We start from the raw sequence: 144,179 nt of genomic DNA on the forward strand, positions 1-144,179 counted from the left end.
CATGGGAGGGTTTCTTTGTTTCCCTCTTTAAAGGATAAAGTTTGAAAATAGACTTTGAAGTTGGTATAAATACCTTAGAAATTGAAAAGCAAATTAGATTAAGTTAAATTGCAGAGAAATGGAACATTTCCCATGTTTTATATATAAGGAACGAAAAGCTTAGAACAAAAATAAAGGGTGACAGGGCCTTAGGGCAATAAAATCAAACCACAGTACCAGGCTTTGGGAAGGATGGTATTTCAGGCAGATGGATCATTCAGTCTGCTCAGTCCCCTTTCAATTAGAGTTCATTACTCTTCATGATGCATTTGATTGCTCTCAAATGCTGAGCAAATGTACCATGAAAAGAGCAGATCTCTTACTTTGGGCCAGCCACTAAAGCCTCTCAGGAGTGCCTTCTTTGAGACACTTTAGTCTCTCAGAGGGACAGTGAAGGCTTGAAAAAGCCAAAGACTCAGAAGCTGCTGACCTCGTCAGAGCCAGAAATGTCACTTCTCAGCCTCAACACAAGCCACAGAGTGAACACCAAATGCATAAACCCACATCCCGTGTTTGCAGACTCTACAAACTCCCAGAACTTCAGCTGGTGGATGCCTAGTTCCTGTCCTGTTTTACCTTAGAGCACCTCTGTGTGCTCACTAAAGGGAACATGAGCACATGTATTCTCTCTTGGAAATAGTCTCTCCGCTGCAGAGAACTGTTGTTTTCTTTCCAGATTCTAGGTAGTTCTAGCCTAACCACCCTGTTATTCACTTCCTATTGCTACAATCCACAGAGTCATGGTAAAAGAGTGTTCTTGTAGAAGGAATTGACTGAGAAATGCTGATAAGAAGGGAGGGAAATCCTTGTGTTATCTCTTCAGCTTCTAATAGCTGGTCTTTGCAACTCTCCAGAAATGATAAGGTAGCTACCACCAACTTTTCTCATCACATATGTTCACATGGAACCAGGATTGAATTCATATTTTTAAGACATTTTATCAAGGAGTTGGGAATGTCACTAAGTTGGTAGAGTGTCTGCCTAGCATACAGGAAGTGCTGGGTTCCATGTCAAGCACTGCATGAAACCAGGCATGGATGTTCTTGCTTGAAATCACTGTACTCAGGGGGTAGAGGCAGATGGATCAGATGGCCAATGTTCCCTTTATCTACATAAGGAATTTTTTGCTAGCTGGCCCTACCTTATTTCAAAAAGTAAATATAATATAATGTAGTATAATGATCAATCCATTTACCCTATATTTAAACAGTTATGAATTTTATAATATACAGAGTCGATATAATTAAGTAAATCATTCATGTCCCTAACACACGGGTAATGATATGCAATATACTGATATATTCTCTGTCTGTCTGTCTGTCTGTCTGTCTGTCTCTCTCTCTCTCTCTCTCTCTTTGTTTCTATGTGTGTATGTGTGTGTGTATAATAAAAACTCTGTGCCTATCCCTGTAGCTTTTATTAATGATGGAATAGCTCATCTCCTTCAGGCTACCTATGCTGAATTTAGCACAGAACATATGCAAAACTAGTTAAATTTTTGCTCCTATGAGAAGGTTCACAGTAATAATTATCTTCCCCTATCAAAGTAATTACCGCACCCTACCATGGCTCTAGGATAAGTTTTCTGTCCTTATGAAATTGCAAATTCAGTGAAGTTTTCATTTCCGGAGAGACTTGTTCAATCCACGAAAAGGTCTTCTCTGCTTCTGCTTTCTACTGTTAGATGTTCATCCCGAAGTTCGCTCTCAAAACTGGTGGTTCTGTTGCTGTGATAGATTACCATGACCAAAAGGAACATAAAGACAAATAGTTCCACAGGGACCGAGTCCATGGCGGTGGGGAGGCGTGGCAGCAGGAACAGGAAACTGACTGATCACATTTTCATCTACATATTGGGGAGAAGAGGGGCACAGCTATGTACCCAGAAAGGCCTCTCTCAGTGGTGTACCTCCTCCAGCCGTCCTGTACCCCCTAGAGATTCTATAACTTTCCCTAATAATGCCAATGGCTGGGGACCATTGGTTCCAATACATGAGCACACGGGGTTATCCCAAAGTACCAAACTAAGCAGAACTATAAGGTAAGCTTAGACCCCACAAATGTGAGATGTCTCTGTCCACCAAGGGTGACTTGCAGGGGATGGCTCTTCCTCATATCCTATGAACACTGAACTTCCTTGCAGCTGCAAATCTTCCTGGAAGGAATCTTGTGGCTTTTTATGTATTGATGTTGTTTAATTTGACCTCATGAATGCAGGCCCTTCCCCATGCCTTTGCCCACCAATCCAGTGTCTCATCCATTTTACCTTTTTCTCTTGCTTTTAAATGGACTTGACTAAATTGAAAGTTTTTACCAGCACTATTGAAAGTGACTCCCAGGGATTTGCAGCCTCTTGCTTCCTTTTGTACACTCCAGCCTTCAAGCAACCACTCTGTGCTCTCTATTGTCCAGCCACTTGCATGGCCAGCCTTCATCGCTAGTTATCACCAGTCACATATCTTTCTTTCAGGATATATGTCCAGCTTCACAGAACCACTTTAAGCCTCCTCTACTCTGAGGCTAACCCCCGCCCTCTATCCACCCACCCCACTGTGCTGCTGGAAAGATACCATGCTGTTGCCCTTTTTTTGTTTATTAACACATCCTACAGTTGCACGGTTGCATAAACTTTCTTCTCATTAAGCACAGTCTTGTTGTTCAGTTAAGCTCCGGGTTGCAGTATGAATCATGAGAGTGTGAGGAGAGAGCTGAGTGTGCTCTGTGCTGTCTCTCATGTCCTTGTTTATCTCGTTGTTTCTCTGTAAGACAGCATCCTAAAAATTGCTGACATTATTATATTCAATCACAGCAGAGAAGGTGGACAAGGCTGGCCTCAGGATGAAGACATTGTTGTTTGCTGTAGCCATGAATAAAACTGCTCATGAAGCTGATGCAAATTCTAGCATCTTTCTGACTTTATGTGTAGGGGAAAACAAGCATGCCAGAACATTTGTTTCGAAAGGTTTAACTAGCCATATGGTATCCTACAGTGTATAACCAAACAAAAACCACCTGCCTCTTCCAGGTACAACAGTGGAATAAGGCTTCTTAAGCATAAAATGAAAGGATGTTTTCATCTAATAATAGTAATAAAACTAAGAGTATAATCATATTCAGAAGACAGGAGCAATCATGAAATGTATAAAATAGCAGGAAATAAGACTGGTTCCCTTTCGCAAATTTTCATGGGATCTGGTAGACATATTTTTTTGGCTGGTACAATATTTGTTACTTGCTTTTCATTATGTTTTGAGAATTTCATGCATGAGGACTGTATTTTCAAGTGGTACTCTGCCTCTTTCCTCCACACCCCTCTACCCTCTCTTGAGTTTGTGACCTTTCCTTTAATTATGACTGTCTCTCACACACTTGCGCACACACACACCACACATACACACACACATGCAAGCACATGCGCGTGTACATACACACATTATAAATACAACCTGATTACTCCAATACACCCCACATTAATCAATCCACACAGTCTCACTGCAATGGCCCTAAGATATTTGGCTGTGATGTTTTCGCAAAGTCTAACTTTAAAGAAAGTGGAGAAAGTAGGAATGTCTAGAGTAATCGTCCTTGGAATTCCCTCCATTAAGAAATGGTTATCGACCTACCTCTGCCATTGGTTCCTTATGATAAACATTATCTATATTCTTAGAGAAGTTGTTATGATCTTGACTTAGCCATAACCCTAAATAGACTATATTTTTCATGTGGTCTTGTAATCAGCATTGATAACAAATGTACTGGTTAATTGTAATGTTGGGGGGCGGGTTCCATGGGCTTCCTGTGGATTCAAATTTCTAACCATTAGTTTTTTTTTAAATCATGGTTTGCAATGATCTTCATTGGTAACTCAGTCTTCAAGCCTGGCAGATAGTATTTTTGTCATTGTTGTCTTGAAGTGTCCATGCCCACACAGTTCATGGTAGTCCATCCCATTGTTAGCACTGTTCTGTATGCAATGGTGACTGTGACATTTTTGAATGTTTTGCAGACGATATCTGCAACCCCATCCATACATGATGGGTTAAAGTAACTATTGCAGAATAGGATATCCTTAGACTCTTTTTTTTTTTTTAGTATTTAAGAATGATTTATTTAGACAGATAGAGCATCTTGAAGTAAATCTAAAATCATAAATGTAGTGGCATTTCAACTGTATTTTGATAAATAAAGATTGCCTGAAGATCTGAGAGTAGAACAGTTCCACTGGTCAGTAATGTGTGCAGGGGTGGGTGTGCATCCATACCAATGTGTACATATGGAGATCAGAGGGCAGCTTGAAAGAGTCATTTCTCTCCTTCTACCCAGTCGATCTGGGGAATGGACTCAGTCACAAGTCTTGCCAGCAAGCACCTCTACCTACTGAGCCATAGAAAAACATTTTTTGAAAGTTGACATTTGTACAAGTAATCTACTGTCTCAAAATAAAATGGTATTTGTTTAAAAAATCAGAGAAGGTAAGATCTAATACAGCTTGTTTAAACCAAATTTTGAAGGGCTAAAAGGATGTTAGAACAGCTGTAATTTTGTTGATACAGAAAATATTAGATTGATGATTGTTCTGTTGCATAAACCCAGTCATAAACACTCCCATACTCAGACCTGATGTTACTATTCTCTTGGGAGATGGTTCTCAAAGCGATCTCCCACAGACCTCACTTAAGCTTGGGTTTAAGTAAGATTTGTTTGTTGAACAGTGAACATTTTGATGGGTTTTAAAAGCCTTAATTTCCTCTTCAGATTTGCAGCAGCAATTTGGAGAAATAACACAATCTTTTATAATTATATTTTTGTCTCTGTATTTCCTAAAGGAATTTATTCCATTTCCTTTATGGGGGAATTATTTTTTATTTAAAAATATTTCAAACAATAGGTTAAAAGCTAGGAACAACTAAAATGCCATCTTTGGTGTAATTCCCTATGACAATGCTTAATTTTTCACAAGTGTTTCATTATGTGTACTAAGAATGCTTTAAGCAAAATGGAGCCTGACTTCTGAGGACATCTTCATTATTGTCTTACATTAGAATTAAGGATAATTGATTATACAATTGACCACCCTGAAATAAAATTCCTTCTGAATATAAAATTTTTAGAAAATAAATTTGAAATAAAGTTTACAAATATTACTTCTTCACCAATATAAAATCAAATATTTTTCAAAGATGCTTCTAAATTTGACTCATTTTAAAAATCATAATTTTAATCGTACTTTAGTGCACTGGGTAATTAGGGCCCTGATGCACCTTGACATTCAGAAATGCTTTGGAGAGAACAGAGGCCATTGGTAAACTTGGAAATGTGCATGCCTTTCCCCTTTCAAATCTACCTTAGACACCCATCTTGCTGGAACCTGAACAAGGCGGCAAAGATGGGCCAATAAGGGCAGTATTGAAGCAGTTCAACAGCAAAATTCTGAAGTAGACTGTTTATCAGAAATAGGATAAAGTAAATGGGTAATGAACCACGAGGCAGGTATTTAAGAAACTGAGGCAACCATGAGAAGGTCGTTCAAGAGAAACAAAGTATCAAAAGCATTGGGAAGGGCTGTTCACCATTCCCACACAGAGCCAAATTCTTTAGGTTAAATAGGACTAGGGTAGATGACCCTTGTTCTCCAAGCTGCTTCATGGGAGAAGGGGGGCCTAGGCAGATAGAGCAAAAATCGCTAAAGTCCCCTAAAATGTCACTATGTAGGAAAAGTGCTTCTTTTCAGCAGACATTTAGATTTTGTCTACGTAAGCTGTATTTAGCTTATATGCCATTACATATACTTATGTGTATGATATTTTTATTTTAGAAACTTACTATGATAATACCAGATGAGCAAAATACATGCATTATTACCTTGACTGGATCACTATTGGGGTCTAGACACAGAACATGTTTTTAAGAGAGTTTGAATACAAGTCCAATGGAATGACATTGTAATCTTTATGTACTAGAACTGCTAATACTTTAGTGGTTGTGTCCTTAATTATTGTCTATATTTAGAGAATAAAAAGAACCCAATAGGTTCATTCTGAAGAGTTCCATGGTACACATGGATGAGGCAGTTGTACACACAACTGCCTTTAGTATGTCTGTGACTTGCCCAGTTTTCTCTAACACGTTAGTAAGCATGATGCAGACCGATATTGTAAGCATCCTTTAGCAGTTCACACTGTTAATGTTTATTTCTTCTTTGTCACAATCCTCAACTTACATGGTTGCTGATGCTGAGAAGCAAGTGACATATTCAAAGTCATTTTATTTTTGAAATTTGCCTCTTTACTCTATTTGCAAAAACTGAACAATTGTCTTCACCAGTGCAGGTTTCCTCCATTAGAGACTCCCACTTTGACAGCTGTTTCCTTAATACAAGAAGAGGCACTAGAAGTGTGACTGAGCCTTTTATCTATCCTTTCAGTAAAGCTTCTAATCTATTTTTCTCTTTTTATCTTTATAAATAAAGAAATAAATTTATTTCACATCTTGGCTATAGTTTCCTCTTTCTGTTTTAATATGTTTTAATATGTCAGTTGCTAAATATATAAGCCCAGGTGGGGATATTAATAATACACACAGAAACACAGAGGTTCACTAGGGTCTGAGATTCATTGATCCAGAGGAAGAGGCTGTGATTCATTTTTTCATTTGAAAACAATAAAAGTAATGACAACATGCATCAAGTGTTATATAGTAGACATAGTTTGAAGCAATTTGTCTTATTAACTTGTTTAATCATTCCAGCAATTGTATATTGTCACTTTTTGTCATTTTATACATTCTGGGGAGTAAAATAAAGATAAGATTATGGAAGACAATGACACAAAGACAAACATAAAACCTAAACATACATAAAAGATTCGGAAAAGATAGGTTCAGGTAGGCAAATGGAGTCAGAGAAAGGCCTAAGAGTGATGGGCTATATTGTCCAGTGCATGCTCTTCTCTTCCAATGTCATCTGAGAGAGAAGTTGCTCAGGTGCTTGGTTGGGGATCATTATTGGCGAAAGAAAAGTCTATAGATCTCCAGTGTGTTTGACCTGAGTTAGGAGCTTATGTGTCCAGAGAAGAACAAGACATATTATAAAGAAAGGACAGACTAAGTGTAAGTAAGCAGCATTGGTGAGGAAGGCTCAAGTCATCAAACAGCCAGCAATTCTGCTCCAAATGAGCAAACCACTGAGCATTTGCCTATGAGAGAGACAGCCCAACTCACACTGTGTACTTGTTCTGTTTCACACTGTAATGGTGGACACATGTCAGGACTTCTTCCAAACTTTATAATGGACCCTCTCAGCCTCTGATGTGAGACAAGGGTTTGGAGGGACACTGATGTGTCAGTGATTATGTCAAATGAAGTGCTGTCTTGTGTGCTGACAGAGACTGTGCTGTTAGAAGAGGGAGCACGTGGTGACTCCATGCTCTCTAGACAATTTTGCAACCAAACTCAGGGAGTATATTTTTAAAAAAAATCATATGAAGGGGGATTGTTTATTACATGGGTTTTCTAGAACCTGAAATATAATTTTCCAGTAAATGAGAAGGTTGACCACGATGTTAAAGACAGACAGTAAATTTTTCTTCATGTTTGAAAGCCTAGCAATGTATCTGGCTGTTTGTTTCTCATGATGAAGTTAGAAATCTGGGACTGTTTCTTACTATAGAGAACTCAAACTGTACTCAAGAACAAACTGAATCCATTCATACATATTTTATCAATAAGTACAAATATGGGTGAGCTGGAAACTTTTCACAGTTTGCCAGAGAAAAAGCAAAATGTTTACAGGGATGAAAAAGAAATCTACTCAATTGAATCTAAACAACCTGACTATGGCAAAGTATCTTCAACAATAATGGTTCACTTGTTTTAATATAGAAAGACCTGGCACTCACAGATATATCTAAGGATTTCTTTAGGACAAAACAAACCAATACTAAAGTATTGCCTTCCTGAAGAGTTATGGTGATCCCACCAAAAGTGGCTTCCTAGGTAAGCTCCAACTGCATATCTGCATAGTAACCTCCATAGTGGATGCACCAAGTTCACCAGATGTACTTGCAGATCTCTTTGGTCAGTCAGACATAAGTCAGGAGACAGATCCAGGAATGAGAAGAAACCACACAAGTGACATGAGACTCTCAAACAGATCCTTCTCCACAAAGGCCTCATAACAGGGCTTTAGCTCATTGCTGTGTGCAAAATGAGTGTGATTCAAAGTCAGAAAAGTATAAGTCTTCTGTCCAAAAGCTTAATTTCATTAATAGTCAAAGAAAAAATTTATGAGAAGATTCAGTCATTCAATACATGCTATTTGAACATTTGATAGCTGTGAATGAAAATGGTACAAATCTTTGCCTAAAGAAAATTAATGAAATAAATAAAATTATTAAATGTTTATAATAGATGACACCCAGAAAAGATAATGACCCTTGTGGAAGACAGGCACAACTGTATAACTGCTGTAACACAAGGCTTCAGAAGGGGGCTTATGAACAAAGACCTCAAACTGAATTATGTGCAGCCCGTGAACAATGGAACAAATCCTGAGCTTTGAGATATGGTTGCCAAGGGAAGATGCTCCCAAGTATAGTTGAAGTTCTAGCTGCAATGACAAAGCACAGCAAGTGTCTGGAAGTTTGGGTCCTCCTCTGCACTGCTCTATTTCAAGGTGAATGCTACATGAGAAAACTGGACTTTCTCCATGGCTCTGCTTGGCCATGCTTGGCGCTCAACCTTTGTCAAGTTTTGTAACATCAAAGAGACATTTGATCCTGATGTGCTAAATAGTTATATGGCAACTTGACACAATCTGTAGTTCTTTGGGAAGACAATACCTCAACTGAGAAAATTACTCCAACAAACTGTCCTGCTCACAAGCCTATGGGTCATTTTCCTAATTGAAGTTTGATGTGAGAGGACCTAGTTAACTCTGTGCAGGTGGTCCTGCGGTTTTATAAGAAAGCAAGCTAGGCAAACCTGGAGGAGCAAAGCCAGTAGCAAGCATTCCACTATGGCCTTTGCATCAGCTCCTACATGTAGGTTTCTGCCTTGACTTTCTTGAATGAAGAACTACAAACTGCAAGATGAAAGAAAACCTTTCCTTGATGTGAGATTTCCCTCTGTATGCTGTGAATACCATTGGTTAATAAAGAAACTGTCTTGGGCCTGTGCAGGGAATAGAGGTAGGCAGGGAAAACTAAAGGGAATTCTGGGAGAAAGGAGGTGAAGTCAGGGAGAAGTCATGTAGCCCAGTGGAAGACAGATACAGGAACTTTGATGGTAAGCCACTGCCTCGTGGCACTACACAGACTAATAGAAATAGGTTAAATTAATATGTAAGATTTAGCCAATAAGAAGCTAATGGGCCAAGCAGTAATTTCATTAATACAGTTTCTGTGTATTTATTTCGGGACTAAGTGGCCAGGAACCAACACGTGGCCCCCTCCTTTGCAACATTTCCTCTCCAAATTCCATTTGGTCATGGTGTTTTATACCAGTCCTAGAAAACCTAATTAAGACACCAGGCATGTCTTATCACATGCTATTACCCTTATTTGATCATTTTGGGGGTTTACCAGAAGATGGATATACATCGAGTCAAAGGTCTTTGAAACAAGCTGAATGGAAACCATGGACTTGCTAGAAAGGGTCTCCATTCTAGAGAAGGGAGCAGCCAGGCCAGCTGGAGAGGAAGGAAGGGTACGAACCCACTATGCTCATACCATTACTCCAGCAGCTGCCGCCTGTACACTCAATTTTCATGTAAATTTTTATTCAGGAGAAAATGATGTCTCAACAGCAGTGAATGGGAGTGTTCAATGCTGGAGTCAAATTTCTATTTTGCAAGAGGACCGTTGAGAAAAACACATGGGGGAGTTCTGTGTTTACAGCCAGTGCAGCAAGCCACCCTTTCTGAGCTTCTCAGTAAGCACCTGTTCCTCTAGTTTTCGAGCACAGGAGATTCACACAGAAGGCAGTCCCACTCGTCAGAGCTCACTGCTGAAAGTACAGCGGAAGGTTCTATGCCTTCTTCTAATCTCTCTTCACTGACAACATTCCAGGCGGCCGCGTAGCACCACAAGCGTAGTGTGACAGCGTGATGAAGAATTCGGTGCAAGACTTACAATGACATGGTTCATCCCACACTCTTAAAATAATAGCCACCTGCCACATGTGGCCATTTGTGTTTATAATCAAAGTGAAATATAAATTGAAGTTCAGTTCTCCAATGTCACCAGTCACATTCCCAAGTCCAAGAGCCCCACGTGGCTGGTGTCTGCTGTTTGAGAGAGCACCCTTTTAGAAGAGATGCATCTTTGTAGAGATACCTACAAACCAGCACAGGGGTTATCTGTCTCTTTCTTCAGAATCAGGGGCTCTCCAAGAAGCCTTCGAGTAGACCCTTCATGTTGCCCTCCCTGTGAATGAGTCTCATGCTAATCAAGGACCAATATCCCATGTCGTATACTGAGAGCATTGTTGTGCTCAGTGCTGTCCTGAGGGTGTAAGGCGATAGTATGAATCCCCTCAGTTTTTAGGCAGTGTGGTGTGACTATATTCAGTAAAGCTTTCTTACTGTGAATAGACAAGAAACCTATTTGGCTTCTCATAGTGTGTGTGGTATGTAGGCCACAATTTTAATTCATGAATTTGAAATCAACAGTTGTAATCCTTTGCTTTGTAGTTTAGAATCATTAAGGCACTTTCTCCTCTTAATTCTAATTTATACACGTTTTATCAGAGTTATGAAATATAGTCTTTAAATAAAAGACAAAGCAGTTACACATGATATCTGGAAAGTGTTTTCCAAAATGACATAACAAGAAGAATAATATTTGAAAAGATAATTTAATTATTTTCTATACAGTACTCCTAAGTAATGGATATGAACCCTTTAAAATATTAAATTACTCTTACAGAGAAACATGTTGGTGGCATCAAGTGGCACAGCCTATTACTGACAATTACATGCAAGAACGTAAAAGTGATGGTTCCTGCTCTTGAGTAGTTGGTATTTGGGAGAGTTGTGAGAACTGGCTCATATCCATGTCCACAGCAGTGCAGAGATGTGTCCGCTTCACACCATCCCTGTACTCTAGAGCTGACCAACATCCCAACTTTCCCACAGGAGATATGGATATTGAGCCAGTCCTATTAAAGCATGTACTCTCATGTCCTTGGCTGTTCTAGCGCTCCCTCTTGCTTTGTCATCATAGGACCATGCTCTTTTGTGGAGAAACTCATAAGTATGAGGCAGCACAGCTGCAATTTATTCAGTAAAAGCACTGACAGAGCCACAGAGAAAGGACACGGGAACCAGGGCAGGAGGAGGGAAGTGGTGCATTCGCATGTGTTTAGTGACTCTTGTGCTTCTTGAAGTTTTCCAAAAACAGGTTTAAAAGAGAGCAAAGCAGGTCTGTGTCACAAACTGCAAGTCACGGCAGAAGAGAACTCTGCTCACCCCTTCCATCCAGCAGGATGTGTAGCTCATATTACTCTCCCAGAATATTTATAGATTTCCTGAGAGTGAGGAATTGTTCTCCAATGTGATATTTTTAGTTGCCTTGACGGCATCACAGTGCTGAGAAACGTGAGTCTGAAAAAACATGGGTCCTGTGGGTATGGCTGTGGGTGAACTCCCATCTGCTGGTTCTGGTTTCATTAACAGAAAATGTATGTATCCCTCAAAGAAATTGTTTAGAAAGAAGCGCATTCAGCTTCATGCATGCCAACTGATAGCTTTAAAATTATCCCTCACAGTTTAGTTTATTTTTCAAAGAAGAAAAAAAAGTTAAAAAAAAAACCCTGAAGCGATATTCTAAAACCCTTGCAGGATATTATATGTATGAGAAGGACTCCAAGAAAACAGACTTGCGGACTGAAGCTAATGAATTATCTATGGCTCCCGGTTCAGACTTCCGAGGTTTACTTAAGAAGACGAATATGTTTAAAGAAGTAAATGCCATTACTATTTCTTTGTCTCGCAGCAAATGCTATTATCAGTAGATTTTATTTTATAAGATGTACGCATAGCTTCACCTACGGTAACTGAGAAAGTTTTAATGGTTAGAAATGATGCACATTCCTGTTTTATATTGATGAAATGTATCGAGGCTGTCAGTCTTATTTATTACAGCATGTCACCAAGTCTAGACAGAAGAATAGTGCGTTCCTTGGCGAGGCGTGCATTTCAAAGATCAACGGATCTGCTCTAATGTCGATCCCTCTGTTCCAGTTATGAATTTTTTACAGTTGATTTTACATTCCCATAGAGAAAAAATACAAGAGTCCTCTTTATCCTAATTCATTGAGAACTTTTTTTCAAACTCAAAGTGACCTCTAAATTGACCATGGAGCTGTTTCTTCATTTTTTTTTTCTGTCCTTGCTGTTTCTTATATTCCAACTTATAAGGCAAGTGTTAACAATTTAAACATTTCCTTTCTGAGAACATCGCAGGGGCCAAGCAGCTTTGTGTCACTATAAAAAAAATCATCTTCAAATACTAATGCATTCCAGACCCGTTTGACTATGACTATGATCGGGACCTCTAACAGTAATGCTTTATTGCTGATCAGCTTAAATCCAACTAGATTTCTTTAATGTAAAATCTATAGTGAAAAAATCATATGTTTAGGGTAAAAGAGAGCTAATAGTTAAAACTCTGGAAGGACAGAGAATGAGGAAACTATTAAATCTTCAAAGTTATAATTTTCTACAGTTTGAGGTCTTTTTTCTAAGCATCCCTAAATATTCTATATTAACATGCATTGGTTCCTGTTGTGTGTTTCCCCTGTATACCCTTCTAAGTTGTCGCACAGTGTGAAGACGGTTATTGCCACTCCGGGAACTGAGTCAGGACATACCATACTGCACACTGCCACACAAGAAATTATGCTCTCACTCTCTGATCCCTTTAGCATGTTTGCTTTCCTCGTGCCTTATTATTGCTCTTGTCCACAGATAATTGACTTTTACCTGATAGCCATCCCTTTATTGAAAGCTGCTTTATGCAAACTTTACATCTCAATGCTGACGGCTTTATTTTCCTGGTGGTCTATTGCTCTGTCCTGCTGTTCTGTACGATAAGGAAGCACCCTGACTACAGAGCAAAATGTATTACAAGGAAGGTGGCTGTCCAATTTGGATGATATTCTATATTATGTTTACTCTCCCAGGAAAAAGACAGTAGGTGTACTTTTAAAATATGCTTATTAAACCACACAATCTGAGCATTAGCTCACCTTGAAAGGAACTTTGTGCTTGGGTGTAACGTATCCTGCTAAGTCTGTCAGACAATGAGAACTTCATCTCCATTACTTAAATAACTTTTGCCTTTGGGCAGAAAAATTAATTCCTATGTCTTCACTTTCTTTGTTCGTAAAATGGAGACAAAAATATCCCTTCCTTTATAATAGTACGGTGAGCATTCAGTGAGCACTTATGTTGGAGCTTTTAGTATAACCTTGTGTGCCTAGAGGCCTCCCGGCTCACTCTCGTGATTGCCACAATAACGTTATCTCAATGGCATCTCAGAGATAATCTTGCCTGCTTTGTCTGTGTGAGCCCTTCATTGAATTAACTATTATTCAGGTAGAATAGACAGAACATTGTTATAGCAGTTGAGCGGCACTCAAGTCTGGCCACTGTTATTCACTAATATTGAAGAATCTTGCCGTCTTTCGTGTCCATTTCACCTGGAAACCATAAATCACCCTGTTATTTCCAGGGTAGCTTTCTGGGTGAAGCATGTAGTGCGGTGCATTTGTTATAACTGTGTATGAGGCCAAGGTCTCTCACCTAGAATGTTAACTCAAATATGAGAATGTGAGAAATCTGCTTTAACTGTGTATGGATACGTCTTGAAGAGCTTCTGATAAGAACAGGAAATGCCATGTTTATCTTAGTAGGTATAGACGCTAATGAAATAGTTCATGATGACTACAGAATGTGTTGAGAGATAAAAGTGAGTGTCCGAACAGCCAGTGTACATCAGGAACAGAGAATGCAGCTGAATCTTTTGACACATCCCCACCTGCTGTGTGACCAACTCCTGTTCATTCAGCCCCCTTTACTCTATATTCTGAGCATCTCAGAAATCAATGGCTCCTTCAAGAATGAGCTACTGCATCCCTCGTGGTCCTGATTTTTTTGCTCATGTTCTCCCTCCTTCTGCTCCTCATTTGGACCTTAAGAGCTCAGACCGTTGCTCCAAATTGAGACTCTGTCTCTACCTCGATCCATCGCCAGATGAAGGTTCTAAGGAGATATGCAAGATATTCATCAGTATAGGATAGGGTCATTTCAGGTTCCCTCTCCTTAGTTGCCCAAGGTACCAGCTGGGGACATATTCCTGGACACCTGCGAACCCCTCAAGAGTCAAGTCTCTTGCCAACCCTAAGATGGCTCCCTTAGATAGGGTATATACTTCGCTGCTCCCATATCAATCCTTCCTATATCCCAACCATCCCAATCCCCCGAGCTCCTCCCATCCTCCCCTTCTCATGTTTCTCATCCCATTTCCCCTTTGCCCCATGCCACCTCAGGAACTGATTTATTGGGAGCCCACCAAGGCCAGCTGGTCTGGGACTGAATAAGCATGGGTTGATTCCGGACTCTCTGAGCATGGCGGACAATGAAGGCAGATGAGAAGCCAAGGACAATGGCACTAGGTTTCGATCCTAATACATGAACCGGCTTTGTGGGAGCTTAGCCTGTTTAGATGCTCACCTTCCTGGAAGTAGACAGAAGACCTTCGTCTTCCCGCAGGGCAGAGAATTTGGACTGCTCTTCAGTATCAAGAGGGAGGGGGAATGGTGTGGGGGGAGGAGAAGAGGAGTGGGGATAGGGGGAGGGAAGTGGGGGGAGGGGGCAATATTTGGGAGGAGGGGAGGGAAATGGGAAACGGGGAGCAGGTGGAAATTTTAATTAAAAAAGAATAAAAAAAAAAAAAAAAAAAAAAAAAAAAAAAAAGAATGAGCTACTGTCCCCTTAATTTCAGATAACGGCAACTGTCTCCCTGTTGATGTTCAACATTCTTAATAAAAGCTATACTCAGTGAAACTTTTAAAACTGTAATTAGAACACAACCCTAAGTCCTTACGCATTGAATGGTTTCCATGCTTCCAACTCAGTGATGCCACCATCCTCTGTTTAAGTGAGAGACGAGCATCACACAGTCCCACCACATCCAGGGTCTATCTCTTCTTGCTGTGTTCTCTGAAGTCCTGGGGTATGGTTCTCTGTCCGTGTCATTGGCTGTAACTTTACCTGCCTTCCATATTTTAGCATCCATACCATTCCTTGCTGAAGGCTATTCCTTTGTTCACCAGTGGTAGCTTTCACAGCACCCTACTGTGTGTAACCACACCGATCTTCAACAGCTTCTACTTCTGTGGCAATTTCCCCACCTTTAAGAATTTCCTGACATTCTCTTTAGACTACAAACTCAGCAGAGAATCTGGGATTGTCTTGCAGATGATGCCAGCCCCCAGCTAAGCAGATTGTCTGACATATCGTTTTAATGCTTACTTAATGCACATCTAAATAAATTTAGAGCATGCCCACCTAATTTCTTAAAATCCAATTACTGTTTGTAAAATTGCTTGCAGAAATTTAAATTTGGACCTGATTAAAGTTTGTACCACAGTTAAGTCTTCCATGCCATTTGAGAGCTGGAGGGAAGATGATGAGTTGGTAACCATTACTGTCACATTGCTGGAATACTAAATACAGACCCCACCTGAGTGACTTAGACATGCCCTTGAGCTGATTAGTTAATTCTTGCTGCTGTTTCGCTCTTCTTGTGCATCAGAAAGGTGCAAAGGTTAAATAAGTGATAATATTTAAACGGCTTAAGAGAATACTTCATGGGAAGCCCAGTAAATTAGACACAGCAGTTAACACGAAACAGTAGACATCAGCTAGGTGCTCATCTAGACTTTCTATTTAAAATATCATGTGCAGAGCAATCAAAATGTATACACTGTATAAAGAGTTGAGGAGGGGGGCAGATAGAGACACACAGTATCAGTAGTGTGCTGATGAGAGTTGCATTTCTGATGCTTAGGACCTGTGAGAAGTATATTAGTAATTTTTTCTATTGCTATGACAAGGTACCTAACAAAGGCAACTTAAAGGAGAAACGGTTTGTTGTAGATCACAGTTCAAAGTGGGTACAGTCCATGGAGGATCTGGAGAAGGAGCTAAAGTCAGCTGGTCATACTGTGTAGGCAGTCAGCAAGCTGAGAGTGAAAAGTACGTAGTTCCACCTGTCTTTCTCCTTTCTATTCATTCTAGGGCCTCAGTCCATGAGATGGTAAAAGCCATATTTAAGGTAGGCCTTTCCATCATAGTGAACCCGATTTAGAAACTCACTTACACACACACACACACCCACACACACACCTGAATGTTGGTTTCTTAGGCGACTCTAGATCTTTTAATTAGACAATTAACATTGTCATCATGACCCTCGCAGCTCACATGGGCTCTGACAGTGACAGCATGGGTCTGTGCTGGTGTTGATAGTCACACTTGCCAACAGAGGGCATTTCTCTCACCTCTGTTTGGCTCCAGGTGCTTAACAGGGAGTCTCTAAGATACATCCACATTGTGCTTGGTATTTCCAATCAGGGCATTAGTGGGCACCCTTTAGATGGGAGAAGCCAATGTTTTTCTCCAGAATTTTCATGAGCTACCATTAGTGAAGCAGATGTCTTCCCTTTAGTACTAACAAAAACCGTCTGTATGCATATGTTTTCATGTATTTTATGTCGTAATTTTCTATTTTACACATTATGGCTCAAAATACCCTTTTTTTCTTGGAAAGGAAACAGGAGATTAACAAAATTCTCATTAACTTAAGTTTCTTAGTTTTTCTAAAGAACAGAGATCCATTGAGTACTTAAAGTGGTTTCTTTAAAAAATAAATTGGATTTAATCATGAATTTCCCTCTATTTCACCTACCAAGACTACTTTATGAGGGGTCTAATCCACTTCTCTGCTCCTACAGGAGGATGTGTGTTCCAAAGTAAATTTGCCTTTGAGAAATAATCAGGTTGCTTTGCATAAATGTGAAGTCTCTTTTATTTTAAAGAATTATTTCAAAGTACAAAATTATAATTAGCTATTTCTGTCAGACTGTAAAAAGACCCTGTCCCCATCAGTAATTAATTTTAGATATATAACTGTCCAAAAAATATTCCACTCCCACGTTAACTGCATATTAGCACACTTGGTCAGTGAGTTTATTTTTTTTTCTTCATTCACAAAGATGCATGAAGGGAGAGAGAAAAGCTTTTAAACAGACTTAATTAACAACCCCAAATTACATGATTTATTTACATGGAATGTTCTCGTGGCAGAAATCCTCCCCATGCTCTATTTTCAATACATTAAAAATGTTTTCTGCATTAAGATGTTCTGTAAAATGACTCCCAACATCTCCGGAAAAAATAGCTATTGCATCCTTAGGGTGATGAAATGGTTTTCACTCCTGTGAGAGTGTAAATTTGTTGAGGAGATATATACATAGTAGAAAATGAGAGTAGAGCCATTTCCCTTAATTTTCTTTTGTGTTTCTAATTAGGTATCATAAAATGCAAAGGAGATCAGACAGAGGAAGTAATAAATGCAAAATGTCATATATCTTCACTGTGTTTCAAATGTATATTGACCCATTTTTTGCCTTCAAAATAAATGAGCTTGGAAAATCATTGCATCTATACTTATTAGATCCATAAATATAAATGTACCTCTAGGATTGCTATACTGGAGGCTGATAAGGGAGGCTCTACTTCTCTGATTTCCAACCATACAAATTTTAAAGCCCAAGGAGATCTGCTGTGATAACATTTTAAAACAGAAACACTTGCTGGAATGACTTGGGAGAGAAAAGCCGCTCAGAGATTCAGCTATTACCATGGTAACCAGAGTTCAGAAGTCCTCACTTGGAGGTAATCATTGGTACTCTTGAGAAGAGCACAGCTGACTTAGTCCCACTTTTGTAAGAATAAAATGTTAAATGGATTCTATTAATAAATTGGAAGATGGAAAGACTCAGGTGTAGTGTGCCGATACGTCCAGTGTCCAAGTAGAAAGACATTGTTGGTGGTTTGTCTGACTGAGTCACCCTTGGATGGTTTCTGTCTGTTTCTAACAAGTTAGGAAACAAACACATCCAACTTTATTGGATGGTATGTTGTAAGAATCTATCCAAATGAAGGATATTCATTGGTTTATTCATCAAACTTTTTGAATGATTTTCCTTATAACATTGACAAAAAAAAAGAAAATAAAGTTACAGACCCATAGTATACCTATATCAGGAATATATATCGGGAACTAGAGAGAAACACAAATGGATCCATTTAGTCAAGTTAAGTAGGGAGTAGAGAAACCAAATCAAAACAAAGGGAAAAAATCCAAGATGCTTTGAAATTTTCCAATTATTCTTTTATTTTGTAACCTATGGTTATCATATAAATTGATCATTTTAACATAATTTTGCACACATTGCTTTAGGGCAATAAAATCAAGCCTCAGTATCATTTTCTATTTTGTACAAAAAGGCTTAAATTTTCTCTAACAACACTTGTGTACAACTCAGGAATCTCAACCATGATACCTGCAACTGATGTTGAAAGTTGCAGTAGCTTTATGAAGAAAATATGTCCTCTCCTTCCCTTCCCCTTCTTCCTCGTCATCTAACTTCAGATTGGTCCTATGGAGAAAGAGGCTATAAAGAATCCTTTTCCTTGTGCCAAGCATGGCTATGGGATGCGAACACAGCCTTGCCCTAGGCTCCTAATTTTGGGGGGATACATGCTAGATCTTCTGTGTGTCCATGTGACCTGATGAGTCAGCATATGTGCTGGGTATGTTTATGGAGAACACAATTAGCAGTAATGGTGACAAACATTTAGACTGGGAAGAAAACTGAGAATTCAAGTATTGAGTTCTCACGTTGGTGTTCAAGAGATTTTTTTGTGTGCGTGGTTTTCAAGACAGGGTTTCTCTGTAGCTTTGGGGCCTGTCCTAGAACTAGTTCTTATAGACCAGGCTGGCCTTGAACTCACAGAGATCTGCCTGCCTCAGCCTCCCAAGTGCTGGGATTAAAGGTGTGTGCCACCACCTTCCTCCATCTATAGACATTCATAAGCAAGCAATGTATACAGACATAACCAGATTGCTAGAAAATGAGTATTATTCCTGATTCCAACTTGATGTAAAGATGGTGCTCTCATATACAAATAAACAAGTAATTCATCATAGTTATAGGTGGACAAAATACTACCAGAGTCAAGAGTTGGGGCTCGAAGTTGGCTCAGTAGTTAAAAGCTCATATTGATCTAACAAAGACCATATTTTGATTCCCAGCACCATGTCAGCTGTTTCACAAGCACATGCAATTCCAGCGTTCAGGGAGCCAATACCTCTGGCTGCTTTTGGCACTAGTGTACACACACACACACACACATACACATATATACACACATGTGTGAACACACATGCACACACACTCTTGGAATCATAAAGATTTTATTTAGAGTGAAGAACAGAATTAGTTTATATATCCAGGAAAAGACATACCCTGTAAAATTTCTTTCTTCATCTCAAAATATAACTGTAGAAATATTAGTTTAAAATCTAGCAAGTTTGTAATTATCCCCTGTCATTTTATCATGCCAGGTTTCTAAAAGCAGTGAAACTTATTTTCTTCCCTGGGGTCCTTTAGTTTTTCTTCTTATGTGGCCCCAGTGAGAAGAAGAGGAGCCCTTTATGACCTTCTGCAAAGTACAATGCATGTCTGGGGACCTAAGTTTGTCTTTGCTTCTCATACTATGAATTTTGAATAACCCTAGGTACACTGTCACTTTTAGTTTTAGAAAGCAATTTTGCAATCACTTCCTCATTAAATGCCATGCTAGTTTTCTACTCTCTGGGTAACAAATTGCTGTGTCTTAGTGATTTAAAACATATTCACTTAAACCTTCAGTTTCTGTGACTCAGGAGTATAGGTCAGACTTATCGTCCCCTACTCAGCTGAGCTGTGTTCTCGACTATGGAAAGATTTGCTTCTGCTATGGTATGAGCACTGTATATCCACCAAAGTTTCATGAGATAACTTTGACCCCAAGACTCATGGCATTTGGAAGTGGGGGACCTTGAAGAGATTCTTGTGTGACACCTTGGTGGTCCTTAAAAGGTTTGATAGATCCGTGTCTCTACAATTTTTGCTCTCTTCCTGGACATGAGATCTCTTTCCTCTGTGCATCATCTTGCTCCTGTAAGGGTATGGACCATGAGATGCTCACTAGAGGCCATGGATATGACAGCAAAAATCTCAGTCTTCAGGACAGCAGTGAAGTGTGTGTGTGTGTGTGTGTGATGTGTTCCACAGGCACATATGTTGTTGGTTCTGTTGAAGAGGATGACCTCAAGTCATATTGAATGCTTTGTCTACTAAGATAAATAAGAGGCTGAGTCTGAAAAGAAGGAAATAGGAAGAGCAAAGAGAGAAAGGGGAAAAAGTATTCTTTAGTGAGTGAAAGATGCAGTTAAGGGTGGGACCATGAGACAGAGCCAAAGGCATGCATATTTCTCTACAAAAATCATCAGAGTTGTTATTCTTTGTAGCCTGTTTACTTGTTCTAGTCTATTGAGGGTGGATTTGGCCAGCTCCTCTGACACAGGACATGCATGGGAGAGATCTGTGTGATGGATGACCTCTTACCATATGTGGGAACAATGGAACTAAGACAAGGCAGAGGACATGGGATATGGGACACATGGAAGAAATTTGATAGTCGTGCCCTAGGGAGACTCAGTGGCAGCAAGGTCATACCAACCCTCACAACTTCTGCTCTCCTTATCCCCTACATGAGCACTGGGTAGGAATATGCAGAACAGAAATGACTGTCTATAGGGTAAAGGACATTTTAAATACTTACTCAGATAACAGTGATAGTAAATGCTGAGAGGGTACTGGGCTTCAAATGAAATTTAAGTCACAAAACCAATACAAGTTGTCTTAAGAATAGTAGAAGCCTATGCAGATTGCTTTTGCTTATATCAGGTCATTACCAACTCATCACTCTGCTCATCAATCATTTCTCACTCACAGGATGCTCTGCCCAGGGCATACTGCATGCTAGAAGAATTCCTACACAGGAGAAACATATATAGATCCCTGAGGTCATAGCTTGGCTCTAGACAAAACTGTCTCATCTGTGATGAAGAGTCCAAGAAACCGAGAGTAATGGGAGGCTGCTTGTTGGTTCCTGGCTGCCCGGCTATCTTAGGCACAAAATAATCACAAGGAAACTGTATTAACTAAATCACTGTTTGGTTCATTAGCTCTAGCTTCTTATTGAATAACTCTTACATTAATTTAACCCATTTCTATTAATCTGTATATCACCACAAGTTTGTGGCCTACCAGCAAAGTTTCAGCATGTCTATCTCCTGTGGCAGCTCCATGGCATCTCTCTGACTCCACCCTTCTTTTTCCCAGCATTCAGCCTAGTTTTTCCTGTCTACCTAAGTTCTACCTTGCTGTAGATCCAAAGCAGTTTCTTTATTCATTGATAATAATCACAGCACACAGAAGGGACTCCCACATCATCTGAGGGGAAAACAGAGGTCTCGGAGTCAGAGTACCCAACTGGTAGATGAATTTACCATGAGAACAAATCCTCGTGTAAATGGAGAAGTAGTGCCTGATGTGTGTACTGTAGCAAGTCTTTCTCTGTACCACCAGCTCTCAAGTAATGACACAAAACCTTCCTATTAATTATGAAAGCTCAGCCTTAGTTTAGACTTGTTTCTAACTAGCTCTTATAATTTAAATTAACCCGTTTTCATTAATTTATTCTCTGTCACATGGCTCATTGCAGTTACCTCACCTCCTGCCTGTCATGTTTCCTCTGTGTCCAGATGGTGACTGCCCCATTCTTCTTCCCAGAGTTTTCTCTGTCTGGAATTTTCACCTATACCTGCCTAGCTATGGGCTAATTAACTTTTTATTAAACTAATCACAATGACATATCTCTACACATTATAATCAAATATCTTGCAATAGTGAATCTAGAATGCAATAGAACAATTGAAGTAAAGACATAAACTTTAAAACATTAATATGCCTGTCATGATATATCAGCCCTTTCAAGGCCCAGAGAAATCAGAGAAAAAGAGAGAAAGACTTCAAGAGCCAGAGAATTAGGAGGAGTTCTATGAAGCACTCTCTTGTTGACAGGGCATTGCTGCTACAATCACGAACACTCGGCACCTATAGTTACACACACACACACACACACGTTCACATACTTCATACACAAATACACATGCACAACTCCCATTCAACATACTACACCACACACACACACACAAATACACCCCCACTCATCCATACCACACTACACACACATACCATACCCCCATACCACAACCCATTCCACACATACATGCACACATGTATACACACATACACATACACACCACACAAACACGTGCACACCTCCACACACACATAACACACCATACACATATACATACACAAAACAAAGATATGAATGTAGGAGTAAGAGTTGTGAAAATTAAGAGGAGCTATACAAATAGAAATGGGTAAGATAGTAAGTACTTCTCAACCTGTGGGTCCCAATCATTTTGGAAGGTTTCAACAACCTTTTCACAAGAATCTCCTAAGACTATTGGAAAACACAGGTATTTGCATTATGATTTATAAAAGTAGCAAATTTAGAGTTATGAAGTAGCAATGAAAATAACTTTCTGCTTTTAGAGTAACTAAAACAGGTGGAACTGTATTAAAGGGTCACAACTTTAAGAAGACTGAGAGCCACTGAATTAAGAGAAGACAATAAGTGTTCATATGATTACAACACATTGCAGATATGTGTGTGTGTATGTGTGCTTGTGAGTGTGAGGCTGTCAAAAGTAAGAAGGAAAATATTAATGCCCGTAAAGGCCATGTGACCAAATGGAATTAGTGTGAGTGTGAATGCCTGTAGAACCAAGATGAGGTCCAAAGTTTGAACCTGGGGTATCTTAGCTATATAGGGCTCAGCACAAATACATGTGGGAAAATTGAGAAGGACTTGCCAGTAAGGTATTAGGAACAGGAACATGGAACGGCGTTATCAGAGGGTTTAAGTGTAGGATAATTTGAAGGAAAGTAAATTACTCTGCTACTGCCCAACTACCCATCCTCCTTAAAGACAGTGCTCAGTGCCTAATATGCTGGCAGCACAGAGCAGTGAGCTATGAGCACCCAGTGTAAGTTGTCAGAAATGTAAGGGGTTTGAGTGTGTCCCTAGTAATTGATTTTTAATCAGAATGTATGTAAGTGAGAAGCAGGGTGAATGAAGGACATGGATCCGTTTTGAGGCACCATGCTGCTTGGAGGAGAAAGAGCAGTTGCAGAGGGAAATTGGGGTAAGAGTTATTGGCTTCAGATAAAAGAAACAACAGCATATCTTTGCTCTGAAGGGCTTGATTTATCTGTGAAGGAAAATATGCTCAGGCAGTAGAGAGAGAACAATTGCTTCAGTGATGTCTGTAAGTGACCAGACAATACAGCACTGCTTTCTGTGGGGGCTGAGCAGAGAGACAAGTGCAGCCAGGCTTCTAGGGAAGAAGACAGGGTGGACCCTGAAGACTTGTGTTTCATCAGCTGCACAGTCTATGGGAGTCCTAAGTACTGCTCTGAGTTCTTATGGAAACAAAAGTCAGGAAGCCGGTACAGGATGAGAATGGAGGAGGAGGAGTTGGAATGTTGAGGAAAGGATGATCTGGAGAAATTAACATAACAATGTAGGATAATGAGAGCCTATGAAAATGTGCTTTGGTAGAGGTCACCAGGAAGCATCAATGTCCCTAAGAGTCAGTAATCCTGAGCTTAAATTGTGACCTGCTGGTGTAGGGTTGTGCTTTTTCCTTAGTCAGGCTAATTTCATTTGTGGGTGCACAGGCACTGGTGAGGAGAGATATATGTTCATCTTATCCATACTATAATACACTATTCTTAAGAAGTTATGGAGGGGAAGTTAATACTGAGCAGGCATACAAGTTATAGTTGTGGTTATTGCCAAGGAAATGCAAGAACGTTGGAAGAATGGAATTATGGATGACTGGGGGCTAAAAAACCAGATTCGTCATGGGGGAGGTGAGCTAGGAAGGTGGTGAATGAAAAGCAGGATGCTCCATCCTTGGTCGTGAGTGACGCTGGGAAGTGAGCAACAGCAGCATGGCTGGATGGAAGGACCACATGCTCACCGAAGAAGGGGATCCCTAGAAATTAAGAGGACAGGCTCCGGACTGGAAGGATCATCTACTTGTACTTAATGACAGCATGGGTGAAAGGGTCCTGACAGAGGGTAGATGCTCCCCAAAAGAGGGGAGAAGGCTCTAGGGTGTGATTCAAAGCTGGGTTTTCAGGTACTAAAGACAGGCCTAAAACGGGAATGAGTAAATGAGTATTTAGTATTAATATTTAGTATTAGGAAAGCACAGACTTATCTTCACGTTCATCAGCATAGCTGTGGAAGCAGAGTGGAAGAAGGGATGGAGTGCATACATATATAATATATAATAACAAATTATATATAATATATATTATATATAATAACACACACAAACACATGTCGCCACAGTTCCTTAAACTGAGTTCTTGGGAATGAGTCTGAAATTAGGATAAATATTTGTTGGTCTTGCATGGGTTCAATGAATCAAGGCAGGAACTTCAATGTGTGTTTGATGCTTAGAGTCATTGTACTGAAACAGATATTCCTATTTCAGCTGGGCCTTTATGCTCAAGCACTCAACCTGAGTCTTTTGGGATTCCAGAGACAAATCATACACAGCTGTGTTGAGGGTCCAGAGGAGAATGGTCAGGGGCACAGGTTTATACTTGGAACTTGACATCTTGGTTCTCCAAGAACTTATGTTTTGATAGTATATTATCATTTTGAGTCTCAGAAGGCAAGGAAGTTGTCTACTCCTGTGGCATGTGGCCAACTTGGGGTCTCTCCTTGGCAGTTATGGTATGAGCTGAAGTGGTGGAGGATTATAGTATCACAGTATAATGTCATCCAAAAGAGAGACTTCTGCCAAATTAGCTAATGCAAGATTCTGCTCAGGAAGAAAAACGAAGCTAAACTTTCAGTTGGGAAGCTGCAGGCATATTCCCCACTGATGTGGGTTTTCCTTCTGTATATGTGTTGCTTTTATTGGTTGATTAATAAAACTGTTTCAGCTGATGGCTTAGTAGAGTAAAGACAGGGAGGGAATCCAAAGACAGAGAGAAAGATTAGGCAGAGTCTGAGAGACACCATGGAGCTGTACATGTACACTAATTAGCTAAGACTTGTGACAAAGGGGAAGGTTTACTTAGTATGTCTCTACTGACAAAAATGATTACTAGGAGGCCAAGAGTTTGTGTCCATGGTGATGATTCGAAAATAGATATGATGCAAGTGAGTTGGTTTGGTGCCCTGAACCTAGCCTGGTTTCACTTTTTCTCAGTACAGAGTATATTAACTGCTGAATTCCAGGAAATTTCTAGGAAAAATATTAATCAGGACTCTGTATCTGCCCACATTGTGGACACCTCACCACTTGCTCTCCTTAACTGTAGAGCAACAGTATACCTAAGCAAGAACACACCCTGAAAGGAGACTGAACACACCCTGAAAGCTCAGCAACCTCTAAAACCAGGTAAGCCCTTTATTGTCTTGCAGAGTTTACTCGTCAAAACAATTTAGATCCACATATGGCAAGTATCTCCTGCTCCACTAGCAGATTTGGGACGTTTAATAGTCAACCTTTGACGGTTGATTCAACTGTTGAAAGAAAGAGCAGTGTGGGCTCTGTAAGCTGCATTCATGGCTCGAACAACTACATCCTCCCAGCAGAGGATTGCTGTCAAGGCTCTTTCTCTTTCATGGATGATGGTGACCAACCCTTAGTTTCCTTTGTAGTCCCTGATAAGATTGGTGAAATAATTTATCTTTTATCAATCATTTATCTTTTTATCAATGCTATTGCATTAACAGTTCCACCATTTTCATTGGCTACCTCATTTTTATCAATATGGTTACCAATGGCTTATCCAGTTTGTAAATATGTACTTTGTGTCCAGAATGAATGTTCTTCATGGAAATGTGAGACCATGTGAACAATATTTAGGGTTTCTTCTTTTTTATTAACTGTATCAATTGTTCCTGAGTGAAGGGAAGCAGTTCTACTTAATAAAGCAAAAACTCACAAGCATTTCTTGATGAAAAACGGCATGGTCACACTTTTGTTTCAAAAACTGTAAGAAACCAGTCACCTCCATAGTTTTATCTACTGGCTAATAATACCTCGTTATCCTACAGCTTTATTTATATGGTCCCAGGCCTTTTGTTCATCTAAATAAATGAAAGTTCAGACACCAATGTGTAGGTAATCAAAATGACAAACAATAAAATTCTCCTTTAAATTTTTACTTCTGTTCTTAGAGAGAAAGTCATGATGCTTGATCATAGTAGAAGTAAAGAATGACAAATTATATCTTCATATTTTATTGACTGGCTTTAAAAACTATGATAAAAAGAGAGAAAGAATTTTATCTATCCTCTTTGTCTGCCAATTCATTACAAAAGGTCAAAAAAGTACTCAAAACACTGATGATAATCCACTGTGGGACTCTGTTGGGAGAGTTCCTAAATGACTCCTCTAAACGTGTAGACCTAGTCTACCAGTCAGTATAGATAGAAACTGATTCCAGGTCTGTTAATAAACAGATGCAGATTTGTCAAGAATTTCAAGTTCCTAGATCATGATATCTTTTCATCACGCTTGAAAAAAGGTCATAACGCCCCCGCCTCTTTTCAGCTGCCCTCGTACCTTGCTCAAATGAGTGTTTTAGAGGACAAAAACAAAGTCATGCTGATGAAATATTTTTTGATAATATTCTTCTCCAGACAGTGCCAACATCTCGTACGATTTCTTTTAAATGTTCATTTATTTGGCAAAAGGTGCCGAATTCAATGTTGCCAATTTCCCCCTCCTCCACTCAGGAAGAATGAGAAGATAAAGCTATTCTATTTGCAAGTTTTCTCACTTGCAAATAACATCCCTTGGGTCTTTTGCAAGTCACTGAAGTGATTTTCAAAGTCACCTGTCATTATTATTATTATTATTGCTGTTGTCATTCAAGGGAAATAACCTTCAAAGTTACAAATATTCTTATCCAAAAAACTAGGCTGGGGCCTAGCCCAATTAGAGTATAGGGAACCATTAAACACTGCAGAGAAAAATGATGCAGTGAAAGCATGGCATCTCCCACATGGTACTTAGACAGAAATGAGGGCAGTAACACACCCAACAGAAAACGCTCTCCCAAAGATATCAGGAGGAAACAGAGACAGGACAGCCAGCATTATTTGTAAGATATGTTAGATCTGGGAAGAAAGACCAGCATTCCCTGAATGGGTATCAATCAACAATGTCTGTGCTACAATTATCAAAATTTTACATTTGTATGAGTTTCACCAGAGCTGGCTCAGTATCAGAGTGCTTGCTAGTGGGATGAGGTCTTGTGTTCAATCTTGACCACTGCTGTAAAGCAGGGAAAAGTGTTCCTACACTATTGAAAAGAAACACAGGTAGAATCGAGTGGGACCCTTCAATCCTCATTCAGGAAATGTTCATCAGAGAGAAGAGAGGGGCAGATAGAAAGAAAAGAGTAGATACTTACATTTATTCCGTTTTGGGCTTGAGTACTCATTAGGAATCGCATCATAGAAATCCTAAAGGCAAAGAAAAGAATAATTTGAAAATAAGACAGGATGAAATGCCCTGCAGTTATATAGACAGAGGAAAACAGCAGCCTACTGCCCCCTGCTAGACTGGGAAGCCTTGCAGTACATGGTATACTGGATGGATTACTTAGGAAGAATTTACTCTATAGCTATAATTGATTAGCTCTGGATTAAGTCTATTCCAGATTCCACTGAACAAACTAAGAGGCCTGGCCCAGAATGTTTAATGTGTCCCCAGTGAAATTAACTTAATTTGAACATAAGGATCTGGCAGACATGAGATTATAAAATGGCCAAGATTCACTCTTGCGTATTTTTATAATGCATGACTTCTTGAAATACATGAAAGTCATGAAGAAAAATAAATAAATGTAAGCCAGAATAAAATATATCAACTGAAACAAAATGAAAATTGACAGATTTTAAAACTAATGTTTAAGATAAACGGTGACAATTGTTCTGAACTGCAGCATGAGTTATTGAGGTAAAGATACAGAAGGTGAAGGGAACTCACATCTACCCTTAAAGTAATAGAAATGGGAACTACAGCGGATCAGTTGAGAAATTTATTTGGAAGGAATAACAAAAAAATATTCAGTTGGAAGGAAAGGAAAACTGAAATGTAGCAATAAAAACCATGCAGAATGAATCGACTTACAAAGAAGACAGTAGCAATGAGTAAAGATAAATTCTCACTGGCATTCTCCATAGAGGAAGTGTAGAACACATGCAAAGTATCTGAAGAAATAATCGTCAGAGTGTTTCCAAACACAATGAACCCGATAGTCAAGAGTTTCAATAACCTCATTCAAAAAGCAAATAAAGAAAACAGAAATATATTCAATGGATAAAAGAAAAAAATCTGAATATAAAGCTAAGTATATGGTTGGAATATATGTTACATTGAGAAGCAGAGCTAAAACTGACTATAGATTTATCAATGAATATTAAGCAAGTAAATGGAGAGCCATGCAGACTCTTGAATGTATACAGAAAAGCAATTGCCAGTCTAGGTTCCTGTATTAGGCAAAATTTACCTTCAAAACTGTAAATGAAATAAATCGGAATCTTAATACACAGAGCAATTGAAACAATTAAGAGAAAGCAGACATACTCATGGAGAAATATTTTATCAAAGCCTACCAGGTAAAACAAAAATGAAATGGAAATCATTTAAAGTTGGAATTTATACATAAAATTAAGAAAATTGGAAAAGATAAACCCATAGCCCCTCTCACTCAAAATTTGAGAGAGAACACGAAAAGTTAATTATCACACGTTCTTTCCCTGTATTTGAATAATATGAGATGATCTGGCAAAAATCTGTGATTGTTTATGAAGGCCAAAGGAACAAGTGAAACACATAATACTTTTATCTAAGTCAATATAAAAGATAAATGAACTCATAAATTATATACTTTTAATTGAAAAGAAGTCACAAGAATAATGGTTAAAAATAGGAGAAATAAAAAATATGCACAGTAGAGTCGAACAAAGATGTGTTATTAGCACCATTAACTGCTGGTGGTCTGGACAGTCCAGTCACTGATAAAGGATTATTACAGTGAGCTGAAAAGCAAAACTCAGAACTTCGATACCTGCAGACCGTAAAATACACCTTTATAAACAGTCAAAAGAGAATAAAATTAAATTGTGGAGAACATACCACGTCTACATTAGTAAAATATGAAGTAGTCTGTAATATTTATATCAGATGAAATAATGCTTTGAGGACAGAATGTCCTTAATGGATAGGGACGTTTGTTTTATAATGATGAAAATGTTGAGATCATCAAATGAACATGTTGTTTAAATGCATATGCAGCTCATGACAGAGCTTTAAGATAGATTAGCTCTGGGGGAAACATCATCACTGAGATAGAAAAGGACTCCACAGACTCTCATAGACACCAAGTGACTCTGAATTAATTGTAACTTGTGTTCTGGTATACCACTGAGCGCTCTTACATTCTTATGAACAGGTGACAAGCTATCAAATTCAGGCCCTTGTAAATCAGAGACAATATTCCAGTTAAATAGATGGGGTATTGTATTTGCTTATTTAATTAGCAAAGCATACAATCAATGAAAGAAAATCACTCAATCTGGGATTTCTTCCCTAGAGTACAAACAAATCAGTGTGCTGTGTATCCAACATTCTCTGCCGTGGCTCAAGAAGTCTTTCCCCCACAGGAACACAGTACTGGTGCCAGATTTATAAATAAACAATGTTGGGAGGTTATGAATCAGTAAAGCAAGGGCTGCTGTTTCCCCCACATCACCTGTTTGGGTTATTAAGTTTCCAAGGGCTGGAGATGTAGCTCAATGGTTGTGCTCTTTCCAAATGACTACTGACTTACGTTCAGACCTTTTCAACAGACTTTCATGATGTTGAGGACAGGCAAACAGAATACTGGAACCGTGTATTCGTGGCAGATGCCAGGAGTAGCAGGTCAGATAACCTTTCTGAAGTCAAGAGTCAACAAGTATCTCTACAAAGGTCTACCTTTGGACAAACTCATAGACAAAGTGTGGAATATTTATTTTATGCCAATCTCCTACAAAAACTAATGAGATAAGAAGAGAGAGAAAAACAAACCCAGATAAAATATAATAAAATGCTTCAGAGAGCAATATTAACCCCCATTCTCAATTATGAGATATTGAAAATACTTTTTTAAAATCAAGAACAAAGAAGGGACCTCACTTTTAGAACTTCTGTTCAACATAATATTGGAACTACTGGCCAAAACAGTAAGACAGAGGAAAAAAATATGAAGCATTTTAATTTCAAAAGAGGAAAAATTCTATTTGCAAATACCAGTATCTTGATTTCTATTATTTAGAGAATGTCTCGTTAGTTTCTATAGTCAAATGTAGATAGACAAGGCATCCATATTTAATATTATTCATGTTACCTGTAATCACAGAAAAACTAAGTTTAATGGCTCTAGGCCAAGAGTGGCTGTTGGTTTCTCTGCAATACCATCTCATCGTGAAGGAGTAGGATGCTCTTTCTAAAGTTTACAATACAGAGAAAATTTCCCAACATTCCAAACTGACAATTTTATTTCTGTGAATCAAGACCAATACTAATGGTGTCATAAATATCAACAGCAAAATGGCTTTTCCAAGTCCTACACTGTGAACAACATTGTAGAGACATCTGGCATACACTACACTAGAGGCAAAAGGCTTCCATAAAACAGCAAAATTCAATTATTGTTGTAGTATCTGAGCTATTTTTTAAATAGTCTTCTTAATCGTCATCATAGGAAGGCCTCTCTAGAAGTGCATCATAAGCGGAGCACAAACAAGGTCAGCACTGCTGTGCAGTATGATATGTGGGAAGGGTGTGGGATGGAATGATTCTGCATTTTTGACTCTAGAAGATGCAATTCTAAAGGGATTATTTGAGAACTAGTATGACTTTCTCCAAAGTATGGTATGCCACAGCCCTGAAAAGAAATGCATTTTCTTAAAAATATTGTGTTTCATTAACTGCACAGTTTTAGGTACTCATTGTTTTCAAGAACATAAATTAAAGGCTGTTATTTAAAAAACAGGAAACAGGAAACCTCAAATACAAACTGCCACAACTAACAGCATATATAAAAATGGAACATTTCACAATAATTGGATTCATTTGAAAGTTGCTATCATGATTTTATAAGCAGAAAACTTCTAAGGAATTCACACACTTGTAAAGACACACAGACATATGTATGTGTGCAGACACGTTCACACACACAATTACTAGAACTATATAAACTTTCATAAAACTCAATCAAGTTTCTATACCCAATGCACTTTTTAAAAAAATTAACAAGAAAATACTATTTACAACAGCACCAAAATAATAACATATTTAAATATGGAAGCAAAATACTTAATCCCTGAAAAGTACAATATAGTTTTCAGAGAATAAAAGATGCCAATAAATGAGGGCATCTTGCATTCATCAGTTGGAAGGTTTAGCATTCTTCAGATGTCCATTTACCCTCCAAATTGCCATTTCAATGCAATCATTGTTATTATGCCAGAAAGATAGAAAACTGCACCCCAAAATTTACATGAAACGTCAAGGTTCTTATCTACCCAAAATAATTTTGATAAAGGAATTAAAAAGGGGGAAATAATCATACTTCTGATTTCATCACACATTATAAAACATAAAACTGAAAGCATTGTGTACCGTTATAAGAGACAATTAGATCCTTGGGGAGGGGTGGAGTCTAAAATTCTGACATGTCAAGTAACACCTGGTAAGGACATAAACATCATAGATTAAGAAAAATCAATGTCTTCAATGAACCTTTAGAGGTTATATATTAACATAGAAGGAATGGTGGTATATACTTTCCTGAGCCATATATGAAAGTACACTTGAAATGATGGAAAGACCTGAATATAAGACCTAAAGGTAGAAAACTCTTGGATTCATGTTTTCTCCTAGCACATGACTTTTTACTTGATTTGGCAATGGAATCGACACCAAAAGAATGATGGAGAAAATTTAAGAGACTGGATAATACTATTAAATATGTGTACACAATCTAATTTACAAAGTAAACCGATTTACTAAGTAAAAACGCAAATATTTGAATGAGAATATTTGTAAATCGTGGAATTGATGGACAGGCAATTTCTAGGACATATAAAGACCTAAAATTAAAAAAATTAAAAAATTAGCAAATGTCTAGACCAGAATTTTTTCAAAGATAATATGCCAATGACCAGCTATATTTGATGACGTTCAGCATCAATAACGCCCAACAACCAACGTGCAAGGCAGCAATGCGCATTCTCACTGAAAAGGATAATATTAAAATCAGCATACACAAAGCTCCAAACAGCACCACTGAGATTGTATAGTAACTGGATCCTTTCTGTGTCCTTTGGACTATCAAATGATACAAGCTTTATAAAAACAGAAGTTTCCTTTGCCCTGTGACTTACGAGCTCTGCTTTGGGGTCTATATATACAAAGCAATTAAAAACCAAAGCTCAGCATGGTAGGTGTATGGTCAGGCTCAAAGCATCTACTATGTAAATTTACTAAAAGGTTCAGGAATATTGAAGTTTACTGAGGCTGAATGGGTAAATATGAAGGATGGAAAGGAATCCCAAGGACATTATGGTATGTGGATAAATATTATGCATAAATAACATAAGCACATCAAATCCCTGGAAAAAGAAAGTTGAGTGATTTTTCCTCATTGGTAGGTGGGGAGGGGCCATGAATAGGGACTGAAATATAATGAAATATAATGCTTAATCTTATAGAACTGAGAAGCAAGCAGTAGTTCAGAAAGTGTTTCCCTGAGGTCATTTCTGAAGATGATTGATTACTAGAGGAGAACTGCTCCAATTGTGGGTAGCACCATTGATTAGGCTGAGATCCTGGATTAAACCTCCAGGGCTTGCTTGCTCTCTATTTCTTCCTTAAGGAGAGCTGGGCAGTTGGCTTTGTCGTATGCAACTGTTCACACTCTGAAGCCTCAAGACGGCCTAGGAACAATGGAGATAGGTGACCAAGGACCCAAATTTCTCCCACTCTGAACCAAAATTAATGCTTCCTGTTTTGTTGTAAAGAGAGGGCCCCTTGTTTGTCCCTGCCACCCGGATAGCTTACACCTGATATAACCATATAGAAACTGTATTAATTAAAACACTGCCTGGCCCATTAGCTCTAACTTCTTATTGGTTAACTCTTATATCTCAGTTAAACCCATCTCTATTAATCTGTGTATCATCATGTGGTAGTGGGTTACCGGAGATTTCTAACCAGTGCCTGTCTCCAGCAGAGGATTCCTGGCTTCTCTGACTCTGCTTTTCTTCCTTCCAGCATTCAGTCTGTTTTTTCCACCTACCTAAGTTCTGCCCTCTCAACTAGGCCAAGGCAGTTTCTTTATTCAATAAACAATGAAAGCGACACACAAACAGAAGGAACCTCCTACACCACTATTTTTTTTTATTTCTTATTCTCAGGTATTTTGTTAGAGTGATAGAAAGCTAACTAATATATTGGTTTTGAGAGTTTCCAATGTTCATTATGAAATATCCCTTATATCTATATGGATATATGTGACAGCTGGACCCTGAAAACTTTAAAAGAGGATATTTTAATGACATATGGATTTTGCCATAATAAAAGCATAATAATCTATTAATTAAATATTAACAGGACTAGAAATAGAGATTTAAATATATTTTTGAATTTTTTATTTTCTTCTTCAGTAATTGACAACAACATAAAATCTAGCTTAATAAACAATTATGACTCAAAATTCTCATTTTGCCACACAGTTTGATAAAAGATGATGGTAATTTTTTTTAACATAGGTATCACTGCAGAATTTGTTAATAATGCCATGTAGCTACCACTTGAGAATATATTCAACATTTTAAAGATCTGTATTGCACTCATCCGTTAGTATTAAGTATCTAACTGTGTGTATGTGTTCTGAAAGGAGGTATGTGAACACATTATGTTTCCAAAAATAAGTCATAACAATAAGTCATGCTGTCATAGAATGAAATACATGTCAAAAGGTAACTATAATTAGTTATTTCAAATGCTTAAATCAAGTGATGTTTGTAAAAATATGTAACCAGGGTATGGAAACATTGCATGCATTTATAATCAAAGAAATATAAATAAAAGTGAGAAATCTTAGGAAAATGATAGACCATAAGTTTCATAGAAAATTTAAAGAATCAAAATCTCAATCTCCCTATCTCTCTCTATCTCTGTTTCTTCTTGCTCGCTCTCTCTCTCTGTCTCTCTCTCTCTATCTCTCTGTCTCTGTCTCTCTGTCTCTGTCTCTCTCTGTCTCTGTTTCTATCTTTGTCTCTCTCTCTGTCTCTGTCTTTCTGTCTGTCTCTCTGTCTCTCTGTCTCTCTCTGTCTCTGTCTCTATCTCTGTTTATATCTATGTCTCTCTCTGTCTCTCTGTCTCTCTGTCTCTGTCTCTCTTTGTCTCTGTCTCTCTCTGTCTCTCTCTCTATGTCTCTGTTTCTATCTTTGTCTCTCTCCTGCACTGTATTTCAGTTATCTATGGCTGCATTTGAGAGAAATGAAATCTTCCTGAGCTGATGAGTTTGCGGGCTGAAGGTCACTCTACAGGTAAGAATTCTTTGAGTTATACTTAGATGAAGCAGAGTACATAGCTGGAAAAAAAAAGAGTACAAGAGTTTGAAAATATGATCCCAAGGTTTTTCTGTCTAAACATTATTGATTTCATCAAGTAACCTTTGTTATTAGGATAGAACTCTTTACAGTACAGGAATGAAATGCTGACATATATCAAAAAGAGGAAGTTTAAAAGTTAATTAATTTGAAAAAATAGATCCTTGTATGTATGTTTTTAAAAGAAAGGAATGTTAAAAATATATAAACATCATATAAAGGTTACGCTCTTGCTGTTTCCTCGCGCCCTACCCCCACCACTTTCTTCACTGAATGGAGTCCCTAGTCTCCACCTTGCTGACAGGGCTCAAACCCTTGTCTACCAGCTCAGGCTCTGATTATAACTCTGCATTTTAGGGGAAGTTCACATTATTCTGGGAGCTTGACTCAGAAATTTCATTTGTGTGGAAGGCTGTATTTTTACTGGCAATTATTAATATTTGTAGAGATGTTGGTTAGTGCAGTGTACTGTCCTGGGCCCTTGAACAGAAATCCTGAGATATTGAAAACTATGTCCCCATCAAAGCAGAGAGGGAGGTACAAATGGGACAAGGGGCACCACAGATCTACAACTCTCAGAGGTATAAAGTGCAGAGGAAATAGACAAAGGTACTGAGCAAGTAAGGGGTTCATTGTATAGCTTTGCAAGGTGCTGCTATTGCAAGTTGCTTAGCCGTTCCCGAGAAGCCCTTTCTAGACTCTACATGCATCTACTACCATGCAAAGAAGTATTAGAGAGGTGGTTTGTGCATTGGATTTTTAGAACCCTTTCAGGGTGACTTGATTTCTGCAAAAATTGGCCTATGATAACTAAGAAACACACATGCTCGATGAATCTTCTTTGAATAGTTCAAAAATGAACTAGTGCACAGAACCAACAATGTAGTTGAATTAATATCCACTTATAGTGACAGTCCGAAGATACAGGTCTGGAGAGTCTGACTGACAGAAAAACCAAGTGAATGTTCCTCAGAACTTCTTCTCATACTCTATCTGAATTGGAGAAAACAAAAAAATATGCTTCAAGCCTTATTCCCTCTCTGATTGGCTCCTACCATCATGTTCTTTGGAGTTTAATTCCCCTGTGTTCTTGAAGTTGTTTTACTAGCCATCAGTTTGGAAATGTTTTCTTTAGACACATGTGCACAGCCCAAGGGTATTGAATAAAGCAAAGGAGATGTGTGTAACATTCCTCTCACGTTCTCTGTCACCTTCACCAGAGTGGATCTGGTGTGTTTGAGTACTATAATGTGACTTTTATTTACAAGCACCCAGTCACTAGACCACAGAGACCACCTTCTCCACATGGCACTTCTGTGTTCTTGCCAGCTTGCTAGTGTCCTCTCTATGACCTCCACCTCCCTATTCATGGCAGTGAAACTTGCCATATTCTAAGCAAATGCTCCAGAATCTCCGGGGCCTCTGCTCACTCCGATGCCTCAAGCAGTAAGCTGTTACCTCTTTCTTCTCTTTGGCTCACGTCTACTCATATTCAAATCACATATAATTAGAATATACAGATCTGGAAAACTTCTCTCCTTTAATGAAATCTGATTGGCTTGTGTGTTTTCTTTTCCCAGTGTGCCTACCCCTCAAAGTGGTATGTGTTCCCTCATCAAACTCAAAGTGATATTCCTTATATTGCCATCTGTGCTTGGCCCACAGCACACACTCAACAAGTATTTATTGGACTGAAGTAAAATAAACACTGTCTTAGATAATCAAGCCCCAAACTAACTTTACTGGAACTTAAATAATTCAGTATGTTTATCGGCATCCTAGACTGTCAAAAAGATCCATGCTGAATGAAAGTGACTGATTATTAACAGCTAACCTTAGATACGATGTCAAGTATTTTAAAAATGTAATTTTGTAAAACTTCTTCTGATTTATCAGAGAGAACAATTTCCTTTCAAAGACACAAATGGACAATAATTTACTTTCACACAAGTGGAAAATGTTTTCTTAAATACAGGGTACTGAATTGTCTATGGACAAATGGGGCAGCCATGACGAGGAGGTGTGGACCAGAGTTAGTGTGCTTGCATCTAATGAACACTTCTCACGTGCCTATCTAGTGTATTTAAACCTCAGGCTCTGCTACTCCCAAGGCACAGGAATATTAAACAAGAGCTGTCGAATGGATGAAATGATGTATGTATGATAATTAGTATAACAATTATGCAATTAAAAACTCCAGTTTTTATGATAGGGGTGATCTATGCAATCTTACAATGCCTGTTTTCAAACCAGTCATAACCTGAAAATTATTTTTGATGTAAACAAATACAAAGTCAACAGAACGTCCAACTGGCATCAATTGTGAGGCATACATATGTGTGGTCTCTACTGAAATACACAAATTTACCCTTAATACGAAGAGTTATTCCTCCTTTCCATTTTATCCAAAGGAGTGACTGTAGGACACATATAGGAGATAGGTAAAAAATTATGTATTCACATATCAAAGCCCTTGAATGATGATCATGTGAGTACTTGATGTCATCTCTCGTTCCCACTTATGTAGCTTTATAATAACACAATATGAAATTGAAGTGGCTCTCATCAGCAGGGAGACTGAGCATGTCAGTTCTTGGAGCAGGGGCTCCTCCAGGGCTTCAGCATGTATCACTGGAGATGCGATAGAGTGCTTAGGGAGAACACACTCGAGTCCTTACCTCTTAGTGTTACAATCTGACTGCTTTAAAGTAATTATAATTTTCATTGCAGGATCTATTAAAAAAGCTTTTACCTGACAGTAATTTTTCTTGTACTTACAGGTCGTTATTAGAATGAAGTGAAGAAAGGAAGGGGTGAAGGGGAAACGGAGCGTACCTCCACAAAGGAGACAAGAGGAAGTGCTGTGCTCTTCAATGCCTGCAGAGCATAAATCATACAGAGTCAAAAGAATTCTCCACAGCTTCTAAAAGCTTGCTCCAAGGGTGAGCACCAAAGGGGAGCTGACTTCACATTAGCGGTTCTTTTCAAATAATTTATCTTAAATCTAATCTTAGAACTTAACATTCTGTGATAGGTAACTGTTTGCTACTTCATCATTTAGCATCTAGAAGGGAGATTTACATTCCTCTCAACTTTCTTGTTTATATAACCAATGGAGTACCCCTAAAAGCTGGACGCTATGCAAGACTCTCAATTCTTTTGTAATTAATATTCCCATGACACATGGTTGAAGATATATATTCAAATATATGAATCTTTAAAAATATACAAATCCATTTATATTTGTGTATACATATATATGTATACATAGATACACTCATATATTTCCCATTTTTACACACAGAGAAAGATTTGAAAGTACGTAAAATCTCCAGTGGGCATGTGATTCTGATGAAGAAAATAAAGGTAAATAGAAGATTTTTCTTTCTCCAAAATCAATGTTTTCCTGTCTCACATGTCCCTGCACATTCCCAGACAGGCATAGAGTTTCCCGACATTTCTTAAACAAGTGACATAGCTAAAGTTCACCTCTAAAGGACTTCCCGTCTGAAGACTCAGCACAGACCAGATGACAAGTATGATTTTTTTTATGTCTGCATTAATCTTAGAAGAATCTTCAAATCACTCAAGAGATGCAGTATACAATGAGAACAGGTGGGAATAGCGTGAATGGTGGTGAGACAAACTGAGTCTGAAGAGAGGTCGACAAAGATCGAATATCAGTGATTGACTTTTAAGGTATAAGGCAAGAAGATGACCTTTCCACAATGTTTTTGGACCTTTGTTGTTGTGTCTAGTTGGAGGCTTTGGTCTTTCATAGTTGGAGTATGAATTATACTTCAGGAAACACTACATGAACCACAGGACTTGCTAGCATTAGAAGATTGCTGTAATTTCTAAAATTATGTCAAGCATCACTTTAACTAACAAGGTCATCCTCCTTCCATGTATTTATCCTAAAGGGAATTCACTGCACAAATTAAATATAGAACAACTTTATGTGCAGTCATTAAAGTTTGATAGACAGATACTGTAATGCATGAATAATCTAAGAAACCATCTTAGCCATTTGTTTGATTTTCCTCTCATTTGTGACTTTTTGAAAACAGGTCTTCCTAGAATTAGGAAACCTAATTACTACCTGTCTCTCCACTCTGCAGGCATTAACCCTGACACAACTAACATTAGAACAGAACCAGAGGGAGGGCCAATGCCATGCAGATAGGGTGACTGACTGACTGGGTAAGCTGACTCTTGATCGTCTACACTTTTAGGTAGAGTCCCTTGTCTACGTTAGTTATAATATTTGTACAAAAAATACTTTTCTGCTTAGAACATTGGATGTAATTTGTGGAGTCAGTTTTAAGGATTCTAGAATTTCAGTCTTTTGAAGTGGCTCAATAATAAACAGGAAGCCAGGGTAAACCACAACATGCAAATCTGGAAGACAGCTCCAATTTATGTTTTCTTCATATGACTTACTTTAATGAGGAAAGAAAATCGTAGAATCATAAAATTGGCTTTTATCTAATAGTCTGAACGTTGGTTGTGACAAGTGAGCTGAAGACAAAGGAACATTACCTCATGCTGGTGTCCCAGAGCCTGAAGGGAGTGGGAACTCCCAGAGCTGGGCAGCTGGTAACTGAAAACCACCCTGTCAATGTCAACCACGGGCCATCTCCCTCATTTGCCAGAGAAAACATAGCCACACTTTGCTTATAGCGTCTGGTGTCAGAATGACCAAACTCTTGGCTCCCCTTCGTTTAGGACTGGGGCAAGAGAGCCAAGGCATACAACAGCATGCCCACCCTGCCAGCTGCAGGCCAGAAGGACGCAAAGAATGCTGCAAATTGCGAGTCATTGCTTTGAAGTATTCAGAGGCCAAAATAGGACAAAGGATTTTTTTAATTATTAAGAGAAGAAGCAGCAGCAATTACCCCTCCTTGTATTTCAGTTCTGAGTGTGTGGAGATCTGAAAGCAAAGCTTGTCGTACCTTGTAAACACTGGAGAAAGAGACATAAGAACCCTTCCCTTTTAAGTTATCTTCGGCACTAATTTACTCAAAAAAGTAAGCAACTCAAGATACCATATAAACAAACTGCTAATAAATGATGGTGTAAACAGCATTGCATGAGGACAAAGATAAAGGAATGAGAATATCAAAGAAGAAGTAAATGAGAGTTTTACAGAGCTTCACTATGTACAGAGGCACCCCAGATGGGGTTCAATGCAAACTTCACCCAGCAGAAGAAATGCTTCATACTTAGAAACTGAGGATTAAAAATCAATGAAGGAAAATCTTGTCACCTACAAAAACCCTGACTCATAGTCCATAAAAGTTCTTAAACTAGAGAGGCTCATCTCTCTATGATATTCTTCCTTCAAGTACATATCCCAGTGAAATCACAAGTAAACACTGGTCAAGGCAAAACTGAAATATAACTTAACAAAAATACCTGATGGGTGCTTTTAAAGTGTCAGCATCATGCAAAATGATGGTCAAGGAACTGTCACAGATCATGGGAGGAAGTCAAGGAGACATGGAGATTAGTTGTGCATATGACACAGCCTACTAGAACAGGAACAGCCAACACCAGAGGAAGGTGTTTATCCCTTAGTTGTAATGAATGAAGAATCATTGTGTGAGCTGAGAGTGGCAAAAAATGTCAAAAGAGAGGTGTGTGAGACCCTGGTTTACTGGAGAAATGCTTTCATGGGTCTAATAATTCAGTTTAAAACCTGAAAAAAGCCATCCGGAACTCTTTGCTTCTGGAAGACACTGACACACCTTCAAAATTATTTAGGGAAAGTGATGTTTAGTTTATCCTCACTGGATCTGTCAACGATAAGGAACAAAGGATCATTGTTTCATATTATTGAAAAAATCTTGAAAATTCAACTTTCGACAGCATTTTCTTAGATACTCGTTTCATGATCTATTCTAGACAATGAAAGACCAAACCAATAAAAAACAGGGACATGGAAAAGTAAGTGGAAACAGCTTGAGAAGCTAAAAAGTTCTTTAATAACAATAACAATAATTATGATAGTAATAATATGATAATAATATTATTTATGTTTGAAAAAATTTAAAATAATTTGTTTTGCTGGCTTAAGAGATGCGTATTGTCAGATGTCCCTGTAGTCAATGTAAACATATAAATAATTACTCTACTGAATAGATCCGTGAACGACTGATGCCTTGAGAAGTCATCTTGTGAAGGACAGAGGGAAACCAGAAGGGAGAAACAGTGAGAGGGAGAAAGAAGAGGGTGAAGGAAGGAAGCAAGAAAACTAAGAGCAAGGGAAGGGTTCAACTAAACCATAGGTTTCTCCAAAATGAAAATGACGCAGAGCACGGATTCCTTTCTGCTCCGTCCAGTTTCTTCTTTACATACAGAAACCACAGCCACAGAACTGGTTTTCAAAACACAGTAAGATTTGCCCAGGGATCAAGTGCCACAGTAAGACAGCTAAAAATCAACAAGATCCTTCCATATGTCATCCTGGGAAAAGAAGCAGCATGCTCCAGAACACAGGGTTCAATGAGAATAAGCTCCTGAGAAAGTTCAGGGATGAAATGGAACAAGCAGAATTCGTAAAGTCGAGGTGGATGGGGTGAAGGGGACAGAGAGGGACTGTCCTCTCTGTTAGGAAGACATAGTTGTGGAGGTATGGGACATTTTTAAAATTTATAATGTATATTTTTAAATGTCAGTTGTATTTCTAAGACAGATAACAAAGTGCTTTGTAATACAAAATGATAATCTCTAAAATAACGATTTTGAATGACTTTTGGCAAATGGTTAGAATTAAGTAAAAAGCAAGCATAGATGAATTTAGTTCCTATGTTAATAACTAGTTTAGCCCAGATTAAAGGAGTGCCAGTAGGTAAATTCATGGAACCAAGGATCATGGAGACAAACAAGAGCATGATTTTATGGTTATTTGAACTTGGAAAAGCAAAGGAGCAATGAAAACACGTCTAGTTTGTGATTTGAGCCACTTCCTAGAAAGAAGTTCCTATCGTCCAAAGCAGACAAAGACTCATAAGTGTTTGCATCATGGTGACTGAAGGAGGAGCTAACTGCATTGTGGATTTCTGGGATATCCAGTTAGACATTTGCATATAGGACTTCAAGCATCTATTAATGACATGGCTGTAAACATTTTTGGATAGCATCATGTGAGAAGTCATAACTTTGAGCATTGTGACCCCAATGAGAGTTGTAACTTTGTGTGGTTGTCAGGCTTCTTTCTCTTCCCTTGAGAGAAGAAGGCAATCAACACTTCAAATGTTTCATAAAGTACCTTTAGCTATAAAAATCCTTTCCCTTTACATTCACAGATCATCCAGTAGATGTCTGCTGAGAGTGACCAGAGATACACAACTAATCATAAAGATGATCCCCATTTAAAGAAAATCCAATCCATCTCCTCCCCGTGTAGGGATACACTGTTCTTTTAGGGCCATGGAGAAACAGTAATGCAAATCTAGGCGGAAATATTCGAATGGGTTGTCATTTATACTAATGTAGCATGGACAAGTCTAAATTATGTCCCCTTTCCAATTTTGTTGTTTTGGCCGATGAATTAACTCTTCTCATACTGAGGCTTCATTTAACCAACCAGCATGTAAATATACTTAGAATTTCAACAGAAAATACCATACTCCTCAGGAGAGCTGGCTTATTAGTTCATGTTCTGCTGAGAGATGATAATAGGAACCAGAAAGCCTGGTGAAGGAGTTTGACAGGGCAGGAAGGGGGAGACAGTAGGCTGCGTGGCACATTTGCTTATCTGCGTTTGTGTGACAAACACTTCAGGCATTGTTCCTTCACATATTATTTTTAGAACGGTTCCTAAACATCTTATTTTTTTAGAACCATGTATATTTTTGATTCTATCATATCTAATCTTCCTTACTGTTATTATTCTGAGGTTATGTCAGTATCATATGATATTTGTTGAACAACTACATGCCTTGATATTGCAGACTAAGTTAGCAAGCTAGTGAGGCTCAGGGAAGTTCAACCTTTACCTTTTGTGTTGAGGAATTACAGGGAAGCCTTTAGTAGAAGTTTTAGGAGAGGAGGTAGTTGCTTTCAGGATGAGAAAGGGGGCAGAGAAACAAGATAGAGTATCAACTAATAGGCTGGAGTCAGCAGTTGCAGAGGTAATTCTGGGAAGATGAAGAGTTACTCCTTCATAAATAGGGTGAGGTTCCAAGTGTCACATGTGAAGATAATAAGCCAAAAACACTGGCATCTCCTGGATTGCATACAAGCCTAGTAAATCTTCAGTAATGCTCTGGATTTTCTATCTGTTTCATAAAAGGGCTTCAGACATTTTGAATACAAAATGATTAAATGCAGATGAAGGGCTGATTCTCTTCCTCACAGGAAGCAATGAAGAGGCTTCTAAAAATGCAAGCTTTGAGTTGTTAGGACTTAAATTAAGGCTCTGGTAATAAATCATAATTATATAGAAGAATAGAAAATTATTCCATAGTCGAAGAAAGTTGGCTTCACTCTTTTTTTTTCTGCAAGCAGCATACACAGAAAGACATACCACTAATAAAGCTACCATTCAGTTTGTTTTAAATGTAACAATTTTGCTCACACTTAACTGAAGCTACACAGTGAAGGCAGTTTTAAATCAGGCAAGCCAGGATCTGCACGGGAGACATGGGGCTGCCGAAGGCATTCCCAAGGAGTGGAGAAAAAGGGGGCTGTAAAGTCCAGTGGACATTGTAGGTGTCAAAATCACCTAAGGACTATTGCATAACAGAGAAAAATGGTTTAATTTAAAAATATTCTTTTTTAAAGATCAAGCATAGAAAGTTTGGGATCAAGGTGATGAAAACAAGCAGCTAACATGTGATGATACCAAAATGTATAGCAAATGCGGTGATGGGAGATGCTGGGCAGAAAGGGATGCTTTAAAGGCAACCCACAGTTTGGAGAAAGATGAGTTCAGGTTTGAACACACTCCGTGCATAGTGACAACTGATCACTCAAAAGGATCATTGCTTGGACAATCAACTCAGTAGTCTGGGGGAAATAGACATATAAAATAAACAAGTCACAGGCTCATTCATTGAGTAAACTGACACAGATAAAGAGAAAGGTAAAGATTCCCATAAATGGGGAATAAAAAGACTAAATAAGTCCAATAAGAAAAAAATTAAAAAGAGTAAGTTGAACTGGGAACTCTGTGGTCTGCTGAGGACGAAGAAGGTGGGGGGTGGAGAACATGACTCTCATATAACTGTAGCAGTCTCCCCGGAAGAGAAGGATGAGCCCAGGTGACCTGTACCACTCTGTAAGCAATTCAAAGACGTTGTGAATTATGGCACAGAAATGCCAGATACCCCTGTTGAGGATAGGACAACGGTTAGGGATGAGCTTTTTTGAGGAATGCACAAAAAACTTCAGTGTCTCCATTTTAGTTTCAGAATCTTTGAGGACCCAGTTAAAAAGGTGGAGTAGTGAATGATGTAATTTATATCTTTGCCAAAAACCATTTAGTTTAAGAAGACAAATTCAAGAGCAATATTTAGGACAAGAATAATGTGGTGTGCGAAGTTTATCAAGTTCCTGTATATTTAAAAGGTTACTCTGTATTCAAATACTTTTCTTTTGTTCTTTGCTATAATCAGACCTAATTTGGACTGCCAGCTCCCAAATAATAAAACTGAGATTTCTTATTAAGTATGAAAGCTTGGTCTTAGCTTAAGCTTGTCCCAACTAGCCCTTAAAACTTAATTTTACCCTTTTTCTTTAGTCTACATTCTGACACATGGCTTATTATCTCTGCTTCATGTCTGGCTGGTGAATTCTACCTCTCAACTCTTTCAGACTTTGTATCTTTGCCTGGAAGTCCCACCTATCTTCTCCTGCTTGGCTATTGGCCATTCAGTTCTTTATTAAACCAACCAGAATGTGGCTTGGCTTTCACAGCATACAAAACGATTATCCCACTTTGGTTTTTTTCAGTAACTGTTATCTTCAACCTTAGAGCTAAAATAATGTTAGCAGGATAATATCAGTAATACTGAACATCGTGGGTGGTATCACTAAAAAAGATGATAGAGTTCAATTTAAAACACTATTCTCATTTAGTCTAGGTCCTGGGAGGAAAAGGCAATAAAGAGAAATGAAGTTGGTACATATCATCTTTAAAAGTAGAAAAAAAAAACCTTGGTGATTTTCAAGTTATTTAGTTCATAAATGATATTTTATGACACTTCAACAAAAATAACAGAGATAGAAAATTACATTCCAAACTTTATATCACAGTTGCTCTAGGTTACTTCTCTGCTAAGGCAGAGTGATGCCCAAGAGCAACTTCAGAATGACACTGGGTGAGGGGCTGGCCTCTGGGGTGTGTAAAGAATCCACCTTCCAGCTGGGCGGTGGTGGCGCGCGCTTTTAATCCCAGCACTCGGGAGGCAGAGGCAGGCGGATCTCTGGGAGTTCGAGGCCAGCCTGGTCTACAAGAACTAGTTCTAGGACAGGCACCAAAGCTACAGAGAAACCTTGTCTCAAAAAACCAAAAAAAAAAAAAAAAAAAAAAAAAAGAATCTACCTTCCAATTTCCTTATGCACTGCCCTTGCTGCCCTCTTGCTGTATCCTTCCCAAACTCCCCCACTTCTGATACCCACCCTCTTGGAGAAACCTATAAGATTTTCTAGTCTCAAGACATTTAGACAAAAGTGGTGTCCATCATCTGTGCCTTCCATCCACTCATGATTCCAGCTTACTGATTACAAGACATGGTTTGAAAGAGAGTGGCCTCCATAAGCTAATACATTTAAATGTTTGATTCCCAGTTGGTGGGATCATTTAGGAGGTATTAGGAGTTGCTGCTCATTGGAGAAAGTGTGTCATTAGGGATGTACTTCGAAGTTTCAAAAGCCCACACCAGGCCCAGTCTAGCTCTGTCTCTTCCTGCGGATTAGGGTGTAAGCACTCGGCTCCTGCTCCAGTGATATGCCTGCTTGGTTACTTGCCTGCTGCCAAGCCCCCTACCATGATGGTCATAGAATAACCTGTAAACTGTAAGCAAGCCCCTGACTGAATGATTTCTTTTCTAAGATGCCTTTGTCATGGTGGCTCTTCACAGCAACAGAATAGTTACTAAGATACAATAAAGGGATTACTTCAGAAGTGAATACAAATACCCCAGAACAGAGCGGTAAGTCATTCAGAAAAGGCTACCTGCAAACCCTTTTCTATCAGGCTCAGCTGAAATCATCCATTTAAATTGCATCAATGTTTATTCAAACACAATGCTGGTATTATTTTCTACTGGATAAGTTTTAAACCCCAAACACTTTATCATTACATATATCTCTAAAAGAAACTCTTACATGATTTAAAAGGTCATCATAATTTTTGTTTTGGTGGAAAAAAACTGCTTCTTTTTAAGATCTGTGAATGTCATTTGTGATGATATTTCTTCCATAGGGTTACATGATTTTCTGTTGTCTTGGAAGCATCTTTTTTCCCCCAAATGAGATACACAGTTATTTGAATACTGTATAAGAATACGTGCAAATACACAGGCTTAAAAAGTTGAACAACTTACAGTCCCCTCTTTCCCTGGCAATCAAGAAGCTGAGAATGAATGTGATCCCAGGATCCTTAGAGACTAAAACACTTCATCGAGGGTCTTCTATGTGTCACGGTAGCACATTGCCCAGGCTTCCTTAGATATTTTTCTACCTAGGGTGCAGAGCTGAGGTTTGCCCCTGTCTATCTAGTATTGCAGGAGTGCTCATTCCTATTAGGTTGTCATACCATACGTGTCTATTTTATGTAAGTCCATGCACACACGTATAGGGACCTGCATCTTTTGCATTTGTAATTTTTTATCCAGTTTCCTCAGAAAAGATTAAAATAGAAGATTATACCCCATTCAGAATTGCACAATGCCTCAGTAATAAATCTTTCTCATCATTGGCAGAGTGATATTTCAGAACTATGGGATAGGACAAAAGCTGATTTGAGATTCATACCGTTGTATACCTACTCACAAGAAAAAAAATCCCAGAAGCAATTTCCACATCTGCAAATCTAGGAAATGGTTGAGGAAATTTGCATGATTTGGGCACATGAGGCCATTTTAGCACTCAGACTTCTTCCTTTCATCTCTGAAGGGTGTGGAAAGGATATAAACATGTTTTTTGCAGATGATGTGAATTATTGAGTGGCATAAATAGTAACTCACACTAAATGCCTCAGAAATGTGGCTTTTATTGAGTGAAGATGGCATTCAGAAGAAAATATGTAAGAAAAAAATCCTATTTCATGAGGGTTGAAGGTACAGAGTTAGCTGTAGTATGTGTATACGTGTATACATGTGAATGCATGAGTGTCTGTGTGGATGCATGCACATGTGTGCTTGCCTTGTATCTGACTACACTTCTAGGAGGATATTTGTTATACAGTTAATGTCTGTATTATGTGTTGAGACTTTTGTATTTAATAACACAATGAGAAATATGAGTAAGGAAACGCCTATACCACCCACTATAGTATCACTGTCTATATTAAATGGGGTGAACAAAATAAAAATATGGACATTTTGTCAAATAAGGAAGAGGCCTCTATACAAGCTTTTACAATGACTTTAAAATGTATTCTAGAAATCACCCAATCAGATGTTCTTTTAAAGGACATCATCACCTGTTTTGTCTGCACAGACATTTGTTTTCTTTTGCAGCACAATTCAAACACTGCAGGAGCTGTCAGTGATATGCTGAGGTTGGAAGCACACAAGTTAGAACAACGTTTCCTTCAGTTTTAGGTAGAATCTGAGTCCCTGAGGTCCTCACAGTCCCCACGGGGAGTCAAAGATTGGTCACTATTAGTAAACCATCAACAGCAGCAACAACAAAAAACAAGACATCTGTGCAGGTGGGGAAATTGGTGGGAGCAGAAGATTTCAGAGGTGCAATGGGGCAGGATATGAGTAGATAGGATGAGTTAAAATATCCCAAAGTTAGTATATAAGTGTGTGAAATTGTCAGGGCATAATAAAAAAAAAAACATATTCTCCACCATGTTTGACAAGATGAACAAGAGTTCAGACTCCTTACTGCCATTCCTCTAACCTCTATCCCCTGTTTTTTTGCAAACATGGATGATGACACTATTCAAATTGTCTAGGGAAACTTTGAATGTTTTTCAATCTTTAATGTCTAGATTCTTGATCATCAGAAGCCTTTACCCAAGGTAGAGTTATAGATCTTGAACAATGAGGCTTGGTTTCAGTGATGTGATAAATAACTCAGTATTATTTCAATGAGAGCAGATTTAGAAATGTTAGATGTTTGTGTTTTTTCCCTTTTGACTATATTGAATTACAGTATCTGATTGCATGCTTATTATAGCGATAAAAGAGGTCTGGGATATTTTAACATCCTATCACTGTGGCTCACAGAGTGTGTCCTGCACAACAAATTACTCTACCTCTCTATTTGTACAACTTCTATATGTATATTAAATATACAAAATAAAAAGTGTAATGCCTATTCCATATTCTGCACATATATTCATGTATATATGCACACCTACCTATGCAAGCATGCCCACATTCATGCACAAATTATAAATGTGTGAGTGAACATTTAAATATCTAAGTGAATGGGAAGCAGATCTTTATTTGAGATTGGTTAAGTCCTACAGATGGGTTACATACTTATCTAAAGCCCTGCAATGAAGTAAAAATATATGAAGTGTGTTTCAAGATCTCAAAACCAGTAATTTTCCTCTAAAACTCCAAGAGAGATGTGTATGAACATGTACACAAAGTAGATACACCATATTCATGACAGCATGATTTGAAACAAATGGGAAGCAGCTCTGTAAAAGGGTGGCATGGGGGGTGCCCCTCTAAGAGGAATCCTATTCAGTAACCATGAGGAATAAACTCTGATGATACCTAATAATGTGGATGCCACTTGAACCATCTTGAGTATGTGAGCACATAAAGAGAAGGATTACCAAGGACACGTTTGTTCTTCAAGCTCAAGCCAACCATTCGATGAGGGTAGAACTCAGATAAGAGGTACACAGATCTGTGAAACTGAGGTGATTCAGGAGATACTCTCGCAGATAGTGGATGGTATTTATTTTGTAATTTAAAACTTTCTTGAGATTATAAAACTATTGCATCATTTTTATTTTTCTTTTCCTTTCTCTAACATCTCCCATACATACCCCCTCTTGCTTTCATTCAACCTCAAGGCTTCATTTTCTTTAATTGATGATAATGTTTTAATTATTGATCTACTCTAGAGACAAAGGCATGACCATCTTGCTGGCTTGGAATGGTTCTATGTGCAATAACACCGTTTTGACTGTTCACTTCATGCTTGTGTGACTTGGGGGATCTCACTTTTGCCTTTGATGGCTCAATTTTCTTCTCTGATCAAAAACTGACAATGGTATTGCTAGTATCTTAGAGTCTGAAAAATTAGATCAATGGGGAGAATATATATAGTACTTGTATGTTCTTGTAGCTGCTGTACTTTTATATACAGTACAGTAGATGCATAAACTTGTATGCAGCGTTTGATTGCAGGCAACAGTAAACTGTTGGGAACATTCTGTCAATTACCTACTAGTCTTTCTAGGCCTTTCTGCAGGTAGTGGATGAAGATTTTCACCAATTCATCTCTGTGTAGCCTAAAGGAGCAATGAAAAAAATATCTGATTAGCTATCAGTTATGGAGTGAATCTTTCCTTTCTTCCCCCCTCCCTTCCTTCTCCCTCACTCCTTTCCTCTCTTCTTCCCTCCTCCTCCTTTTCTTCTTTACCCTTCTGTGCCTTCTCTTTGTGAAATTAGTCTTAAGTTTTAAGTTTCCACATAAAATTAAATGTTTTATATGTATAATACAAGGCATACACACACACACACACACTCTCTCTCTCTCTTTTGGGGTTGTTGTGGGTACCATTCCCTGCAGACATTGAGAGAGATTAAAGACATGAAGCATAGTGATGTCAGGGTTTGGCTAAGGAGCTCTTTTTTAACTGCATCATTGGATAACTCTGGGTTGTGTGGTAGCCTCTGTCAATGACCACAGGCCAGTAGACTTTTTTTGATTGTTTGTTTCACAGCTTCTTGCTTTTAGGCATCTTTTTGAGATGGTTATTTCTCCTTACTGCTGCCAGCCCTGCTCTTTTCAACCATGGCACTCTGGTAGTCCCCAGTCCCTAGTGTTTGTAGGTGGTCCTGGCACCACGCTCTGGATAAGCTTAAGAACAGTGGCAGTGAGTCATCTGTCATCCATCATGTCTCCACCTGATCCTTTGTAGTAGCCCTAGCAAAGCCAGGACTGCAGATGACTCTGGGAAATGGTTATCATTAAGTACCAGCTAAGAGAAATGGGTAGCAGGGAGGTTGTGGTGATAAAATAAAATGGAAGGGCAGAAAAGGGTCCATTGCAGTTGAAAGGCCATGGGAGGTTTCGTCCCCAGAGATATTTTGGTGATGCACTGACAACGTAAGTTAGACAGTTCAGGCTAGGGCTGTAGGTGGTGAAGTGAGAAGGAGAAATTGATAAGTCTGATGACAGGAGGAAGAGTGAGTTCAGAATTTATTTAAAAGCAAATGTGGAGTTAATCAATTTATATCATCAAATTCTTTAAATGAAAGTTAGCTATGCTGCACCTCCTGTGGTCACGACAGAATAGAAAACATACCATCAAAAGGCTTTATAGATGTCAATGTAAGAAACATCATCAGCTCCTTAGGGAATAGATTTTTATTAGTCTGGTAAAGAGCAGAATCAAATGTCTAGTCTTGACTTTTAATCTAAGCAAAGATAAAAAGAGAAAAAATTGCAGATGATGAAGAAGGCATAGAAAATCTAAGTGAGAACAGAGGATAAGATGATGGTCACCCTGGGCTATCAGAATAAAGAAAATGAAAATACTTCTATGTTTTTATGTTGCATCTTGATAATGATAGAAGACGAGTTATAATGCCATTGCATTTAAAACGTCTAATGCATCCATTCATCAGTATACAGTATCAATCTTATGTATTTTCTAATGATCACTAGAACAAACTATTGGAGCAACAAATTAAGATTGGCAAATGTGTGTGTAAATGGAACTAGTTAATCAAATACTTTGTGTTAAAAAGGGGAAATTGCTATGTGTTATTTAGGAAGCTTAGAGCAATACTATATTCAGAGAAATAAATGTCTGCTATTTTGATGAGTTGTTCCTCATTCATATTAAAAAGCTTGAAATCACATGAAGACTTTTTCTAGTTGGTGTTTTCTTCCTAAAATTTATCCAAGAGAATTTCAAAAATAACATGATCTAAGAGAATTACTAATTCCCTATTGCTTAGTCACTAATAGTGCCCAGAAATGCCCCATTCCAGGCCCTGTGGGAAGGGAAATATTCATCTCTACTATGATCTAAACCCTTCAAGGTCTGGCTTAGTGAAATGATGGTTATGAATACTTGTTTGGAAGATATATGATCTATCCTTTATGCCTATCCCTAAACAATTCTTGGGTGAATTAAGACCACCAGAAACCACACATCTAGTCACAATTCAGCATGCTTTTTCTTCTTTCCTTTTTGAAAAGAAAGGAAGGAAGGAAGGAAGGAAGGAAGGAAGGAAGGAAGGAAGGAAGGAAGGAAGGAAGGAAGGAAGGAAGGAAGTTAAGCCAGAAACAAAACCAACAGACATAGCCCCTTTTCTTGGACTTCAGGGTGATGTCATTACTATATTTTGAAGCATATGTTCAGAAATCATCAAAAGAAGGCATTTTCATAAGTGAGAGTCATTTATGGCACCTTATCTACTATAGCTCTGTAAATTATTTTCTTTCTTTATTTACAGAAAGCCTCTTTCATTCCTGTCAGCTGGTCAGCTTTTTATGGACTCTGAGGTTTGTTTACTGTGTTTCCTGGGCCTTCTCCGGAGCTTAGATGTTTACATGCTGGACTTGAAGTTCCTTGTTAGAGAAGGAAATGACTTCATGCACAAATTTTATGGATTGACTGTGCTCTGGCTTCTGCTTAAAAATAATTTTCACTTGTCTCATCTTTTTAATTTGGGAGCAATTTTTATCTTGCTTCCTTCTCTGTAAAGCAAACTTCATATTTTTTAAACCCTTCCTTAATTTAAAGTCATAGAGAAATTGAAGTAAGTACAAAAGTATATTGATATCAGCAAGCCAGGGTGGCTTTGCTCTGTCCCCAGAACTGGCTGTGCTCTGATTCCTATCTGCCTCTTCCATGATTACTTCCAGTCAGTCTGAACTTCAGCCACAGCTAAGGCTGTGTTTGTGAAGTAGAGTGCTGACACATTACCTAATTTAATTTCATCCATCAAATGAGTTAATTTGGATAATTCAGCCTGCTTATTTGTCCCCATTTGCATTGTTAAAATGAAGTGACAAACAGCCAAGTTCTCCCCACTACTTTTTTCTCTAGCTTTAGAGAATTAAAAAAAAGAGAATGAAAAGGAAGAGAATTCCAATTTTATTGCTGTTGTTGGTTTACACTGTAAATGATGGAATGTAAGACACCTGGCAGAAATGTCACCATAACATATCACAGTAGAAGGGAGTGAACGGTAGAGACCCCACTTTCAGTCTCTGGTTTGCGATTATAGGAACCACTGATTTTATCTATCTGACCTTTAACGAGGAAACACATCTTACGTGAGAGGAATACTGTTAGCAAGCTTGAAAGACAGTGGAACCAATCTTAATTAGGCCTGATAGGTTCTCCATGGTGGACTCAGGAATCAGGCATCCTACCCAAGTGGCTTGAAAGCTGCATTATACAAGTAAAGTCATCACTGCTGAAGAAATCACTGTACATGAAAGATTCTGGAAACCGGGAAAAAGACATCGAAATCTCTAAGAATGTGAGGTTTTCGGATCTTGTGTCTTTGTCATTTTTGAATTACTTCCTACTTCTTAAACTGCAAGAACTGGTAGCGATTAAGTGGACACTTTATGATAATGCAAGTTATCGTCACCTTATGAGAAAGGTACCAGTTACCTGCAAGAGGAAAGCCAGCCAAGGCTGCTGTTTGCAAATGCATTCTGGAGCCCCTACAAACCTGGGTGCATGTTACTTGGCATTTTAAAATGAACTTAGAGCTGTTGCAGCACTAAGTAAGTCTATACTTAGAGAAGTAAAGAAAATAATTGGGACATGTGCGTTTGATAGCCTCAATATATTATCTTTTTAAGACACTTGTTCTCTTAGTCCTAAATGAATTATACATCTTGGTGATCTTCTTTGCATGATTGTCTTAAATAGGGTGTTCAGGGTCATTTAGGAACATTGAAATAAGATATATTTTAGCCATACTTTTCTAAGAATATCTAGTGTCCCATTGTGAAGAACCAATGAATACAGTCCTCAGATAGGATGTGATTTATATGTATGTTATACAGTTTATGCCTTCACAACATATTCAGTGAGTCAATGACAATATAGAAAATTTATTTTGGAAATTCTGTTTTGCTTCAATGTTACTGAAGAAACTTTAATAAAAATTCCAGAATCCAGGCCTTTTAGTGTAGGTCTATAAGTCCAGGTGTTTTGGAAGTCAAGGCATAAAGTCTGCAAGTTCAGTGCCTGCTTAAGCTACAGAGTGATTTTAATTTAGTGAGAGTTTGTCTCGAAATATTTTTTTAACTAAAACAAGGCTAGAGATAGGGTCTAGGAGTAAAAGACTTTGAGGCATGCACCTCACTCTGGTTGCCTCAGTAGCTTATTCCCCTACCACACATACAGACACACACACACACACACACACACACACTCCATCATGGAAAATAAAATAAAGTCTTAATGATTAGTAGTTTATGAGTGTTGAGAACATCCACCAGCAAGAGACAATGTAGGTGGGGGGACTGAGGTCTCTGAAAGTATAACCTCCATGAAATAATTATGGTTTTACTTTTCAGCCTTAAATGGCAATGTCTACATTTTAACCTCACATATGTAAGTCTGAGATGATAAGAACATAAGGATGGAAGAATTTATCTACAGTTATCCCCAGAATTCAATTTCAGACTACTAAAAGATACAGGCATATGCATTATTCTCTTCCTTGGTACTCCATTCCACGGAGCCATCTGTAAGACAGACAAGGATTTGGCAGCCATTCTTTTCTTGGTCTATTTCGCTTTTATTTGTTCTTGTAGCATCAATAGGCAATCACTATGCTGTCCATCCAGTCAGATTCTAGATTTTAACTGAGTTTTTTTTTTTTTTAAAAAAACCTTCAAATAAACAAGCTTCCAAATCTCAAAGTATTATAAATGACAACCTTTTGCAAGATATTTTCATCACTAACCAAACACTGTCATTACAAACTAAATGCATCGCTTCCTTAACCATTATTTAAACAGATTACAGAAAATTCCATAAATAATTGAATTTCAAAAGATAGCACTGTGAAATCCATTCTGTTACAAGAAAGTCTTAGTCCAACAGAAGTCCTTTATCAATGGATGGAGCTTGAAATCCATGTGCTATGTTGTATAGTTGGATGACATTAATTGGATCAGTGAAGGATAAGGCTTTTGTATTGTTCCTCGTGATGGGTTTGTGCCCCTGAATCTTGCTATGTCAAAGTTTTTCTTTACTGTAAGCATATATGAGCAGGAAGAGGATCATTTCTTTAGAATTACACTGGTACACTTCTAGAAAGTTTACAAGGTCTTCAGGAGAGCAGAATGGGGTTGGAGAAGCAAAGACAAACAGAATCAGCAAGCCTTGCTTCCAGGGGACAGTAAGTGCTGTCCACATGACACCAGGGAACTAAGAGAACAGTAGGCTCACACTTCAGTGTGAAAACAGAACTTTTTCCAGTCAGCCCCCTAGTGTCTCCGTCATTCTGTATTCTCCTTTCCATCTTCTACATGACAAAGACCTCATTGTAAAGGGTTTCTCTCTTTAGAGTTCTTTGTTTCAAACCTAAGGATACCACTTTTAGCCTCCGTTCTGTAAACATCATGAGCTCTGGGAAGCTTTGCTGTACGTAAAACAAACAACACTCATCTTATAAGAACATTTGGATTGGTGTTTACTTTGCTTCATAATATTCGGGTAGTGAGAAGCACAGTTCTTGCTTTTCAAGGAAAAGGAGAGACTACGAATGTTCAGTCTTCTCTTTGGTGGTTTGTGATGTGTATGTAAGGTCTTGTGTAAAAAGTGCAGGTGCACATGCTTATATGTGGTGGCCAGAAGCCGACATGAGTGTCTTTCTTAGTTGTTCTATACTATTTGGTTTATATAGTTACTTGTTCATTAGTTTTTTTGCAATCTCATGTTTGTTATGTTGTGTGTGTGTGTAGTGCGGGTACCTATATACTGATATGTATATCTAATCATGTGTGGGACCAGTGCTTATCTACTTCCTGATTCTTCATGGAGGCTCCAGCTCACTTGTACAAACAATACTGAGCGAGTAAACAGAGTGAGCACAAGATTATTTATGTGAAACACAATTAAATGTAAGCAGTAGAATCCTCCTCACTTGGCCTCCATTGCCTAAAATCAGGACACTTGTTTTAGCACAAAGCTTTGTCATTTCTAAAAATAGCTTAAGCTACATCTTACCTTCCTAGAATTTTTTTTTTGTTTTGACTTATTGAATAAAAAATGAATAAGTGCTTTCTTTTTCCCTTCCTTCCTCCCTCTCTCCCTCTTCTTCCTCCCTCCCTCCCTTCCTTCCTTCTTTTTTTTTTTTTTTTTTTTTTTTGGTTTTTCGAGACAGGGTTTCTCTGTGGTTTTGGAGCCTGTCCTGGAACTAGCTCTGTAGACCAGGCTGGTCTCGAACTCACAGAGATCCGCCTGCCTCTGCCTCCCAAGAGCTGGGATTAAAGGCATGCGCCACCACCGCCCGGCTGCTTCTTTCTTTCCTTCCTTCCTTCCTTTCTTTCTTCCTTTCTTCCTACCTACCTTCCTTCTTTCCTTTCTTCCTTTATTTTTGTCTTTACTTTCTCAGATGTCATCTTACAGAATTAGAGTGTAAATGTGGCTGGTTTGAACATAAACTACAGAGGGTTTCAGGTAGCTGTGATGCCATTTACCACATCTTATGAAGTAGGGCTGTTCTGAAGACATCCCTGTCAGAGGCTTAGTCTGGGCAGTTGTTTCAACCATGGATGCTCATGGTGGTTAGAAAGTCATCTTCATTCTGACTTTCCCTAAGTTGATCCATACTCTAACCGCAAAACAGCAGAAACTCATGGCATCCCTCTCCTGTCATCATCTCTTCATTTTCTAAAGCTTGCTGTACCCTCCCAAATTTTTGCCTCTGTATTCTTTCTAACGTGATGTCACCTAGACTGTGTGCCTGGTTAGCCCCCACTGTCTGCTTCTTTTGATTCTTGTCCACATCTTTTCTCATATTTTCTATGCACAGACTCTTTCATTTGAAACATGCTCAGCCGAGCACATACTAAAGCCAACATGCCTTCTGATACAGACTTTGCAATGATCTCAGTTTTGCAAAATGAGATTCCTTCATTGCTTGTTCAAAGCATATTTCTAGCTGCTGAAGGCAAGCTTCTCTAATTCAGTATTTTAAATTGATTTTTGAATTCAAATGGGAAGCTTTGAAATCAAATACTTTTACAGCCAAAAGGGAGCCTTGAAATCACATGGAAATTAGGATTAGGGTCCAACTCCGCTGCTGAAGGTACCATGCATCTTCAAACAATCGACTGAACTCCCGGGGCAGATCTGTAATCTGGGAGAAGTAGTGTTTCTTCCTCCTTCACAGGACTCTTGTGAGCACTGAGAAATAATACAAGCACAGCTTTTGAGAATGATACAAACACGAGCTGTCACAGGCTTCTTCAAGCTCCTCTGTTCCACTCCTCCTATCTCACTGCTGCTTCAGAAAACCAATCGACTTAAGACCTTTGCTTGCTTGTGCTTCCAGTGGCAAGTAGTCATCTGACTCTGACAGATCACTGCATTACAACTAACAGTCCAGACTCAGTCTGAGAGAGCTTCTGAGCCAAATGCCTGAGTACTTTTCCTAGGAAGATTTGGCTCCATGCATAAAATTAAGCTTGTTCCCTAAGAGTGTATAAGTGAGAATAATTTTCAGATATTACTATAGGCTAGGTCCTGTGTGCATAATCAAGTTTCCATGTGTGTCCTGCTTCAAAGGGAAGCATTCTCGGTGAGTGCGTACACATAGCTACATGGCAGTTTTGAAAACAATCAGGGTACTCGGTAAGACTTTTGGGTCCTCAGGTGTCAGTACAAATCAGGTATTTATTTTGAAGACAGTGTCTAACTGGTTTGACCATCCGGGCTCTGGACTCCTGTTTGAACAATCCTGCTGCCCCAGTCTCCTGAGTAACTGAGACAACTTATCAGTGTCCCCGTTTATATATGCTTTGAGAAATGTTTTACTTCTTCTTTGAAAGTACAGATTGAGAAATTTAGCATGAGCTGGACTTCACAAGAAAGAGGAGTAGTTTTATTATATCTCTTTTAGGTCATGAAATGAACAATATTCAAAAGAGTCATAACAGAGGTCCACTTTTGGTCCTTTCGTGTTCTGGAAAGCCTGGTCCAGTGCACTGATAACTAATTGGTTAAGCATCAGGCACATGTTGTATACCTAGTACACTCTGGAGACACCGGCAGCTAGAATTGCTTGTGCAGATATTTTTATGCTGCCCTGAGCCGGCCTTGTTTGTTGACACCTCCACTCTGGACGGGAGCTCATAGCAGTGACTTTTGGTAAAGTAAGTATGAGAAGCCACTACTTGTACATGACACAGGCTGAGTGCCTGTGGGAAATGCTCTGTAATGACGAACGAACATCATCAGGGACAGAAGAGGGCTGTCTGTTCGACTGTTCTATGTTAATTTTGTGCATCTCTGATTATCAAAATAAAATTTCCTAGCTGTTGAAAGAGCTAAGGGTATTGACCTTCTAAGTTTACTCTGGCATATTCTAATGACATTTTGATTAATTAGTTAAGGTTATTGTTTTTCAGGTACTCTTGCTCCAATCTTGAACAAATACACCAACCTCCTCTGACAACTCTTGAGACTCTGACTTTCTAATATTCTGTGCTACATAGAAGAAAATGAATGACAGGATTGCATGTATTTTACACATAAATCTACATTTTGTGTAATTCACAAAGGTTTGTTCTTTCATCAGAAAGAATGAGAGATGGTAGAAGTAACAAGGCTGTTTGATCTAACATTTCTTAACTTACTCCAACATCCAGAAAAGAGCTTTGTGGCAAACTTTGTTAAATCAGAAGAGACATCCAATCAGTGCTAAGGTTGGAATAGCAAAATATTATTGTATTAGTCTGCCTGGCTGCCATAAGAGTGAACACCACCGGCTGGGAGGAATGGGCATTGAAAGCCTGTTCCCCAGTGCTGGAGGTTGGGATCCAGGATGAGAGGCAAGGAGAGCTGCTGTTTGCTTCAGCTCCCTCTCCAGACAGCAGACAGGCCCTTCTCACTTTGTCCCCAGAGTGTGCTGTTTCTCTGTGCACACTCCTAGGTGTGCCCTGTTATTGAAGAGCACTCTAGGCACATCGAACTCCAGTGCCACCATCATGACCCATTAAACTTGTTTCCTGAAGGGGCAATCCCCAATATGCACCGCAGTCCTGGGACTGCTGTGCTGTACAATTATTTTCCATGAGTGTGAAAGTCTTTCCTCAATGCAATAATATTTTATGAACAGCCAAGGTCTTGTTCAACCTTAAGAGTCTCTCCATATATTGCATAATTTCAGAAATATTTATATTAAAAGTTTTAAGCACTATATTGTGTTCCCTGATAGTTATATATTAGCATCTTGGGCACTGATTTTGAGTTAAAAATCCCAATCCTCTGATTCACTGCCACTCTGAGGGCATAGACCGAGCACTGTTTCTGGATTATATACACAGTCTTTTCTGTCTCTGCTTCTCCCTTCTGTCTTCAGTATCTTCATGAGCAAAAGCAGCCCTCATTGTTTGGTTCAGGAAATAATGATTCTTCATGCTCTTCCTTTTTGAAGGGTTATTTTCCTAATATGCAATTTTTCCACACTCTGATGCTCAGTTGACCCACGCAAGCTTCCTCTTTTGTCTCATTTCCCACTGCCATTCCTGCCCCTTGACTCAAATCTACTGCAATCTTACACAGTTTTGTGAGAGAAGTTTTACTTTCACCTTTATATGGTAAACTTTAGGAGGTCACAACCTTTGCTAGCTCCCATGATTATGCTTACTGCAGACTGTCTAGTTGTCCCAGTTGAATGATGATTAGGGATGGGAAAGAAAGAACGGCTGCTGTGTGACATTTCTGAAGTCTATATCTTCCTCTGTACTAGATAAGGATTCTAAATTTGATGTGCACGTATTATGATTTTATTTAACTTTCCTGCAAATTGACTCAACAATTGCAGTTTGACTCATATCACATTAGACCACAGGTAGACAAGGATCAGCTATTCAGCTTAGAGGAAGATGGACTTCCCAGATGAAGTCTCTACTGTGAGAGCCAGCTGCTTGCTAGCAGGTTCCTGAAACATCTTTAACTGTCGTCTCCATAATACACTAGGGATTAAAATATCACGATTCATGGGGCCTCGGATATAGCTCAGTGCATCAAGATACTTGCAGATAGGCCTGACATCTCAAGCCCACACCTGCAACATACACATAGAAACAGAAAGCTGACTGCTCCAAGTTGTACTGTGACCACCATGTCGGCACCATGGTAAGCATATGGTTCCAGAACACATACAATAAAGAACCAAATATACAAAAGAAAAACACACTGTCCCATTAATTGTAAGGTCCTCTGCGAGCTGCCACATTGACACACTGAGATAATTTTGTTATCCTGATGAAGGACTTCAGGACTCTTGTTATTACAGTTTCTATCTGTGACTTGGGGTTTCAGTCTGACCTTCATGGTTATGACAAAATACCAGGAAAATTACCTGAAATGGAAGGCTTTACTGAGTCTCACTATTTCAGAAAGTTTTCAGCACGACAGGATGGAATTGGGAGAGCATGCCCATTTGCTTGCTTAATGGCAACCATGAAGGAGAATAAGACAGGGAGAAACCCAATACAATATACAACATTCAAAGGGAAAGTCCCTGTGGGCGTACTTTATCCCACCATGCTGCATGTCCCTCAAATGCCACCATATTATAAAATTATCAAGAAGATATGAAGCCAACAAACGATTGAGTGAATGTGCTAATGATCTAATCAGCCCTCATGTCTGCCAATTAAGTCTGCAATACTTGAGTTTTGGTAGACACCACAAATTCAAACCCAAACACTAGTATGCTATTCCTTTCAGACTGTGGATGATTAAAGTTAGATGAAAAAGGCCTCTATGGTGGAGTTCACAGTCATCAACCTTACTGCTCAGAAGGATGACATTCAACAGCTGCTACCATAGTAGGGTAAAGTAAGTTTATCGTCTGTTACAAGAGGCTGAAGGGTAGGCAGCTGGGGGCAATAACAAAGAAGATTCTCTGTAATTTTCTACCTCAGCTTGGGGGTTTTCAGCAGGAAGGGCAAACAGAAAAGTGACAGATAAACCTTGGCTTGGAAGTTCAGAAGCAGCCATTGCTCACCAAAAGGGAAGCAGGAGAAGAAACTCTTAGTCTCCATGGCTACTTATTGTGGACAACAGTTCCTGGTAGAGCAGTACAGCTGGCCAAAGGTAATGTCCATGATAGGTCTTACCCAGCTTTTAATTTTTCCTACCCTGTGACTAACATGCCATTCCAGAGTCATATGGAAAATTCTCTGAGAAGAACGTTCGTTCCTTTTAGAGAGAGTATGAACTTCAGAAGTGTGGAGGAGCCTAACTGAGCACAAATACAAATGAGAGGCGACCTGATGTGAAGAAGGCATGATTAGAGAAAACACGTGCGTTTCATATTTGGATGACACACGCACATCTGCATTAAGTTTTTGAACCTTGAAATAAGGATTTTAAAAGAAAGAGAAAATTATTTTCCTTTCATAAGGCTTCTGAGAAAAAAGTATTTTCTCATTTGTTAAAATAAAAAGGAGCTAATAAGCTACAATAAGAATGTGTTGCCCCTTTCATTGGCCTGAACTTCCTGTTGAAAAAGCAGGAGACAGTCATTTTATTTTTTAAAGCTCATTCTCCTCCCTCCTGACACACTTTTTCTTCATTATTTTTAATTGTTTGAAGAAATTTATTTGGGAGCTAAAGAATATGAGAGTGTAATGCTAACATAAAAATTGGTACACAATAAGAAGTTAAGAAAATATCACTATTTTGTAGCATGGGTGATAGACAATATGATGTGAAAAATAACAAGGAAAATTAAATATGCAAGTAGAAATTAAAAATTATACAATTCAAGCTTCTCGTTACCTTTCTTTAGAAATCATATATATTCATTTTATAGATTTTTCCTACCTCATTTTAAAAGCTATGTGTGATTCTATTTTATTTTAATACATTTTAAGTTAAAATATAATAATATAACTTTACCCCTTCTCTTTCCTGTCTCCAGCCATCACAAGTTCCCTTCCTCCAACTTTTCCACAACCTTGTCTCTAATGATGATAGTCTCTTCTTCCCTGATTACTTCTGTTTTACACATACAAATATGTATGTAATTAATATATAATTACCACCTGTTGTTATATAACAAGTTACTTCAAAACTTAGGTTTTAGAAACAAAACATTTAAATCTTTTTAAAATTATGAGTCAAATTTATAATTGTATTTGTTAAATATGTCTGGTTTAGGTTACAGTTAGGATAATATCTGAACATATAGCTGGGGTTGGAACATCATCATCCAAGATATTTTTGTGTGGTGTTAGCAGGGTGCTCATTCCTCACATCTAGGTGACTGGCTTTCTCTACAAATGTGTAGCCCAAGACAGAGGGCACACACAGTCTACAGTGCTTTTATGATCTAGTGCCAATGTCACATGTCTGTATTAAAACACATGTTAACTAGAATAAATCATTAGTGCTTGGTCACACTGTAATGCAGGAGAATGACTTCAACATCTTAAATGGGAGATGATATTGTGTAGAACTAATTTCATACGCAATAGAATGGCAGTAGCTGTGTAACTTTGAATCACTTAATCTAAGCATCAGTTTCTTCCACAAGTTAAGGTAACAAAATCCACCTTAAAGAATTCTTGAGATCTATCCATTAGAAGCTGGGTATTTGTCCAAGTACATTCCTTCAGAGAAGGAATCACAAATCTTCAACTGTAGAGGGTGTGATGCTCAAAAATTTAGCTGTAGACACAGAGAACAATAATCTCCAATGGAAAAAGTTTAATTGCCAACGGAGGTAGCGAATTACTGTTTTCAGTGACCTGATCCAAATGCATAGATTTCATTTGTGTTTTATTCTTTGTCTTTCTTATTTTGTCCCCATATGTCAGGAAGCTGGGGATAGGAAGCTAGTGTGAGGCTCAGGCATCTCTGCAGATTTGTGAGCTGACAGGGCTGAGTTTCTTGGCTCCTCAGAGCCCTCCTCCCTGTTTTCGTTCCTGCCTTGCTGTCTCCACTTGCAGCATGGAGGCACACCCCAGGCAGATAGGAGACAAAGGACACAAAGTGTCTGCTGATTGTGCTCTGTTTTGTACAATTTCTTTTTAATATAATTTTACACTTATGGAGAAGTTATAAGGTAATAATGATTTCCCATAAGTTCCACTCTTCCTTTAGAAGCATTTAATGCTAACATCTTCTGTAACTCCAGTATATTCATTGAAATCAGAAAAACAAGCACTTATATTCCATCTTCACCTATCTGCTCCATCACTATAACTAAAAGTTAGAACTAATAACAATGATTATTTTAATAATACCTTTAATAATATAGTACAAATAAAAATTAACACTAACCATAATTACACCATGCAATCATGTAAGATATCAATAACATTACCTTTGCTCTTCGTCTGTCTTTATTAGTCATACTAACTCATGTGTGCTTAAACTTCTCATTTTTCCATATATTTCTTCTTTTTATTCTGGCTGCAGGATCAATTGTCTGCCAGTTGTTTACTCTTTCCTTACCTTTTGTGACTCTGAAATATTTGAATATTTCTAGTCTGTTTACATGGAAAATGTGCCTCAAAGTGGATATGCCAATGGTTAGATTTAAATCATGCGATATTGCTCAAATGGTACTAAGGTGACACTGTGAATTTCTCATTATATGACATCATAGATCCAGGAGGGAAAAACTTGATTATTGGTTTTGACAGCGTTGACCACATTTGACCATGTCTTTAAGGGAGGATTTTCACTGTGCAGTTCCCAGGTTTCTTTGGTCTACTCTGATTTACACTATGCATTTGTCCACCAATTTTAGTACAACAACTGCCCTTCCTTTCTGTGGCGGCTTCTACATTGTTTAAGTCGATGGTTTTTATAGGAATCGGTACAATAAGCACAAAGATAGATTCATGGCTTATTATCAAAAGGTGACTGTGTGGTCAAATATTTTTTAAGGCATATGGAGTTATTTGGTTTGATCCATGAGAACAAGGATCCTGTGAGCTATTTAGATATCTGGTCATAAATGTGGCATTCTGGATTTTGGCATTCTTTGATTTCAGAATCAGCTGAATGTATTTGCCACAGGAAAGATCTACACATAGACGGAGAATTCAAAGAGCAGAGCAAAGCGCTGTGCTAAATTCTCTTTGCAGACACAGAACATCTCGCTACGAAAGACAGAGTTGCCCCAGACAGTTTTAAAACCACAGAGAGATAAATGAACATTTATCATGACTTTGCCACTGAACAAGCTGAAGCTTGTTCCTGGGAAGAAAATCTGATTCGATTTTCGTTGATATTGTCACATTCTTTAAAAACTCAGGTTAAGAATGTTTCCATCGCTCACGAGAAGATGTATTTAGATAGAGGAAGTGGTGTGCGAATTGACACCATGTGGCAGCTGTCCAACAAAGTCAGTCAGCACTTCAGGGACTCCAAGACAACTGAGAGCGTTGGATGTCTGCGTGGTTTGCCAGCGTGCAAAGGAAATAACTAAGCGGCATCAACAAAGAGTATTTAAACAAACCAATCTAGTTGTCAAAAGGTTACACACAGCGGAGAGCTGGTGGTGCTAATTCTTATGGCTTAACACCACAGTCATTTCCTAAAATAGACAAGACCTGCACGAAGGGTTGCGCCTTTATTGTCTACGCTCCAGATCAGATATTTAGCTCTGTCTTTGAACTAGTAAAGTGCTTTCCATTAAGGTGCTGGTGAAACTGAGTCATCAGAGGGTGAGTTGCTTACAGGACCAAGTTCTGCCTTAGACCTTAGGAGGGAGGCATAGGGAGCTGCACCCATACTGCTGGCAAGGGTGGGGCATTGACTCTAAACCCGCTATGAGCAGTATTCCTGACACCCACCAATAACAGGTCAGAGTACCTCTGAAGTCTAAGGACCATGGCCACAAACAGCCTTTGTCCTCTTTTACACAGTGTTCCTTGTCTTTTTTTCTGTGAATCAGGGTCTTACAAACAAGACATGTTATCTTTCCTGGCTAGTTGAGGTCAGAACATGTAACCCCATGATGAAATATCTGTATCTAGGAACCAAGAATATCACCTCTTATACAGACCCATATATAGGGCTTGCCATGAGGTGTGGCGAGGCCCAGGACAGGCAAAACAGAGAACTGGATGCCACTGTATGTTTGACTTTCCTAGTCCACTGAATTTGACATGGAATACTGAGAAATCCATCAAGCTGAAATTAAATTTTACTAAGAAGGATAATTAATAATAATAATTATTAGCATATTTAAGTAGAATATAACTAATCTATTTCATAGATTTTATAAATACTATATTTTAATAAGATAAAACATAAAATATACACAAATAAGCTTAGAATTTTGTCATTGTATTATTTTAAATACCTAACTCAGTCATATTATTCTTATAATATTGTACAACCATCACCTCAATCTATTTCTAGAACTGTTTAATAATTCCAAATAAAATCTCTATTCCTATATAAAATAGTGCCTCCCCATTTTTCCTTACCACAGCTCTTGGCAAGAAGTCTTCTATTTTATGTCCTTGTGAATGTGTCTCTTCTATGACAGACACCTCGTAGAAATGGCATTAAGCAGCATTTTTCCTTTGGTATCTGGTTTATTTCATGGAATGTGTTCATTTTTAAGGTTCATCTATGTTGTAGCTTGTAACTTCATCTATTTTCACACTTGAAAACATCCCTTCTGACATTCATTCTCCTCGATTCATCAACTGGTGGACATTTGGGCTGCGTCCACATTTTTGCTGTTGTGAATGATGTTGCCAGGAATACTGGCGCTCCCTATGTGAATTTGTTTCAATAGGGCATGTACTTTAGTCTGCAGCTGATGGCTCACGGAGAAATGATGTGTTTAACTTTTCAAGGACCTGTCAAGCTGCTGTTCCTTGGTTTTAGCTAATATTTACATGTGTGATGTGGGAACTTCTACTGTATCCATGGTGCTTGGCCGAGTTAAGGGTTAGGCTGGACGGCAACTTTAAAGGTCTAGAGATATAGAATGGTTGTGTTCCTTAGAAATGTTATCACTTCATTTTTCATACTTTCCCATGTTTTATCAATGAGAAATATGTACACAACTTTGTAAACTTTTGTGTTGTCAAATATTGAGAGAGAGAGAGACAGACACACACACAAAGGGCGGGGGGAGATTGACTTAAAGTCAAGGTGTTTTGTGGTTACAAAGAAAAACCTGGCTGGGGTCAGGTAGCTGGTAGTTGTCTGCATTGCATTAACGTTACTTGTGTAAAATTTATTTCTTTAAAAATTTTAAAGTTCATGTATGTATTTTATCTATCTTATTGGGTTTTAGCATACTCTTTGGACATCAAAGAACTCAATTACTCTCCATAGCTTTATGGAATTGTTTGTCCTAAATAACATATCTTAAAATGAGACCATTAAGACAAGATCTCCTGAGTAAATTTGGACCATGGGGACTTTGGGAGAGTGTTGAAGAGAGGGGGGAGAGGCAGGGGGAAACAGAGAAAGATTTAGAGCTCAATAAACTCTATTTAAAAAATGATACCTTGAAAACCATGCATGAAGAAGAAAAGTAGAAATTTAATGAAGGAATAAGGGAGCTTTACGAGTAGCAAGACCCAGTTCCCACTGTTTGGGTACAGCCTGGGCTTTCAATTCCTTTGAAGCACACACAATATTCTGAACCCTAACAACCCATATTCTTAAAAATTTAAGCTGGAAACTAGCATGAGCAAAGTGACATCGCATTTGAGTTTGAGAACAGAAAAATGCTAACTGCCTGGAGCGAAAACTTTAATCAGAATGTCTCTTCATTCTGCCTTCTGACCTTTCCCAATATTCATTTTTTCCCACACAGGTCTTAAAAGAGCCTGTGGCTATAAGGATGGAGATCTTCGGTATTGCTTAGTGTGGTTTATGTCAAGATTCTGCCCTTGTCAAAGTACCTGAGTATGTTGGTGACAGCCAGAGAGGGATAAAAGTTCAAAAGTAGTTTCAGTTTTTGTTAAATTTTTGTTCCTCCAAACCAAATGGAAGCACTTCCCCCCACTACTATGAAAACATAGTTCATTAAAGTTATACTTTTCATATTAAATAAGTTCTACAGATAGTACCCATCTTTAATTTTTTAATGCCTTGTATTTTACACTCCCTGTGTTAACCTTTTTGCTCTATGAAACTCTGTCTCTACTATCTAAAATTTAAACAACCTAATTTCCTTAGTTTACTTTCCTGTGTTTGTAGCTCTTCAAATAGCTCCCAGATTCACCTAATCATTAGGCTAGACCTCTTATGTGAACTCTGTAGATAAAGGATGAAGACTAGAAGACACTAAGTGACTTTCTCATACCTCCATCAGAAATATTGACGAGGACCATTTCAGTTCATAGGTTCTTATGTGCTTTCTTAGGAAACATTAGAACCTTCTTGTGTGAAGTACACAACACAGGGATCCTACGTGGAGCTTGGGCTTCTGAGTGTCTCATAGAGTTCATGTCAAGTTTGGGGAACTTCTGAAAAGTTTGTGTGGTGATATTTTGTTTATGAGCTAACAAATAAAACTTGCCTGAAGATCAGAGAGCCAAGGTAGCAACTCTAGTCAGCCATACACCCCAGGCAGTGGTGGCACATACCTTTAATCCCAGTAGCTAGGCTAGTTAGCCATAGAGTTCAGGCAGTGGTGGTGCATGCCTTTAATACTAGCATTTAAGAGGACTATAATGTGGAATGAGACAGGAACTCGCTCTCTTTTCAGTCTGAAGGTTTTGTAGCGGTAAGAGCTCTTTAGTGGCTTGGCTGCTTTGCTTTTCTAATCTTCAGCTTTAACCCCAATATGTGTCTCTGGGTTTTTATTATTCATGCTACAGCTTGAATTCAACAGGTAAGATATATTATGATGATGATGATGATGATGATGATGATGATGATGATGATGATGATGATGATAGTCTTCACAAAGTTAAAACCTATGAAGCTCACATTAAAAAGGTTTTGAAGAACAGGGGAAGTACCATCTTTTTAGTGATGTAAAGGCTGTTCGTGTTTTGTTGGTATTGTTCACCATTCTTACTATGGGTTTGCATAACACTCAAAAGTCACAGATAACGGAATGAGAGTCTCATGTTTCTGAAAATACTATATAATATTTCTCAAATCTTCGATAGATTGCAAGATATTTCTTGTTGCTCTCTTGGTGAGGAGCTGTGGTGCCTTAAACAGTTTGGAAGAACAGTCTGAGGTCAGTGTCACACTCAGTTGACCTCCTCTCCGTCCTGCTGCACCTCATCACCAGCCTTCGCCTGCATTCAGTGACAGTTTGGTGTGAGTGTGTGGATGTTGCTTCCGTACTTTGTTCTTCCTCTACTGTAAGGATCTTGAGGGTAAAGAATAATCAATATAAATTGTTAAGCTGACTTTGATTCTGATATGAGTCTGTGTCTTAGCATTAGCAATAGTTAATATTTCAATACTACTAGAAAAGACCCAAACATAGGAATTTACAATGAAAAGAGTCTATCTATTTTAGCTTGCAGTCTGGAGACTGAAAGTCCATAAAGCTTAACTTTGGTGGGGGCTTTGTGGAATAACTTAATTATTTCATGGTGGATGGCATTTTAATGTCAGGAATGTATTCAATAGAAGGCAATCGCCTAAGATCTGAAGCTAGAATGGGGGTGAAGTTAGTCTTGCAAACTCCTCTACAGCCTAAACGTCCCCCACACCTCAGTACCTGGACACTCGGGAGTATTTCCCACCCATGGGTCCTTGAAGGACAAACTATTTACCCATCATTCACTGTGCTTTTATGGGTGACCCTTAAGAAGAGGACAGGCAGCATAGCAACTGATTTCACAGAAAAGGGAGACTCAAGTTTTAGCTGTCTATCAACAGTTAACCAGGAAAGTTTGAGATTGGACTCAGCATTTGTCTTTCTACTGGATTTATTTTTAGAACATTTATTGAGAGAAAGCCAAACCTTAATAATTATATCAAGAAACTGAAAGCTGTCTTTATTAGAAGTATAGGACGAAGGCATTAGCAGAACTAAGGAAACTTTGCCTTAGGCGCTCCCTTTATTTCCTGTATATCTTTCATACCAGATACTTCAATATTATCTGTGTAAATTGCATAAACATATACTGCCTCATACTGAAACATACATGACCAAGCCTGAAAAACCTAAACTTATAACATCTCTATTTAAGTGACAACACTGGAGAGAACTAAACTAATGAAAAGATCACTTGAGTAATATCCTGGAAACTGTGACTCCAATCTAGTGGAAGAAGCCATAGCCCTTAACTAATATGCAATTATTTTTTCTTTTGCCCTTATAGGGTTCCATACCACAGGAGCATTAAGAATCACAAAAACATGAAAGCGTAAGTCATATACTTAATACAATGTTGATACTTCAATCCTTCCACACTGCAGTAGCGTTACCCAATTTTGCTATGTCCACCTGTCACTTTTCCCACCTGGTATGACTCATAAACTTCTCTGTCAACTTTCAACTTATTTATTCCCTATCTATATATCAACTAACTGTCAATATTATACTAACCTCACTGATTCTTCAACTGTTTTTAAAGAAAATGGTTGAAAGACCAATAGCAAGGTCCCAGTCAGCTGCTGGAACATGCTGTTAGAGTCAAAGACTCATCAGAGGAAAGTCACAGCTAAGAACCATAATTATGTGAAACTTTATACCTGTCAACTGTGTAAGCTGCGTAGATCCTGAGGTGTGTGTCCCTCCTCCAAATGCCTTTCTCCCTTGGAGGGTAATGTCTTCACAGTGGAGGCTTTCAAGTGAAAATTTTGTAAACATTCTTGAGCAGGAGGAGGTTTTCTAACAAGCAGAAAACCAGCTCTTAGAGTTTGTGCTATGTAAACCTAAATATCAAATCTCATAATTTGGATACTTTACCATTTTATAATGTTTGTCATAATTTTTTAGTAGCTCCTAAAGTAAATTTTATTGGGCGGTACCATAAATCAGGCCACACACACTGTTTTGAACTTTACATCACAACTTCCCAATATCTGGATAAGCAGAACTATACTCACATGCATAGTTATATATACATATTTTCTAAAAGGAATTTCCACAAACTGATAAAGTTATGCAAAACAAACGCTAATATTTGGTGGTTTTCATTATTATGGCACAAGTTAAAATATATGAAAATGAAGCTGAATATGCTAAGATCTTTCACTCTCTCCTTCCTTCCCTCCCTCCCCCGTCAGTGTCCAAGTGTGTGCATGCAGAGGTCATGGGACAGATTTGGTTGCCCTTTCTTGGATGGTGTTAACCTTGTTTTGTGAAATAGATTCTCTCATTAGCCTGGAACAATAGCTCAAGCTGGAATGCAAGGGTATTACTGACTGACCATCATCCTAATATTAAGATGTTTATGAAGCACACAGAGAACATTTTGGTTACTAGAAGGGTCTAGGGAAAGAAGAAACAGTTACTCACTTTTTTTTGCCCAAATAACATGAATTTAGGCACAGATCTATCACAATGATTTATTTTATATTTATGTAGTGATTGGTGAACAAAAATCCAGGGCAATTAAATTTCCTAATTGTAATATAGGATATTTTTGCTTTATTTAAATTTGTATTATAAATATAGTTGGCATTGGCTGTTTTTCAGGTAATTTGCATGCTCAAAGACCATCTGTTACAGAAAATTCTCCTTCTAAGAAGACATTTATCATTGTCTTACTTTCTTTCTATTTATCCTTGCTTATTAACTGCTGTAATAATCATAAAATTTTAACTCTCCTAGTTTACTTTCTTCCTGCTGTAAATTTTGGGAAATCCTATTTTTAAATATGTATGCTAACCACACAGCAGAAGTCGGTAAGGGTGATTTTAGAAAGAAATTTTGTAATTTCTCCAGGCAATACCCTCTGCTTTTCAGCTGAGAATGAACCGGTAGGCAGCACCCACTTGCCTGTCTGCTTTTGCTTGATCCAGGTACATGCTATTAGCACTGATGGGAACTGCACATTGAACAGAGGAACTAAAGGCAGGAGAGGGATTCCAGAATCAGTAGAGTGAGGGACCCATCCACAATTCCCTCTGCTCTTGTTTCTTTATGTATTGTTTCCTGAGTTTAGTCTAGACTGAGAAGATAGAAACTACACGAATTGTTTCCTTAGCTTTGAAAATTTCAATATGCCCTCACTCTAACCAAAGTAGTTTTAAAATGGTTGTACGTGGGCTAGTATTTTAGCTGTAATTACTCATATTATTGCAATATTTACAAAGAAAACAGAATTTGTGAGAAAACAATATACAAATCTAACTTTTTATATTTGTATTTATACAACACTTCTTAGAGTGTTTTGTTTTAATAGGTATACAGGGAAAACCCTTGAAGTCTACAATCTTCACATTAAGTTACTGAAGTCTCATGGTGTACTGTGAACAGACTTTACAGAACATATGATATCTGTTAAACAGTGACTTGCCAGAGTAACCACCACATGTATCGTATTGATTACAGTTGCCTGAAATATAGTTACAGTTTTGTTGGCTCGGGCTGAACAAGAGGAGGATGCTGGCACTATTGGTCATGCTTCCCGACACTCTGTGACTGAGTTTGGTTGGAAACACTTCGCTGGAGCATAGGGTTGTGGGTGAAACATGTTTACTCTTGAAAATACAGGGGAGTTTTGTGCTATAATTATTAATGTGGAGTAGCTTTAACCCTTCTAGCGCCCCTTCCTCTGTCAGTTTCCTTTGAGAAAAACCCATTTCTCCAACTTGGTTTTGAAGCAGTCACTGTAAAATACAGCTACAACGGACGTATTGAACTCTGGGCAAGTTCACTGCTTCTTGTTTTCAGGTGTCTCCCTTCATTTCCTATCATTAGCTCCTTTGCCAGGATTTAGATTTTTTCTCTTCCATTTTTAGACTTGGTAAAATATCTGATGATCAAAACACAATGGGTTGTCATTGTACCATGATGTAGCGAGGAGCTTCATGTATGGAATGTGCCACATAGAATATTTTATTTCCAGCTGACGATAATTATTTTAGAGTAAGAAAGAAGAAATAAAAAAAACTGTGACACAAATAGACAGCAGTGAATTCAGAATTCACAGCAGAATGTTCAAATTAAAGGCAATGTTTCCATGCCCAATTACCTAATTTGTAATTGCAACTATACACTACACTTGATTATTCCCTTCAATGCTCTCCTTCCACTCCCCGACTCCTTTCTAGGTTTTGTACGAGAGCATCATGATAAATGCAGAAGGGCCAGCTGTTTTTTTCCTACTGTTCTCTACTTCTAGGTCCTATCAAGGGCACATGAAAGAATGAATGAAGCCTGTGATTGGAGTGGGGAGCGCTTGTATTTTCATACTGTTCTTCAAGGTGTGTCATGGGAACCACTATGTTAAATATAAGCAAAGCCATAAATACTGTGCTCAGAGATAAGTTAAAGGCAAATTGCACATACACACACACACACAACACACAACACACACACAACAGAGAGAGAGAGAGAGAGAGAGAGAGAGAGAGAGAGAGAGAGAGAGAACATGCTTTCTCTGACATTTAAAAAATGTAGATGTTGCCGGGCAGTGGTGGCGCACGCCTTTAATCCCAGCACTCGGGAGGCAGAGGCAGGCGGATCTCTGTGAGTTCGAGGCCAGCCTGGTCTACAAGAGCTAGTTCCAGGACAGGAACCAAAAAGCTACGGAGAAACCCTGTCTCAAAAAAAAAAATGTAGATGTTTCAGGAGAAACATAAAGAAATAAAGAGTGGTATCATAGTAAGTAGAAATTAGAGATCCTGAGACACCCTTGCCCAGATATTTTCATTTAAACATTAAAAGTGTTAATACTCATGAATTGGATGATGGAAGTAATCTGATATTTAAGCCTTTAGCCCAAGGTGTGCCATCCCTAGGTATCTGAAGTGACAACCTGCGTTTCCAAGAAATTCTCAGTGCGGTTCATGAACTGACTTGATGAGGGTCAGTTGAACTGGTGGATAAAAACACAAAATTAGAGAAAAGTAGCATCTTTTTACTCTTTTCTTTTTGTCACAGTAAGGTACACCACAAATTCTGTTACCAGAACGATTTATGTGTCCTTGAGTGATAATAAACACATCAATATTTTGTACTAATTATCTAGATCCATAGCTACTTTATCTGGAAAAATTAGAACTTATTCTCATTAAAAAAAAGCACTGTGTTTTACTCTTCAGCCCCAGAATAATCCTCCTTCTTATCCTGACTTTACTACCATCAGTGTCTTGTACAGACAAAATCAGACCATATTTCCTTTCCATGACTGATTGTATTTAACATAAGTTCCTGAATTTTATCCATGTTGTAACATATTTCAAAAGTGGTCTGACTTTTGGGATAAATGATATTTTATTGAATATATAAAATAACACATGATAACACATATACTCATATTCACATTTTACTTTTCATTCATGTACAAATGGATAATGATAGAGACCTATTTTATTATATTCAGGGATATAACTCTCTGTCATTTAATCTTTCTGTTATCTATCTGTCTGTCTGTCTGTCTGTCTGTCTATCTATCTTCTCTCTGCCATCTATCTATGGATATATCAATCTATCAATCATCTATCTACCTGTATATATGGATGTTGAACACATCAAATGGGGGAAAATGTGAATCAAATAATCCCAAGCTAACTCTAAATAGAGTATTCTAAGATTTTTCTTTATTAAAAGGGAAAACTCACAGAACAAAAACAGGGGTCCAGAATTAAGGTTGTGGAGTACAGGAAGAAGAGGGTGAGGTGGGTGGGACCATGCCTTTTTTTGTACCCTAAATCACGCCTCAAATAGGTACAGCCTCTTAAAGGCCATTGGCTGAAGGAGATTCCTCATTAATATATTATCTATATTATTGGATCAAATTATTCATGTATATCTCCAGAAATAGAATTAATTTAATTATTTGATCTTTTGTTTCTTGAGTTGGTCAAGAAATTTCTATACTTTTCTCTGATGTGACTGTACTAATGTACTTTCCTCTGCTTAGGGTTACCCAGTTGATTACTTAATTTATGTATTATTTATTTACTCTCTCTGTGTGTGTATGTGTGTGCATAAGTGTGTTTCTTCATATGTAGCACATCTCCATGCCCAGGAGTTCAGCTATTTTTCTTTCTTCTACGTTGCGAATTGCTGGTTTTTTAGTATCTCTCTTGATGTTCAACTTTAAGAAGATAAGTTCAAAACATTCATTTTGTCTAATTTTTACTCTAGTTCTTTATGCCTGTAACTTAATAAAGAATTTGCCTGGTGGTATTTTTTTATAACTAATATATACAGTTTGTTTTTTTCTTTTATTGAAAAATAGTTTTCTCACATAATATATTCTTATTTGGAGTTTCCCCTATCTCTACTTCTCACATTTCCTCCCTACATTCCTCTCTTCCTGGATCCACTCCCTTTCTCTCTCTCAGAAAAGCAAAAACAGACTTCTAAGGGATAATAAAGTAACATCATTAATAACAACTAAAATAATATGAAGATTAAACAAAAACAATCACATCAGAATTGAACAAAACAAACAGAAGAAAATGAGTCAATGAGAAGGCAAAAGAATCAGGGGCACAGCCATCCTCACACACAGGAATCCCATAAAGACAGTAAACTGGAAGGCGTAATGTAAACACAGAGAACCTGGTGCACTGTGCATGTGTACGCCACCTTAGGCTCTGAGAGTTCCTATGAGCTTTGATCACATTTATCCTGAAGACCTTATTCTCATGGTGTCCTCAAACCCTTCTATCTTACACTATTTCTGCCTCCTCATCTTCAAGGTTCTCTAAGCCTCAAGGGGAGAGAATTGATGGAGACCTTCCTTTTATGGCTAAGTGTCTCATGGTCTCTTATCCAGAGTGTAATATCTGGCTCTGGATTTCTGTATTTGTTCCCATCTTCTGTAGGAGGAAAATTCTCTTCTGATGGTGACTGAGTGAGGCACCGATCTATGAGTATAGCAGAATATCATTTGGGATAACTTTATTACTATATTTATTTATTTATATACTTATTTTTAGAACAGTCATATTTGGTTAGGTCTGTGGGCTACCTAGTCTCAGGTATTGGTCATCGAAGCCGTATTGGGTATGGGTTCCATCTTGTAGAGCGGGTCTTACGTCAACTCAGATATTGATTAAACCTTCATAGTTTTAGACTTTACATTTAGTTGTTTAATCGATTTTAAGTTCATTTCTTTATATCTTATTAGGTGAGAATCCAATAGCATTGTGTTGTTTCAGCAATATTTGTTGCAATTGCTGACTTCTCGGCAATGAATATTTCTAACACACATGTCAAAATTACCTGCATATCCACAAGGAAATTATTCTGGTTATACATTGCAATCCGCTGGGCTGTTTGCTTTAATGTTGGTACCACACTGTTGGATTATCATAGATTTGCAGTGAATTCTGAAATTAGTCAGTGTGATTGCTCCAAATTAGTCTTTTTAAGTGTTGTTTTGGCTGTGAAGGATTTCCTGAGATTTTAAGAAATTTAGAATGTTTTTCTCTCAAAGTTGTTGAAATTTTTACAGGAATTTCATTAAATTGGGGAATGATTTGGATAATGCCTTCCCCTGTTTTACGTTGATAGAGCAAAATGTGTCAGCCCAGGTCACTGAGATTCATGTGAGTGGTTGTGGTGTAGAAAGCACCATCAGTATGGTGCCAGCATTTGGTGGTGTCTGATCTTCGCCTGAATCAGAATAGAAGCAGAAGTAGAAAAGGAACCAGCCACTTGCAGAAGGTACCAGACCTGTGTTTTAGAGCAACTGCTGTGGAGTAGAGTGTCATACCCCATGATCTGCCCACTCACTACTTGGGTCATTTCTATTCCTTAAGATTTGGGGGGAATAACCCAGGTTTTGAATCACTGCAGGTAACTTGTGCTTCTTAATATGATCAGTTCTTCCATTTGGCAAGTGTGTGATGTCTTTTCTCACACTGACTCACAATCAATGTCTTCTTTGATTTGTTAGGAAATGTTCAGATTTCTGTCACAACAATCTTTTACACACTTCCTATTTTGTTTTATGATGCTATTATAAGTAAAACTGTCCTTGGATTATTTTCCCATTTGAAGCACTTATTGTTAGTACGATATTTGCAAACTCAACTGAGTTTCTTTGTTGAATTGTATCCCGTCACTTTGCTCAATTGGGTTAATTTTTTTTTCTTATGGAATCTATTTTTTTTTCTTCACATATGATCATTTGTGAAAACTGATTAAGTTTTCTGGTTCTGAGAAAGACTCTTCTTCTTGCTCACTTTCTGGCTAGGCACTCCAGACTTATACCAAGAACCTGCCAAAATGAACATCTCTGGCCTGCTCTTGTTCTTACAGGAAACCTTCCCTTCTCTCTGCATTGTGCATGATGTTTGTTGCATGTCACCATCTGGGTTGTGTTATGGTGAAGTAATTTCCTTCATTAGTACTGCCATTGAGTGCTCCTATCAGGAAAGCATATTAAATTTTGCCAAATGATTTTTATGCATCAACAAAGATGATTGTGTATTGTTTCCCCCTCATTCTGTTAATGTGGTATATTATATAAATTTCAGTTTTTATATTGAAACGTATTTGCTTTCCAGGAATGAATTGTACTTGGTCATGGTGTATAATTCTTTTAATATGTTAGTGATTTGAGTTTGGTAGTATTTTGTTGAGGATCTTAAAAATAAATGCTATTAATTAACTTTTATAAAATTGGTTTTTTATGATTTTCCTGTTTCAATTCCAGAAATCTCTTCTCTGTCCTTTATGGTTCATTGCTTCTGTTAAGTGTGTTTTATTTATTGTTCTTTGTTCAGTTCATAAAGCTATGAAGTAAGATTGTTGACATCAAGGCTTTCTTTTTGTATTTTTTTGTGATAAAAATATATACTATATGCACACACATATATTATCTATATACATACCACATTTATCTTTGTACATATGCAACCATGTATATGCTTGCATATCTCTGGGACCATGCCAAGAACAAGAAAGACATTGATATTTCAGCTAGGCTGTTCACACCAAGAACCCTGGGTCTGGTTGTCTCTGGTCCTCCAATGCCAGAGTTACAGAAAACCATGCCACACTATGCTTTTTTTCTTTTGTGGGTTCTAAGGATTCAACTCACACCCTCTCTAAGCGAAATCCATACTAAGCTAAATCCACAGATCTTCTTTCTTGTTTTACAATGCATGATTTTTCCTGTTAGAAATGCATTTGTTGTATCTAAAGCTTTTTATTACATAATTTATTAACACTGATATTTTCATAGAGTATATTTTGATCATTTTAACCTCTTCTTTCCACCTTGTTGCCTCCCAGAACCAACCTTCTTTCCTCTCATACCATCTTGGTGTCTTCTTGTTTCTTCCTAGTGAGTTTTGACATGATATACTTTTTTATTATTTATGTTTCCTTTATTTTGTTATTTAATACTGAATCAATCATTTGCTAAAAGAACATGATTTAATCTCTACCAATTTGTAAGTTTTCTACTTTCTCTTTTTTCACTTGTTTTGACTTTATCTTGCTGCAGAAGATATGTTGCATTACATTTAATTTGTTAAAACCATCAAACCTCAGTTTGTGGTCTGACAAATATCATGAACAATGTGTCTTATCATGAACAATGTGTCTTATGGACACTTGTATAGAGTTATTTGTGTATCCCTTGTATCTTCTTGGTTTATTGTGTTGATTCCTCTATTTTCTCTCTGCCTAGCTGATATCCATTGTTAATGACAGAATTAATGATGTTCTCACCTGCAATGGTGTACTGTGATTGTTGATTTTTGAGTGTGTGCATGCGTGTATAATTCTGTGCCTTCATGAGATCTACACCAGACATTTTACTAATATGTAGTTGTTATCATCATTCGATATCTTATTCTTTAAAGTCGATTTTGTTTGATATTTGGGATAATCCCTCCTGCTCTTGTTTGGGTGTGAGATCCCTAAATTCTCTTTACCTTCAAATTTCTTTTTCAAATTATTGTTTTGTGTCTTCCTTTCTAAAATCAGTCTACTTTTTTGTAAATAGAGTATTTAAAGTACCTTAAGATCCAGGCAGCTAACTCCTATTTTCGATTGGTAGCGCTGATCTATGTCTTCTTAAACTGAAAAACCATAAGTCAGTTGCAGAGCTTTTCTGTGTTTATCACCTTTTTCCCTTCTTTCCCTGCATTTCTCCTTCTTTCATGCTTAGTTCATTTATTTAAAAAAATACTTTTTATGTAATGTGTGTGGAGGTTTTGCCTTCATGCATATCTGTATACTACATACTTACTTGGTATACACGAACTCAGTAGAGGTCATTCAGTCCCCTGGTACTAGAGTTAAGAATGGTTGTGCAGGTGCTGGGGATTGGAACTGAGTCTTCTCGAAGAACAACCAGTGTTCTTAATTACTAAGTCATCTCTTCAGTTGCATAACTGTTTGTTAAAATGAAATCTTTAAACTCCCATCTTGTTTCTTTTCTTTTATATTCTTTTTGTTTTCTCTTTTCGGGGTTTCCATGATAATTATATTTTAATATGTTTTAGTTGCAGGTTATAGTTTAATTGGAATGGATTCCAGCAAGATTACCCTACTATAAAGAAAACTTGTATCTTTTTCCTTTAAAAGCTTCATTCCTATCCTTTTCAGTTGCCCATGCTATAAAATTGTGTCTATGTATGTATTATGTCCCAAAATAACAACTGATAGTTCTTAAACATCTATGTAGAAATTATGTAGAAAACAGAATGTGGTATTACAATCAATCGTTATACTAACAAATCTGTTTTAATATTTTAGTCATACATTACATAGAATACAGAAGACAGAGTTATCTAAAGCTACAGTGATACTAACTTTTAGACAATTCATAGCTTTCCCTTCATCTGAATTTCATTTTCTTTATATAGCTTTGAGCTGCAATCTAACACACATTTCAGCAAGGACTTACTATTGTATTTCTTAGGGGGAAATCAGCTAGTAACGATCCTCCATTTTGTTTATAAGTCAATGTCTTCCTTTTCCTGACCTGGAAGGACCATTATGAAAGTTATGGTGTTTTTGTTTGACAACATTTTTCAACACACCATGTGCCTTTTGAGATTGATGTGATTCCTGAAATTCTGAGTCTCATCATGTGGCATAGGGTTCCTCTGTGCCTATGGTCAGAAGCTTCAGTTAGTAACTGGAAAACAAGGATACTTTCGATAGTTAAGGACCAAGGTGTTTTCCTCTATCTTTGCTCCTGTGTTCTATGTTGTATTTCCTTCAGGGACAAGTGTTCAGTACCCTGATCAACAGTTATGAGAGAAGATGTAGGGTAGCTTCTGTTTTGATTAGATCTCATGTTGACCAAAATCAAGTCAAGTCTATGGTCAAAGTCTGCTGAAATTTATGGTTGGAAGTCTTTCACAAGTACTTTCCGTTTGTAGACTCCAGAGTTGCCCATGAGTTACACCTGGGAGGTTCTAACATTGATTACCTGAGTGTGGAAGCAGGTTCCTATTGCTACCAATTGTACCCCTTTCCCAGAAAATTATTTCAAACTTGTATATCTTTTATGGAAATATAACAAAATGATCCATATCTCACATATATCCCTATGAAACTCTTTGTCTACCTAAGTTTCTAAGCTACAGTTAACTGTCTCTGTCTTTGCCACACACAGAAGCACTGGGAATACAGATGGCTCACAGTGTAGCTCTGATGTGATTCATCTTCCAAGAGAACACAGTGAGAACAAAGGGATTGCACTTAAGCTGTGGGAAGAGATGTGCATGGGTGTATTTGAGGCTGCTTTTGAAGGAGCGATTAGAAAAAGCATAATTTTTTTGCTAAGGGTTACTACCAATATGATTGTGCCATATTTTTGCATCACAGTGACATTTACAAAGGTTGAGTATTCCCAACAACCTAAAGGCATTTATTTGGTAAGAATATGGTGTATATCATACATCTTCAGATATACTGAATGTGAATTATATTATTTTGTGTATACACACACACACATGCACACGCACACACACACACACTTCCATGTCATCTTCCCCAATGGATCAGTAGAATCTCTTAGCAAGGATGAAATATTTTTCCCCTCAAGATTTATCAGTCTTCTTCTCTGAACCCATGGTCTTCTTGCTTCAGACCATCCTACATGGAGTTGATCTCTTCCTTGTGTTAGCATCAATATTATTTTCAGAAACTCTTGCTTTTTCCATTGGCAAGTGCTCAAATAAAACTTTATAAAAAATTCTTTATAGTGCTGTTGCCAATTTAGCTTCTTTCCATACAGTGTAATTGCTATAGGGCAATTGTACAGGGGGATGCATGTCCGTGTGCATGTGAAAAATGACATTTTAAATGCTTTGTGGGGAAGAGTAACCCTTCTGGATTGAATTGAATACTAAGTTGGCTTTCTGTTTGGAAAAAAATTTACATGCTAGAGTAGGTCTTGTATAAGAACATTAAACATCTCATCCTAAATTATGCACCTCGGGGGATGTTATAATAGCTGTAATTGTTTATGGGGGAAATATTCACTCGAAGAAAACTTAGGTACTGATGAGAACTTGGAAAGTATAGCAATAAATATCCAGCTGTGTCTCAGCAGGGAGATACAGTTATGTTATTGGGTCATTGGACTCTTGTTGTGACTGGAACCATCCAAATGATTTAGAATAATAGATAATAAGCAAGATAAGCATGATGAATTCAGCTTACAAAATACAAATATATCTGATATCAAATAAATCCTGGGGCTACTAAACTTGACCCTAACTAATGTTTGACATACCATTTTTGAAGCAGATAATGGAAACAGCCACTGGAGAATTCTTAATCCAATTCTCTCTCTCTAGATCTATCTATATATAAATTTATGATTGATGTATCTCTTCTACTGCCTTCCTGAAGTCCTAAAATTATACCTGTGGAGCTGCCATGGCTCCATATAGCAGATCAGTGTTCTACATATTGGTACTCAGCAAATGGCATAGTTTGTCTTTCCCCAAATTGGTGATTCCCTGTTAGTTTTCTCTTTCCACTATGTTAGCTTCAGAAACAGAATTCATGTAGATGGACTTGGTGGCAAGGCAACATTACCCACTGACCAACCTCACTTGCCCCAACCACTCTTTATAGAAAATTAGGATTCGTTTCAAGAATATGTAAAACAAAATGAAATTTTAGTAACATCTTTGAACTCAAATGCAGAAAACATTCTTCTAAGAATTCAATGTCAGTAAAGGTTTAAGAATATGAATATCTCTATTTCTTTCTAAGGAGAAGAGATAATGAGACAAAAACAAGGGGCCCACCATAGATGCTGATCTAAGATTAATTCCTCCAAACCACACAGGGCTATGCAAACTCTTAAACTTGCAGGAGCAATTCTTGATCATTCTCATATGTACTAGATGCACTCAAATAGACCTTCCTATTTCATTTATGTGATACTTAACTTACAAGTTTATGTGTACAAATGGTGAATTTATTGTTTAATGTTTCATAATTGTTTTTCCCAATTGTATCATATTTCCTTGTTGAAGTTGAAATGGTTTTTTAAAGCAGAAGAGAGGCAAATGTTATTAATTTAGAACATCGCTAAGCCTGATAATCAGGGAAGTGTAGATACTATAACCTAATGATATCCAGGTATTGTTTTCTGTATCAGTTTTGTACGTTTTCTGATCAGGGCAGTTCTGTATGGGCTTGATTCATTTTAACACGGAAGTTATGTGAAGTGGTGGTCATAAAAAGCCAAAATTCATTTTCTTTTGACACACATGCTTTCTCATTAAGAATGGAAGGAAGACAGTGTGGTGAGTGAGGGCAAATCTTCAAAGAGATGATCTTTGATGTCTCAACGTCTTGAAGAAGTTATTGTCATACTGATCTTGACAATAAATTTGCAACTCGACATTATTAATGTTTGAGAATATGTCATTATCTCTGCTGCTGACCTCTAGAACTGTAACTCAGATTCTTCTGAAAGATCTTGCAAATAAATAGACAAGCATCATGTGCTGTAAAATTAACAGGCGACAAAGTGACTTTCTAAGGTGTGCTTGGCTGACGTGATAGTCATCTTGGATAATGTCCATGTTCAATAGAAACTTACCCTAACTTTCCTCCAAATTGGTGTAAGATTGAAGAGATTTTAGCAGGGCCAAACTTAGAGAAAGTGTCTGTGAGGATATAAGTAGACATTCTCTTAAATCCACAGTCTTAACTGTTTAGCCCTAGCAGTCTATGAAGAAAGTGCATCAACCCTCATAGTGCAATTAGTGCTTTTCAATGTTTGTGCCTTGATGAGCAAAATCAATCTGTGTGAGGGAAGATGGAGCACATGTTGATGTCCTTGTTCTTCACATTAGCGTTTGAGAAGTGGGAACGACAAACTTCCAGTCATATTTAGAGGGTGGAAACCACATAAAATCAAAAAAGAGGTTGAGCAATGGTGGTGCACACCTTTATTTCCAGCTCTATGGAGAGAGAGGAAGGTGGATCTTTGTGAGTTCAGGGTCAGTCTGGTCTACAAGATCTAGTTCCAGGGCAGGCTCCAAAGCTATAGAGAAAGCCTCTCTCAGTAAAAATAAATAAATAAAAAGAAGCATAGGTTCTAGATCAAATGTAATAAATTAATGTCCCATATAAGTCAGTGACAGCTGCAAGATGGTGCATGAGAGAGAGAATAGAAGAAATAATATTGATTAAACAACAAGAGTCCCAAATAGGCTTATAGTGTACCACTTGTTAAATATTATGCAAATATACAGAACAAATCCATTTTATTTTTAAATATCATGACAATATTCATAATTAAAAATAAAGTGGTTGGCTAACAGACTTAATTTACAACAGTGGTTAAAATTTCCCCTGTACCATTGTGTGAGTTATAAAATTGACATTGCTATTATCTATATTTAATCATCTTTATAGGAGTCATTATAATAGGAATGATGCTGATAACACTCTTATCAAAGAAATCTTCAACCCAGGCTAAATTTTATAGTCAATATTCATTTCAGTTAGGAGACAATTAGATTTTTTTTCTGTTTGAAATCAGTGTTCATGTGCTCTTAGCAGTTACCAGTTCCATTCATCAAACAAGAGTAGACAGTCTATCATTTTAATCTTGCTGCTATTTTTTTCATCTCTTTATAGATACGTTTTTGAACTTCAAATAGGATCTCATGAAGCTAGGCCTGGACTCAGACTCACTAGATTACCAAGAATGCCCTTGAGCCTGGGTCCTCTTACCTCCAGCTTCTGAATGGTAGGATTACAGTGTTTGGTTTTATGTTTTGTGGGGATAAACCCAGGGCTGTATGAATTCTAGGCAAGCACTGTACCAACTTACTTAACCCCCATCCATGGATATATATTTTAATCTAAATTGTATATATATATATATATATGTGTGTGTGTGTGTTTGTGTGTAGATATACATAAAGGCACATTTAAGAGGAAGAATTCACTCAACAGTCTGAAGAAATACTTATCTCAGATGTACAATTTACATTAAAATGATTACACCTCATAAGATTGCCAAATAGGTGTACTTCAGTTTCTGGGCAGGTCATATCTTTTGTCATTGTTCAAGTTTTTTACTTGATGTTTTTTTCTTCTAAGTAACTGTTAATGAGTTTAAAAATACTGCTGATGAAAGAAGCTACTGATCATGGCCTGGGAGACAGACAGCTTAAGCAATAGTATCTGTCAAAATAACATGGAGAAAGAGCAATACAACTATGATTGTATATAGTATAGTCATTGTGGTCCTATACTATATAGGACCAGCATTGTTCCAGGGGCCCTGTGTAACAATGAATCTCTACTCAAGGCTGGAGACTCCTGGGTAGAATGTATGAAGGTGACAACCAGGTCACCGGTCTGTGTCTCCAAGGAGAAAGAACAAGGTTGAAGGGAAATTTAATAAGGTAATGTTCCAGATAAAATAACGGGCAGAATAAATAAGAATCTAAAAGTGTTGTAAGGAGGCTGCTTGTTGGTTCCAAGCTACTCAGACCCAAATAATCACATAGAAACTATGTTATTTAAATTGCTGCTTGACCCATTAGCTCTAGCTTCTTATTGGCTAACTCATATATTAATTTAACCCATCTCCATTAATCTGTGTATCACCATGTAGCTATGGTTTATCAGGTAAAGTTCCAGTGTCTGTCACCAGTGGAGCTACATGGCTTCTCCCTGATTCTGCCTCCTTTCTCACAGCATTCAGTTTAGTTTTCCCAGCCTACTTCTGTTCTGCCCTGCTCTGCTATAAGCTCAAAGCAGTTCCTTATTAATCAATGGTAACCACAGCATACAGAGGGGAATCTCACATCATAAAAACATTTAATATGTTCAGTGCCATTAAAAGGGGGAATAATCAGTCTTAGCTTCCTATAGACAACAGCAAATTGTCTTAATATTGGTGGCTAAATCATCAAATATTTGTAAGTGTGTAGCAGATTAGGACAGTTAAAGATCAAGATGTCATCATGTTACGCTGGTTTTCTTGTGAACCTCTGGGTAGGTGAATCATTTTTTTTCTGCTTCTAGACTCTAGATTCTAGAGGTTTCTGTATTTGTTTGTTCTGGTTTCTCCTGCTTTTTAAAACCATCATCAGCATTGCACTCTTTTGCATATTTCTGTCTCCCTCAAGGAAGGATGGCAGATTACATTCTCAGCCTTAAACATCATAAAAGTCATCTCTTGTTTGGGTACTGGAACCTTTACATGTTTGAGAGAACCAGGTTATAACTGATGAGAGTGATCTGTCTGCCACAAAAACCATGAAAAGAACATGGCAGCTTAAACAATAAATATTGGCATTAATAAATAGATGACTCTAAAACATATAACGTAACAATATAAAAATTGAAGGATCATAAAATGCTTCATAGATTGTTTCCAGACTAGAAACAATCAGGAAAGATTTACCTATAGGTAGCAGTGAACTACACACACACACATGTGCATGCACACACACATACATGAAGCCACACATACAGTACATACATACACAAACACACAGATATGACATATGCACACAGACATACACACACAGTGTATAAAAGAGCAGTTCAGATATATGAGGGCAGATTTAGTGGCTCCAACATCTCCCAGTGAAGTTCACAATGAAGAGGATAAAGGAGAATCGGAGTTGAAAGGAGAGAAACGTTCTGTAGTAGATGAAAGAATGAGGTCCAGATTGGATGAGATTTTCAGTTCTGAGAAATATGAATGAGAATTAGCTCAGACAAAGCCACAACGTAATACAATTACAGAAACATCAAAAATCCACATTCTTTTGCGCTTAGGCAGGAGGCAAAGCTCAGGAGATCGACTTCACAGCCTAGTGACAATAGGCAACAGCTATGTGTTCTCTGCTGGGAAAATGCTAGGAGCAGGTTTTAACTGTTCCCATTACAATCACATTAAGCCTGTAATCGAACACATGCGCTATTTCACTCTAGAAGTCATTTTACAATAAACATGCACGTGGCGACACATACAAGTTTGTCAAGTTATTAAGTATTTCTGATTCTTAAAAATCAGTATGTATTTTTAATTTGGAAGATTCAAGATAAAATAATTTTGTAAAAACAAAGAATAAATTCCTCATTGACTGCAAAATTATTTTAAAAAGACAATAGATAAAAATACATAAGAAACTTTGACAAAACAAAGTAATTTATTTTAAAAAGCTGTAAACTTAGAAGTCAGTGTTCTGATATATAAATTAAGATAGAGAAGATAGAGGATATAAAGTTCACTACGTCTCTTTCCCCAGCCTTCCCATGTGTTCTTTTTTGTGTAATCATGTATTATTATTAAGTATTTCTTCCAATAGTCTTCTACCATAGCATGTCTGATAATATGTCTGATAATACCCATACCTACATACACACACACACAAGATATATTACTTCTATAACAACTGAGTTGATATCAAACAAAGGAAATGTTGGTACTGTATTTAAGAACATGAGGAAAGGTCCCTCCCTTCCCACTGAGTACTTGGATTTATATTTATATTTATATTTGCTCCCAAGAGAACTCCATATGAAGACGTTGAAATACCATGAGCTGAGTAAACTATGCAACATCAAACAACCATAATAAAGAAAATTTCTACTTTAATAAAAGGAGTATATCATGGAGCTGTGTGGGTGCTTAAAAGATAATTTTCATTCAAGTTGATTGTTTTAAGATGAATTACTATTGTGTTCTTTAATTTTGTGTGTTCTAGAGAAAATGGGGATAAAGTTTTGTTTTAGATCAGGTACACAGATCTTAATATGTCCCGTTGACAATCTACATGTGAAATATATCATCACTGCTGCAAATAGTATGGATGGCACTTATATCAAATAGGTTTTCATGCGGAACTTTGAGTCTTTAATTGGAATAATTTTTATATGGAAACTCATCTCAGAGTCTCACCTATTCCACAATTATTAATGAATGAGAGTGATAGCCACAGGCATGTGGTGAATGTGTGGTTAAGGCAGTGGTCATCAGATGTATAATTAAAAGTAGGTTGGTAGGGGAAAGTCTATACAACATAGCATTTTCAGTTTCTCTTAGAAATGACACCTGTGAAATTCTGTGGCTCTCCAGTTAGTGTGAATTGGTTCTAGTAGCTGTTTGTCTCCAGTTAGTGTGAATTGGTTCTAGTAGCTGTTTGTCTCCAGTTAGTGTGAATTGGTTCTAGTAGCTGTTTGTCTCCAGTTAGTGTGAATTGGTTCTAGTAGCTGTTTGTCTCCAGTTAGTGTGAATTGGTTCTAGTAGCTGTTTGTCTCCAGTTAGTGTGAATTGGTTCTAGTAGCTGTTTGTCTCCAGTTAGTGTGAATTGGTCCTAGCAGTCTGTTTAACTGGTGACTGAATCCTAAAATTCAGTTTCTTCAGTAAGTATCTGATCACCCAAAGGTTTGTAAAGTATGGGTAAACAAAGATTTGAGTTTAGAATGTAAAGTATTTAGAAGAGTTTATAAAAGTCATAATGGAGCTGTCTATGTTTTGGATATCAGGATTATATGAGTGTTTGAAGAAATGGTGGAATTGAGCCCTAGAGAGGCTAAAGGTTGAGTTCATAACCTTAGTGTTCAGAGAGTTTGGGTTTTTGTTCATTTAGAAGGAATGTTTTTTATCTTCTAAGCATCCAGCCATGTCAAATCAAGATAAACATACTCTTAAATATTCACCTTTTATAGCTGTGTTGGTTTCTTTTCTTATTGCTGTGATAAACTATTCTGGCAAGAGTACCTGATTTATGGAAGAAAGGTCTAAGATGGTTCACTGTTTGAGAGCATAGTCCATCACAGTAGGGGAGTCAGGCAACAGGGGTTGAAAGAGCTGTCCAGGTGTCATCTGCAGCCAGGGGGCTGTGCTCTGAACGCCTGCCTCTGCCTAGTTGTCAGGGAATAGTGTCTTGATGGTCGGGTCTTTCCATAGCAAGGAAGCTAGACAAGATACCCAAGGCCTGTAGGCATGTCCAGGAGTCCATCTTCCAGCTGGTTCTATAGTCTGTATTCTAGTTGGCAATACTAGCATTCAATCACCCAGCACTTACACATTGCTTCAAAAGTGATTTTGGAAAATAAGTAACCCTACTTCTGTTTTCTGAAATAAATAAAACTATTTTAAATTATCAGATCAACAAAGTTTTACATCTCAAGTCTGGCTAATCTTTTCTGTAAAGGAGGTTAAGGCACTAAGGATAAAAAAATAGTCCTGGGGAAAAAAAAATCTCTGGGCAAATAATTCGGAAGAGCTCAAAGTTAATGGATAGTAAGAATTCTTTTTTTCTAAGACATTATAAATATGACTGAATGAAATGTAGAGCTCAATAAAAATCAGTAAAAAAGATTAGAAAAGAAAAAAAAACAAAGAAAACAAAGTCCATGAGCTCCCAGGAGCTCTTTGTGTGGTTTTGCTATCAGGGTAACTATATCATTAAGAAAAGAGTTTTGCAGTGTTCCTTCTGTTTCTATTGTGTTGAACAATTTAAGGAGTATATCTTTTTAGCTCTTCTTTGAAATTCTGGTAGAATTCTGCACTGACACCATCTGGCTCTGGAATTCTTTTTTTTTTTTTTTTTTTTTTTTTTGACTGAGAGACTTTTGATGACTGTTATTTCCTTTGCGTTAATGGGTATACTTAAATTATATTTAAATTATTTATCTGGTCTTGTTTTAATTTCAGTATGTGTTACCTATCAAGAAATTGTCCATTTCTTTTAGATTTCCCAATTTTATGGAGTAGAGACTCTGACATATGACCAGATTATTGACTGAATTTCCTCAGTGTTGGTTGTTATGTCCCCCTTTTCATTTCTGATTTTGTTTATTTGGATATTCTCTTTCTGCCTTCTGATTATTTTGGATAAGGGTTTGTCTATCTTGTTGATTTTTTCAAAGATTTAAGTCTTTGTTTTATCGATTCTTTGTATTGTTTTATTTGTGTCTATTTTATTGATTTCAGCCCTCAATTTGACTATTTATTATTGTCTACTCCTTCAGGGCAAGTTTGTTTCCTTTCATACTAGAGCTTTCAGTTGTACCATTAAGTCTCCAGTGCACTTTATATAGGCTCTTACGAACTTTCCCCTTAGCACTGCTTGCGTGGTGTCCCATAAGTTTGGTTATGTCGTGCTTTTTTTTATATTGAATTGTAGGAAGTCTTTAATTTATAATTTATCTCTTGATCTCGTGGTAATTCAGTTGAGAGTTGTTCAGTTTCCGTGAGTTTGTAGGCTTTCTTTAGTTTGTGTTGTTGAATTCTAACTTTATTTCATGATGATCTGATAAGATACATAGGGTAATTCTAATTCTTTTGAATCTATTGAGATTTGCTTTGTGACCAGGCATATGGTCAATTGTAGCAAAGGTTCCCAAAGTGCCGAGAAGAAGGTATATTCTTTTTTCTGTTTGGGTAAAATGTTCTGTAGATATCTGTTAAATCTATTTGAATTATGATTCTATTATTTCCCTTATTTCCATATTAACCTTCTGTCTGCCAGACCTTTCCATTGGTGAGATTGGGGTGTTGACGTCTTCCACTATTAATGTGTGGGGTTTGTTGTGTGACTTAAACTTTAGTGATTTTTTTATAAACATTGGTGCCCTTGCATTTGGGGCATAAATGTTCATATTTGAGACTTAATCTTGATTGATTTTTCATGTGATAAATATGAATTTTTTGAATAATTTTAGCTTGAAATCTGTTTTATTAGATATTAGGATAGCTACAAAAGCTTGCTTCCCAGGTTTATTTGATCGGAAAACCTTTTTCTAACATTTACTCTGAGGTAATGTTTGTATTTGAATTTGACGTTTGTTCCTTGTATGCAAAAGGATGGATCCCATATTACTATCCTTTCTGTTAACCTGTGTCTTTTTATAGGTGAAGTGTGTCCATTGATATTAAAAAGATATGAATGGCCAGTGATTGTTAATTCCTGTTATTTTTCTGGTTAGGATGGTGGTAGTGGTACTGTACCTATGTTTCCCTTCTTTAGGTTTTGCTACAGTGAGATTATCTATTGCCAATATTTTCATGGATACAGCTACTTACTTGGGCTTGAGATTTCCATTTAGAATTTTCTATAGGATTGGATATGTTGTTAGGTATTGTTTGAATCTGTTTTTGTTGTAAAATATCATTTTAAGATTCATACCTTTTGTTTATGCTGTGTTTAACTCTGTGAAGCTGTGATTCTTTGCCTTTCTAAAACACCTGGTGGCCTAATAAAGAGCTGAATGACCAATAGTGAGGCAAGAGAAAGGATAGGCAGGGTTGGCAGGCAGAGAGTATAAATAAAAGGAGAAATCTGGGTGGAGAAATGAAGAAGCAAGAGAGAATAAGGAGAGGAGGACATTATGGACCTGCCTCTCAGTCAGACATGGAATAAGAAGAAAAGTACGATATACAGAAGAGAATGGTAAAATCCCAGAGGCAAAAGTAGATGAGATAATTTAAGAAAAGTTAGGAATAAACAAGCCAAGTTAAGCCCGGGCTTTCATAAGTAAGAATTAAGCCTCCATGTGTTATATATTTCGGTGCTAGGAAACGCCCCCCCCACCCCCCAAAAAAAGCCCAAAGAGTAAAGAGTAAAATACCAGCGACAGTAGGTTTTATCATGGACTACCTTGTTTTCTCCTTCAATGGTGACTGAAAGTTTTGCTGAGTATAGTAGTCTGGCTTGGCATCTGTAGTCTCTTAGTGTTTTCAAAATGTCTGTTTAGGACTTTCTGGCTGTTAGAGTTTCTGTTGAGAAGTCCAGTGTAATTCCATTAGGTCTATCCTTAATTGTTACTTGGCCTTTTTCCTTTGAAGCTCCTAATACTTTCTTTATTTTGTTTGTTTAGTGGTTTGATTATTATGTAGTCGGGGTACACTTTTGGGAAGGTGCAGTCTATTTGATGTTCTGCAAGCTTTTTGTCCCTTCATAAGCATGTGCTTACTTAGGTTGGGAAAGATTTCTTCTATGATTTTGTTGAATATACTTTCTGTGCCTTTGAACTGGAATTCTCCTCCTTCTTCTAACCATATTATTCTTAGGTTTAATCTTTTCATGATGTCCTAGATTTCTTGGATGGTTTTCTGTTTGTGTGTTAATAATATTTTAGATTTATCATTTTCTTTGACGGATGAGCCTACTTCCTCTATCAGATCTTCAGTGCCTGAGATTCTCCCTTTCATCTCTTGTATTCTGCTGCTGATACTTGAGTCTGTAGTTTTCTGTTTGCTTACCCTGGTTTTCCATTTCTAGAATTCAGAAGGTTTGTGTTTGCTTAATTGCCTCTATTTCCATTGTGAAGTCTTTCAGTGTTTCTTTCGCCTGCTTGATAGTTTTTTCATGGCTTTCTTTAAGGGATTTATTGATTTCTTCTAATTTTTTTGTTTCTTTTCCTTGATTTCTTTAAGAGAATTTTTTATTTCCCCTTAAATGACTTCTATCATCATAACATTATTTTTATGCTCATTTTCTTCTGCTTCATCTGTTTTGGGTTGTTCAAGTCTTGCTTTTGTGAGGCCACAGTGTTCTGGTGGTGCCATATCGCCCTTTAAGTTTTTGCATGTATTCTTATACCCTTCTACGTTTGGAATAGTTATAGGTATTTAGTTATAGTTATATAAGTATACATATAGAATAGTTATAGTTACTGTAGTCTGTGCCCGGACGAGGAATCATAAGTGAGACTGCTGGGAGAAGGAAAGGTAGCCACTCCTAGGGATTAGACTTCTAGTTAGTTGTCCAGTACACAATGGTAAGTCCTGAAACTATAAAAACACCAACAAGAAAAAGTGCCTCAGCAGACCGAATTTATATATTTGTTCAAATATATTCTTACACATATGTAATGATAATAATTAGAAGAAGAAACTATTCATTTGAGAGGTAGGGCATGGAAGAACATGGAGGGAGGAATGAAAAGGGAAAAGGGATGTAATTATATTTTAATAAAAATGTAAAAGCTAAAATATTAAGAAATAATTTTTAAAAGGAAAATACAACAAAAGACCAACTTACATTTCAAAAACAATATTTTTTTATGTTTTCACATGCACACACACAAATGAGTATTGTCCACACATTGTCCATGCTGGCACTTAGAGCTATTTCAGAGGAACTGGCTCTCTTTGACACATTGGCCCGTGTGTCCCTGGGGCTGCCACTTGTAGCATTCCTTTAACCCATGCCTCAGAGTCTTAACTCTTTCCTGAAATTGGACTATGAGTTCACATCAGGGTGGTTAGTGAGGAAAGTTGTGGGAAAAAAAAATGGTAATGGTCAAAGCATGCACAATGTGCATGTACAATTGTGCACTATGCATCTGAACGCACAATGACCAAAAGTTGATCTAAAATCAAATATATAATGGATCGTATCTAAAGAATGTGAGCTGCTTCTGGCAGTTCCTGCCTGTGTTGTTCAGAATTAATGGCTTGCACGGTGTGAATGGAACATATTCTCATTCCAAGCGGTGCCAATCTAGACCCCCTGTAACATGTCGTAGCTGATTTATGAATTGTACATTTTACTTTGTTTAAGTTTTCTGTACTTCTAATAAGAACACAGGAGTTTATTCCACAAAATATTTTCCTTCAGTGTTACTTAGGATGCAAATTTCAGATTATTATATTTTTGGATTATACCATATTAGATTGTTTTTAAAAATTGCCGTTTTGATTACTGACTTGAGTTTTGTTAAAAAATCACTAAACATATTTGACCTGGGATTAGGACAGAGTTTCTGATGATTTTTGAAAGGGCCACTACTTATCCCAACTTGTACTATATATGTATGTGAAATGGCACTATTATAAATTCCAAATACTGATCAATTCTGAAAAATTGGGAAGGTGCTCACTGTTCATCAATTCCAATTTTCAGCTGAGATTTAATTCTCTATATTAGAATTTACAAGCACATCATCATTTTAGCTTGCAAAATTGCTTTCATTTTAATAAATGGAAAAATTTCATATTAAATGAAATAATTAGTTTTTCTTATGGCTTATTATCAGTAAATATTTTCTTTTTATGCCTATTTTATTCGCCTTTAAAACCAGGGCCATATAAAATGTTTTTTTGGTAAGAAGGACTCTTTGATAAAAAAAGGTGAAGAAACCGTGTTTTAAGGTTTATAGAGAGGGGCATTGGATAATTGAGTTGTCCTCAAATAGACCTATGGTGAGGTGATGCAGAAAACTCAAGATGCTTCAATTTTGTTGATTTCTTTTGCCCATCACAAGGTCATGGGCAAAACATCTTAAACACAAGACAGGTGTTAGACATTCACACATTTATCTAGATAATATGAGACCAAAACATTAGTGAATAGTAGTAACATCATTGTGTTGTATTTTCTAAGATATAACGCAGAGATTTATCCAGAGAAAACATTTAATATACATAAAGAAGATTTAAGAAATACTACAGACGCCACGAGAGTGAAACAAGCCTTTTTTTTTCCTAGTCCCTTCTGATTGACAGTAGAGAGTACCTTAGACGGTATCTCAAAGGAGCATTTATGCCACTGTCTAGCAGACTTGGGTGAAGATCTGGGTGCAGATGCCACTGGCTCCCGGGTGTCTCTTTTTCCTAGGTGGTCAACAGCCAGTCTCTCTTCACTACGTCTCGTGGTGGATAAAGCTCTCTAGGCTTCTGAGTCCAGGCTTCTCCTTTGTGAAGCCTCTGTCCTCACACCCATGTCACTTCCTGAATTCTCCTCCTCCTGATGCCACCAAATTCCAGGCTAGGATTTCACAATGATATTTGAGGATGGTATTGGTATTCAATTCGTAGAAATTTGAGGATAAACGCGCTTCTTCTAAAGCTAGCATCAGTAACATATGTTGCTTTCCATGCAAGGTTTAGATTTATATCTTGAAAAAATAGCAAAAGAAATACTGTATCAAATGCATCTACATCCAGAATGCACATTTTCATGTAATCATGTACGTATGCATGCATGCACGTATGTGGGCAGTGCATATTATGTGCAAAAAGTAGGACTGGCAGATAACATTCATGTTGGTGCTTACTGATTACAGTTTTCTCTTTAGGCTGAAGTCATTCTAAAGAAACTGTTAACATCGTATATTTTATAGTGGTACTAAATTCTTCTAGATTTTGTTCCTGCAAATAAGGGATAGAAAGACTTTTCCTGTTGACAATTGTGCCCTCAAGTGTTAACAATATTCACACGTTTAAGGGAATAATTAGGCACATTCCGTTCTATCCTGCTTAAGTTGTAATTATAAAATGACCTTTGTTCTATTTATACATACAAGTAGTATACTCTGATGGGAATTTTTTCAGATAATAACCCAATTCCCTAACAGAATTATAACTCCTAACTGACCTAACCTTGGAAAAAATTAAATGAAAGACACCTGCACCAGAGATTAAATTCCTGATGTTCTGTCTAAATTCTCTGTGCCAAACTAGCCAAGGACACCTTTCTTGTCCATATGATGGAAATGATTTCCATGTGTTTGTTGATCATGCCTAGCCAGCCTTAGACGATATAGGAACTTCAAACCTTTCAACTCGGCTATTGACAAGCTTTCTATGCTTATAAAATTTTCTCTAATATTTGTTAAGAGTCTTCAGTATCTTAAATAAGAAGTGGAAAATACATTTCAGGCAAGAATGGAAGCCCCCACATTAGAGTTATTCTGCATTTTGATATAATTTACAAATATATGACATCAAACATTAGAGGATTTATCCCACTTCTATATCAGAGGGAGTTCTAACATGTTGTGACAACCTTAACTCTGATTTTCCTTCTTTTGTCAGTTTAACCTAAATCTTTGTTATGCTATTTTGAACACTGCCATGCTTTTAACTCTCAAACAAGAAACGGGTGGTTAAACACTCACACATGGCCATATTCTTTATGTGTGATAATCTATATTAACTAAATATTATCTTTTGCCATTGTCAATATGCACATCTTATAATCCTATTTTTGCTTTAACTTTTCCACTAAGACTACACTAATAAACAATGAACTAAATCAGTATTAACAAGAATTCAATTCCCTGATCTGTTGTCTTGATGGAAGAGCACATTCAGTTCTCTTATTGAGTCTATATCACTCTGTATGCTGGGGAGACCAAGCAGGTGCTTGCAGCATGCTTTTAGAGTCGTTGTTCCTAGACACAGTGATGTTAGTCCTGAGATCATGAATGCATATTCAGGAATTAGGGTTTTGAAAGATCTTCTCAATATTGGGGTTCTAAAGCCATCTAGCATGGTCGGTATTAACTCTTTGCAAGCTCCAGGATACTGACTGGCTTTTCACTTATCCCTAAGACTGATGTAGCTGTCTGTCTGGGAATGGTTAGTGTCTTACAAAGACCAATTGCACAGTGTATCCCCACATCACAGGCTCTCTGAGTCCAGGTCATTCATAATTGCAGCACTTGCAGTTAGAACGTAAACGATTTTCAAAAGAAAACCAGCCTCCATGGCAGGGTGGTAATTTGAAGACCCAGAGGAGGCCACAGCATGAACATCCTCCCTTCTCCAGATGTACAGTTGATATTTGTGTCCTGACTAGAGCTTGGGAGAGTGCTCATAAAGCCCACAGCATCAGTGAAGGGCGAGTGTCTGTATCTTTGGTCTTATCTGATCCTCCTATGCACCTGTATAACGAGTAGCCTTTCTAGATTGTTCAAATAGAAACAGCAGAAAGGACACAGGGAACTTTATGGGAGTGAGTCAGGATCAGTGAAGTTGAAATGGAGGGGCAGAGGGGCAAGATGAGAGAGGCCAAGAGGGTTTGGGAGCACAAGGGTCGAGCTCTGCATGGATTATCTCCTGCTGGGCTTAACATCAGAACACATACCTCTCTTTGACTCTGAGAAAACATAGATGGACATCAATGCATCAGCTTTGTTGCTGATACTGGAGAGCCAGGTGACTGCTGTGATGTACTAATAGGCACCTGTTCCCTTCTCCCTTAGAATTAAACATACTGTTACATTTGCAGTCTGTTCCATTTCTTCATGGCTGTGAACCACTGCCTTTTGGATGCTTATTATAGAAAGAATGTGAGCTTCTGTTCATGAGAAGGCTCAAAATTCAGCCAAGCCAAGTTAAGCTTGGTTTTAAACAGAGGGAGATAACCAGCAGGGTAGGTGTTTGTGAGTGAAATTCTAGAAGCTACTATTTCCAGAACAGGAGACTCTCTACCACTTTAAGGAAATACAAGATTTTCTGATTAGATTCCCTAAACTTTGAAAGGAAGCGTTTGATAGACATTTCTGTTTAGGCTTGAGTGCCCCAAGGTCTCTCACATATTGTCTCTCTGCATATTGTCCAGTTGTGGATCTCTGTGTTAATTCTCATCTGCTTGCAAGAAACAGATGAGACTAATGTTTGGAGAGAACCAGGAAGAGGAGTGGAAAGCAGGTGTGGTCCCCCTGTTTATGCCAGTGTTCTCTCCCACTTTTGGTAGAGAAATACTTAGGAAAGCAAACTGACTTCATTTCCTGCTTACCTTTGCCCTTGTATTTGACATAGCCTTGGTGTTAGGGAATTCTTCCCTCAATGCACCAATCGCTCACACTCAAATTTAAACACACTTCCTTTTCTGTAATCAGTGAGGGAAACAGCTGGTCACCATCTTCTGTGCACTACATGTTAGAGCTGCTGCTTCAGAGTAAATGATCCTACTTCATAGAATCTTGAAATGAGAAGGGACCTTGATGTCATCCTGGGCTTTCTCTGCCTTTGGAGAAGGTGACCCTTTAACCATCCTGAACAGATGAGCAAATCCAGCCTATTTTTAAGTGATCAAGAGAAAAGGTAATCAAATGCCTCCAACGACCACGCATTCCTCTGATGGGAGACCCTTGCTCTCAGGAAATCGTCTCCATTATCATCAAATAGCATTTATTAAACACCCACATGTGAAAAACGTGTTTGTGTTTTCAGAACTTAGAGTGAGCCCCGGGGAGAAGAAAACTGCAAAGTAGCATTAGCCCTGCTTGGTTTTTGGGCAGGGCATGGAGAGCTTAGCCTACACATGCGCAGAGCTGCAGTGAGCTAATGGAAAGCAAATTATTTTCAAAGACTGTCTAGAAAGTCTAGGGGATTTATTTTCTGTTCTTTTCTTATTTTAGAAAAATGGCCTTATAATTAAAGGTTATCATCATTTTGCTTTCTTCCATTTAGACTTTAAGATTTAGTCAATCTCATTTAATGCCTAAAGACTGAAGAAAAGGAAACTATGCTAATCACAAAACAAATCTGGGATCAAGACTACACTTGTTATTCAATTTTAATTTGTGCTTCTAATACCCAACAGTCACTGCCCAACACTGTTACCATGTTCTCTGCTATTCTCTTTACCATGACTAGAAGGTCCTAGTCAGCAAGACACTACCATAAATGTAGTAATGTAGTGTGGATGAAAGCATAGTATTGCTATAGTTGTTTGATCTTGTTTCTAAACCCCCTCTGTGTGTGTATGTGTGTTCTGTTTTCTACGTTTATAGTTGTATTTCAAGGCAAGGATACTTATTCTCACTTGTTTCCTGACAACGAAGCTAAGCTTCAGAGAGGACATCTTTCCCATTAACTGAATTCAAAGGAAGGATTATCTGATCTCAACATGCATATATGCATAATTAAATAATTCATTTGATGTAATAAACAGCAATAAAAAATAAGTGCTACATTTCTAGAAGCTATTGGGCAATCCTAATGACCACTCTATATGACTTGTTTGGTTTACCTGTACTAAGCCATGGAGTAGAAAAAATATTTCTGTGTGCAGTGCACAGTGGTGAATGTAGAGACTCATAATTGGTTGATTTACAAAGTAAAGTTGGCTGAGTGTTCAGTTGTGAGTTATCAGACTGAGACTCAGGAAACTTCATAGAAAAGGAAACAGAGAACTGGTAAGAACTGGCAGATGGGCAAGAGGGAACGAACTACAGAGGTCCCACCATTATACAAGGATACACTGTCAGCTGGTGGCTGCTGAGGGAAGGAGAATCAGTCTTCTTGGGGGCTTGGCCACTGGTACTGGTAGGTTGTTCATGACCCAAAGGATAGTCATCTCTCTCTCTCTCTCTCTCTCTCTCTCTCTCTCTCTCTCTCTCTCTCTCTCTCTCTCTCTCTCACACACACACACACACACACACACACACACACGTAGTAGTAATTTAGATTTAGGGAATATTAAAAAGTTAAAAAATAACATGAAGCTGAAAGGGGAATGGAATCTGGAAACAGGAAGTGAAGTAAACAGCATTGAGGAAAAATGTCTGCTGGCTTGATTCCCCCTGGCTTACCCACTTATACAGCAAAGGTCCACCTATCCAGAAATGGCACCACCCATAATGGGCTTGGTCTCCCTATAGTATTAACAATTAATAAATCCTCATAGATCGGCCCATAGGATGGACTGACAGAGGGAATTCTTCAGGGTCTCCTTCTTCCCAAATGACTCTGGGTTTTGTCAAGTTGACAGCTGAAAGTAATTATGACAAATGTACATTGCATAAACATATGAAATTTCCAAAGAATAAAACATTATTTTTAGAAAGAAGCTACATATAGCTGTTTCAACTTAAGGTAAGGATAAAGTTGTCATGTAATGCACATTTTATCATGTTCTTTGACAACAGCCCACCTGCCATTGGAAGGACTTAATTTATAACCTGTGGCCTTTGAATGATTCCCATTGTTTATCTGTTCTCTGTCTGTTTTTACTTTATGAACCATTAGTGCTCAAGGCTGTAGTATTCGAATAGCTGCCTGAGAACTGATGCTTCCTTCTTCCTTCTGTGCCAAAACTTGGCTGTGAGTGCTGTCCTTTGCTTGCAGGGTCTCAAGAACACAGAGGCGTCGTAAATGCCTCTTCTAGTGTTTGAATTGAGCCATGCTCATGGATCTTACCAGTACCCAGCCCCAGCGTGCCACAACTGGCTGTACTAGCCAGGTTTATAAAACTGTGGCAAAATATCTAAGGAGTTTGTTTGGCCCATGTTTTCAGAGATATTTTCTGTCTCATTCGGTCTGTGATATTCAAATGTATCAAAATGGAGATACGTGGAGCACAAGTACTTATTAATGAGAGCAACAAGAGAGAGAGAGCTACCTGAGGTCATATTTCTAGAGGTTTTGTGAGGTTCTCCCTTATCCACATCATAAACAGTACAATGAAGATGGAGAGACTGAGTCTCTTTTGGGATTAATGCCCCTAAATTTACCATATGTCAATCTAGACAACAGACAGAGGTTTTGTTCTCTTTTTGATCCTCTTTTGATCCTCTTTTTTTTTGTTTGCAGAAACTGCAAATCTATAAAAGTAAAAGAAAACAACCTGTTTTTACCTACTTAATATACATAAGAGGACTGGAGAGGTGGCTCAGTAGGTAAGGTGCTTTCTACCAAGCCAACGACTGAGTTCAATCTCTAAACCTACATGATAAGAGAGAGAACAACCTCCCACCCAAACTCTCCTTCACAGGTATGCTCAATCATGTGCATACACATTCACACGTGCACAAGTACACATACACACACACACACAAAGTCACAGAGCAGTAAGTGTACATGAACCTATGGATAACAGTTATTTAAAAGCATGCCAATATAAACATTTGGAAGTAATAGTCACTCTTCTTTGTATTACTAATACATTTTTCATAACTTATTTCAAACATTTGACCTTAAGCAGTGGAATTTACCTTTAGAAGAAAAAAATATGACATTGTGGACAGTTCAGACCCAGTGGAACTTTTCCAAGAGATGTATGTTGTGAAGTAATAGAATTCTACAACAGTAGTGTTGAATTTTGGTCTTCAATATTTTTTATTATTTTTTATATTCTTATCAGTTAGTACTTAGGTACATTTTGATTACTTATCCTGAAGTATATTGGCCAATTCAGAGTCAAGAGTTTTTAATTTGACTTAGTACAGCTATAAATTCATGACTAGATGAACTGAGAAAGGCATCTACACCTTCTAGAACTGTTTCCATATATATTTCTATAAATATAGCCAATTAATTGCTAAGTATCCATAAGTACAAATAAATGTATTCTGTAGTTGATGGAAATAAAGTTCCTAACTAACAGTGTCTTGCTGTAGTGTGAGATTTGTGAAAATTCAGTTCTTATATTGGCAAATCATAGTCTCTTGCTGTGGTTTTCTTTACGTATTGCTACATACACAAGGGCATCCATTAAGTGAACAATGGGTCAGGAGCTGTTCTTGAAATGCATTGGATGTGTGGATACTTTGGTAAGTAATTCTATAAACTAAACCCTCCAATCTCTTTATACACTTGTAAAACATGTGTGATGATCTGGCAAAAGTAACACAGACACAAGCAGCAAGGCAACAACTTCTTCTCTCGCAGGAGGTGAACAGGAATCAAGCACTGAGACCAAACAAAGTGCAGGGACATCTGGAATTTCACCAAGGGAAACTCAGGTAGATTTCATATATTTCAGTGATGTGCTTCAACCACATATTTAATGTTTCAGACATGACCTTAAAATCACCTTTGAAAGGATTTACCATTACTTCGTGTAAACATCTGATTGGAACAAGATCCATTTCATTAATCAATTCCAGGAATGCTCAGGGTGCTGCTTCTGTCAGAAGAGAAAGGAAAGAATGATTTCATAAGCAGATGAAAAGTATGGGCTTGCCTCTGTTTCTCCAAGCAGTCCTCAGTGCATGCTTAATCTTAAAACTCCCAGTTTTGAAAAGCTTGCCAAGACAGCACTCAGAAGTGTCATGAACATGAGGCAGTAAAGATGCAGTAACCACTGTTCAGATTTTGACATCTGTGCTTCTACCTACCTAGCCTTCAAAAGACAGTGAACTAAAGCTCACTGAAGAAGAATTAGAAAAGTACCGATTAAAACCCTTGAGGATTTCAAAAATCAATGACCCGACAGAAGAGAATAGGCCATTTATCATTGCTTTCTCTTTGATGTCAAGGAAAAAAAAAGAAAGAAAGAATACAAAAAACATTGCCCTTCATATCCAAGCTGAAGTGCTTGCTTAGGATCCTAAGAAGTGTTTTTCTATCAGCCCATTATGTCAATTAGTCCTCATAATATCATTATGGAACCGATATTGACACCACGTGCTATAATCACTCAATGTGAAAGTCGAGAGAGTCGGGGTCAAAACATTTATGTCATTTTCATCTGAGCTGTGATGCTACCGAGAGTCAGCCCTAGATTCTCCAAAAAATGGAGAAGAAAATCTCTTAGCCATTCTGTAATGTACATTTTATTGGCAGAATTTCCAAATGTGAATTGAGGAATAGTCTACGTTTAAAGTACTGCTATAGGAAAGTATAAAAGTATTCCTGAAGTCATACATAAATAATATTTTGGTTAAATGGAGGAATAATATAAGAGTTTTGTTTCTTCACTTGAACCCAGCATAAATTCACTGAGTCCAAACTTTTTCCATGCTCCTATGAAAAGCTACTGATACCAAAAAAAAAAAAAAAAAAATTAAGGTTTCTCCATCTTTGTACCATTGGCTTTGGGTACTTTTTTCATTATTTTAGGAGGATCTGACGTGTGTTGTAGGATGTTAGGGGTTGATTCCTCTTCATACTATGTATCACTAGCATGCCCATTGCAAGAAAACTTTAATATCTTCAGACAGTACCACAATACATTTGGCTGAGAGTCATTTAATTTAATAGCTGGCAGAAGTGGTATCTTTACAACAATCAATCTAAAATACTATAAATTAACAGAAGTAATTGTTATGAATAAGACTGTGGTGGATTATTAATATGCTGCATAATTTGCAAACATTTTTGCATATAATCAGTCAATTAAAATAGTTACTATTTCCATCACCCTTTCCCCTTTCATCTATCTGTTCTTTCCTAGGGTAAAGTTTTTTCTCTAATTTGTTTTGTTATAAGCATTTCTCTTTAGGGAGAAAATAGGTCCCTTATATTTTTGTGCAATTTACATCAGATGACTTGCTATTGGAGTCTGTCTTTGGCAGAGTACTTATGCAGCAAACAGCACTAGAAATCAGAGATCACACTCCTGGTGGAACAACACACAGAGATGGCTTATTGCCTTCATGGAATGGTAAGGTTATCTGGTCTCTGGGTTTTTTCCTGGAATGCAGACCACATGAATGCTGGTTTTATCTGATGCTATTTGCCCTGTAGGAAGCAGAGTTTTAGAAACTTGATCTCGGACCAAACAGCTAGTTATTTCTTACCAGAATTGGTAAATCTATGTCAGGACAATTTTTTACTTTTTAAGAGACTGAATTTTCCACTTCCTCACATTTTCACGTTTTTTCACATTATCCATGCCAGGGACTGGCATGGATAGAACATTAAGAATATTTATTCTTCAATGTGCAAACTTCTACTCAATTCATTTTGTTGTTGAAAAAGAATTCTTAAAGGTGTTACCACTGTATCATGTACCTTTCCCGTGTATATAAACATATCGACCTTATAAAGGAAAAGCTGTTCTCCAAATAAGAATAGCTTTCCTTCACCACACCACAAACTTATGATTGGCTGTACGTGCAGCCTTGTTTTGTGTTTAAGAAATGATGACTTTCTTTTCTTAGGGCAGTTCCAGCAGCTGTGCAGCATCATTCTGTAATAATGCCTGGTATTCACTCTGCCACTGATTTATTGTTTTTCTACTTTTAAATAATTGGACATCTTGGGAAACACGATTCATGAAAAAATGCTGCAACCCCTTAAATGGTTCACCTAACTAGTCACTTTTGAACACATTTCTATTATTATTGTGCCAGGGAACTCACAGGAGCAATGTCCCCTATAAAACACCCAGAACCATGAAGATCCAAAAGACCCAAAGATTTTTTCTCCCATCTACATGTGCATTGTTAGGTGTGCATTTGTGTGTGTGTGTGTGTTGGAGTTAAGGTCTCAGAAATAAGAGAGCTTTTGAGTAGAAAATGATTGAGATCCCAAGACAAAGTATGGAAAGTATTAGAAATACATCTAGCGAAAATAGACTCAGAGCGTGTCTGGCCCCAGGAGTCCAAGTACTCCCTGGGTACATTGCAAGGGTAGAACTTAATTCCAGGTTTCACCACAGTTTCTGAGGATCCTAGGGAAAGACGCCACTGGACAGTAGCCCTCTCTCCCTTTGGAGAGGCCCAAGCACTTCCCAATAAAGAAAAACTAGCTTTCATCATGGGGAATTACTTATGTCTTTGGATGTAAATTTGAAGACTTTTAATCACTGAATTAAAGTCGAGGACAATTTTGTTCTATGGGGCTGGTGTGGAGTACTCAAGGGTCATCTGCTGCGTGGACAATATGTACGAAAGACTCATGGGCAGTAGAGGAAGTTCATACTTCAGCGGGAAAAGGTCACATTCTTCTCTCTTTAGGAAGACTTGGGTTCTTGGGTAGTTGATTGAGTCAAATGAAAGCAAATAGGAATGACATGAGCTAAGGGGATAGGCTGGCTGAGAAGATAGTGAAAATCCCCACAAGGCATTTATTGCTCAGTGACTTTTATATTTCTGTCTTCTCATCTATCTGTTCTGCTTGCTTATTTCTATATTTCTTCCCCAGTGCTGAGGCTTTAACCCAAGATCTTACACAGGCTCAGCAGGAATTCTCTGTATGGGATTGCGGGTTGTGTTCCTGCCTCCCCAGCTCCTGGTCGCCTGACTAGCTTATGCCCCGAAATAACAACACACAAACTCTATTCTTTTAAACACTGCTTGGTCCATTAGCTCTAGCCCTTACTGGCTAATTCTCATATCCCAATCAACCCATCTCTAATAATCTGTGTAGCACCAGTCTTACCAGGAAAGATTCAGCATGTCTGACCTGGCGGCTTGCTTCATCCCGTCTGCCCCAGAGAGGATGGGAAATGGCATCTGAGATCACTTCCTCTTCCTCCCAGCATTCTGTTCTGTTTACTCTGCCTATCTAAATTCTGCCCTATCAGATGGGCCAAGGCAGTTTCTTTATTAGCCAATGACCTTCCTCCATCAATTCTCCAACTGAACTTCATCCCTAGCCCCCCTTTCTCCATCTTTCTGTTAGTTTTTCAAAATACTCAAGATCCTGTAATTGATACTTATCTTTATAATATACATCTCTGTTTTGCTATTTTATACAGATGTGCCACTTTTTTTATAGATTGAAATTGTATACAGTTTGTATTTCTTTTTGATATATAAACATAATTACATTTATTGATACTGTATTTTTGAGATTATAATACATTTACATTTCTCCCTCCACTTTCTTCCCTCTAAGCCCTCTCTTACATCCCTCCTCACTCACCTTCATACAGAGCGACAACTTTTAAGTAAATATGACTGAGCAAACATTAGTTGAACAAAGATGACACCAATGGCTATGCGAAACTGGACTGGGAAACGCCCATGAGGCTTCAATTCCACACATAAATTTATAAACAACAAATGAAATTGGGGAGTAGGGAAGAGCCTACCAATTAGTTGTCCTCTGCCAAATAGTCAGCGCTGGAAAAGCATACTTACTAGTAGCATTATATCATTTTTATGTGTGTATATATGTATGTATGTGACTTTAGCCACTTTGTGAATGTACAGTATCTTCATTTTACCTGGGGATAATAAAATGAGGTATCTTAACAAAGAAAATAGGGATAATAATGTTTACTATGTTTTCAAAATAGATTCTTCTCTAGGAAGTACACTCATGAACCATGAGCTCAGAGTTGGGCAGTAGTTTTAAATATATTATAGAAAACTAGTCAATATTTCCAGTTATTAATGAATCCCAGTAAAGTAAAATACCCAGATAACATAAAGAATGAAAAATGACTCCACTTAATTGGTACTTCTGGGAAATCCAGGTATATGTCTGAGGTCACTGAAGGACCTGTGCCAATTGCTAGATGGTCTCATCTGTGTCTTTTTCATTTCTGTAAGCCTGAAATATATAGTATTTTTAATGCTCTCTTTGTGTATTACATTAAATCAGGAGGCAGTGCCTTGGCTTGCTATTAGAGAGAGAGTAACGAGCATTCTGCTTTGAGGGTTTTGCTGCCCGTGATAATAGAGAGGATCCGTGGTTTTCTGACACAATCTGGAGAATACACAGGAGGGAAAAGGCCCATTTCAATGGATGCAACTTTGATCTGAGAAACTTTTGTTTGTTCTTTGATTTTGACTGATAATTTATTGTTCATATTTATTTTATGAGACCTCAACTGATAACTACTATTGGTAAGGAATTTCCAGCAACAATGAGCAACTTATACTAAGAATAAACAACCTTTACCAATCAACTTGTATAATTCTCACAAACAAACAAGAAGAAACAAAAAACAAGGAAGATAAACTAAATTAAAGAAGGCCTAAGTGTTTGGATCCGAACCAAAATGACCATTAAAATTGTAAATTACCCCCATTAAATTGATAACAATATGAGCCACTTTTTATATTGATGGAAATGTCAACATAATTCTAAGCAATAACATCCTTTCTAAATGGTCTTTGCTATCTTGATTTCAGCTGGAGTATACTTTTTATTTTGAGCAATGTGTTGAAAGGTGGTGCTGAACTGATGGATGATCCAAGTCTCAGGGATTCTTCCACACTGTCAGGGGCTAAATCAGTATCCTTACTCAGCATATTTGCTCCTGTGAAATAATAGATGCTCATAACAGATGTACAGTTTAGATCAGTCATGATTGTATTGACAAAGTCATGGATATGTGACTTCCTTCTCTTGCACTTTCTGACCATTCCAAGATAGGGACCATGAGAGTGGTTGGGTGACCATTTTGCTTGGTATCAGTTGACTCCGCTAAGTTAACCTCTGTATCCTAAGAGCTACTCACGTCAGTACTGTTATTAATGCCTATATACCCATTGGAAGTTCCATTGTCCATGAGGGGTAGTGAAGGTGCACTATGGAAAGGCACTCTGTTTCTGAAGGCTCCACTCTAACCCTAGATCCAATTATTCCCATAGCATGTTGATATAGGAGGGTCTTCTGTTTTGTCTTGATTTCATTGGCTAAATTAACTGCCTGGTTTTTGATAGGGCAGAAAATTAGGTAGGCAGAGTAGACCCAACAGAAAGCTGGGAGAAAGAAAGCAGAGTCAGACAGACACCACGAATCTCTGGCCCAAGAATCTCTCGCGTTAAGCCACAGCCTCATGGGGCTACACAGATTTAATGGAAATGGGTTAATCAAGATGTGAGAGTTAGCCAATATGAGGCTAGAAATAATGGGCCAGGCAGTGTTTAAATGAATACAGTTTCTCTGTTATTATTTCCGGGGCTAAGCTAGCCATGCGGGAGCCATGAGGGACGAAAAGCAGGCCTGTTCGCCTCATCACTACAGCATGTGCTCACTGTATCTATCACCCTCAGATGCAGAATGCTTCTGGTGAAGTATTTGCCACCTTGTTCACTGTGACTCTTCTTCATGAATATGTGAAAATGGTGTGTCTCGAAGACATCTAATCAGAAAAAATATCAGGTTTGATTTCATTTATCTTTTCCTTTGGACATATCATCATTTGTTTTACCTCAGTTTATTATAAAAGAAAAAAGATAGTTGTATATCATGTCCATCATTTTGGTTTTGAAAATTTTCAAATATGTTGGCGAGTTGAAATATACACTGAACCCATCATAGAAATTCATGAACTGTGGGTTTAACATATTTACTTTTCTTTCTTGCTATATCTCTATAGTTTTATTTCTGTTACCAGTCCATCCTCTATCTTGGCTATGCATCAGTGTATCTCTCTCTGTATTATACAGACAGGCACCACATACAGAGTTGTTTTATCTTGTGTAGGTCATACTCTTTTGCCTGCTTTTGAGACTCTTCTCCTATTGCATAGCCTTATCCAGCTTCAATCTGAGGGCCTTTGTTTAGTCTTATTGTATCTTGTTTTGTCATGTTTGAATGTTGTCTCTTGGAAGTCTGCTCTTTTCTGAAACTGGATCTGGGAGAGAGTAGAGGTTGGTGGGTCTTATGGGGGAAACTGGGAGAAATGGAAGGAGGGAAAACTGTGGTTTGGGATGTATTGCAGGAGAGAAGATTATTTGCAATCAAATAGAAATCATGACATTTAAAAAAATCACATCTATGAAAATTTGCACTAATTTATTTACATTACCTAATATAGAAAATTATTCAAATGTATTTTCCAATATTTTTTGTGTATTTGTTTTAGCACTTGTCAATGGGAAATGATTTTACTTGTTTATATGGTGGAATAGTTTGGTCTAGTTTTCATGTAATAATGAAGTTTTGAACAACTCAGAATGCTTTTCATTCTACATTCCTTCACCATGACCTTGTGTTTAGAGGCAAACAAATTGTTTCTGGTAAAAATGACACATATGCTATACTATGTGTTATTTAGATCAGTCCATTAGGGACCCTTGGGTTCATGCTTTTCCACAAATGACAATGGCAATGTTACCTTCCTTGGCTTGGGTATAACTGACTGACACATGTATCCATAATAAAGACATGCAGTTTAATGTGACATAACATATATACATGCATGCTTATTTATGTGTGCATCCATGTGTATTTGTACATATTTTGAGAGTTATTGACTTCTGGCAATGTGAGCACACTATTTCTGAAAACTTTTAACAAAAACATTTCTAATTAATGTTCGTGAAAATCAGCTGTCATCAGGAGTTGCCAAATGGCAGTATGTCATCCATTTCTTATTTTATAAGCCTTTTTCTTCTGAAATATATGCTTTTCATCTATTTTTATTAATTTATTCATATCTTGAGAATTTCATACAGTGTATTTGACCTTATTTTGCCCCCATCTTTCTAGCCCAGGACCTGAATTCTATCCTCCTCCACCTTCCTAATATGTATGCCATATATTGTGATATTATAAGTAGTCTAAGAACTTACATTTTTAGGCATTTAAAAATTTTAGGCATATAAATTTTTAGAAACACCTAATCATGTGTTGGTACAAATAAAAGATATATTATGTGGAAACATTACACTCATTTCAGCTTATACAATTTTTTGTTTCACTTCAAAGCAACATTTGTTAAAACTATATACAGATATCCCTGACTGTGCCTTGATTTCCAAGCTGTTGTTTAATGTGATGTCTACCTGCAAAAATGGGTCACTCCGTGGTGTTGTTGTTGTGGGCTACTTTTATGAACGCACTGTTTGACCTCTGAAAGATTTCTTCAACCCTTCATAGAACAGAAAACAACACACACACACATACAAAAAACAAACCCTCCATCCACACACACATACAAACACTCCTACTTTTCCTAAGCAATGGTGTGAGATGAAGGACAACATGAGATTCTCCTGTCTGCAGGTGATCTTGTTACTTTAGTTCATTACAACATATTCTTGACAGTTGTGTAGCTTGGTCTCTTTGTAAGGCCCCTAGCAATGAGATCAGACCTGTCCCTGGCACTTAACTGGCTTTTGGGAACCTGTTCCCCATGTTGGATTAATTTGCCCAGGCTTGAAGCAAGGGGGTGAGCTTGGTCCTGGCTCAGCTTGATGAGGCTTGCTTTGTTGAAGCCCATGGGAGGCCTGTTCCTCTCTGAATGAAGTGGAGGAGTGAATGGGAAGTAGGTGGAAGACATGACTGGGAGGAGAGGAGGGAGGAGAAAGTCTACGATTGGTATGTAAAATAGATGAAAAAAATGTTGTTTAAATAAAATAAAATAAAAATTTAAAAATGAATACATTCTAGTTTATGAAACTTAAATTGAGTTGTAATGTTAGGAGCACCCATGGAGACCTAGGTGAGTTAAGCGGGTACATAAACACACGTATAAAGATTTAAGTCTAGTGTACACATGTGGAAGAGAGCTCGTGGTGGCCTTTGGAGTTACCTTACACTGAATGAATGTTTTTAGCTCTATCCATTCATCCAAGAGTTTCAGATTCTTTAGCAGCCAGTTGGATAAACACTTCCATTGCTCATTACACTTTCAGTAAATTTTTTTCTTTTATTGAAAATAGATATTTGTCAGGCAATATATTCTGATGACAGTTTCCTTTCTCCCAGGGTCCCCAGTTTACACACAGCCTTGTTTCTTTGATTTTTCTATCTAAACAGATTTACTTAGGTAAGAGGTGCTACTGATTCCAGAAAATCTATAGCCAACAAGTTAAATGACATTTAAACTTGATTAAACAGAAGCAGTAAACTCACATATCTAAGTTAGCACTTTTGCCAGAAAATCATAAATATTTGCTATGAAAATCATGAATGAAAGCTTCCAAGTCAGCTTTCCTGTCAGCTGATGGTGGAAAGTTTACAAGAAAGGTGGTCAACCAAATTCTACCACTGTGGTAGTTCTCTTCTGAGCTGACAGAACTTCTCTTTATATACAACTGACATCTCTCTTTCAATCAAAAGTAAAATCAATATTCTTGGGATTTTTCTCTTGGGTCTGACTAAATATTAGAGGTGAATCTTCTTATTTCTTCCCGACGTTGAACCCTTAAATTCTGTCGAGCTCCATTGATGCAGTATACCAATGGCTTCTTTCATTTCACAAAAGCTATATTGTAATACTTTACTTTCTGTTTCCTGTTTTAAAGTACCACTACAAAAAAAAATGAGTAAAGAAAATGTTGTTTTTCAACTTACAGTCTATAATGGAGGGTAAGACATGTTTATCAGAAATAGAAGGTGGCGGCTGGTCTTATTTCCTCTGCACTCAGAAAGCAGTAGAGAGAAAACAGGAAGTGAAGCAAGGCTATAGACCCTCATAACCATCAACAAGTGATGTACTTGCTTCAGTAAGTCTCCCCCTCATAAAGGTTCCATATCTCCAGTTGGGAACCAACTGTTCAAATACAAGATCATATACATGGAGACATTTCTCTTTCAAACCACTGTGCATCTAAACCTCTACCTATGTGTCCAAACTTTGGTTTACTTGGGACACTTGGAAATACTGATATTAAGTCATCAATGTGGCCACAGATTCATAACTTAGAAGATTTAGAGTCCACGTTTCTTTCAAACTTTGCCTCATTCTTATCAGGATAACAACAGACTATTTGAAATTTTTTCCATTAAATGTTTTTGTTATTATGTTTGCAGCTATGATTAAATTGGCATTGGAGTAGACCCTTTTCTAGTTACTTTTTATTTTTTTAGACTGCACCAATAATCCTGGCTGGCATTACGGGCTCCTGTTTTTGAGCACACTCATCTATCATAGAGTGACTCACTTTGCTGTTTTTGTTTCCACTTGATTCTGAAAAGCACTGGCAGAAACATTACAAGAATGCAGGGTTGCAGCAAATAAATTCTCAGACTAGGCCTGTTCTGTGTTTCCACAGCCAATCTATCCCACACAACATCATCTTTGAACAATACAGAGTCATAGCTAGAGATAAAAGAGTGAGTTTAGATAAAGCACAACTTTCCATCGTTCCAAATATCTAGTGCACATTTAATCTGAAGCCAAATATTCTAACAGAAATTTATTGAAAGACTTTACTCAGGTTCTACAATGGGGAAGTCTAAAAACCTGGTACTTTGGTCTTTGTTTGTTTGCTTTGCCTACTTCCTTTATTTAAATTCTAAGCCTCTGGGTATTTTGTTTATCAAAAGGATTTTTTTACTTTCTATTTTTTATATGTTTTCTTAACCATTTGTGGTTTTACATGGAGAACAGATGGTTTTCTAAAACAAGTTTGCAAGAAAAGCAGCTCTTTGGGTAGACCTCTGTGAAACCATCATAAAATGAGCACTCACTGTTGATACATTTGAAGCAGATTGACCACCGATACTCGCTCATTTGACACACTTTAAAAACTGAGCCCATAGCAAACAGAAAACTTACGCAAGTGGGGACAGAAGGCTTTACTTTCTGAGCAGAGTGTCTTCAGGGGAAACTGGATGTTCTTAGTCTTAAAGGACCTTCATAATGTCTTCCAGTTCCAGGTTCCCTTGAACCCTAACATATAAACAGCACACACAAAGAGGAAGCTTTTCCATTGAAAGTGTGAAAAGAAGAGATTTGGGTGGCAGATTGTCTCACACAGGGCTCGCTCCAGATGTGAGCTCCCACAGCCAATCCACTAACATTATCTTCCAGAAATTCATCCTCAAAACTCTTCTACCAGAAGAGGGGGTGTAGAAGACATGAATTAAGACACATGCAGGAAAATGGCTTTTCCATTCTTGTCTCCATTTCTTGCCAAGAGTCTGTTCCTTCAGTCTTCAGAACTGCTTCTTGGACATTTAGTGACCACACAGCTGGGTGAGAGATGACAGGAATCAAGTACAGACTTGAACTGAGTTTTTCTGGAGTTCTCGGCTCCTATTTCAGGTTGGAAGCAAGAGCTGCCCCCTTTTCTTTTTTTTGTTATATTTTTAAAAAGGTGTCAGTGAACAAGTCTAGATTCCTTCTCAGTCCACTTAGTTTTCCATACTTTATGGATAATCGAAACTTAAGAAAAACACTGGCAAGTCTTCCTTCAAAATTGTTGACTTTTTCCTAGGAAAGTGAGTTGAAGTGAGAATATGTATTTAAATTCTACATGTAGACTTTATTGATCCTGTGGGAATAATGTAGTTTATTCTATTTTCTCATTCTTTATGTGCTTGAATAAGGACCATTTAAAATTTCCTTCACATGATCCGAAATAACAGAACTGCAGATTGCTTGTTGAAATTTATAGGCATAATATATTCTCAAAAGAGTGACATAATTTTTATTTCTGTGGAATAACACAAAGGAGATCATAAAACTTCGAGCTATTTAATAGTGAACCACATGAGAGAAGACAAATTGAGTTTCTCATCACTGAAAATATGTAATGAGCCAGTAGACATGGACCACTGATATGTGTGCCTGAGTGTGTAATGAGCCAATAGACATGAATCAATGATACAATATATCGATTTGTATGTGTGTGTGTATGTGTGCATGTGTATACCATTTGCTTGTTTAAAGAATCCAAAGTAGTAGATATTGTCTTTACTTTTGAGTATATACTCAGAATATTTCACAGTTTTTAAAAAATTATGTTTTGAGAACTTCATAGATGCATATAACATTTTTTGATGAAATACATCCTTATTAACCCCACCCCCCACATACACACACACTTCAGGTATTCACATACTCACTGTGTCTATTTAGTGCTTCCAGTGAATACGTGGGTGTAGGCCCATCTTCTGGAGTATGGACAGAGTGTCCAAGGTGGCATTTTTTTATTGTCAATTTAATATGTGAACCCTGATCAGTGCACTTGGCAAATTAAGCTCATTTATTCATCCCTGCATGAAATAAACACTGCGGAACTTCCATCTGTATTAAAAAGCACTAAAAAGCAAAATGCCAGCTTTGATGATTTCATATACAATTGCAGCAATTTAGAATAATCATTATGGCTCATTTCTGAGTTTTGTCACACAGGAAGAATAAAACAAACATTAAAAAATAACCCAAAACTTCCTTCAATAGCTTTTAGGGAAAATAAGTCTCATTTTGTAAAAATATAAGCTAATTGAATTTCACATATTTCTGCGTGCACTTCATGTCATTGTGTAAGCATGATGCTGATATAACGGTCATTAGATTATTCTTCAAGTAAACGTGGTGGGTGTGCCTACTCACTAACAGGACTAGTACACCCCTTGTCTTGATAGCTCTCCCAGTTTTGGTCAGCTTTGACTTCTTATGCCACTTGAAGACCATTTAGTTACTGATACCTAAGCTTGCCCCAAAGCCAAGTGATTTTCCATGACAAATATTTATAACTGAGAACCAAAAATGTCACTTAATATAGAATTATTGATGTTTTCAAACAAATAAATTAGCAGAGAACTTTTTAAAACCCTTCAAGTACTTTCAGTTTTCTGATTTGGTTGCATGAAAATTTCAGTATTATTTCCAAAAGAATTTTAATCAGGATCAGACATTTGTTTCTTCAAAAACTGGGCTAACATATGCAGAAGTCCATTTAGTAAAACATATTTTAACTGGAATTGCAATTAGTCATAAGGGGACCAGCATTTGTGGAAAATATAATCCAGCAGAGCTAAACATTAAGTGCTGAAGTTGCCTTGACCCTTTGTAAATTCTTACTGCATGATCTCACCCTCCATATATTTTTGAATGCATATTTCTAGGGAAATTATTTTGTGCTTGATATAAAATTTTAGGCAATTAGATGCAAAAACAGCATAAAGAAATATTAAAGTTGCCAGTGTAAACACAGGAAGGAAAACTAGTCGGGGAGTTAGTGCTCTGAAAAGCTGTATTAAGTAACACACATGGCTAATGCCTGCTAGGCACACTGGCAAGCACCCATTCACTCCCAGTGAGGAGCCGGGAATTGAGTCTGGAACATGGCAAATATTAACCTTGCGGTGAAATAATGTGATTCTAAGATACAGTTCTGGGTGTTCATAATGGAAAAAGGTTTGCCAAAATTATGAGAAAGATCAGTGTATTCAGATCATTCTCTAGGATGCAAGTCTTATGGAGCTGATCCAAGGTGTGCTTCAGGCACTCGGATTATTCAGAACTGAAAATTAAGTGTTGCCATTTCCATGCCTATGGAAGTTTTAATTTTATGTTCCTTATTATAAACATATAAGTTGATAATAAAAGGAATTTACTTCTCAAAATATAATGAATAAAATGCCAACTCTGCTGCACACTTTTTCTTCTTATGACTACTTGCACATGTGGTACCTTGAAACCTAGAAGGATGTGAAATAGAAATTTGTATGACTGGTTATCTTCCTGTAATATCTGATTTTCTTTCGTCCTCAGATTCTAAGTTGTTCTGTAGATGTGCATGCTGAACTGAAATCTGCACAGCTGGATGCCATTGTGCAAGAGTCTCAAGTGCCAAGTCTTTTTTCAGGAGGCTGTAGTGAAGGTAATAGGTAAACACAAGGCATTTAACATAAAGCTAGAGAGAATAATTCTGAAACAGAGGCATTGTCAGTATTATTTTTATTAGACAATAGTTTTCTAGAGAATTTTTAAATTGGAATTGTAAAACATTTTGAGAATTTCATGGATGAGTACTATATCTACATCATTTTCACTCTTTTTTATCCCCTGTGACTCCTGTGGGTTTCCTTACTCCCTTTCAACTTTAAAAACTCTTTCTCCGGAATCATTATCGTCACTCATGTATTCACACACTACCTATTGAATCCATTCAGTGATGCTCATATAAACATCTGAGATTATTGACCATTTTGGATTGGATGACCGCTGGTGCCTCTTCCCTGATGACAAGTGATTCTCCCCCTCTTAGCTACCCTCAATTTTCTGTAGTTCTTCAACCAGGGGAGGGACTTTGTAAAATCCCCCCATCTGCACTGGCATGTTGGCTGGTGTGGTCATTCTGTAGGTCTTTTTTATGTACACAATCGTATTGTTAAGTTATTGTGGGTAGAACTTCCCTGTTATATGTAGAAGATGTTATCTCATGGCTGATATGTTGGTCTTCTGGTTCTTATGACATTTCCCCAACTTCCACAATGTACCTTGAGATATAGACATTCCAGCTAGGGTTGGGAATCCCGGGGTTCCTTGTTATCTTCATTTTTATCATCAGTTGTAGGTCTCCATAGTTGCCTCCATTTTCTGAAGGAGGCAAATTCACATGTTTGGATATCAGCCCTCTGTCAGATGTTGGGTTGGTAAAGATCTTTTCTCATTCTGTAGACTGCTGTTTTGTCTTATGGACAATGTCCTTTGCCTCACAGAGGCGTTTTCATTTCATGAGGTCCCATTTATTAATTGTCACTCTCAGTGTCTGTGTACTGCTGTCATATTCATTCTGAGCTAATGCATTCAAGATAACTTCCCACTTTCTTTTCTATCAGGTTCAGGGTATCTGGATTTATTTTGAGTTATTTGATCGACTTGACTTGTACTTGAGTTTTGTGCATAGTGATAATTTATGCCAGCACCATTTGTTGGAGAGACTTTCTTTTTATTTATTTATTTGTTTGTTCGTTTGTTTGTTTGTTTATTTAAGATTTCTGCCTTCTCCCCGCCACCACCTCCCATTTCCCTCCCCCTCCCCCATCAAGTCCCCCTCCCTCATCATCCCTAAGAGTAATCCGGGTTCCCTGCCCTGTGGGAAGTCCAAGGACCACCCACCTCCATCCAGGTCTAGTAAGGTGAGCATCCAAACTGCCTAGGCTCCCACAAAGCCAGTACGTGCAGTAGGATCAAAAACCCATTGCCATTGTTCTTGAGTTCTCAGTAGTCCTCATTGTCCATTATGTTCAGCAAGTCCGGTTTTATCACATGCTTTTTCAGACCCAGGCCAGCTGGCCTTGGTGAGTTCCTGGTAGAACATCCCCATTGTCTCAGTGTGTGGGTGCACCCCTCGCAGTCCTGAGTTCCTTGCTCGTGCTCTGTCTCCTGCTCTTGATTTGGACCTTGAGCATTCAGTCCGGACTTTCTTTTTTCCATTGTAAAGTTTTGATTTTTTTTGTCAAAAATTAGATATTCATAGATGTGTAAATTTACATCAGTTTCTTCAACTGGATTCTATTGATTTGCCTTTCTGTTTTTAAGCCAATACCATGCAGTTTTTATTACTATAGCTCTATAGTAGAACTTGAAATAACAATGCTGATATTTCCGGAAGTTCCTTTATTATACAGGATTGTTTTAGCTATTCTTGGTTTTTTGTTTTTCCATATGAAGTTGACTATTGTTTTTTTTTTTTTGAGGTCTGTGAATAATTGTGTTGGAATTTTGATGGGGTTTCCATTGAATTTGTTGATTGTTTTTAGAAAGATTCAATTCATGAAAATTGACAAGTATATTTACCTGTGAGTATAAGGTTAAACATTTAGACTACTTTTAGGAATTGTACCGGTGGAGAAAATGACAGTAGTCAGTTTCAGGTAAAGTCTATGGCCTTTCTAACTATAAGAATTCCATCTTATAGCCTGTCAGTGATAAAAATCTAGAAGGAAGATAAAGTCAAAACTTTGCAACAATATTTTGTAGTGAATCTAAAAAGACTTTCATCTACTTCTGCTCACACATAGGTTTTTCATGATATACAAACCTTAATTGTTCTTCTTTTGGGCCAGGGGAAAGAATCCTAAAGCATACTTATTGGGATCAGCTTCTTCATGGCCAACTGGAAAAGAAGAAAAGTGGAGAACACAAATGTGATCACTTTTCTAGTGGTGTTTGGGAAGGAGGCCAATTCCCCAGTTATTAGTCTTTATTTACAATATTTATATATTGTAATTTTGTATTTGCAAGGTGATATAGGAACATATTCTTCCCTTTTTTGTTAAACACATTATGGTTTTCAACCTCAATAATTTTATTTTATTTTATTTTATTTTATTTTATTTTTTACTTTTCTGTGTTTTAGTTACTCTTTGTAGGTCATAGTCTGGAAAAAATATTCAATGGAGACTTTGAGAAGCAACCAGTCCTTCAGTTTTAAATTACATATAATAAAGATTACATTAGACCCAGGGTGTGAGTTATCCCTTTCTCCATCATAACAAATGTAAAGACTACTCTACCATTTCTCATTTAGAAGCTATCTTTCATATTGGGTTAGCTGTTGCTATCCCAGTGACCAAGATGCATTATTCCTCCTTTATTCAAAACTAACTACAATTATTAGAGCCATGATACTGGCAGGATTATTGAAACATAATCCTTTAGTGACTCTATTCAATTTTCTGATTCCTTAATGACCTTCTCCATCTGAAACTTAAGCATTAAGCTTCAGTGGTATACATCTGAAAGTGTCAGTCATAAAGGGTTTAAGACTGCTCTTTTCTTCACAGCTAGTGTGGTTCTTCAAAAAGCTTCCTCCATGAATAAGTTTCTGTATAAATCAAAGATGTGGAAATTTTTGACTAGATAATGTAGGAGATACAATAAAAATAAGAAAGATTTCAAATTTTATAATAAATCCATACAATTTTACATCTCTAAAAGATTTCAAATGACTGGAATATATGCTCATAATTATTGGCCAAAGAAATTAATTATTCTTCATACTCTGCATTCCTATATTTCTTCCCTTAACATACATAACTGGTTGTGTTGGATTAACTTACATAGAGCCCTGTGCTACTAGTACAAACTGCTTCAGTCTTCTCAACCAGAAATCTTGTTTTTATTTATTTATATATTCAGAAGTATTCATGCAATAAAATATGAAGGATATTCCATTTTAATAGTTTAAGTTAGAATGGCATGAAGGAATCATGAGACTAGAATTGACAGAAAATTGAAGATAGAAATTGTCTGGAGGTTAGTTTCCAGCTCAGAAAAAATGAATTTTTATAGTGAGTGATTTATCAGACTGAAGGATAGAAGTTATTGCCTAAAGCCCTCTGAATTGAGTAACATAATAGAATACTTTATCTAAGTTAAGCTGAAATGTAGGAATTTCCCATTCAGGTAAGTTGAACCACCACCCACAAAAAAAGTAGGAATTTTCAGCACAAATGCTCATGGCCTTGTGGAATTCAACTCTTCTTTCAATCATTGACCTTCTATGGAAGATGATCTCAGTTTGATAATATGCCTCACCCATATGTAACATAAGCAACATCCATCACTTGCTCAAAAAAAGGGCAACTTCATCATAGGCTTAGTTTTCAAGCATGAGATGCAGCTTGTGTTGCTACCTAAGCAGGTACAGGTAGTCAATTCATATATGACTACTCTATGAGCAGGAATCTAGAAATTAATGCAACAGCTTAATGAACAGGAGAATTCACAGTCTAGAAACAACCTACTGTGTTTGGGGGAAGAGGAGTCACATGCAAATTAATAAGAAACTACACATAGAATGATCTGAGATATTTGGAACTAATAGAAAGGAATTCTATTAGTAAGATTCAAGTAACTAATTCTATAGATAAACACGTGAAAGCAGTAGTACCTGACAATGAAGGAAGAGAGATATAGTGTGTCAAAGGAAGTCAAAAGAAATTACATATAATACAGAATATGAAATAATTGATATGGAGGAAAAAGCAGATTACTGTGCTATATATTAAATCAGTTTTTTATTGTTTCAATGTGGGAAAAAGTACAACCAGAGAACTGAAAACTTATCAGAGAAATTCAAATGAAAGTGATAAATATTATAATCAATGATTTCTTTTTTTTCTTTATCTCTTTTATTTCGAGAAACAGAATCACAGGTCCAGACTGTAGTCTCTGATTACCCATAATTTGTTTGCGTAAGCTTTGTCAAATTGACTTTTTTTTTAATGAAAAAAAAATTTTCCGCCTCATCCCCACCTCCCATTTCCCTCCCCCTCCTTCCCCCCTCTCCCCCCACTCCTCTTCTCCTCCCTCCCCAGTCCGAAGAGCAGTCAGGGTTCCCTGCCCTGTGGAAAGTCCAAGGTCCTCCCCCCTCCATTTAGGTCTAGAAAGGTGAACATCCAAACTGTCTAGGCTCCCACAAAGCCAGAACATGAAGTAGGATCAAAACCCCGTGCCATTGTCCTTGGCCTCTCATCAGCTCTCATTGTCCGCCATGTTCAGAGAGTCAGGTTTTATCCCATGCTTTTTCAGTCACAGTCCAGCTGGCCTTGGTGAGCTCCCAATAGATCAGCCCCACTTTCTCAGTGGGTGGGTGCACCCTCGTGGTCCTGACTTCCTTGCTCATGTTCTCCCTCCTTCTGCTCCTCAATAGGACCTTGGGAGCTCAGTCCGGTGCTCCAGTGTGGGTCTCTGTCTCTATCTCCATCCATCGCTAGATGAAGGTTCTATGGTGATATGCAAGATATTCATCAGTATGGCTATAGGATAGGGTCATTTCAGGATCCCTATCCTCAGCTTCCCAAGGAACTAACTGGAGACATTGCCCTGGGCTCCTGGTAGCCACTCCAGGTTCAAGTGTCTTGCCAACCCTTAGGTGGCTCCCTTTACTAAGATATGTGCTTCCCTGCTCCCCTATCCAACCTTCCTTTATCCCCAATCATCCCGTTTCCCCAAGATCCCCCCATCCTCTCCTTCATACTTTTCTCTCCCCATTTCCCCTTACCCCCATCCCACCCCACCCCCAAGATTCCAATTTTTTGCCCGGCAATCTTGTCTACTTCCCATAGCCAGGAAGATAACTATATGTTTTTCCTTGGGTTCACCCTCTTATTTAGCTTCTTTAGGATCACAAATTATAGACTCAGTGGCCCCTATCCATGGCTAGAAACCAATTATGAGTGAGTACATCCCATGATCTTCTTTTTGGGTCTGGGTTACCTCACCCAGGATAATATTTTCTATTTCCATCCATTTGCATGCAAAATTCGAGAAGCCATTGTTTTTTTACCGCAGAGTAGTACTCTAATGTGTATATATTCCACACTTTCTTCATCCATTCCTCCATTGAAGGATATCTAGGTTGCTTCCAGGTTCTGGCTATTACAAATAATGCTGCTATGAACATAGTTGAACAAATGCTTTTGTCATATGATAGGGCATCTCTTGGGTATATTCCCAAGAGTTGTATTGCTCGGTCCAGGGGTAGGTTGATGCCAATTTTTCTGAGAAACCGCCACACTGATTTCCAAAGTGGTTGCACAAGTTTGCATTCCCACCAGCAATGGATGAGGGTACCCCTTTCTCCACAACCTCTCCAGCAAAGGGTATCCTTGGTGTTTTTGATTTTAGCCATTCTGACAGGTGCAAGATGATATCTCAAAGTTGTTTTGATTTGCATTTCTCTGATCGTTAAGGAGGTTGAGCATGACCTTAAGTATCTTTTGGCCATTTGAGCTTCTTCTGTTGAGAATTCTCTGTTCAGTTCAGTGCCCCATTTTTTAATTGGGTTAATTAGCATTTTAACGTCTAGTTTCTTGAGTTCTTTATATATTTTGGAGATCAGACCTTTGTTGTGGGGTTGGTGAATTTTCTAATGAGGAGTCGTATAAGCCTAAATAGAATGTACTAGTATATTCATTCACCAAGTTGCTATAATTAGGAGCTTAGGGCTCTACCCAAAATGTTAATTTATTTTCAGTTATTAGAATAAAACTGCAAACTATTGACGAGATAAAATCAATTTGCTATAAACAGGTGTCAATAATAATTTTCATGGGGAAAATAAAAACCAACAAAACATAGTCTTCCACTTGAGTATCTAATTGAAATGAATGCTATGAACAAGAGAAAATATAGTTTTTATGACACCGTATTATCAGAATGACACTAATTAACTTTATTTTATGTTGGCTTCTTTTGAGACAGGGTTTCATGGTGTAGCCAAGGCTTTCCTGGAACTTACTCTGTAGACCAGCTTAGCCTTAAGATAACAGAGATCTGCCTGCCTCTGCCTCTGCCTCTGCTTCTGCCTCGAGTGCTGAGATTAAAGTGTGCCACCACTGCCTAGCAGATACTATTTTAGATGTATAAATTAAGTATAGGTGATGTAACTTTTAATAGAGAATATCAACATAATTCCCAATGATCCCTTAATATATTTTGCTGTGTTATTTTCAAAAAAAGAAGTTAGGCCAGAAGACTAGCAAAAGAAGGCAATGCAATGAGCAGGCAGGAATTCCAGACAGCATGAGTTGAAGTTTGCAATTTCAAGAAGAAATCCAGGAGCTGGGTGGTGGTGGCGGCACACACCTTTAAGCCCAGTCCTTGGATGCATGTGGATCTCTGTGAGTTTGAAGCCAGCCTTATGCACAGAGTGAGTTCCAGGACTTGGTCCATAACTACTGAGAAACTCTATCTTGGAAAACAGAAAGAAAAAAGTAAGAAAGTCAGAAAAGGAACAAGGAGTTTTGCAAATTCAGCAGTTGCTCATCGTCTGAAGTTTAGTGGGTACTTAGTCTCTGATTTGAAAGAGGGTCTTCATTATTAACTTGGATCCATCGGATCAATCCAAACATCAAATGATTGAGGCAATTCATCCTGAATGTTATTTATAGAAAACCTATACTAGAGTTTGATTAAAAAAAAACACATAAGGGGTTTGTGTGCTGCAAGACTGACACTAGATCCTTCTGAGAGATCTAACAATATTAGAAATTTATGGTAAAGAAAATTCTAAGAAATTCTGGAGATTATCTTTCAGTAAATTTTAGTGAAGTCAACACATAAAAATGTATTATGGATACCTACTATTTTGTAAGCTACCTAAACTATCTCTCTGTCTATCATCTATCTCTCATATAAAACAGTATATTTGAATTATTCTAGTAACCCTACAAAGGAAATAAAACTCTTCTGAGAACCCATAGTTTACCAAAAAGACTGTGGGTTACCTTCTTTCTAGTTGTTGGCCAAAGATATCTAGGAAATCCCCTAAACAGTACCTGTGGTTACTACTGATCTTCGTCACCCCAAATAACTTAATGACAAGGCTAACTTGCTGAGGTACTGCATAAATTAATCACGGAACACAAAGAAATCAAGTTAATAATGACTACCAAGCTTCTCTTTTACTAGCTAGTTCTCATAGTGCTGGAAGGTGCTATGCAGGCCTCTAGGGTAAGGGAGTCTTCAGCAGTCTTATCCAGCTGTGACCCCGATGACCAGCAGCAATTGACTGACAGAGCAATATATGCAATGATACAGTCATGGCATAAGTATTATGTGAGTAACCAGCAGCTTTCTGATTGATGTAAGGACTTCTCAGGAAGAAATGCATGGCTCATTCTACAAATGTTCAGTAGCTCAAGGCTCTCAGGGCTAACCCTCTTACTATTATTGTGCTAAATGGACATAATATCTAAGTGTCCTGAACATTCCTGTCTCTCTACCAGTAAAATATTGCAGCTCTTAAACCTATCAGAGAAGTTTCTTCGAGCAGTGGGTGATAGCTAATTCTGAAAAATCACAACTTGTCAAAGTGTATAGAGTAATTGACTGGTGAGTGTTCCAAATGGGGCATTTATACCACATCCACTTTACAGGACTCAAGGACCATTGAGGAAGAAGAGGAATGATCATAATATCTACTTGTCTTGGAAGATATGAACAAAAAAATCCTCCTGGATACAATAGGACCTCTGCACTTAGAAACTAACAGTAGCTGTGGTTACCTACATAAAACCTGTACAATATCAAGCCAGTCAACATCTTGGCAAGGATGGAGGTGGGGTTCATGAACTCCTCCCTACTTCTAACTGATGTTAGAGAGATTGGGGTACATATGGTAGGAGTTAAGGAAGGTACTGAAGTACATAAAGCTGCTTGCTGCTAAGCCTGAAGAGCAGAGTTTTATCTCTAGAATCTACAAGGTAGAAGGAGAGAACCCACACCTTCACTCTCTTCTTCCACCTCCACAACCATCATGTACTCAAGCACATTGTCACGTACATATGCAAGTACAGGAATATAAATAGGGGAATGTAATTAAATAACAATAAAATAGGAATCTAATAAATTAGAAGACTATAGAAGGAACAAGTAGTAAATATAAGAACAAAGTTTCATGAAATTACAAACTATAACTTGTATTCAAAAGGACCAATTAAACCAAGAGTTGGCTCCTTGAAAAGACTCAGAATTGGCAAAGAAGGGTGAGTTAGAACAATGAGAAAGAGAGGCACAAATATTTGGAAGTAGAAAACTCAGTACTTAAATGTTGTGCACTCTTGAAAGAAAATAAAGATTTTTATAAACCCTTTGCCAATAAACTTGAAACTTTAGATTAAGCTGATGAATTCCTAAATATATGTTACTCAAGACATATTGGAAAACTAGAGTCTCATGCCAATTCAAAAGCTTACATAAGTAGTCAAAATCTTCTCTGGGTAAAATCATCCCTGCATGCCTTCTGTAAAGGCTTCTTGCAGACATCATATCTTGCATATGTATATATGCAGATATACTAAGCATCTATGTATATGTTATGCACATAATTTGTTTTGCATACATGCTAATGACTACAGAACTTCGCAGAGTTTTGATGTCTGGCACAATCTTATGCGTGTTTTTTAAAGATTTGTTTAATTTGCAGGGGTGTCTGTCTTGCTTGTGTGTATGGATACCACAATGAGGTCAGAAGAGGATATGAGACCACTTTGACTTGAACATACAGAATGTTGTGAGTCAGTATGTGTGTACTGGAAACTGAACCCAGGTCTTCTTCAAGAATAGGAAATGCTCTTAATGTTTGAGCCACTGCTTCAGCCTCTATATGTCAATTATTATAAAGATAGTAGAAGAAAGGAAAACTGTTATCAATATTAGCTTTCCTATGGATGCAAAGTGAATAAATCCTAACCTAGTAAATTAAATCATCTGTGTATCATTAACAGGATAAGAACGTTGGTAAATTCACTTATGCTAAGAACTATAAGACAATAGATCCAACAAGATGAGAAAAAGGAAATGCACAAAGTTGAAGAAGAAGAAATGTCATTTTCTCTGTTTACGAAGTTCAAGATTATTTCAGGAGAAAATGCAAATAAACCTATATTATACCATGAGGGAAAAGAAAAACTGTAAGGGCCAGAAGGTGGGGAGGACTGCTACAGAGAAACCCCGTTTCCTGGACATGATGGGTCTTTTGCATTCGTGGACAGAAAACAATAACATTTGCATACACATGACTTGTCAAAGGTCAAGCCGGTCATCTTTCACCTTGCATGAGGAGATGATCATGGGATCATACCCATACCTGAGGAGCTGTTGGCAAAGCTGTGAGGATGGAATCAGGGAGTGAACAGGGCAAAGCAAGGAAGTGTTGGATGGGTGAAGGGCAGAGATGATCAAAATATACTGAATACAAGTATGAAATTTTGAATAATGTTATATAAGTAATATTGTAAAAATAGTATATAAATAATGCTATATTATATTAAAATGTTATATTTTAAAGACTGCATCTTTAAATAATGTTGAGAAACTAAATAAGGAAAACATTCCCAGTTACATTCTAGAAAATGGAAAATCCTATTAGAAAAATGACCTCAATCATCTTTAAGTCTATTAATAAACAAGAAATATAGCAATACACTCATAAAATCTAAATTAGTCCTTGAGTACAGAGTAATGTGGGATTTCCCTCTGTATGCTATGAATTTGTTTTATTACCATTTGTTTATAAAACAACTGTTTCAGCCTATAGCAGGGCAGAATATAGCTAGTCTGGAAGAGAGAGGGAGGGATGGAGTCAAAGAAATGCCATGTAGCTGCCAAAGGAGAAAGAATTCAGAACCTTTAATGGTAATCCACAGTTTCATGGAAATATACAGATTAAGAGAAATGGTTAATTCAAGATTTAAGAACTAGCTAGCAATATGCCTAAGTCATTGGCCAAGCAGTGTTCTAATTAATATAGTTTCTGTGTGGTTATTCAGGTCTGGGTGGCCAGGAACAAACGAGAAGCCCCCATCTACAATGAAGTAATTTATTAATGGCTAATTGTGACATTTGAAAAATTAGAAAATTATTATTCAAGAAATCATAAAAGAAGTATTGCATAGGCTATGAAAAATAAAATATAATTTAAATCCTACCTCATGCCTTCTAAATAATATAATTATTAATTATCAAATATCAATATTAACAATTATACAACAGGGATATTTGTTATATAATAATATTATACCAAATATATAATATAAATAATATAACATATGTAATAATATAATATAATTATATATTATATAAAAATAATGGTGTAATAACAAATAACTACATATAATGTAATATTTAATATATTATATAATATAATAACAAGTATACAAGAGGAATGCACTCTGGCTTGTTTGTATTATTGATAGTCATAGGAGAAAGGAAGTTAATTTTGAATTAATTATATAATACAAAATAAAATATAAAAAGAATGATGCTATTTTACTATATAAAATATCATTTTCCAGTGAGGAAAATAATTTTATTTCATTGGAAAAATTTAAATATAAGATGTCAAGCAGGAACTGGACATCCTCAATTTAAAAGCAGCTCCAAATGCCAAGAATATAGCTAAAAATCAGATAGTGAAATAAATGTCCACGGGAATTGGGAGACTGGGTTTGGGGGAAGGTGACTGGATGACAAAGGAGGAGTCCTTCTAATGCAACTGGAGCCCTTAGAAGAGTTGAAGATAGCAGAGTTCTCCCCTTCCACCCTGTGAGTTTGAAGTTTACAAGATAGACTTTCTCCAATCTTGAAATCTACCAACCCCTTGAGTTTTAGACTCTGCTGCTTCTGAAACAAGAATGAAAATTCTATATTTATAAACTCTCTAGTTCATGTATTTATTGACCGTAGCCTACAGCTAAAAATGGTGCCTCATCTCTGGAATCTGGTTGGTATTTTATTTAGTTCTCTTAGCTTTTATTTTAGTTTATTTTGCCTGTGAGCATTTTGTCTACATGGATGCATCTGCATCATGTATGTGCTCAGTTCTTGGAGGCCAGAAAAGGACATCAGAGCCGCTGTGGCTAGAGTTCCAGGAGGCTGAGAGTTGCAGTAAGGTACTGAGAACAAATGTCGGGTCTTCCGCAAGAGCAGTAAGTGATCGCAAGCCTGGATGCTCAGCTTGGTAACTTTCTGAATGAGTGGATGAATGCATAAAAAGGATTACGATGCATATTGCTCTTGAATGTTTTGGTTATGTTGTGGGGTAATGAACTCACTGAGGAATTATTTTTATGTGGCTGGACAGAATTGTACCTGTTAGGGCAGCATCTTCCAGGTCATTGGAATTTGACAGATATTGTGTTTGCTTTATAAAAAATTCCAAAATAAAAAGAAATCTTTTTTTTTTTTTTGCTGCTTATGCAAACCATTGGAAGCTTCTGTCTCAAATTCTAGTCATGTTCAACTGTCTTGGAATGTGTATTTATAGACTGGAACTCCAAGACAGATGAAATAGTTGAGCTTCTTGAACAGGTCTTATTGTTGAAGTTTTCAGTGATTTCTTTTTTCTGTAAAGGTGTAACTATATGACGTTACCTTCAAGCTTCAAAGCAGCAATTGAATGTCATAGAGCCAAAAGCAACCCCAAGTGCCAAGAATACAGCTAATATACATGGGAAACGTTCCAAGAGTCCCATATGGCAATGTGAGTTGAACATCTTTTACAGCAGCGATTCCTTTCTAACCCAAGTTCTTTCCTTTAAATAGCACCTCTTTTATTTCCTGTAGTCGAACTGGCTACACAGGCCTGGGGCTTGCCAAGCCCATGTCTGGGATGTGAATCTCCAGGAACCAAAGTGCTAAACCTTGCTTTTCCCTCGCCTGCTCTGCCAAAATCCATCTCACCACACCTTAAATTACATGAGATCAAAGGCTGAAAATTATATGCCATCAAAAGTGGAGAGATAAAATGTTTATCTACGGCATTAGAGGTGCAGGGTGTTTTGCAAGCACTTGGTGTTAGAGTGAAGCTCGGCTGACTGCTCTTGCTGTGGCCCTGCCTGCTTCCTCATCCCACTGGATAGATTCGCTGGAAGAGGCCGGTGGCAAATTGGAAGTGGTGTAGTCATTATGCGTTGAAGACCTTGTGTTGTGTTCAGTCTAATTAGAAATTAGATTTCCATGGTGAGAACAGCCAAGAAGAATGGAGCCATACTATAAAACTGAGTCTTGCTGCTGGCATGCCACTTCATTTAATGGATTTCTGCATATTTGGAATGCGTTCTAATTTCTCCTTTAAAAAATAAACCCATTAATGTCAGGGAAAATATGTTTATTTTTTTCCTCTTGATGTGCTCTCTGAGCCAAGATGACTTTGCAGAAGTATCTGTAGGTGGGCTCTGGGAAAAGCCAGAGAAATTGAGGGATTTTTATTTTAAGTTTTTCTTTTAAGAAATATTTCCAATTCAATATAAACAAGTCACCATGTACCTAGGTTTCGAATTTATTAACAGCTGATACCATCCTCAAATATGTACTCAATGTTGGTGAAAGTCACTGAGGTGTGATATCCTAAGTCTTCCCTCAGTTATAGGTTGTATGTGGACACCCCATCCCTGCTCCCCCAATAGACTCAGGCACTTCAATACCTAGTCCCCATCTTGGAGACTGTTTGAGGGGGTCAACGAACTCTGAAGAGGTAGAATTGATAAACACAGGTCATTGGAGAAAGAGAGGGAGCTTTGACGGGACTAACTTGCTTGTCTGCTTCCTCCTGCACTACTGTGAACAACCCTCTCAGCATCCTATCTCCACTGCTCCTGTGGCCATGCCTCTCACCACGAGAGACTGAGATCTCCTGAAACTTTGAGCAGAAATTAAACTTTTTCTCCCTTTAGTGTGAGCAAGGTATTTTGTCAAAGACACAAAGTATTAGTACATACTAAATTGAAATTTAAGTATGTGACACTGCAAAAATTAGAATTGTTTGATAACATGAATTAACAGGGTTAGAATTTCAGACTTTATTCTTCTTGATTATTTTGTAGTATAGAGAAATAAGAAAGTATAGAATATTTTGCTTGTCTTACTTTAAAAAGTATGCTTTAAGCCTGGTATTGCAGAAAATGCTTTTAATCCCAGGGCTTGGGAAGCAGAAATAGTAGGATTTCTATGAATTTGAGACCAGTCTAGTCTACATAGCAAGCTGCAGACCAGCCAGGGATGTATATTAAAACCTTGTCTTCAAAGAGAACAAAGGTATACTTTGAGAATAATCATAGAGTGTATTCTATGTCCTGGCTACATATAAATAAATAAATAAAGTTACAATCATTGTTTAGTGTAATATTAATTTTCAAGAAGCAAGGGCTAATTCTAATACAAACAACTTTGAAAGTACATTTACAAAATCTTCTCTGACTTAAGCTGTGCAGAGAAAAAATCCAATGTTTGTTTCAATCTTTGTTTCTAAAATTATTCATTTACCTAATGTTTTTAGGAAGAAATACATCATCAGAGTTTTCTGGAAAACATATTTAATTGGAAAATTAACTTTTCATAATCATTTTAAATTCGATTCTTTTTTCAGTATGTATTTTGTTCTTGTTTTTTAACGTTAACATACAGTTATGGCCTTCATTGTGACATTTACATACATAGCTGCCCTCAGATTATGTTCTAATTCATCTCCCCAATTCCCACTGTACCTACAGTCCCATCACTGTTCCTGGTTCCCTTCTAATCAAACAGTCGTCCCGGCTCCTGCTTAAATTTGCTAATGGCAGCAGAACTCTCTTCTACCAAAAAGGAAATCTGTCCTTTTTCTACTAACTTTGGCTGTCCCAACCCCCCCTAACTCAGAAGTCATGTCTAATTTTGTTTGTAGGAGTGTGTATTGCAAGTGGAAAATGATGAGACCCTGACCCTGCTCTGTAGCTCTGTATTAATCCTTCTCTCTCCTGAAACATGAACCCAACCATCATTGTCCAAATATTACATTCTGTTGACCTCAAATCAGCTTCTGTTCCTTGACTCTAGCTAATACATTACTAAAGAAGAGTGGCAAGACCTAAGTGTGTTGTCATCCTTGACCCGTTCAAGGTATTCCTCATGTCACTGAGGCCATATTTGTTGACTACTATTGAGGAGTAAAGGATTCGTCAATGAAAGGAAGAAGTAGATATCTGGGAAGTAGTGTCCTTAGTCAAAATGTGGTAGATTATTCTGATAGAACTCATGAAGTGAAATTCCAATGGAACAGTCCCTCTGAAAACTTAATTAGATAATGATGTTTTCAATAAAAAGCATGAAGAATTCTTTTTTTTTTTTTTTTTTTTTTGGATTTTTTCGAGACAGGGTTTCTCCGTAGCTTTTGGTTCCTGTCCTGGAACTAGCTCTTGTAGACCAGGCTGGCCTCGAACTCACAGAGATCCACCTGCCTCTGCCTCCCAAGTGCTGGGATTAAAGGCGTGCGCCACCACCGCGGAAGATAAAAAGCTGGGAGTTTATTATACCTCTGATTTTGCTTGAAGAAACTTGGTTAAAAAATTAAAAATTTTTAGGTGTGCTTTTCACTATTTTCAACTTAGATTATTGATTTAATGTAAATAATTTACCTCAGAAATAGTCTTTGGTAACTTTTCCATATTTTTATTCATGAAAGTGTTAATTCATGTTTGGATGACAGAGTAATGGCTTTTGTTGACTGAGTAGATGATGTATTGAACAGATACAAAAGCAAAGACATATCATCAGAAACTACTGGATAAGGTGGGAGGTGGCCAAGTTGGTTCTTAGGCTACCACTAGACAAAAGAACAATGGCTATATAATTGCTTTAATCCAATGTGGCCTAGTGGGGTGCTTACAGTCATACCAGCACAATAACTGAAGGCTGGAAACCAATCCTAAAGGGAGATGACAGAAATACAGTGAAGTGCATGGGCAGATTGCCTTGCAGCTAGCATAAAACTATCATTGATGTGGAGATGGGTGGGAGCTGGTGTCTTCCTTCCTGCGGCATGAGCTCTACCTAATTACCCTGCTTGATCCTTCCCATGGTCTGGAGAGTCAGCCTTGCTTTGTCGTGCCTTGCCAAGGGTGTGATCAAAATTGGGGAGAGATGATAGGAGATGGGTGGTGCTTTGAATTGCCTATATAGTTAACCTACTGAAAATTCACTCTTGATATTTTGACCACAGTAATTTAAAGGAGCTCAATGTTTTGTTTCATAACTGGTGGCTGCAGACTCACCCTCACCAGGGAACTGTTTTCTGGGCTTTTTTCTGAGAAAGAAACCATTACAGAATCATGGACAATCTTTTCTTTATGCTTGACATTACTTCTGAGTCTTTGCTTTTAGCGGTGCTTGTGTTTTCTTTCCCATTCCCTTTGTTTGTGGTTTGTAGCAAGACATATTGCAACATTCCAATTCTTGTATGATTTTAGCCTACTTTTATTTCTCCTCTGAACTCTCCCTACAATTTCGCTGTGCCTCTTGGTTTGAGAGCTAGTTCCTTGAAAATGCCTTATTTGTAATAACAATTCACATAAAAACAGAAGAGAGCAACTCTAATGAGATAGATTTCCTTAAGCTCCAAAAATCAAGTTGTCTTCTTTGACTTTCTGTTGAAAATTAGTTCAATACAAGCTTAAGGTCTCCACTAACAGCCTGGTGTGACTTGATTCAGAACCAACCTACATACTCCAGGGCTGCCTGTGAGATGAATCCGCTTTAAAGATTTTACAGAGATAGGGAGCTCCATTTCCGTTCCGTTTTAATGTTTAAAAACTGGTCCTTACGCTCACCCCATGATTTCAAGTATCAGTCTCCCAAGGTTACTGCTTTGTAAACACTGCCAATTTCTTCTCTCTGATATTTTCCAATATATTTCTTAGTAATTCTTATTCCAATTTCAGCATTAGCAGACTCTATTGTATTTAGACACAACAGTATCTATTTCTTTCAAGATATTGCCTTGATATATGACCAGCTTATCTGAAGTCCAACTCATGGCATTGACACACGTTTTCTTGAATGTTGTGTGGTTGTATCAGAGAAGAAAAGGGACCCATCTGTGAAGTAGTAGGATTTGAGTCTACTTTTCTGTGGGTGAAGGAATTATCTACAACTATTCTACTATCTTCCATTCATAATTAGTAGCTGTAAGCAAAAGCCTTGCAACGTTTCTTTCTTCACAGATCAGGAGAGAGCAAGACTGACTTGTGTGATTGTTCAGGGACATGAACATCTGTAGAGCTCACTCTACAATATACAGGAGAGAGAAGGCTGACCTAGATGGTCTATGATGAATTGTAATTATGTTTCATCCAGAGGCAAGGATGTTAGCAGGTTTGAATAGAAGATCAGGGACATGTTTATATAAATATGGTCTCTCAAGAATGGCAGTTGTGTGTTAGTGCCTCTTTATGCCGATAGTAAGGACCCACGATAAGGGTGAACCAATACAATCCAGGCAGAATTCCTTATGTTTGAAAAGTCAAAAAGCACCTTCAAATGCTTACCATTAAATAAACAAATTACTTAGGCTAGTCAAGAATCTATGCTTTCCTTAATCTTAAACACATGGGTAACTGTTTTTATTATTTCCCCTCAGCTCAGTTTTAAATCTGAGATTAAAATAGTAAATGTCAACCTCAAAAAGTTGTTATGGAGATTAAATAAACTTCAAAAAATGACTTGTTTAATTGTTGTTTATATGCCTTACTAATTTGTTCACATTGAAATTAATTCATTTTTGGCCCCATTTTAAGTTATTCATTATTCTGAATCTGAATCCTATTCTCAAATTGTCAGCACTTCAGTCTTTGAAAATACTTCCCCTATACCTCAGTCTTATTTTTAAAGCGATATCTTATTAATTATATGATAATTTTATACAACATATTTTGATTATATTCAACCTTCCCTTTCTCAACTCTTAGAGTCAGCTCATCTCCATACCCACCCAACTACAGACAGAGGCTGCTTGTTTGTTCTGGGCTATTGTGGAACTCCTTGGCACTACTACACCCAGCTTCATGTTTTCATCTTCTGTGGGCTTTTAGTTGTTGTTAAAGCCCATTTGTCCAATTTGTGCTTCACAAACACGATTGGGTGTGGAATAATCCCCTGGAGTTTCATTGATTTTTTTTTCCACAGATAGCACATTTTAAAAAATTTACTCTCCTAGTATATACCAATTACTAATAGCTCTCCAGTTTGGGGTGAGGTGTTTTGTACCCACCTCCTCTCTTCACGATGGTATTTGTCTGACTTGAGCTTAAACAGGCCTTATGCATGTCATAAAAATAACTGTGAATTCACATTGCAACACCCCAGAAAGGATTAACTATTTTAAAGATGTTTGTCGGCAGGGTTTCATAGACGTTCAAATGGAAAGCTATTGCCATTGTTCATGGTTTCTCCCTAGAACTTCATGGTTATAGACTCTTAGTAAATAGGTAATATACTTGAATCATGGAACATAGAAAACTTAACATGGTAGTGATCTTAAAAGCTAATTTCCTACTGACTACTTTTCATGGTTCTGGGAACCTCTGTGTACACCGCTGTAGGAGAAAAGTAACCGTTACATCAGTCTTACCAAGTTGTGACCACTGCAAGCTATAACAATGACCTGCCTGGGAAAATCTTCCCACTGCTGCAAGAGTAGTAAGAGTGTTATGGAAGTAATTATTTTCTGCATCAATTTAATGCCCTTCCCACAAGATAAACCTCATACTATGAGGCATTATCAGGCCAGTGGTGAGACATCACATAGGGCCTAGCAAATAGCCTACAACTATTATTATGCTAGTTGAACTTAATATTAAACCAATTACTAATGACGTATCACTAAACCCACAAACTAATACTTCTTTCAGCACTCATCAAAGAAGTTTATTCTTTTAGTAGATGGTAGATGACAATTATTACAGATACCCAGAAGTTTTGGGAGACCTTGCTGATCAGTGGTTGTAGTCCACCATGGCCTGACATTTCTCTTTGAGCTTGGCCCAACATGGAGTGTTGGAGGAGAGGCTGCTTGTTGGTTCCTGTTGCTCAGCCCTGAATTAATCACACAGAAACCATAATATTTAAGTCATTCTTGGCCCATTAGCTCTAGCTTCTTATTAGCAAACTCTTACATCTTAATTTAACCCATCTCCATTAATCTGTTCATCAGCATGAAGTTGTGGCCTACCAGCAAAGTTTCATCTTGTCTGCTTCCAGCAGTAGCTCCATGGCTTCTCTAAACCCCACTTCCTTCTCCCAGCGTTCAGTTTAGTTTTTCCCACCTCCCTCTATTCCCTGCAAAAGCCCAAGGCAGTTTCTTTATTAACCAACAATATTCACAGCATACAAAGGGGAATCCCACATTAGTGGAGGACCACCCCCCAATTGGAAGACTTTCCCATATTGGGGGCTCCCTCTTCTCTACCTGACCTTATTTGGAGAACACACACATCCTATTTAGTCCAGTACTGTTGCTCACATGTGTTTGTGCATGTTTATTGGACTAAATAGGGTGTGTGGGTGTTCATACATCTACACACACACACACACACACACACATATATATATACAAATAATAATTATAGAAGAAGAATAATTATAGAATATAAATTTACAGAAGAAGTCATGAGTTTGAAATGTGTTTTGGGGACTGTCAAATGAGTTGGGGGAAGAAGATGGAAAAGTGATGTAAATATAGTGTATTAATGTATGTAATTCTCAAAAAATGAAAATCAGATTTTTGAAAAAGTCATCACTTTAATCAAAGAGATTTTCTCCAGTCCTCCATCCCATCAAGGATGCTGCATGGAGTCAAGTGCTCTGTCCTCTAATCCTTTCTTTTCTTCAAGAATGGATTAGCACCTGGAATAACATTGAAACAAGGGTGTGTTTGTTTAAGGTGTGTCTTTACTAAGAGAACAGAAACTTCTTCATGACAGTGATAATGGAGTGGATCCAGATATTGAGTAGGTGTTTAATGTGCTACATAGACAACTGAAATTAAAAAGCAGAAGGATTCAATTAATTTGCTGCAAAATTATCTGTTTATTGCAATTAGTGTGCACTGGCTGCTTAGAAAACTTAATGTCACTGAATTTAATGAATCTCTAACAAACTTTTTGTCTGTGAAGGAAAGTGAAGTACAGACTGTAATGAAGATGACTTTACCTCTTCTTTCTTTTCTAATTTTGGTTCTAAATTACTGTCCTATCCTACTGCTCTGATGCTTAGAATGAGGTGTGCTATAAACTGTTCCCTAGGAGTGACAAATTCTGTGGTTGTTTGGCTGATGTGGGACATAGTGTCAAGGGACTCTTGGGTGCTGAAGGGAAATTTTGTGTATACCTAATGATGGTTCCTCAAATGCTGCTCCACCTCTTGGTGATTTGGCACAGTCCAACTCTCCTGTATCCCTGATTGGGTTTGACAAGCACTGTGAATGTAGAGCTGTCATTATGCCCTAGTGCAAAATCCAGGAGGTGTGTTTGTGAACCGAGTGCACAAACTTTGATGGGTTTCTCCACCTGAAAGTAGGGTTGAATCTTCTACGAGAATGTAGAATAAATGAATGGAAGGAGCCAATCGGGTAACTTTAATAGAGACGTATGTACAGTTAGTTTCCTTTAATGACAGATGTTGATATTCACCTGTTTTCATTTTAGAAGGTTGTTTTGTTGGAGAGAGACCCTTAGCTATCAAGTAGAAGAAAGATACTTTGTCACTCATCCTTCACAATGGGGAGGGCTTTGAGAGGTTCCCCATGCAGCGATCTGAGGATCTGACGTTCTACCTGTGCGCAGGCAAAGCAACCACTGATTTTAGAACTTTTATTTATTTTTTACTTCTTTGGTAAAGTGAGCAGCAGAATTTTAGGCAGAAGCCCAAAAAAGCATGTGATTGCAAATCTTGGTGAAACAGCAAATAACTGATATTTGTTTTCATAGTGCTTTTGATCTGTAGCACCTACCAAGGCTGTGTGGGAGCTCTTGACTCAGTGGTTGCATCAGGCTGAGGATGAAAGGAGACAATCCTCGCATTCACTTTGGTGTTGATTGTCCTGTGAATAGAAAGGGACCCAGTTAAGCTGGCCCGTTGTCATACAGAGGAAAGTCTTATTAAAAATAAACAGCGCAAGTATTCATTGCAATGAGTCATTGTTCTGTTTCAAGGCCCCTGGCTTCTGCTGGGCCCTCACTTGGACTCCTCTTGGATATCTTGCTGTTGCCTGTGACGTGGAAATCCCACTGCTTGGATCTGCAGGACAGGCCCCTTTATGTGCTCCAGCAGGCCATAGATGGTATTGTGGTTTGAAAGAAAATGACTCCCAAAGGGAGTGGCACTATCAGAAGGTGTAGTTTTGCTGGAGTAGATGTGCCCTTTTTGGAGGATGTTGGCTCTACTGCATTGCCCCGAGGAGATGTAGGGCCCCACTCTCCAGAGAGCTTCAGCTGACAAGCAGCAGGCTCAATTCTCCCACTCTCCTGCACCTTAGGTCAGCTCTCCTACTGCCGCAGGTGGCAAGGGGTGAGCTGGGGAATGAGTACACTGTGTGATTTACTGTGTCACACTATGAGAATTTTCATTTTCTATTAAATTATATTTTTTGGAAGAATGCAAGGGCAGAGGGTAGATATGAAGGGACAGGGAGATGAGTGTGATTGGGAGGCATGATATAAAATCCACAGAGAATCAGTGCATGGTGAGTGAGAAGAATGTGGGATTTCTGCAGAGATATCCACAACTGATTCAAATAGTTCACTAAAACACGAAAGAGCACTCGCTCGGGGTTAGGGGTGAAATATCATCATGGAAACTAAGGCCTGCTAGAGCTATCCTGATGATCATACAGAGGATTGTGTTTGAGACTATTTAATGTGATAATCCGAATTTATGACCCCCATCTTATTTTTTTTATTTTGACACATATGGAAGATGCTGTTTTGTTTTGACATTTGGAAGAGATGTTCTTTTTATTAAAATCCATTAAACAGTAATGCGATTTGAGGAACCTGTCTTAGTGGATCTCTACAACAAACATAAACAGGATCCTGATGGCTCACAGTTCCCTGAGATACATAACCGTAGGCCTGTGCAGTGTGTCCAGATGTGGTCAGTGATTCCTCCTGCCCCTGTGTTTGTGTCATGGAAGCTGGGTTGAGTTGTTCTTGTCTGGACAATAGTTACTCAGAACTACAAACATGAAGCCCAGAACAAATGCCCTACAAGGAGGGACTGGAGAACACGACACCAGCTGTCTTCTCAGGTGAAGACCGTGAGTGCTATCACACTCCAGAACAGGCCAGTATTCCTCCAGTATGGCTAGATATAGTGATGCCATAGCAAGGCATGTAAGATAAATTCAGAAGAACATGTGAAGAGCATAGGGGATCCAGAGGCAAGCCTGCTCAGAAGAATTGTCAGAAGCTGCCACTATACCCAACACCAGAAAATATATTCTAGGAGCAAAATAAAAACATTGTTCAGAATGACCGGAAAGGATCTCTTCATCTTTCCTTTCATCACGTTTTCCCTCATATTTAATCACAGTCATTTCATTTCAGTACCTATGCAGTCTCATGGAATTCTATACCAGTTGTGTGGGTTTCTTGTTGTTGTTGAACACCCACATCTCTGGACTATGAGAACTGAACTAAGATGGTTAGAATAAGAGAGAATTAGCAAACATGTTTTACGTTTACTTCCTTGAAAAATTAGAAAGCCGGCACACTTCTCCAAGGTGATAAAGATCTCAATCAGTGTCAGAAAAAGATAAAGAGCTACTGTTCCATTCTGCCCAGATATTGTACCAGAATGCCACACAGGTCTCCACCTTGCATCTTGCCTGATGGAAACTTACTTTTCTCACAGTTCTGGAATCCAGAATTCCAAGATCAAAGTGGCCTTGAGGTCATTCATGGTGAGAACTATTCCTGGAGCAGACAGTGAGCTTCTTATTTAGGTCTCTTTCTGCCTTTCCTGAGCGGGTTTCTCTTCTTCCCCATCTCTTGAGGTCAGCAATTTTCACACACTGGCTCCACCCATATGACCCCAATTAACCTTAAAGATTGCTTCAAGGGTTCTGAATCCAAAAAAAGTTCTACTGATGGTAGAGTTTCTGTATATGAAGGGGGAAGGGGCACAGTTTTATCTACACTTATAATAATTTAATAAATACAAAATCTAGCACCTACCTCTGGCCTTTATTTATTATAACAGTTTCCATTGTATATGAAAAGATGGAAAATGTCTTCATTTCAATTGAAATTGAAATTATGGTAGAATGTGTGGGGCCAGGATGAGTCTTCCAACAATTTCTCTTTGATTGATGGTGTGTTGTTGGCATTAGACAGAAATTCTTGATGACTTTTCTAGAAATTGGTGTATAGTTTTGTTTTTATTTTCTCATTCATGTCAACTTTGGTCAAATTTAGTGCTTATCTGGTAACATACAGGTTATTCTTTAAAACAAACAGATGCATAGACAAGAATTCAATAAGACCTTTCCTAGTAGCAGCAACAGAGGGTTTCTGAAATGTCATCCAAATGTAAATGCGAAGTTTTGGTCTATTAACTTAGAAATCTTACACACTATTGGGTCAATGTTTCCTTGCTGGTGTATGTTGATTCAGAGCTACCGTGAGATTTTAGGAGGATTCCTGGGGATATTAGACTTTCCAGTGAGAAGAGTGGATTCTCCCAAGAGACATGTGAGCTTCAGACAGAAGAGATCTTCCCTGGAAAGATGGTATTGGGAACAAAAACGTGGATAACATTGCTATCATAGACTTCACTTATGAGATGAGAAAAAGTCGACCTACACATAGGGCCTTTAAAGTCTTTTATAAGGTACCCAAGCCCCTTAAATGCCCATAATAACGACTTTTCTAAGCTGAGAAATTTTGATTTCTTAATTGAATGAAGTAAAAATTTTAATGGTAATGTCTACTAAAATTATACTAAATAAGCTAAAAGTAAATGTTTTAACTGTTTGCAAAGAATTGAAATATTAATAAATTAATATTTTTAGAATACCACGTTACGGCAAAGGTAGAAGTTCTTAACAGCCACGACAGTTTCAATGCAGCCCTGGTTTGATATAGCATGCATAGTCTTGAACAGGTCTAGAGAGAAATAAACACTTACTCAAGTATTGAGAAAGGACCTGAAAGGCAAACAGAATTTAATTTCCCAAGTACCAGTCTTGACATTTTTTTCAGCAGATAACTGGAATTCAGGAAGGCGACAGGGGGGTGGTCTCTCTGCTCTGAGAGTGCTATTTTCCTATTATACTTCAATTACATTTATAAAGTTTTTCCTTTCATGCCAGCCTAAATGGTTGTCGGAGTTATTAATTTTAATGTTTAATAAACCGGTTGCCATAGCAACAATCATATCACAGATGTTTCGTTAAAGACTCTCCAAAGCGCACACCTTTGTCAATATGTTATTTTGAACATTTCAAAGAACAGATACGGGGCGGGGGGGGGGGAGGCAGCACAGCTCTCAGGTTGGAATCTCACAATTTGCATGACTAATTATGCATGTAAAAGAATTTTAAGCACACTAGTACAGAGAAGGGTGATGAGTTAATATCAGAAGTATAATGCAGAGAAAGGTCAGAATGAAACACCACCCTTGCAAAGAAAACATAAGGTTAATAATGAGACTGGAATAGGAATGATCGAATGCATGGATCACTCTTAATGGAAACAATTTTTAGCCAAAATGATAAAAATATTAGGCAACATCTTTAAGCTTATAATGCATTTTCCTCCAGTGGGTGACACCAATTGTACCTCTGCTACTGGGCGCAAGCTCCAGGTATGTACAAAGCTCTAGCATGGAAATTTTTGTGTTTTTCATTTGCTGTCTCTGTCTGTTGCCACATTCCCCCTGATCGTAAAGACTTTCAAACGATTGCAAAGTCTTTTGTTTTTTTTCCTAATTAAAATTGCCTTATTTCATATCTACATATTTTGATAATTGAATTTGTCCCTGGTTAGTTTTTCAATGTAATTTCTTAAAGTTAATTTTTTTTTTAATACATCAACTGAAATTTACTGAGAGCCACTGCAGAAAGAACAGATCCAACCGATGGGAAGCGAGCATTTCATTGTTGTTATTCTGTGCTCCTTTGAACTTTTCTCCAATAAAACCTGCCTCTTTGGAAAAGCAGATGTGGGAGGTGGCAATGGCAAATACACCACACACACACAGAACTTCCCAGTAACACATGCCATCACTAGGAGCCACACACTGGCTGTGTCTGCCTCAGCGCTCCCCTTAGCTGTCTCAGGTGCTAAGTTGATAACAACTTTTTTGGGGTGTGTACAATATTCATGTATGAACAAGGGACTAAAGGACCCCTATCTGGAAGACTGCAATTTTCCCTTTGTGGGACAAAAAGATTCCAAGACTACAATCACAGCTAAGTGAGGTTTCCTTGGGTTCTTGTACTCAGGGACACAGGGAGAAATAAACACTTCCATGGAGGGTTTCATAGGGTATGTGAGTTATAGCAACCTCTTTCTTTACCACTGTGACACAGAGTTGGACAAGTTACTTCTTATGCCTCCCAAGGGCTGGAACCTTTGGCTCCTTCTAAATACCAGTCTGGCCTATGCTAACACCAGATGAATAATTTTCCAAAACAGAAACTCAAAATCCATCTGTGTAAGGATGCATGACAAATTTCACTTAAAGTAATGGTTTAAGGATCTTATTCAAATGTGAAGGAAGAGTGAGCACAAGGCTTTCATTTGTTCTTTAATGGGAAAAAATCCCTCCTAGTGAACTTAAATCATGAGTCACGTTTGGGAAGGAAAATGTATTGCAGTTTGGCCATCCTATGGTCTCTTTGGGACAGTGTAAAGTGAACCTTTATGTGAGCCCTGAAAGACTACACACCTACTTACTCATCTAACATCTGAATCTTTTGAATTTGGATAACAGAAATAAATAAATTCAAAGTAAAAATTGATAAAAAAAAAAAAGAGTGCCTAGTACCTGTAAAAGTCACAATATATGTTCAAGAACCATAAATGAAGTCTAGCATACTTTATTTGGAAGAATATAATGGTCTATTAAATGAATCACTCTAGAGAAACAGAAGCAGTAGTTTGGGGATTGGCCAATATTTCAATAAACTAAAAAACTAAAATGGGGGAAGTTTTGTCTCTTCTATTAGGCTCTGTAGTGAGATTGCTATTACAAATCACCAACTGGGATGAGATGTGCTGTCTCCCAAGATATTAGGCACTGGTATCAGCTGGTGATACCACAGAAAGGTAACCAGTATTAACCTGTGGGTGTGTTTCTATGACTGATGAGTTCAAAGAAGAATGGGTTTGGTTAAAAGAAGAATGTTACTTTTTTTTTTTTTTTGTCTTTCAAGGGAATCTTGTTCCAGGCTAGCTCTTCTTCTCTCCTCTTTCTATCTTCTTCCTGGCCACCTGATGTGACTGCCTAGCAGCACCACACACCTTTTGCCATGATACTTTTCTCTCACATATGCTAAGTGACAAAGGACTGAAGCCCAAGAAACCGTGATTCCAAATAAGCCTTTTCTCTTTAAATGGCTTCCTTTATTCATTTTGTCATAGCGATATGAATCTAAAACAGGACATGAACAGGGGCATCTCCACCAGGGTTGGTGAGGATTTGCACATCTGCTATGTGAACTATGATTTTCCTCAAGGCTTTGCACCAAGAAGGGAGTTAGTTTGACGATAATGGAGTAGAATTAATCTAATTGACTAATTATGTATCTATATGTGTATTCAGATAAACATGTAGATAGATAATGCATTTCCTATATTGTCCAAAATTAGATGCATTTAGTCTTTATTTATTTATTTACTTGTGTGTGTTTGTGTGTGTGTTTGTGTGTGTGTGTTTGTATGTGTGTGTGTGTGCATTCTATCTTTTCCAAGGGGCAGCATTCTAAATTTAAGTAATCTGGAGTCAAAATCATCTATGTTAGGATCATTTTAAAAAATTAATTTTACTTCAAGAAACAGATCCAGAAAGACTATCTTTTTCACCTGCTGTAGAAATCTGAGGTTTTTCATAAATAAGGAAAACCTTCAATTTTCACTTTTGTAAATATTACTGATATTTTTGAATATCAGCTGTCCTCTTCTGTCCTGTCCTTCTTCATCAAATGTGCAAAGATATTCTGACAACATAGCTTCTCTCCCTCTCCCCCACATTTCCTTCTACTGTTTAACTGGCATCATAGTGATAACTGAATAATTATCTCCTTCAAAATGTTTGTTTAAGCAACAAATTCTGCATCTTTGAAAATATAATAAAAGGGCTTGTTACAAATATAAACTCAAAATAGACAAGTATGTCTTGCTAAGTTGTGGTTTAAAGCCAAACCGTGGATTACTAACATATACTCAGGAAAACGTCTATCAGCATTTCATCCCTGATGAGGGGCTGTTCCATGTTACCTCTGAAACTATTAAAAAGCTGGAACGGCTGAATAAACGAGAGACTGTGCTGAACCTTGGGATGAAGATGCTTCTTATGACACCTGGGAGCCAAGTGCGCGGGGGGGGGGGCATGGACGTATCTTGTATCTTTAATGTGTTTTAGTGACATTTCAGACCGATTTTCCCTTAAATTTGTGATTTTCAGTTTCTCCCCCTCCCAGACTCTCTAGGTTTCTTAGAAGTCTTATTGAAGTTGTTTAAATTTATTCTCATCTTTTATACCTCATGGCCAAGTCACTTTATTCTTAAATGACAACCTTCGATGGGAACTCGCCTTACCATACCATTACAGCTTTGCTTCAGGCCCTGGCTAGGACCCAAACACTTTGCTCGTGGTATAATTCATTGTCATTTGAGTACTACAGTCTGTTTTCTTTCCTTTTTCCTTCTCGAGCATAGATTAGGATGCTTCTTGGCCTCAATATTGATCCTAGCAGTCTCACTCTTTTTTTATTTGCATTGGCTCGTTCTACATTCTTCATCAGTCTTTTACATTAATGTCTCCCTATCGTTTTTATATGGAAAAGGAAGACAAGTTGATAATTCATGTAAGCCAGAGATTTGCTCCATTAACATTACTTATTATGTGTGTTATGAGATTAAACTAGTTTCCAACAATTTTTGCTTGATATATAAACTGTTGCGAACATACAGTCAATCCCAAACCACGATATAGAATTTATTGCCCCATCTGAGATGGTGAGTATGCTTCAGACACCAGTGCTTCATCTCTTGAGTGTATAGCACCAAGTAAACAGGGTGATTGGGTAAATCCTTATCTCTACACTGTAGTATATTGATAACTACATATCACATGTCTTTCTTGCTTTAATGAGACACACAAATGCCAACTAATAAATAAGCACATGAGCATGGGAACACGCCTTTAGAATCTCTACTCTGTTGAGTATTGCTCCCTAAACATACAGGGCTGTGTTTTAATAATTTGTGTGGCAAAGGTCTCTGAGCTAGAATTTATCCAGAACCTTGTGGTTAATTGCTTTTTGAGGATATATTTTATAGTAGGCTACATTTGAATGGCTCCCATTATGAAAACCCCAGTGTTTGATTGAAAAGAAGAAGGTATTTACTTAGTAAATTAATGTACACTCTTCTGCCCACTACTGCACTACTATTTCTTCAGTCTTTCTTTTTTGTTTGTTTTTATTGTTTTCAGGTAACAAAGGAAGATCCATTTGTATGAATGGCTATCGTAGTTTCCAAAGTAGAAAAGAAATAATAGCCTGAGGTCTGGAAGTTTTACAAATAGAGGATGTAGGGACAGTTTCACCTCACAACCCACCTCAATGTTCATGGAATTATTTCACTTTTATTTCTGTCTGCTGTTACTCTACTTAAAAGAAAAATAATCAAATAATCAGGAGAAATCAGCAGATGGGTAATAACAAATGTGTTTTAAGGTCTCTGACCAGATTAGCGCTCACAATCACAGGATGAATTACAGGAGCCGGAGAGCTGATTTTCTGACTTTTTCCATGGAAGCACTGATCAATAGCAATTACAAAGCTTGTCTCACCAAGAATCTGCTAGGATGCTTTCATTTACAATGAGAGAAACCACAGCTGAAGCATCTTAAGTAAACTGATTATAAAGAAATAGAAATACTTTATTGTTATTTTAGGGTTATGAGTGACAGTTCAAGGTAATAACTTTTTTTAATTTCAGTTTTATCTTTGTGTGTGTGCTTATAGGTTGCCAATGGTGGTGGGGCAGAAAAGGGTGTTGAATCCCCTGGTGTTAGAGTTACAGACCGTTGTGGCCTGCCTGATGTGGGAATTTGAAGCAGAGCTCAACTCTGGTTCTTTGCAAAAATAAGTAGTTTAACTGCTAAGCCATCTCTCCAGCTCCTTGGAGTATAGATCTTTAAAACTGACTCAAGAAAACAAGCAAACAAAAACAAACATATGAAAAAAATCAGAAAATAGTAACAGCCAGAATGTGGTTTCCTCTTTTCCCACCCACTGATAAAGATTCTCCTGAGCTGTGTGTTTATGTTCTAGGCCCTAATTATGGAGAGGGATCCTTGCCAGGTAGAGTTAGCTGATACCCGAGAAACAAGTCTTAGCTGCCTATGTAATTTAACTGTGAAGCTGTTCACCTTAGAACTGCTCCTGATGGTCAGAGACAAAAATAGTGTTGATTCTTATTTTATCCCCAGAATCTGTGACAATTGAGTCATTTCCTTCACAAACCAGTGCTCTGACCTGGGGATGAGGAGGAGGCAGTTGAATGAGGGAGAAGGTTCCTATGAGCATTGTAGAGGACTTCTCCTGTCATGGGAGGGCTCCTGCTGGAGCTAGCAAAGTATCAACCTTGGTCAGAGGTTAAAATTAGATCAATATATTCCTATTTCTGGCTCTGTTGACCCCAGCCAGCTGTCAATTCATAAATGTCAATACAATAGCAGGGTTTTGAACGCTGGACACTAGCTGGACCCTATGTTGAATTGTTAAGAGTTTTTTTTAAAATGTTGTCTCTCATAGTCATGGTGGTAATTACTGCTTTTTATAGCTGAAAAGAAATCGAAACACACTCACAAACACACACACTCCATACTCGCACTCACACACACACACACTCATACACACACACACTCATACACACACACACACATTCACACACACAATTTAACTGCCCATATAAATGTTTCAATGAAAAATATACTTGCAGTGCAGGTCTGAGAACCTGAGCTAGTCTTCAGGACCCCTTTTATTTTTATTTTTATTTTTTGGCAGTTTTTGTGGTTTTATTTAAACACAAATAAAATGTGCACTCAAGCCATCTACTCATTCTCTTCGCTGCGCAGCCTGGCGTTGGGATTGGTGACTCTGATGGCCAGCTGTGCTGCTCTTTCCACGATGGCTTTTCGGTTCTTGGAGGAAACATTGTGAGCAATCTCAGCACAGTAAGACTTGTTGCACATCAGCAGCACCTCCAGCTCCTTGACGTTGTGGACCAGAAACTTCCGGAAGCCGCTAGGCAGCATGTGCTTGGTTTTCTTGTTGCTCCCATAACCAATGTTGGGCATCAGGATCTGGCCCTTGAATCTTCTCCGCACCCTGTTGTCAATACCTCTGGGTTTCCACCAGTTTCGCTTAATCTTGACATATCGGTCTGACCGGTGCCAGATGAACTTCTTGGTCCTCTTTTTGACGATCTTGGGCTTCACCAGAGGCCGGAGGGCAGCCATGATGCCGTAAAGGAGATGGCAGCCACCTCGCAGGTAGCGCCGAGGAAGAAGCTTCAGGACCCCTTTTAATTTGGACATGATAATCAATGCATGTCTGAACCAGAGTGGCTACAGAAATCAGGAAGCAGAGACAGAAGCAAAGCTCATTGGCCATCTACTCTGGTACACAATGTGATGGAAAACAAGAAACTTCCTCAAAGTGCAAGGTAGGGACTGACACCAGGGCAGTCATCTGAGCTCCACATGAGTGCTGTGAACATCCACACACACATACATAGCATACACACACCTCCACACGGAAATACACACACACACATGCATTTACACATCACTCTCAAAGACAAAGTTAATTAATCTGGCACAATCCTATAGGTGATAAACGGAAATACAGGAAGTTAGACCTAACTTCATCCGACTCTAGAACCTGTAACTGTATTCATGAAAACAGAATAGATCATTTCTCTTAGACAGGTTTAATTCTGTCCTGCTACTTAGTGACTGTGACTGTACTTCATCCGAGGTATCTTCTTAAATCTGAGACATCCTCTAATTTACCTAGTCCTTAAATATTTAAAGTTACAGCCCCTAGTGGGCCAAACACCTTTAAAACTTCATTTAAATTGCAAGCTGATCCATACTAATTACTTTAAGAAGTTTTAGTCATTTTTCATCTGTGTTGAGGCAAAATCTACCTATGTAACCCAACTGAAATTCACAGAGATCACCTGCCTCTCTCTACTGAATGCTGGGATTAAAGCTGTGCTCCACCATGCCTGACCCTGCTCTAAGTAGTTTAATTGAGTCTCCCGTCTTCTCCAGGTGATTTTCAACTCTCCTTTGTCAGTTCAGCTTGGACCACAGTCCATCAGCCTCTAATGAGGAGGCGTTTGATGCTGTGTCTTTAGAGCGATTCACACACTGTTTGCTGCTCCTACAGTTTGAGCTGATTTCCTACTG

The 144,179-nt window shown here is 37.8% G+C and overlaps 1 protein-coding gene across 1 annotated transcript; it reads right to left on the reverse strand.

The window, feature by feature from the left end:
• Nucleotides 1-142,812: 142,812 nt before the first annotated feature.
• Nucleotides 142,813-143,264, reverse strand: LOC130863013 (60S ribosomal protein L32-like). The gene has a single exon (XM_057752880.1). The coding sequence runs from the start codon at nt 143,220-143,222 to the stop codon at nt 142,815-142,817; it is 408 nt and encodes a 135-aa protein (XP_057608863.1). The 5' UTR covers nt 143,223-143,264; the 3' UTR covers nt 142,813-142,814.
• Nucleotides 143,265-144,179: the final 915 nt, after the last annotated feature.

This window comes from Chionomys nivalis, chromosome 20, assembly GCF_950005125.1.
Source record: "Chionomys nivalis chromosome 20, mChiNiv1.1, whole genome shotgun sequence".
Classification (NCBI taxonomy): Eukaryota; Metazoa; Chordata; class Mammalia; order Rodentia; family Cricetidae; genus Chionomys; species Chionomys nivalis.

Coding starts and splice junctions, on each gene's coding strand:
- LOC130863013 (XM_057752880.1), bottom strand. CDS start 143,222: ATGGCTGCCCTCCGGCCTCTGGTGAAGCCCAAGATCGTCAAAAAGAGG.